The sequence below is a fragment of the Cervus canadensis genome, chromosome 3 (genome assembly GCF_019320065.1).
Source record: "Cervus canadensis isolate Bull #8, Minnesota chromosome 3, ASM1932006v1, whole genome shotgun sequence".
In the NCBI taxonomy this organism is placed as follows: domain Eukaryota; kingdom Metazoa; phylum Chordata; class Mammalia; order Artiodactyla; family Cervidae; genus Cervus; species Cervus canadensis.
In genome coordinates this window covers 112,002,799-112,132,047 of record NC_057388.1, presented here as the reverse complement: position 1 = coordinate 112,132,047, position 129,249 = coordinate 112,002,799, and the positions used below count along the sequence as shown (strand labels likewise).

Genomic DNA, 129,249 nt, shown 5'->3' with positions numbered 1-129,249 from the left:
TGGTTGGTTCTGGGTCTTTAGTGAACCTCAGACTCAGTGCATGGAGAGCCTCCGCTATACTCCGAGGACTCAAGAAGGGTGCTCATGGCTTCACTCATTCATTCAGACACTCATGAAGCGTGTTAGGTGCCAGGCTCTATCATCCATGATGAGGACACAGAGATGAATACATTGTTCCTGTTCTTCAGAATCTTAGTCCAAATAGAAGACGAGCCTATGAACTGAAGTATTCGCAGAGTGGTGGAAGTCCAAGCAGAGAGCTGTGGGAGCCGGAAGTGAGAGCTGGGAAGTCAGGAGGGGCTTCCGGAGGCGATGGGCGAGGAATTTGCTGGAAGCAGCAGCTGGAGAGGCTTTCCAGACAAAGGAGGAGTGAAAACACAGACACATAACTGGGTCAGGTGTGTCTGGAGCTCAGACAGGCTTGAGGCTGACGTCACACGGAGACTATACTCATCAGCCCCGGAGACACTTCGGAAGTCAAGATTGCTGCTAATGAGAGGGACTCAGCCATCACGACTGTCATTGGAGGAAGGCCTGTGACAAACAGCACAACCAGTCATAACCTCAGTTAATTAAAACCCTAGATGTCTAATTCTAGACACGAGGAGGTACACAGGCTTGCCAAGGTAATGCAAAGAACCCCTCTTGTGTGTACTAGAACACCATTATGGTGTACCCCAGGAAACCAGGTGACATAGTGGTAAAGAACCCACCTGCCAGTGCAGGAGACATGAGAGGCGTGGGTTCAGTCCCTGCATCAGGAAGAGCCCCTGGAGAAGGAAATGGCAACCCACTCCAGTATCCTTGCCTGGGAAATCCCATAGACAGAAGAGCCTGGTGGGCTATAGTCCATGGAGTGACAAGTCCACACAACTGAACATGTGCATTATGGAGTGCCCCAGGGCTTCCTAATTGATTTTGTATTTATTTACTCCTTTTCACAGCTAAAAGTGTTAGCAAGGGGGCACCCGGATTTGAACCAGGGACCTCTTGATCTGCAGTCAAATGCTCTACCACTGAGCTATACCCCCAGGCCTGCATCTAACATTAATTGCTTGATCTGGGCACCTGACTTTCTTACAGCCCTGCTCTGGGAGCAGGCAGCTTGCCCCATGACAGCCTGGCTCTCCCTGCCATCGTTCACTCACTCATCCACCCCTAAACACCTACTCACCAGCTTGTGTGTGCCAGACACGCCCCTCTCCTTCCATTTCTCTGGCTCTGCCTACCTTGGCCCCCCCAGTGCCATCTGCCCTGTGATGGGCGGTCAGTGGCTTTCCCCACCTAACAGAACCGTGGTCCCCTCGTCCTCTCCTGCACTCGGGTGTTGAGGAGCAGAGGGGGCCCCGCCCAGGCAGGGGAGCAGGTACAAGAACCTGGCCAGGACTCCACTCCCGAGGACAGCTGACCCCCACCCTTTCCTCTTTATCATGTGCTTCATTCACTTAGCCCCCTTCATCCACTTAACCTGCAAATATCATGGAGAAATAAGGTGAGCCAGTTCCGGATTCCCTCTCCAGGAGAAAATTTATTTGCAGAGGGGGTGGAACACCATGAGAACTTGCTGGTAAATTCCCAGGGCATGGAAGACTGTGGGCAACAAGCTTCATAGCAGAGGGCAGGTGGCTCTGCATGAGCAGTGGGAATGGGGAGGCAGCTGGGGAGGAGGGTCCTCTCATCCAAAAGGCTGGGTGTTGGTGTGGCAGAGAGCTGGACTCCCGGTCCCCGCCACTGACGGAGCAGCCCAAGCAGGCTTCGAGTCCCCCATCAATTCTTCCCAGGGCCCCATCCTCTCCCCATGGAAGCATCTCCAGGAGAGTCTACAAGGCTCATGGGCTTTGGTGGTGGTAGTGGTTTAGTCTCTAAGTCGTGTCCGACTCTTGCGACCCCATGGACTGTAGCCTACCAGCCTCCTCTGTCCATGGAATTCTCTAGGCAAGAATACTGGAGTGGGTTGCCATGCCCTCCTCCAAGCGATCTTCCTGACCCAGGGATCAAACCTGGGTCCCCTGCATTGCAGGCAGTTGGGGAAGTAGCTATTTTGTCCAGAAATACTGAAGAGGGGCCTAGTCCCCATGGACTGGTTTGTGGCAAGTTTTCCTGGCACCTGAGTGACTGCACACCTACTGTGCCCTCCGCATCTCTCAAGTCCATTGGGACCCACTTCCCTCCATTGATATTTTCAGATTAAGCTTCCATGTGGGAAGGGTGAGGGGGTGGGAATAGTGGGGCGAGTGGGGGGAGGGGTGGGAGGTGGCACCAGCCCCAGCACAGCTGATGGAGCTGGAACTGGTCCCTGACCAGGTGTCCTGGGGCCCAACCCGTATATGGACCCTCTCCCTGGCCAGGTGAGCCCAGGTCAGCCCTTCCCTGGCAGAGACCTGGCAGGAGGTCACTGGCTGGCTCCTGCTCCACGTCAGACACCCAGCCTACAGTCTCCACCCATGATGCTGCCTGACACTCCAGGCCCCCCCAGGAAGGGGGCGTGTTTGACCAGCTCTGCTAGGAAACGGGCCTGAGGGACTGAAGTAGCAAAGGGCATGCATCCCGGGTTCGGAGGGACAGGCCCAGGGGAGACACCGCTCCGTGGGCTCAGCCCTTGGGAGGTGGGGCCACGAAGAGGAGACACTCTGAGGACAGTCTGTGGGAGAGACCAAGCCACGGAGACACTGCAATACGAAGGGGCAGCTCTCCCAAAGTGTTCTAGTTAATAAAGCAGAGTCAAAATGTTCAGTATGTTCAATTACTCAGGAAAGCAAGAGACATGGGTTCTAAGCTCTGTACGGGTGAGGAGAGTTCTTAGGACTTCCCTGGTGGTCCAGTGGCCAAGATTCCGCACTCCAATGCAGGGGCCCAGGTTTGATCAGGAATTGTTTGTCAGGTTTGTCAGGGAATTAGATCCCACATGCGGCAACTAAGACCCAGTGCAGCCAAATAAATAAATAAATGTTTAAAAAGAGAGAGAGAGGGTTCTCGCTGAGTGGCAGTCACAAGAACCACTCCTGTGATGGGAGAGAGGACAGAGGACTAGCCGGAGGGTCCTCCACCCGTTTGTTGCACAAAATGTTCAAAGGATGCTTTATGTTGGAAAAAACCTGGTGGTTTTTAAATCACCACACCGTAAAACAGAAACATTTTGACTTTTACTTAACAAATTTCATGAAATGTTTCATTATTATATCTTATTTTCAACAGTTAAAGAAAATTGGCTTCTTTAGGTTGGTGGTGTGGCTTTTAGTTAGACATGAATTTCTTAGATATGATGCTGGAAGCTCGATTGATTTGTCTTCAAAATTAAGAACATCTGCTCTTTATGAGACACTGTTAGGAGAATGAAAAGGCAAGTCACAGTTCAGGAGGAGGTATTTGCAAGCCATAGCTGATACAAGCCTTGCACCATAATATGTTCACAACTCATCATAAGAAAACAAACCACCCAAATGAAAAAATGGATGAAAGATGTGAGCAGACACTTCACTACAGAAGATAGATCATGGTAATAAGCACCCAAAAATGCCATCAGCATCATTAGTAATTAGAGAAATGCACCTTAAAACCACAATGAGTTACTATTGAGTTAGCTGAAAAGCTCATTCTGGTTTTTCCATAATATCAAATGGAAATACCCAAACGAGCTTTTTGGCCAACCCAATACTACATTACATTAGAGCGTAAATGAGAAAGACTGACCATAATAAGTGTTGGCAAGGATGTGGGGTGACCGGAAGATTCATACATTGCTGTGCAAACAGAAAATTGTATAACCACTTTGCCAAACAGTTTGGCAGTTTCTTAAAAAAAGAAACATGCTCCTAGCATAGGATCCAGCTGTTCCACTCCTAAGTACTTAGCTGAGAGAATTAAAAGCATTTATCCATGTGCTTGTGCACAAATGTCACAGTAATGTTTTTGGTAAAGCCACAAATTGAAACAACTCAAACGTTTATCCACAGGTGAGGGAGTAAACAAATTGTGGTGTATGCATGAAATGGAACATTTCTCCTCAATAACAATGAATGAACTATCAATACATACTGCAATAGGCTTGCATCTCAAATAATTACCTTGAGTAAAAGAAACCAGACCAGAAGAGAGAAAGAAAACACAGAGAAAGAGAGAGAGAGAGAACAGATGGCTTGATTCCATTTATATGAAATTCTAGAAAATTAATTTTCAAAAATCAAATGAATCTGTGGTCAGATCAGTGGTTGCCCTGGGGTGTTGACAACAGTCTAAGGGACTATTAATAGTATTTTAATAGCATCCATCTAGTCAAAGCTATGGTTTTTCCAGTAGTCATGTATAGATGTGAGAGTTGGACCATAAAGAAAGCTGAGCACTGAAGAATTGATGCTTTTGAACTCTGGTGTTAGAGAAGACTCTTGAGAGTCCCTTGGACTGCAAGGAGATCCAACCAGTCCATCCTAAAGGAAATCAATCCTGAATATTCATTGGAAGGACTGACATTGAAGCTGAAACTCCAATACTTTGGCCACCTAATGCGAAGAGCTGTCTCATTGGAAAAGACCCTGAGGTTGGGAAAGATTGAAGGCGGGAGGAGAAGGGGATGACAGAGGATGAGATGGCTGGATGGCATCACCGACTCAATGGACATGAGTTTGAGTGAACTCCAGGAGTTGGTGATGGACAGGGAGGCCTGGCGTGCTGCAGTCCATGGGGTCGCAAAGAGGCGGACACGACTGAGCAACTGAACTGACTGAGCTGAACTGAACTGAAAACTGAACAGTATGGGGAGAAAAAGCAGAGGAGTGGCAGGTGGCTCTGGGCCCCACTTTGGACACATGTGCCAGCTCATCTCCCCACCAGCCCCCCTTCCCTGAGCTCTGCGGCCTCCCCCCCCCAGCACTGTCAGCACCAGGCAGAGCATTTGCCTTCACACCTGGGAGGGGCACTGGCTGCTCCTGTCCACCCATCTTATGGGGAAAACAGAAGAAAGCAGAAGGGATTTAGGTCGACCCTTGGAGTCATCTGCGCTTATGGGGTCCACAGCGTCTGGGTGCCTCCCCGCCTCCCATCTCCCTGAGCCTCTCATTATGGTTTTAATGTACATTCCTCTAATTACTAATGATGCTGATAGCATTTTTGGGTGTTTATGAGCCTCTCAGGGAGGTCATCCCAGCTCCCCAAGGCCAGCTGAGCAGTGGATATCAGCCTCCCTCTCTTCTGACCATCTCTCAAGCTGTTTGCCAGTCTTCGCTACCCCTCACTCCCAGGACACAGTCCCCACCTGCTCATCTCCTTTTGGGTGCCACACTGTCTTTCAAGAACTTCTTTTCAAAAGTTCCCGCTTGCCACCAGCACAGCCCACTTTGGGCCCCTTCGCTGTGGCTGGGCGGCCCCCAGAGGCTTCTTCACCAGCCTGGATGCAGGGGGCCTCTGCTCCCCCCTCTCTGGTGGTGCTGGGTGGCCGCTGCATGCGGGATGGTGGGCCTCCCCCATCCCTGGTTCCCCAGTGCCTTGACCTCAGCTCCTGATTGGCCAGAGGACACAGCCGGGACTGGTCATTCCTAGAAACTGCCCTCCCCTCCCAAATTGTGACCTGTGCTGGTCCCCACCTCAGTACAGCCTCCTCTCCTCCCCCCACCATCCCCTCGCTCCGCCCTCTGACTGCCTTCTGTTCTCCCAGGTGCTCACCTCTTCCTGGCTTCTGTTCACCTTCCCACCCAATACTGATGCCAAGGTGGGTCACCCATCTCCACTGGCTATGCCCTCAGTCTCATCACCTGCTCATGACGTCAGCCAAACCCAGGACTCCTGTCTTCCCTGTGTGTTTCTGAATCTCTGCAATAAGTCCCCTTGGTGTAAAACTGAACCCTCTCCTTATGGACCCCAATACATACCTGTTGGGTTACCCCCTCACCCCTGGTGGGACCTCAGCCCACAACTCATCAGGCTCCCTGCCTTCCTCCTAGGGGTGAGGCACCCCAGGGCAGTCATTGGTAACCCCCTTCTAGGGCCCAGCTTCACATGAGCCTGCTCTAGAGCTGGGGATCTCTCCCTGTACTGAGGTCTGCACCCCAATGTCCAGATCCCATGAGGTGCCTTCACTCTCGGGAGGCACCCTACAGGGACTTCACCCTCTGTCCAAGGCCCTTCCCCAAACCTCCCTCTGCTGACCTTGGGTCAGCTCTCTGCCCTCTCAAGCTACCTCGATCATCCCATTTGGGGAAGGACATCCAGGACAGTAGGGAGGATGGAGGGGATGAAGCTGTTGTGAGTTCTGGCCTCAGGGGACCTGAGTTATTGTGTGAAAAGAAAAGGGACTCCTAGCAAGGGAACAGGGGCTTCCCAGGTGGCGCCAGTGGTAAAGAATCTGCCTGCCAATGCAGGAGACCCAAAATACGTGGGTTCAATCCCTGGGTTGGGAAGATCCCCTGGAGTAGGAAACTGGCAACCCACTCCAGTATTGCTGCTTGGAAAGTCCATGGATAGAAGAACCTGGCGGGCTACCTTCCATGGGGTCACAAAGAGTTGGAGCAAGAGAACCAAGTGAGCATATGAGCCTACTGTAATAATAATAACAACAACAACAGAACAGCAGCAGGAATCCTAGGGCCCTGGAATCAGAGAGAACTGGGGTTGACTCCAGTCCTGAGTTTCAGTACTGGTTTTAGCCACTTACTAGCAGTGGGATCATGTATAAGTCATTTCACCTCTATGAACTTCTAATTCCATATCTTTAAAGTGGGCAGCAAAAAAAAAAAAAAGAAAAAAAAAAGAAAGTGGGCAGCAGAGGATGAGATGGCTGAATGGCATCACGGATTCAATGGACATGAACTTGGGCAAACTCTGGGAGATGGTGAGGGACAGGGAGGCCTGGTGTGTGGAAAGACAGGGAGGGGTTTTCCATGTCATCCTCCGATACACCTGACTCGGGCGGTTACCTGAAGCTTGGATATTTAGGTCGTTTCAAATTCCTTTCCATCTTAAGGAGCCTTGTGATGAACAGGGAGTTTGTTAAGGAATCTTCGCTTGTGGCTCAGCTGATAAAGAATCCACCTGCAGTGTGGGAGACCTGGGCTTGATCCCTGGGTTGGGAAGATCCCCTGGAGAAGGGAAAGACTACCCATTCCAGTATTCTGGCCTGGAGAATTCCATGGACTGTATAGTTCGTGGGGTCACAAAGAGTCTGACACGACTAAGCGACTTGCACTTTCACTTGGCCATAGATGCTGTGTTTGCTTTTTAAATTTTGTAACATTTTAGCAATAGTCCTGAGAGCTAACATTAACTGAATGTTTACTCTGTTCCAGGGACTTCTAAGTGACCTGTTTCATTTAACATCCACACAAGCACCAGAACAGGTACTACTGATTTTTCCATTTTGATGTTGTTCAGTCACTCAGTTATGTCTGACTCCTTGCGACCCCCTGCCATTTCAATGGACCGCGTATTAATAAAATGAAAACTGGACTGGAGTGGGATATAAGAAAGTGGAGTTGGCGGGTACAGACAATTCTTCTGAGTCATTTTCTGGGAAATGGGAGCAGAGAAACTGGGCAGGAACTAGAGGGGTCATGGATCAAGAGAGACTTTTTCAAAAGTGAGTGCTAGGACTTCCCCGGTGGCTCAGTGGTAGAGAGTCCGTCTGCCAATACAAGAGACACGGGTTCGATCCTTGGCCCGGGAAGAACCCACATGCCACGAACAACCAGGTACATGCGCCACAACTACTGAGCCTGAACTCTAGAGCCTGGGGGGCCGAAAATGCTGAGCCCAAACGCGTCAACTACTGAAGCCCGTGCACCCTAGAGACTGCTCTGCAATAAGAGAAGACACCGCAGTGAGAAGCCTGAGCATCACAACTAGAGAGTAGACCCTGCTCGCCACAACTAGAGAAAGCCCGCACGGCAGCAATGACCCAGCACTGCCAAAAATAAATATTAAAAAAAAAAAAAAACAACCCAAAGCCTCAATCAGGGACTTCCCTGGTGGTTCAGTGGTTAAAAGGTGGGTGATGTTAATGTGGTGCACCTAAGACAACAATCCTGTAGAGAGGAATTAAACGTTAATGCAGGAGAGAGAAAATGCAGTGGGGTGCTTGAGGAGGCAAGAAGCGAATTTAATTCACAAGTGATAGATTGACCTTGACAGATGAGAGTGAAAACATTTCTTCTTAACAGAGGGGAAGGCAGCTGCTATGAATGCAGACAGACTGGTTGCTTGGAATTAATGGGAGAAAGGTGGAAATGGTTTTCATCTAATTGCATCCATTGTCAGAATAGTTAAGATATTCAGCTACAGTAGGGGAGAGTGAGGGAGTGTTGAGAATTTGAAAAGAGCATAGAAGAGGTGAAGAAGCCGTCTCAGAAAGTGAGAAAGCAAGCATATACAAGACTCCTCCGTGTGTGTGTGTGTGTGTGTGTGTGTGTGTGCTGTATGCTCACTCATATCTGACACTGTGACCCTGCCAGGCTCTGTCTGTGGTATTTCCCAGGCAAGAGTGGGTTGCCATTTCCTCCTCCAGGGGATCTTCCCAACCCAGGGATTGAACCTGCCTCTCTTGCGTCTCCTGCGTTGGCAGGCGGACTCTTTAGCACTACTGACACCCTAGCTACATCCGATGCTGACCTGAGATTTTGGTCACAGGTGAACTTTGTCAGGACGGCTGTGTGATTGTCCCCAGCAATGTCCGGCTGCTTGGATGTGGGCATGGAATAAGCGAATACCTGCACTGTGATTTTGCCAGGTAGATTCCATACAGGGAGAGAGGGCCAGATATGTAAGAGGTTTGAAAGAGAGTTGTTGATTCGCTGGGCCACGGGATCCAAGCTGTGTGGGCAAGAGGAGAGAACGCCCTGTGTGGGCGGGGAGGCAGGTGATGAAAAGCCATATGGTGCCTTGAAAGAAGACCTGAGAAGGTCAGCAGACAGCGGTGATGGTCCGATACTGTGTTTGAAATCAAGACCTCGAAGGCAGCAGCCTCACTGAGGAGCACAAGATCTACATCTCAGGTGCCTACTTTCTGCACCACAGTGCCGCCTCCCACCCACTGGTCCATGAGCCCCTTGAGAACAGGGATCCCGCCTCACTTTTCTTAAGGATGCTCAACTCTGAGCCTGAATCTAGTACATCGTGCGTGTGTGCTGAGTCACTTCAGTCGTGTCCGACTCTTTGTGGCCCCATGGACTGTAGCCCTCCAGGCTCCTCTGTCCATGGGATTCTCTAGGCAAGAAACCTGGAGTGGGTTGCCTTGTCCTCCTCCAGGATCTTCCTGACACAGGGATCGAACCTACATCTCTTATGTCACCTACATTGGCAGGCAGGTTCTTTACCACCAGCACCATCTAGGAAGCCCCAAATCTAGTACACAGTATTTAATACATATTTGTTGAAGGAAAGACAGGGAACTAAATCCTACATGAGCAGCTATGCGAAGTGCCCCTACCTCCTCAAGGTGGGAAATGAGCTCCTCTGAGTTTAGGGCCAAACGAAGGACAGGACTTGGGCCAGGTGGCTGAACCGCACGTGAAAAATTCCAGGTATCTCTGTACAAGGTCAGTGTTTTTCTACCAGCTTGGATTCCCCAGAGCCTGGTGCTGACCTGCAGGACCTTCTCCAGGTGCCTACCCTCTCTCTGAGAGTTTTCAGCAAGGACTTCCTTTCCAGAGATTTGCACCGGGGAAGGCTGGGGGCAAGGCTGTAGTGAGAAGGGAGAGGATGCTGAAGGGACTCTGGAGGTCAGACATGGAGAAGGGGAGAGTGGGGAGGGGCCCGTAGCCAGTTCATGTCTTCAACAGATATTTCTTTTTATCTTGGGCTCTGCCATGTGGGATCTTCACTCCCCCACCAGGGATCAAACCTGTGCCCCCTGCACTGGGAGCATGGAGTCTTAACCACTGGACCACCAGGGAAGTCTCTCAACAGACATCCTTTGAGCCCCTACATTGTTCCCCTCTGTGCCAGATGCTGACGACCCCTGGCTGATTAAGGAGGTTCATGGTCCAGAGAACTGTGCCCACTGCAGATATAACCGCCAAGGGACAGCATGATCATTGTGGTTTCAGACCATCAGGGTGAGTCTCTGCCCCTAAAGCCAAGAGTCCTTTGTGAACTGAGCCGAAATGTGCAGACGTTGAGAAGTGATTTTCTTGCAAACACCCTTGTGCACAGCAAGAGGGAGGGGAAAGGGAAGGCGGTGGGAGCCGGGGCCCAGGAGAGGGAGCAGGGCTCGGGTCAGCTCATCTTGCCATCAGGCTGCAGTCTAGCTAGCATCTCTCCTTCCTGTCTTGTCTCCTCCAGCCCAGACCGTGCAGGGCCAGACACGGTTTTGTTGTCTCAGGTCTCAATCTGTTCACTCCCTCTAGTGGACATCTGTTGAGTCTGTTTACCCAGCATCCATCTCTCCAGCTCTTTATTAATCTCCGGTTTCTCATCTTTCCCCACAAATACTCTCTACCGGAAAGATGAGCCCTAAGGTGGGTTCTGTGAGTGAAGAAAACAAGGGGGCACCCGGACTTGAACCAGGGACCTCTTGATCTGCAGTCAAATGCTCTACCACTGAGCTATACCCCCAGTCACAACTGTCTAGCTAATATTTCATGTCCAGAGTCATATCATGCTAACACTGACAATCAGTGGCAGAGATTAAATATCAACTGATTAAACAAACTCAGTGGGTAAAGAGTCAGCCTGCAATGCAGGAGATCACAGGAGACTGAGGTTCAATCCCTGGGTCAGGAAGATCCCCTGGAGGAGGAAATGGCAACCCACCCCAGGACTCTTGCCTGGAGAATCCCATGGACAGAGGGATTGGACAATCCCATGGACTGGTGGGCTACAGTCCATGGAGTCGCAAAGAGTTGGACAGGACTGAGGATGAACACGAAAACAAATCTTTAAGAAATTTAGATCAGAGAAGAAACTGACTTCCAGAAATTCAAAAGTTACCAAGACTCTCCTTTCAGCTTTTTTCTTTGCTTCCTTCTCAAATCAGCTTTAATCTCGCAAACAAACTTCTCCAGGCAGCTGAGACTCCCACATCAAACACCTCTAGGTGTCCGTCTCTACACCTGGGATGCCAGAGAGAAAAGTGTTTAATTCTGAAAAATCCTAGAGCCAGACCCTTGTTGGCCTGGCTGGGGTTCTAGCACAACCAAGGGGAGTTGAGTGATACAACCATTTCAGGAGTGATGTCATGTAAGAATGTGTGTGCTCCCACTCAGAATCCCTGTCTACAGTATGGGGAGGGAGGGTGACTCCCCTGAAAGAAGTCAAGGGGAGCCAGGACACAGCCCAGGGGGCCAACTCTGCAGCTCTGGGCTCACCAGTCAATTCTACCGTGTGAAGGAGGAGAGCAGTCTATTGTTTCTGCTGCCGGAGTCAGCGGATGCCCTACACGGCCTGGATTAGTTGCTCTGCGGGCCTGTGGGATCATCCTGGATCAGGGATTGAACCCGTGTCTCCTGTATTGGCAGGCAGGTTCTTAACCACTGGACCACCAGGGAAGCCCTGTGCCAACTTCTAAGGCCCATCTTAAGAGCAGGGAATAATGGCTGCTCCTTTTTTCCTGCCCAGGGTAGGCACATTTTTGTTGTTAAATGAATGAATGAATGGAGATCATTACAGACGACCAATACCTAATGGCCACCCAGATCTTGAAACAGTATGCCAGATCATGTCCCCAGGACTACAGGGTACTGCTCTTCCCTTTCTGTAGCTCATGGAGGAAACTTTGACACAGCCATCCCAGCCACTTGCTCCTGGCTGCCACACTTTTTAAAAGAATTGTAGTTGACTTACAATGTGGAGTTAGTTTCAGGTGTATAACAATCTGATTCAGTTATACATATATAGGCATATATATTTTCTTTCACAGATTCTTTCCCTTATGGGCTTCCCAGATGGCATTACTGGTAAAGAACCTGCCTGCCAATGCAGGAGACATCACGAGACCCGGGTTTGATCCCTGGGTCGGGAAGATCCCCTGGAGAAGGGCGTGGCAACCCATTCCAGTATTTTTGCCTGGAGAATCCCTTGAACAGAGGAGTCTGGCAGGCTACAGTCCATAGGGTGGCAGAGTCGGACATGACTGATAGGCTATTACAAAATAATGGGTATAGTTCCCTGTGCTGTACAGTAGGTCCTTGTTGGTTATCTATTTTATATATAGGAATGTGTATATGTTAATCCCAAACTCCTGATTTACCCCTCCCCGACCCTTTTCCACTTTGGTAACAGTAAGCTTCTTTCCTGTGTCTGTGGGTCTATGTCTATCTTGTAAATAAGTTCATTTGCATCTTTTTAGATTCCATATGTAAGCAATATCATATGATATTATGGTATTTGTCTGGGTTACTTCACTTAGTATGATAATTGCTAGGTCCATCTGTGTTGCTACAAATGGCATTGTTTCATTCTTTTTAAATATATATATGTATATATACACAGCACTCATCTGTCAATGGACATTTAGGTGGCTTCCATGTCTCGCCTATTGTAAACAGTGCTGCAATGAACAGTGGTGTGTATTTTTTGAATTAGAATTTTCTCAGGATATGTGCTCAGGAGTGAGATTACAGGATCATATGGCAATTTTATTTTTAGCTTTTTAAGGAACCTCCATACCATTTTTCCATAGTGACTGTACCAATTTACATCCCCACCAACAATATAGGAGGGTTCCGTTTTCTCCATGCCCTCTCCAGCATTTATTGTTTGCCGACTTTTTTGATGGTCATTCTGGTCTCTGTGTGGTGATACCTCATTGTCATTTTGATCTGCATTTCTCTAATAATTAGTGATGTTGAGCATTTGGAGAAAGTGCTATTTAGGTCATCTGCCCATTTTTTGATTGAGTTATTTATTTATTTATTTTTTTTGATGCTGAGTTGTATGAGCTGTTTGTATATTTTGGAAATTAATCTTTCATTGGTCACATCATTTGTAACTATTTTCTCCTTTTCTGTAGGTTGTTTTTGTTTTGTTTCTCGTTTCTTTGCTGTGAAAAAGCTTTTAAGTTTAATTAGGTCCCATTTGTTTATTTTTTGTTTTTATTTCTATTCCTCTGGGAGACAGATCCAGAAGATACACTGCAGTTTATGTCAAAGAGTGTCCTGCCTATGTTTTCCTCTGGGAGTTTTATAGAGTCTGGTCTTACATTTAGGTGCTTAACCCATTTTGAGTTTATTTTTTTATATGGTGTTAGAGAATGTTCTAGTTTCATTCTTTTAGATATAGCTGTCCAGTTTTCCCAGCACCACTTATTAAAGAGCCTGTCTTTTCTCCATTGTATTTTCTTTCCTCTTTTGTAAAAAATTAACTGACCATAGGTGCATGGGTTTATTTCTGGGCCTTCTGTCCTGCTCCATTGATCTAGATGTCTGTTTCTGTGCTAGTACTATACTGTTTTAATTACTGTAGCTTTGTAGGATAGTCTGAAGTCAGGGGGGTCTGACTCTTCCAGGTTCTTTTTCTTTCTCAAGATACCTTTGGCTATTCAGGGACTTTTGCATTTCCATACAAATTTTAAACTGTTTTGTTCTAGTTCTGTGAAAAATGCCATTGGCAATTTGATAGGGATTGCGTTGAATCTGTAGATTGCCTTGTGTAGTACAGGCATTTTAAGAATTTAAAATTCTTTGATTGTTCCAATCTAAGAACATACTATATCTTTGCATCTGTTTGTGTTGTTTTCAATTTCCTTTATCAGTGTCCTAAAGTTTTCAGAATATAGGTCCTTTGTCATCTTAGGTTGGCATATTCCTAGGTATTTTATTCTTTTTGATGTGAAGGTAAATGGGATTGTTTCCTTAATTTCTCTTTCTGGTCTTTGCTAGTGTATAGATATCATCAGATTTCTGTGTATTAATTTTATATCCTGCAACTTTACTGAATTCATTGAGTTCTAGTTGTTTATTGTTACTGGTGACCACACCTAAGCAGGACTCTAACAACCAAGTTCCTACCACGCAGCCACGTCCAGGTGCTCTGAGGGTGCAGCTGATCAAAAGGTGCCAACAGGAAAAGATCCCTAGGACATATTCCTCAGTGAAGACAGCAAGCTGCAGAATGATACACAGAGTATGGTCTGTGTGTGGTTTTTAAACCCTGTGTTTTTCGGCACTACCTATGTGTATGAAAATGCATGAGGAAGAAGCCTGAAAGGCTACACACCAGAAGGAAAATAGTGGGGGCCTGGGGGAGAGGGTGGGGGATGGAGGGTGGCAGGCACAGAGAGCCCTTCAGCTTCATCTGCACACATTTTCTTGGTGAGAATGTATTCTTGTAAAAACACATTTGCAGAATAAAAAAAAAAGCCACTTTCAAAGGTTAGAGGCTGGGTCTGCTCAGAGGGTTCCCTAGCCTTGGTTCTCCAGTGTGGACCTGCCTCTGAATCCCCCGAGGAACATGCTGGAACTTTGCGACTCAGATCTCCTGAAGGAGAATGCAGTCTGTAGTCTGCAGTCTGCACCTTGCCTTGAGTCCTAGTAGGAGAAGCTGGGCCCTGGAAACATGAGTAAATAAAGCAATCTGCACATGCACTGTCAGCCCAAGGTTTGAGCCAGAGGGTGTGGAAGCAGCTCCCAAGAGCAGGGCCTGTTCTGGGGGTCGGGGGGTGGAGGGGCAGGCAGTAAGCAGAGCTATCTCCTGATGAATCTGGAAAAGCTTCCAGAGAGGGTGGAATGCAATAAAGTAATTGCTGAAACCTCAGGGACCTCCCAGATCCCAGGGTGGACCCCAGGTCCCCCTTGGACCTCATTTCTTCACCGCCCAGTGCTCACTTGAGCCTCCACTCAGGAGCAAATCCCCGGGCTCCACAGCTCAGCAGAGCTGAGCCGGGGCTGGGGGCTTCTGCTCCCAGGGCACCTCAACCAGGCCTTGCCTGCTTGGCATCTCCATGGGAACCACCAAACAGCCCAGTCCTTCCACATCTGCTGTAAACCCAGCCCTAGTGGCTACAGGCTGACCGCAGTGCCGGGCCCAGCTCACTCCATGCCCTGCTGTGGAGGAAGTGACACCCAGGTTCCTGCAGTAACAGCACTCACAGACAGGTCAGAAACCACAGGGGCCACCCTGCCCCAGCAGGAGTCTGAAAATGCTACTTTTACCATCAGACTTACATGTGACCTACTCAATACCCTGGTTGAGTACACCACCTTCTTCCCAGTTCTGAGCTCATGGTGACTTAATTGACCTATTCAAAGGACCAGGTTAAAGGCAAGCTTTTCTCCCCAAAGAAAATATCAGAGTCTAGAAAGCAAGGAACAGGTGTCTTGGCATGATCCTTTATGTCCTGAGAGAACAGGGCTCCAGTAGTCCTGTCCCCTGCTTCAACCAAGGTGGTCCCACTTTGCCCTGTGTCATTTGAATAAAAGATTCCTCTTTTTTAAAAAAGCCTTGAAAACGGCATTGGGCCTTGCATCCAATGCTATTATTTGAAAGATGGAGAAAACTGAGCTCCTATTTGGTTCGTCCTTCATTTAATAAGCACTCGTTATTTGTTACTCACATGTGTCAGGCACTGTGTTAAGTGCTGGGGACATTCCAGGAAGACTCAGCACCTTCTCACAAGGAGACTGAAGCCGAGGAGAAAACGGAAGAAAGCAGAAGCTGGAGCGCAGAGTGAGGACTTGAGAGCAGGTGCGGAGTCGTGGGGGCAGACCCAGGTCGGAGAAGGTCTCAGAGGCAGGCCACCCTCCAGCCCACGACCGCCTTGCCATCAAGACTCTGCTGTATGATACCCTCCTCGACCTCAGGACGGGGGGTCTGGTCTGCCCTCCCCCACGCCCCCAGGACCATCTCAGGCCACAGCGACGTTTGTGTGGTAAGTGGCATGCCGCTCCCTGGACCTGCCCTAACAGTTGGCCGTGTGACCGTAAGCAGCTCATCCCACCCTCCTCTGTCTCCGTTTCTCCACAAAGCCTGACGCCAGGCTGCCTTCCGCAGGCAAAGGTGGGAGCCAGGCCTGCCCTCATCCTGAGGACCCAGGCTCCAGGGCCTGCCCACACCATCTCCGCAAGGGTGGGCAGCAAGGGTTGGTGGTGGCACCCTCTATGAGGGAGGAAAGGGAGGAGATGGGGTCAGCTCTGCAGGCCCGTGTGGCTGACTGGCCACCACACCCTTGTCCCTTCCCACATTCTCCCACAGCGCAACTGCTCCATCTCGGAATCTGGACTCTGCCCAGTGTAAAGTGTAGCCTGGAGGAGGCAGGTTCTGCCTTCACAGTTAGGGAACAACAGCTGATCTCCTCACAAGTCTGGCCTCCAGGCATGGATCTAAACCACTTTGAAGTTATGTCTACCAGGAGGTGACTCCTCTACCTTCAGAAACAGAAAAATTGTTACCGAAACACAAGTTCATGTGTCTGACGCAGTGAAGCCGAACAATACCAAGATGTCGGAGTTTGGAACAGAGAAAGGTTTATTGACAATCCCACAAGGAGATAGGTAGCTCATGCCTTAAAAAGCCCAAACTCCCTGAAAGCCCTCAGCAAAGCCCTTTTCTAGGAAAGGTGAGGGAGGGGCCTGGTGAGTTGCTACAAATGTCTTGGTGTCAGATCCTTTGTCCTCCAAGGTCAGGTCACACTCAGGTAAACACGGTTCTGTAAATCTCTAACAAATGTTATCCTCTGTTCTGACAAGAAAGGGCCCGGTCCCCAAACACAGCTTTTACTCTCTCAGGTCCGAGGTCTTGGCTGAACAGGCTGATCTCAGTTGGCTCCCTCAGGGCCGGGTCCCCAGACCATGCCCAGCCATCATCGCTGAGGGAGACTGTTCCCATGGCCCAGCTGGCCCTCAGGCCACCCTGATGGCGGGGGCATCCTATAAAGACGGCCACTGCCTTTAGATCACAGAGGCAGGGAAGGGGGTGAGGTTCACCGCTGCCTCAAGGCCTGTCAGTGGCCTTGGTGAAGACTCTGGAGCCCTGCTGGACACAGCCCCCAGCCTGTTCCCGGGGTGCCCCTCCGCTCACCTGCTTACCTCACTCTTTGCCGGACCACCACCACTCTACCAACAGTTGGCTGAATGGCCCACTAACAGTCGGCGGTTCATTTGCTGTTGGTTACTTGTGGGCGGGGCCCACTGCCGCAATGGGTGAGCAGGACTCCCCACCAATGGCTGAGCAGAACCACTAATGGACCTGCCCCCCATAACCGTTGCCTGGCAACGGGGCACAGGTTAAGCGCACACACAATAAGGGCTGCGCTCTGTTACAAAAAGTCTCATCTTGATAGCCCTTGTCACACTGGCCAGGGATGGGCTCAGTCAAACTGTAACAGAGCAGGATGAGCATGGCCCTTGGCTGGCAGCCATTGCTGGGCCTCATTACTCTGCACCCTGTTACTAGGCAACGGGTCTTGCTCAGCCATTGCTGGTGCCTCAGTGGGCCCCGCCCACAAGCCTCGAACTGTCAATGAGCCACCATTAATTGTCCTGCTCAGCTATTGGTTACGTGCCACTGGTAACTGTTGGCAAGGGACCACAAGGGAAGTGATTCAGTCAAGGGTCAGTGGTGTGGTGATCATCACGTGGAGAGTGAGCTAAGAGGGAGATTCAGGCTTTCTCCGGGAGGCCCTTCAGCTTACCCATCCTTGTTGGGCCAGCGGGTGAGCTGGAGGGCCCAGGGAACAGACTGGGGACTGTGTCCTGAGGGGCTCCAGAGCCCTTACTAAGGCCCTCCATCAGCCTCATCCCAGGTCTTGAGGCAGTGGTGAACCTCTCCCCAACCCGTCTCTGTGACCTAACAGCAGTGACCATCTGTCTGGTCATAGTCTATGAGACCTGGTCTCCCCCTTTGGGCCGCCTGAGGAGACTGGGGGCCAGTTGGGCTGAATGCCTGGCTCCCTCAGGGATGACAGCTGGACAGGGTGTGGAACCTGGCCCTGAAGGAGTTGCCAACTAGGATCTGCCTTCTCTTAGCCAGGACTGGGACCTGGGAGGGTGAAAATTGTACCTTGGGGCTTTACCCTTTCTTGTCAGGACAGAGAATAGCATTCATCTGGTAGAGGTTTATAGGAACATCGTTACCTGACCATGACCAGACCTCAAGAACAAAGGATCTGACACCGAGAAGTCTGCAACTAACCATACCCTTCCCTCACCTTTTGCTTTTAAGGGGACTTACTGAAAGCTTTCAGTAATTTTGGGGTTCTTAGGGCAAGGAGACACCTATCTCCTTGTACAAATCTGTAATAAATCTCTGTTCCAAACTCTAATGTTTAGTATTGATGGGTTTCACTGTTTGTCTGGCACATGGGCTTCCGAATTTGGTAACAAAACCAGAGGCTGAGACATTAGCCCCAAGTCCTCTATGACACAGACCCCCTCCTGCAGCAATAGGAGGAACACCCTGGTGATTTGCATAAAAGAGTGAGCAGACACCCAAATACAACATGATGGGAATCAGAGTTGAGACCTAGAAGAGTCTTACAGGACCCTCACACAGCTAGAGGCAAAACTGCTGACAGAAGGAAGCCAAGGGCCTGGACTGGAGTGGAAATCACCTCCCCAGACAACATCACTGACCTTAGCTTAGGAAGGGGATGTGAATGGGGTCATGATCTCCCTGACATGGTCAGTTAGAGGAAAAGTGAAAGTGTCACTCAGTCATGTCGGACTCTTCACAACCCCATGGACTGTAGGCCCCTAGGGCCCTCTGTCCATGGGATTCTCTAGGCGAGAATACTGGAGTGAGTTGCCGTTTCCTTCTCCAGGGGCTCTCCCAGACCCGGGAGTCAAACCTGGGTTTCCCCGCATGGCAGGCAGATTCTTTACTGCCGAAGCCACAGGGAAGCCCTCAGAGGGGTGACAGATAAAAGAGAGATCCATGAAGGGGCCTGGAGCATCTCTGGAGTGAGGACAGTCAGGTCATCCGCCCCGCACTCCGATCCTGAGCAGGATCCCAGAATGTCAGGGCTGGCGGGAACCTCGAAAACCTGGTCATCTACAGGTAAGCAAACCGGGGCCGAGAAAGAAGGGATTTTTATCCTGTGAGCTCAGACACCCTGCACGCCCTTCAGCCTCAAGTGCTGTTTACCTCCCCTTCCTCTACCCAGGCTATGGCTCAGATGGTAAACAATCCACCTGCAATGCGAGAGACCCAGGTTCGATCCATGCATCGAGAAGATCCCCTGCAGAAGAAAATGGCAACCCACTCCAGTATTCTTGCCTAGAGCATCCCATGGACGGAGGACCCCAGTGGGCTACAGTCCACGGGGGTCGTTAAGAGTCAGACACGACTGAGCGACTGACACTGACCAGGCTGAACCTCTCCAACTCCAGGAGGGCGGGGTGCGCGCAGGATATGGTCTGCAAGAGCCGCCCTCACGGAAGCTGGGCCACGTTGGCTATGGCCCAACACTGTGGGGCCAGGCCAGGGAGTTGCCGCCTCCACCGCAGACACCCCACGCAGGCCGGCCCTTGGGCTCGCCTGTTGGCGGGCTGCGGGAGGCACGCGGGAACACAAGAACCTCCTGGATGGACAGCAAGTGAATCCACTGAGCCCGTCGAAGGACGCCCCAAGGCCTGCGAGCAGGGCCCCACCCCTTCGCCAGAGGCAGCTTCCCATTGGCCGGAGCAGGAACCCGCCCCTCCCCCGCTCCCCCGCGAGCAATCCCAGCACCCACCCCCATTGGCCGGCCCGGAGGCCCCACCCCTTGGTGTGAGCCCTAAAACTGCCCCGGGGTTCTCCAAAACAGCCCACTCTAGTGAGGGGCGGAGACTTCCCACACCACCGCCGACCCCCGGAGAACAGGAACCAGATCACGTGCACTCATCGAGTCCAGCGTATTTACTGAGCAATGATGCGGCCAAGGTTTCGCCACCGTCATAGTTCTTAAGGGCCTTTAACACCAGAACCCCAACTTCTGCTTTATGAACGAGGCACCTGAGACCCAGAGCTGGAGTCTGGGGTCAAACCAGGTTCCATCCTTCCAGGTCACGCAGCCTCCATTGATTCATTTTAGTGTAAAGTAAGGTCCTTTGAACACCTATTGAGCGCCATGCAAACTCGCAGGGCCTAGCCTGGAGCCTGGAACACTGAGTGCTTTGGAAGAAGGGGGAGCACCAGTGCATAGTGATTGCTCCTTCGGTCTGAGTCTCTGTATTTACATAGGGCATTAAGCATTAAAAAGGCCTAGAAGCTCTGAGCCCTGAGGCATCCCCAAGGAAACACCTGAGACTAGCTCTGCAGCTGAGGGTTAAGCTCTCATCAGCTACACTAGCACCACATCCTGTCTGCACACTTGCTGACAGCCCAGTCCTGACTGTGGGGCCTCTGGCAAGGGATGGAGGATGCAAGAACAGACAAACAGAATCTATGGCAGGCCTGGCTGAGCTGTCATTGACGTGTACACTCTGCCCCAGAAATGACAGCAGTGTTTCCATCTGCTCCCTCTCTGCTGAGGACTTTAGGAGAGGTAGGGAGAGTCAGAGGCGGGCAACAGAAGTGGCACAGCCAGGGACCCAGGCACCTGGAGGCAGACTTGAACACTGGATGATCCACACAGTGCCAGACAGATAAGACAACAATCAGAACAGCTGAGGACCCGACTGCAGCTTTGAAATCAGCCAAACCAAGGGCTGGTCTCTAGGTAGCACCCAAAATGGTATGATTTAAGAGGCACAAGAAGCTAGCTGCCATCAGGACATCTCCTTGAGGCCCGATGCTCTTGTCCAAACTGCCCGTCTGAACCTCTTTGCTTTGGTAAGAGTTTTGTTCCACTGAGATATTGATGGCTCCTGCAGGATATGGCCCAAAGGGAGTCTCATCTCACTCTGCACCTGAAGGATCTTCCACGCGCTCCGGAAAATAAAGGTCCTTCTTGAGTGATTCTGAGTGGAAAAAGACCTGGAGATGAAGGGGGCCCTGAAGGTGAAAGGAAGGTCAAAAATAGGCTTCCTATCGTTCCGTTGCCGCCAAATCTATTATGACCGTGACCACTCTAAGGTGGAGGAGGATGCACTTGGGTCATAACCACCTTTGACAGATAAGGAACGTGAGGCTGGTGGTGGCTAAAAGATTCACCTAGATCTCCTGGCCTAACTCTGCCATGAGCCCCAAGTTCTAGAAGACACTCCATCCTTTAACGTGACAAGTCAGGCCTGGCAATCCCACAGTCCACTCTGGCTCACCAGTCTCACTCTGAGTAGGACCTTCCCCTAGGAGAAGGACTTCCTGGGCCCATGGTGCACCTGACCCCCACCCCCCACCCCCCAGGTGGGGTCCATGGAGCATGCATGCACACCCATGAATACTGAGACCCTGGGGGAAATGTCATCCACTCCAGGCTTCAGTTCCCCCCCAATCTCAGCTGATTACCAGAGTTAATCATGGATGCGAACACCCACTGAGGAAAGAACAGGAAATACTGGGAATCACTCTGGGCCAAGCACACACTTCTAGGAAGATAACTGGTTTCCAGGGCAGCAGCTGAGGCACCACCATCAGCCGGCATCCCCAGGCTGGTCTGGACAGCGCCTCTGCCATTCCCACACAAGGAGGCGGCAGGGTAATTCCTGTCCCTCAGGAGATCTTGGTCCCCTTTACAACCACACATAATACTTACAAAAGCACTTAGAAAAACTATATATATAAAAAAAAAAGAAGTTTCAAAATAATAGTAACAAATTCAAATTTCTAGCACCTATTCTTCAGGCTTTCTGTCCACTCTGCTGTTTCTCTTGTTGATGGAGAAACCCCAGGCCCTCAATGTGCCTATCACCCTGGCTCTCTTGTCCATCCATGCTACTGGTCAAAGGCCCCCACTGAAGCGCGGACTCCCCTAAGCCTTAATGGAGCCGTTATAAGTCAGGAATGTAGAAAAGGCAGCAAAAAGTGACAAACTTAGGGAACTGAAGCATCTGGTCACCCCATACAGTCTGTCATCATAAAAGCCACGGCTTCCCATTTGAATAAAAGGGGGATAAAAGTCTCCCCAGAGCCATCCAAGAAGGAACCAGCGTCAGGCACGAGTGGAAAAGCTCCGCAGGGGCGGGGGAAGAGAAGGTCCTGCCCAGGATGTCCGCCTGCCTGGTCAGCCCTCCTCCGAGTGGCTGGGCCGGGGCCGCGGCGGGCTCCCCAGGAGCGCGGGGGACCCGGGACAGGGCGGGCCCACCTGGCCCCGGGCGTGCGTCTGCATGTGCACCGCCAGGTGGTGGTTGCGGTTGAAGGCCCGGCCGCACTGGGTACACCGGTAGGGCCGCTCGCCGGTGTGGATGCGCTGGTGCCGGAAGAGGTCGGAGGGCCGGCGGAAGGCCTTGCCGCAGTAGGGGCAGGCGGGCCAGCCCTGGCTGTTGCCCGTGTGCAGGCGCTGGTGCAGCAGCAGGCTCTTCCGCTGCTGGAAGAAGCGCAGGCACTCGCTGCAGTGGTACACCTTGGCGGCCGCTGGCCTCCGCCCCACAAAAGGCCGCCGGCTCTCGCGCTCCTCGGGGAGCCAGCGGATGACTGGGCCGGGCACCACCACCTCCCCTGGCTCCAATGTCGAGTGCGCGTCCCCCCACCCGGTGGGCGAGCCGCCCCGGGCCTCCCGGTGCTCCTCTTCCACATGGCTCCGCTGATGAATGGTCAGGTTGATCTTCAGGCGGAAGCTCTGGCCGCAGTCAGGGCAGGGGAAGGCCCGCTCTCGCCGACGCGGGAGGACGCGGGGCGGCTGGGCCCCGGCCCCCGTGGGCCGGGGGTCCCCTGCCCGTGCCCGGGGGATGCCCCCCGCGTGAAGCCGGCCAGAACCCCCGGTCCTGCTCCTGGGCCCTTTGGGGATTCCACACGCGGCCCGGCTCGGGGACGCCCCGGGGAAGGGCGGCTCCAGCGTCATCTCGTCCTCGGATGGTGCTTCCGTCTTGATGACCACAGCGCCGCCCCCTAGCAAATGGAGTCTGCGTTGATTTCGCGGCGGGCCACACCCAGCCCCCCACCGGGCCCCCTGACACCGAAGCCGGGCTCCAGACACACCAGCCCGGCCCACACCGCCTTCCCTGAGCCCCTGCTCCAGAATGCTCGTGCCTGGGGCAGGGAAACCACGCTGCAAAACCAGGAGCCGGGGCCAGGGGTCAGACCAGAAGACACAGATGGGTGGAAAATGAAGAGGACACAAAGGCCCTTATCCTCAACCCTGAGACACTCTGGCCTCGCAGGACCCTCCAAAGTTCTGAGGACTTTAGCTCTGATCTATGACAACGAGTCCTGCAGGCCCTCACGGCCCCCAGACTGTAAGAGCCTTCATGCCTGGAGCTAGCGGGTGACTCGGCCGGCCCAGAGCTACTGGGCCACATGACAAATCCACACCAAGCGTCCACCACCTGCCCCGCCCCATGCTCTCAGGTGACAGAAAGCAGGCACGAGGCCTGGGCTTCCCAGTTGGGCCTCAGTGTGGGTCCCACCTGACTCTGAGGTGGGACTGAGGCAGCAATGGGTGGTCTCAGCACCAGCTCGCAGGGGTCCCCATGGCCGGGGAGGCAGGCCCTGGCCTCAGTCCTGCCTGGAACCCTGCGTTCACCCACATCCTCCAACTGCTACTCCTCTGGCTTCCTCTGGAGCCAGCCCCCAACCACACTCTTCTCTGACTGCCCCCCCACCCCCAGACCAGCATCCACCAGCCTTAGCTGCCAGACCACACAGTCGGCTCCACAGTGACAGCGAACCTGGACCCCTGCTTATGAGAACGAAAACCTCCACCCTCAACGGGCAACTTCCAGGGTTCAGGACAGGAGTGATTTCCATTGTCACTGAAGCCTGAGTTTAAACCACAAGCTGGGAGGCCACTGAGGATGAGAGCTGTTAACTGGTGAGCCCCCAGGTAACACCCAACAGCAAGACTGTGGGTTCTCTGCTCAGGGCTCACCTAGGAGTCCTCACAGATAACTCATGGCAGAACCTCATTTCTACTTTAGAAATGACCCTCTGTTTTTAACTTACTCCTCCAGCTACAGAATCTGTAAGAGCCTAAGAATCATCTAAACTTTGAGGTAAGAAACCTTGTTGCACTGAATAGGCTGCCACGGTATCCTCGGGCTTAGGAGCTAGTGAGGGTCTCAGGCCCTCTTCTTTGAAGAGGCAAGGCTCCCAGGTCTCTTCATCTGAAGCCACCCACAACCCCAAGGGATACCCAGATCACGCATGTGCCTCCCCCAAAGCCGGAACCAGGGTGGAATGGGGGCAGGCTGGATCCCTTTCTATTGGGCCAGAATAGGTAATAATCACTTTACTTTTTCCTGCTTATCAGAGTGTAAGGCCGGTTTACTGAATACGCACAGACTCTCAGCAGGAAGAACTAATTTCAGTCACAGGCCACCACACTCAAACTGTAAGACGTGAGAGGCGGTGCGGCTGGGCTGTGTCACAGGGCGGCCGTGAGGCGGCCTCTGCCACCAGACCGCCCCCTGGCAGCTCATGGCTTGTCTGCAAGCAGCACCTTCCCAGCCAGAGCAGATAGTGATGGGGAAGAACTGGACCACAGGTGACTGGGTCCTCAACGCCCCAGGAAGTAATACTTGGGGGTGAGGGGGGTGCCCTCGGGAGGAAAGCCCTCCCCAAGTCAATCATGCAAGCCCGCCCCCACTCCCAGAGGGCCCCCGAGGTCTCCCGAGGCTCCGCTGAGGCCATGGGGCCTCCTCCCTTCACTCACCCGGCCCCAAGCTGGGCAGGATGTCCCTGGGAGGGCAGGTTGATGACTCTCCATCTGAAGAGTCTTCCTCTTGTTTAACTGAAGACAAAATGCTGATGCCAGCTGGGGGCCCTGTGAGAGAGAGTCCCATGAAGGCCTTTCCCAGCAGCTGGCCCCGGAAGGAGACACAGCCATCCCCCAGGAGGCCCAGGACGTGCTCCAGGTCCCGGGCCCAGGAAGAGGAAGCGCCACGTTCTGTCCCGAGGGTAGCGGGTCCCCACCTCCAGCCCCCCAACCTCTGCCTCAGAGGTGAAAAGAGCACAGTGGAGGCCATGCCCCCAACTCCTATGCAGGTGGTGCTAACAACTGGCCCTAAGCTTCGGGACGTAACCCTGACGGGCCTCCAAAGGACAGAAGGTTTGGGGAGGCCCGAGGGCCCAGCGCCAGAGCAGGGACAATAAGAAGGTCTAGTCCTCTGACGCCCTGGCTGGGAAGGACGGACACAGGGAATTGGGGGGAGTATGTCACCCATATTCAGGGGAACCCATAGCCAGTGGGGAAGATGCACAGAAGTAAACGGACAGAAAGCACCCCCGGGACTGAATGGGCAGGCTGGCAGGTGTGGGGACGCCAAGTTAGCAAAACAGCAGTCTGGAGACAGAAAACAAGGCTCCGGGTTATCTGCTAAATGCTCTCTGGATCATAATCCATTTTTGTGACAGGACAGGCAAGAATGTTCCCTTAAACAAAAGCACAGAGCACTGGGAGGGGTGACTGGAGCCAGAGCCCTCAGAGGCCTTCCGAAAGAGGACACTCAGAGGGACACACGCGCTGGCACCGTGCCAGACACACAGCCGTGCCGCTCCGCTGACGTGACGGTCCTCACACCCTGAAGGGGCCCACGCCCCGCTCCTGCGCCCTTCTTCACTCTAGCCAAATTGGTGTATCTGGCCCCCAGCATACCTGAGGAGCCCATACCTTTGCTCAGACTGTTCTCCTGCTGAAAATACCCTATGTTCCCAGCAAAATGCACCTCTAAGGCCTGTCTCGGGGCCGTTCCCTGGGAAGCCTGTCCGCGCAGAGCAGCCGGCTGGCCCCCCACCGTCTCTCCCGCCCTCGAGCTGCAGCGCTTCTCAGGCCGCCTGTCGGGTCCTGTTGGCACAGCTGCCCAGCGGCCCTCACTCACCAGTGCCCGTTTCCGGCGGGGTCACCCTTGTTTCCCAGTCTCGCTGGTGCTCCAGGGCCTGATCTTCTTTTGGCTCCTCCCGGGCAGGGCTGACCGGGCCGGGGATCTGCTCTGGGTACGGAGGAAGGCCTGGGGAATGCAAATCAGTGATTCTAAGGGCGACACAGAGGCCTCCCAGGATGCTGGGGAGTGGCTAACTGCAGTCACCTGGCGCATCAGGTCAGCCACAGGGTATGACAATGAAGTGAACCTCACTGATGGTCTAGTAACTAGATTCCAGGCTAAAGAGAAAAAGAAATGGTACATATAGCATGTGAAGTTATCTGACAGGACCATGACACACAGGACCAAAGATCTGGCTTTTTTTAGGGAGTCCTGGCTCGAGACAGTTTGACAGCAATTCCCAATCCCAAGTCCTCCAGCGGGCTGCTGTATACAGATGCCCTGGGGAGCACCCCCAAGATTCCCATCAGTTAGCTCTGCGTGGGCCTAGGAAGTGTGCATTTTTTAAAAAAGCTTCCGAGGGGAAGAGACATGAATATTTCACAGAATGAAAAATTAAAATGGCCCATAAACAAATAAAACTACACCGGTACCACAGCCAGACAGACACTACAAGAAAATTACAGACCGATATTCTTTACGAACATTGATGCAAAAACCCTTAACAAAATGCTAGCAACCTGAATTGGACAGCGCAGTAAAAAGATTAAATAGCATAACCAAGTGGGAATTTATTCCTGGAATGCAAGGATGGTTCAACATGTGAAACTAGACCAATGGAATACACCACACTGAGAATGATGGGGAGAAAAATAAAAAACACATGATTATCTCAGTTAAAGCAGGAAAAGCATCTGACAAAATTCAATACCTTTTCATGAAAAAAAATTAAGAACAGAAGGAAACTACCTCCATATAATAAAAGCCTTAATAAGGTAGAAATTCAAACAATATGCTATGACACAGATGAACCTTGATGATGTTATGCTAAGTGAAATAAGCCAGTTACACAAGGACAAATACTCTATGATTCTACTTACATGAAGTACTTACTTAGAGAACTCAAATTCATAGGGACAGAAAGGAGAATTCTGGTTGCCAGGGGCTGAGACAGGGAGAGAGTTATTGTTTGATGGAACAGAATTCCAGTTTGACGAGATGAAAGGAGTAAGAGATAAATGTTGGTGATGGCTGCACATGTGGATGCATCTAGTATCACTGAACTGTACACTTGGAGTTAATATGGTCAATCTTATGTTATACGTATTTGATTAAAGTAAGAAAAAAATAAAGTGCTGATACACAGTACAATATAGATGAACCTTGAAAACATTATGTTAACTGAAAGAAGACAGACGTGGAAGATCATGTATTATATGATTCTATTTATATGAAATGTCCAGAATCAGCAAATCTAGAGAGTCAGAAAGCAGGTTCGTTGTTGCTAGGACTAGGGGGCTTGGAAGGGGTTCAGGTGATAGCTGAAAGATACAGGGTTTGTTTCTGAGGTGACAAAAAAGGTTATAAAATTGACTGTGGCTGCACTTATCTATGAATATTCTAGAAACCACCGAAAGTGAAAGTGAAAGGGGCTTTCCTCATAGCTCAGTTGGTAAAGAATCCACCTGCAATGCAGGAGACCCCAGTTTGATTCCTGGGTCAGGAAGATCCACTGGAGAAGGGATGGGCTACCCACGTTAGTCTTCTTGGGTTTCCCGAGTGGCTCAGATGGTAAAGAATCCACCTGCAATGCTGGATACCTGGGTTTAATACCTGGGTTGGGGAGATCCCCTGGAGAAGGGAAAGGCTACCCACTCCAATATTCTGGCCTGGAGAATTTGAGTCAGACGCGACTTTCACTTTCACTGAACTGTATGCTTTAAAATGGGTGAACTGTATAGTCTGTGAATTATTTCTAAAAAATCTATTTTTTTAAACTACACTGAAATATTCCATACCTATCACACAGACTAAAATCCTACAAGTCTGACCACATTCCCTAGTGGCAAGGCTGTGGGGAAAGAGGCCCTCTTTCACAACACTGATGGGAATGTAAATGATACAACATCTTATGTGTCTGAATGCCATTGAAGTTACATCAAAATGACCTAAAGGTCAACTTGAAGGGGTTCCCAACAGCCAAGAATGGGACAATGTAAGCATGAAAATAATGGTTGCAAAGGACTACATGTATAAAATATTCACCTACAAAGTTATAATAATAAAAAAAGGAAGAAAGAAAAGCCCAAGTATTGGTCACCTTTGGAGGCTTCTAAGGAAGCAATTCTTCATTCCAAAAATTAATGAAAAGAAATATTTAAGCAACTAATCTGCCTTTTCTGTACAGACGATATTTCAAGGTAATCAAAAGAGCTGGTTAGGGAAATTATTCTTTATAAAAGAATTTCAGCTACTAGGTGCCAATGCCCACATGCTTAGTCGTGTCTGACTCTCTGTGACCCCCTGGAATGCAGTCTACTTGGCTCCTCTGTCCATGGAATTTTCCAGGCAAGGATGCCGAAGTGGGTTGCCATTTCCTCCTTCAGGGTATCTTCCTGATGTAGGGATTGAACTTGCATCTCTTGTACCTCCTGCATTGGCAGGTGGATTCTTTACCACTGCACCACCTACGAAGCCCTCAGTTCAGTCGCTCAGTCGTGTACGATTCTTTGCGACCCCATGGACTGCAGCATGCCAGGGAACCTAACAGGGAATTAGGTGCCAAAGTAATAGCCAAATTTCACCATTTTACAACCCCTAATTCAGTAATGAATCCAGGCAAGTCTTCAATGGCCATTGAACTCATTAGGTGAAAAGTTGATGGGGAATTTTATAATAGGAGGATAAAGCTGATAATCACAAAAAGAAAGGCAACCAAGTAAGACCTGAAACTATAAGACTCCTAGTAGAAAACATAGGCAGTAAGCTCCTTGACATCAATTTTGGCAAAGATTTTTTTTGGATTCAATATAAACAAAGGAACATCAAACTAAATATAAACAAATATAAACAAGGGGAAATACATCAAACTAAAAAGCTTCTACACAGAAAGGGAACCATCAACAAAATGAAAATGCAACCTACTGAATGAAACTATTTGCAAATCATTTACCTGATAAGGGGTTAAGATCCAAAATACATAAAGAACTCACACAACTCAATAGCCAAAAAAAATTCAATTAACATTTGAAGATCTGAGTATCTGAATAGACATTTTTCCAAAGAAGATGTACAGATGGGCAGCAGGCACATGAAAAGATGCTAAACATCACTAACCATCAGGGAAATGCAAATCAAAACCACAATGAGACACCTTACATGTCAGAATAGCTATTTTCAAAAAGACAAGAAATGACAAGGATGTGGAGAAAAGGAAAACTTTGCACTCTGTTGGTGGGAATGTAAAATGTTTCAGCCACAAGGGAAAACAGTATAGGGGTTCCTCGAAAAATTAAACATAGAACTACCATAAGATCCAGCAATGTAGGTTTTTTTCCAAAGAAAACAAAAACATTAACTTAAAAAGATCACTGCACACTGCGGCATTATTTACAATAGCTGAAATATGAAAATAACTTGAGGGTACCTATAGATGAATGGATAAAGAAAATGTGGTGTGTGTATGTGTGTGTGTGTCTATGTATATATATACACATATAAATATAATGGAATATTATTCAGCCATAAAAAAGAATGAAATCTTGTCATCTGCAACAAACTTTAGGGTATTTTGCTAAGTGAAATAAGTCAGACAGAGAAAGTGATCTCACTCATACATGGAATCTATTAAAAACAAACAAAGATGGAATAGGAAATGGTAACCTACTCCAGTATTCTTGCCTGGAAAATCCCACAGACAGAGGAGCTTGGCAAACTACAGTCCATGGGGTCGCAGAGTCAGCCACAACTGAGCACGTCAGCACATACCATGATCTAAAATGGTTGTTTCCTTTTGTATTCCTACCAGAAGAGTTTGGGACTTCCAATTCTTGCATATCCTTGCCAATATGTTTAGTCTTTTAAAATTTTTGACCTTTTTAATAAATGTATAGCAGTAGGAAAAAAACCAAAAAACCAACAAAGAGGGGCTTCCCTAGTGGTCCAGTGGTCAAGAATCTGCCTGCCAATGCAGGAGACACGGAGACACACGGGATGGATCCCTGATCCAGGAAGATCCCACATGCCACAGAGCAACTAAGCCCCTGCATCACAACTACTGAGGCAGCACTCTAGAGCCTGTGAGCTACAACTACCAAGCCCACCTGCCCCAACCCCTGCACCCAAGCACCCTAGAGCCTGTGCCCCATGATAAGAGAAACCACTGCATTGAGAAGCCCACGCACTGAAACTAGAGAGCAGCCCCTTCTTGCTGCAACTAGAGAAAGCATGCATGCAGGAACAAAGACCCAGCGAAGTCAAAAATAAATAACTAAATCTTTAAACAACAAACAAAAACAAGATCACAGATACAGAGAACAGATTGGGGGTTACCAGAGGTGAGGGGTACGGGGTAGGTAGAACGGGTGAAAGCAGCCAGAGTGTGGCCTACCCCGAGATAAGGGGCCTGCGCTCCTTCCTGGCCTCGCAGTGTGGGAAGGGCAGGAGGGCAGGGACACACGTGGACTGTTCCCAGCCCCGGCCACACCCCCACTCACCAGCGCCTGGCCTGCGGAGGCACGCTTCCTCTCTCTCATTCCCTTCCTCTCGGCCCCACGGGCCTTCAGGACAAGGCTCCTCTCCCCTCTCCATCCGGGTGAGGATGTCCGGCTTGGAGATGGCATAATCTGCGTGCAGAGTAGAGAGAGAGCTGGGTCAAGACTGGACACCCGCCACCCAGGTGCCCAGAGACGCAGCGACACCTGGAGGAACAGAAGCCAAAGCTGCGACAGAGCCTGCAGGAGGCCCACCTGTGGACAGGGGCCCAGAGCATCATCTAGACAGCCTTACCCAGGGAGACCAGCATCTCGTAGTTGCCCCTCATCACGTGCTTGTATAGCTCCTTCTGCCACTCGTCCAGTTTGCCCCACTCAAGCTCAGAGAAATACACGGCCACGTCATCAAAGGTCACGGGCACCTGGAACCACAGGGTCATGCAGGCTCACCCCACGCCGACAGGCAGGGGCCGCGGGCTGTCCCACCCCCGGTGCCCAGGGCTCACCTTGGGGGCCTCGCCCTTGCTGCCGGGGGGCAGCCGCAGAATCCAGAAGTTCCTGTTCCTCAGCAGGTTCTCCACGTTCTCCAGCCGCCTCTGCAGGAGCCCGTACTCCTGGAGCAGGGTCCCCAGCATGGCCCACTTGCCCTCCAGCTGGTTCCCAAACTCCACGGCCGTCTTCTCACAGTCGGCCAGCTTCTTCTCGGCCGTCCCTGCCCGCCCCTCCAGAGTCAGCAGGCGGGTCAGGCAGGAATCCACCTTTTTTTCCAAGGCCTGGATGGCGGCCACCACGGTCCACAGTGTGATCTCCGTGGAGTAGAGGTAGGAGTTCTTCTCAGCGGCCAGCTGGGGTGATGGAGAAGGAGTCAAAGGCCTTTCATCCCCTGTTGGCCTGTCCCTCTCTGGAGCCTGTCCAGCAAAAGCAAGGGGAGATATGATCACAATTATCCAGTGAGATGTCCATCTCAAAGAGAAACCTCAGGAAGGCACCTGCCCAGGTGAAGCCCCACCTGGGATCCTGAGGACCCAGCAGGAAGCGGAGGGGGGGGGGATATCCATCCTCAAGGACAGGCTGGACCAGGGTGTTGGCAAGTGGGAATCAAGAGGAAAAGCATCTGTCACCTCGCACAGGTGACTTCCCTTCCTGGTCTCGATCTCCTCCTCTGACACTCAGAAGCTCGGTGGCACTGGTACTACTCACCAGCTGGCTGAGCTCTGCAAAGTTTATTATGCATTTCAACTCCAACCCCACATCTGTAAAATGGGGGTAATAATAATACCTACATGATGGGATTGTGAGAATTAATGATACTGTCTTAGTAAAAAGCAATTAACATGATGCTCAATGTGGCAAACACTCAATAAACGTGAGCCCTGTGTTGTTGAAAACGAGGAGGATGTTGAGCTGACGCTGGGTCCAACTCAGGGGTGCAGTAAGTCGTTCATATGGCCTTTCCGCTCCACCCTGTTCATTACATTGTCCTTCAATGTCTTGGGGGCTTCCCTGATAGTTCAGTTGGTAAAGAATCTGCCTACAATGCAGGAGACCCCGGTTCGATTCCTGGGTTGGGAAGATCCGCTGGAGGAGGGCATGGCAACCCACTCCAGTCTTCTTGGGCTTCCCTTGTGGCTCTGCTGGTAAAGAATCGGCCCACAGCACGGGAGACTCGAGTTTGGTCCCTGGGTTGAGAAGATCCCCTGAAGAGGGGAACGGCTACCTACCAACTCAATGAACATGAGTTTGAGTAAGCTCCGGGAGTTGGTGATGGACAGGGAAGCCTGGCGTGCTGCAGTCCATGGGGTCGCAGAGAGTCAGACACGACTGAGCAACTGAACTGAACTCATTGTCTTAGAAACGAGCTTCTGAAGTGCCTCAGCTGACCTCGGGGCCTGATGACCAGGCCTCAGCCCCAGTTCGTCTCACTAAAAGCCTTGCTGGGCAGAGAGACCACTTCACTCCTTCACTGTACTCATCCCCATGGTCAGATCACCATCAAGTCCTATCTGTGCAACTTATAAAACTATCTCAAGTCCATCCTTTTCTCTCCTACTCTGCCACAACTAGTCCAAGCCCCAGTCACCTTTCCCCAGAACCGTTGCTACTCTGCCCGGTTGGCTTCCCCAGTTCACCCTTCTTCCCCCGCAATCCATTTCCCACAGGGTGACCAGTAATCTTTTAAATACACAGACTAGAGCATTTTAGTTCCCTGACTGATAGCTTCCCAGTGTACCCAGAATAAAATCTAAATGTCTTATCATATCCCAGCCTACCTCCTTGACCTTATATCCTCCTGGGTATTAACTACAGGCCAGCTCCCCTAACGTCCTGGGATCCTTAGGATGTACCTGGCTCTCTCCTCCCCCTTTGCCTGAGAGCTTCCCTCACGCCTCTTTACGCCTGGCTCCCTCTTCTGTAAGACTCCAGCTTAAACACTGCCTCACAGAGACCTTCACCAACTGACACATCTCAACTAGGCCCCCTGCTAGCCCTTCCTTCACAGCACTGATAATCTATGATCGCGCCGTGTTACGGCTTGTGTTGTTCCCCATGAGGACATAAGATCCATGGGACATCAGCTCCATGAAGGTATGGATTATTCACCGTTGTATTCCCAGCTTTGAAAACTGCCTCTTTCATAGCAGATGCTCAGTAAATGCCCACTGAATGAGTGAATGACTACACAATTAAACACATTCATTCAATAACAATGACTAAACACCTATCAACAGCAAAGGTACAATGGGGATGCAGAAAAAAACTATGTGGTTCTTCCTTGTGCTGGAGAAAAGTTATGTACATAGACAGTCAAATTAACAGTGTGATACCAGGGGCTAATGACAGTTGAGGGCAAGTCTATCCTGTTGGGCAAATGTTTTGGGGATCTCAGGTGCTGCAAGAGAGCAGAAGACAGGCAGATGAGAAGGGCCAGGAGAAGTGCTGAGAAAGTGGTCCTGGGCTAAGTGGGAGCTGAAGATGACACCTGTAGCCCCAGGGAAAGGACTTGCTGGGGGCTTCCCCCAGGGAGCAGGGCTGTAAGTCCCAGGAACCTCCATCCTCTTTTTTGCCCTTGCACTCAGAGAGCCCTTAAACACACACACACACCAAACTCACCAAAGAGGAAAGAAAAAGAAAGTGAAAGTGAAGTCGCTCAGTTTTCACTGACTCTTTGTAACCCCATGGACTGTAGCCTACCACGCTTCTCCATCCATGGGATTTTCCAGGCCAGAGTACTAGAGTGGGTTGCCATTTCCTTCTCCAGAAGATCTTCCTGACCCAGGGAGGATTGAACCCAAGTCTCCCACATTGCAGGCAGACGCTTTACTGTCTGAGCCACCAGGGAAGTCCTCCTTAAGGAAGGGAAAGTTCCCCCTTAAAAAGTATCCAAAATAATCAGTATCTAGAAAAACCAAGGCTTCAAAAACCTTGTTAAGATGTATTAATAATGACAGATATGCATTGATGGCGCAGTGGTAAAGAACCCGCCTGCCAACACAGGAGACCGAAGAGAGGCCGGTGGGATCCCTGCATCAGGAAGACCCCTGGAGAAGGAAATGTCAACCCACTCCACTATTCTTGCCTGGAGAACCCCATGGACAGAGGAGCCTGGTGGGCTACAGTCCACGGGGTCAGGAAGAGTCCCACACGACTGAGAGACTCAGCACGTGTGCACGGTGGATTGAGCTCTTCACAAACGTTTTTCTACTATGACCAAAAAAAAAAAACCAAATAAAACAAACAAACAAAAAACGCCAAAAGGTTCTTTTCTCCAAACTGGACACACTGTATATTATCAGCCAACATTCCAGTATCTGCTAATCTTTTATAAACCACAACAAAAAACAAAAACACCCGCCTACAAGCCCTGCAGCAAACAGCACTCAACACCTTCTCTTTGCTGTCAGCGCACGTGTGCACCAGAAAGGGGACCCAACTCCGGGTGGGCATCAGGCTCTGGCCTCGGCTCGGTGGGCAACTCTGGGCGCGTTCCCCCCCACTAGCCTCAGACAGAACCGATGGAACCGGGGTGCCTGTCCACCCCCCCACCGCCCCACCCCCCGGCCTGTCTCCGGGCCGCCGGGCCTCCAGTGAGACAATGGACGGGAGGAGACCGCCACTCGGTTCCAAGACGAGGGCTTGTCATCTTAAGTGTGACCGCAAAGTCCGGCGGCTCTCCCGACGTCGGGGCCGCCCACCCGCCGCTCATGGCCTGGCGTTTGGGCCGCCCAAGGCGCGGCCGGGACGAGGGCAGCCGGGCGGCCCGAGCGGGCCGGACGCGCGGGCGCGGGGCGGAGGCGGCGGAGAGGAGGCCGAGCCACGAGCCGCTCGGGGCGCCGCCCGGCCGAGACCCTCGCGGGCCCACGCGGCGGCCCGGGGCGGCTGGGCGTCCGCGCGTGGGGCGCTTACCGGGGCGGGCGCCGCTTCGGCCATGGCTGCCCGCGTCCCTCGCTCCGCGGCTCTCCTCCCGGGGGCCGGCGCGGCGCGGCGGCGGCGGCGGAGGCGGAGCGGAGCCGCCCAGCCTCGGAGCTCCTGCCGGGGCGGCCGCGAGCTGCGTCCGAGACACGTGCCCCGCCGGCCCTTTAAACAAGAGCTGCGCTCGCGGCCGGGCCGGAGGCCACGCGCAGCGCCCCCTGCAGCCCGAAGGACCGCACGCCCGCGGCCTTCGGTGCCCACCCGCCCCGGGCGGCCGCGGGGTCCCGCCGGGCTGCCCGCCCTCTCCTGGGCCGCGGGAGTCGACGCCGGGGCCGCACGCGCCGCGGGGCCCACCGGCCAGGCTTCTGTCGGGCGGAGCCGATCCTCGGGCCCAGGCCGGGCGGGGTGCTTGGGGGTGGGGGGTGGATTCCAGCCAGTAAGCTAACAAAGGAAACGCGCTGGAAACTTCGAGGCTTGGGGTAAGACGCTCAGTCATCGCCGGGTGACCTCAATTGTGTATGCACTTGATCTGCCGTTTTAACACCTCTAATGGACCCCAAATAACTGTTAGTTTGGGTATACATTTTGCGCGGGGACAGCCAAGGTGGAGTGGGAGGGATCGATAAGTATTTTTAAACTTTTATTAGTTTTCCGGAATAAAGAGAAGGATCTCAAGAAAACTGCATTTCGTTGAACAAACCAACCCTGCCTCCTTCGTTCCCTTTGGGGATCCAGGGTTTCCTCCGCCTTCCCCGGGGCCCGCCTTCCCAGCAGGTACCGGCTCGAAGGCCCTCTCTGCCACACCCAGTTGCCACTCGCCTGTCAGCTACCAGCTGGCGGTCCTCTGGATGTAGAGGACTAAATCCACCACTAACTCAGGCCCTGAGGCATTTGGAATAAACGACTCAATCTGGGACCTGTTTTCCTCTCATCTGCAACCCACAGAGCCTTACTCTGGAAAACCACTTAATCACCTAATGTAAACTCAAACGGGCTTCCCAGGTGGCTCAGTGGGAAAGAATCCGCCTGCAAGGCAGGAGAACAGGGTTCCATCCCTGGGTCGGGAAGATCCCCTGGAGGAGGGAATGGCAACGGCAATCCGCTCCGGTATTCTTGCCCCGAAAAGCCCATGGACAGAGGAGCCTGGTGGGTTACAGTCCGTGGGGTTGCAAAGAGTGGAACACGACTGAGCCGGCGCTCATGTGCATACACCTAGAGTAAAATATGCTTTACTTCCCTGGTGGTCCAGTGGCTAAGACTCCACCCTGCCAATGCAGAGGGTGTGGGTTCGATTTCTGCTTGGGGACCTAAGGTGCAGGGCAGCCAGAAAATATGTATATATATGTATATACTGTATACATGTATATATGTATACACATAAAAATATATGTATATGCTGTATACAGTTTAAGCTTTACTTTCTATCTTTTCTGCAATTCGCAATAATCTCACTCTGTCCAACAAGCCTGGAAACTCTTCCAGGTTTGGAACAGTTAGAAATTAGTCTGCAGTTTAGTTTCTTTATGTTTTCTTTCTTTTTTTTCTCTTGGGAGGGAGGGAGAAAATGATTAGCCCATATATCTTGATCCAAGCAAAAGTTAACATAGTTAACGTAATTAACATAGAGGTCAGTTAACATAGTTTGTGTGTTAGTTGCTTAGTCGTGTCCAACTCTTTGCAACCCCAGAGACCGCAGCCCACCAGGTCCCTCTGTCCATGGGATTCTCCAGGCAAGAACACTGGAGTGGGTAAGAACGCAAAAAGAATTGATACCTTCCTCAGGTCAGGTGCACCCCTAGAATCTGGGACAAGGTTAGGAAGTATTACTTTAAGTAACAAAGTATATATGGTATTGTTCATCCTGGGAATCCTTGTTGAAGTAACCTGATCTAAGACAGTTTGCAAACAAAAGTGTACCCCTCAGTTCTCAGCAGGGGTCAGGCAGACCAATGTATTAAGAACTACAAATTTCTTATAATTTTATAAGTTGTGATCTCATAAAATAAGAGTTAATGTCCAAGGCAAACAGAAAGAGTCTGGAAAATGGATGGGAGAGGAAGAAGATGTTAGAATTTCACAGGCTTTGCTCCGGGAAGAGTGCTCTCATTTTTGACAGGTGGTCAGAGTTTTTCAGAAAAGAGTTTCTGTAAGTCAGTATTCAAGTTTTAGTGTCCTGATCTCCTGGAGTGCTTATTAAAATACAGATTGCTGGACACGGGTCTCAGAATTTCCAGGTCTGAGGCTGGAGTCGGTGGGGCGGAGGCATACAAAATTTTGTTTCTGTTTGCCACGAGGTGTTGATTCTGCTGGTTGAGTGATCACACTGCCCTGCCCATTAGCTCCCAAAGCTGCCTCCCATTCCCAGGCTCTGATTTTATAAATATATTAAACAAAAAATACAAAACCTTGACACCATCATGTGGTTTCCTGAGCAGACCAGCCGGCATGTCAGGCCAGGTGTCGCTCTAATATAAATTAAGATGACATGCATCCTTAGTTATTAATCTTTCTCTTGTGGATTTTCTCTTTTCTGGAGCAGGTCTCCAGGGCCTGAGTACCTCTGGGAGAGCTGACAATGCTGGATTTCCACAGTAGAGACACAGACCCTGGAGGGACGGGGTGACCCCACCCGGGTGCAGGCCACTCTAGCACAGTCGACCATCAGCCTCTGCGGCGGAAGGTGGGCTTGTCAGAGGTTGAGGGCCACTCAAACACCACCTAGGGTCATGTAGGGTGAGGGAAGGGTCAAGGTACTCTAATGCCAGTGACCCCACCCCTGCATCCTCGGCCAGGAGATGGGGAAGAGGATTCCCACGCCTCCCTACCTTTAGATTAGGAAGTGGACACCCCCTCTAAAGTAGCAAGATGGGAGGTATTAGAGGGAGACCAGAAGGATAACCAAATCCCCTTGCTCCACAAAGCCCTCCCTTGTTGAGACAGCACTGGGCTCCCTGTTCGGTGAACTCCTGTTAGACCTATTCACTCAGCGGACGTCTGGTGAGCACCTCCGTGCCAAGCCTCCAAGCTCAGAGCTGTGGAATCCGGACACGATTGACACCCGGTCCCTGCCTTCAAACAGCATCACCTCCTGTTGACTCTACCTCCGTGATCTTGTCCACCGCTCTCTTCCAGCTGCAGCTACACACAATCAGACCTTCATCGGCTCTTGCTGGTCTCACTCAAAAACCTCTCACATATCCCCCGTGCGCCCCCGCCCTCAACAAAAACAAAAGCTCTTATTAGGGTAATCGTCCCAATTCACAACTGGATACAGATCACCCTTTTGCTCAAAACTCTCAGCTCCCCATTACTAACTCAGTAAAATCCAAACTCCCTAGTCTGATCCCAACCTCTTTTTCCAACTACGTCCCCCACTACTCCCCTCCTCCCACCCCAACCTCAGCCGAGTCAAATGAATTGGTGTTTATTGGTACACACCCCATAATGTCGTTTGGTCATGTCGCTCCTTTTTAGAATGTACTTCAACTTATCCTTAAAGGTCCAGCTCAAAAGGCATCTCTCATAATGCCATTCCCAGTGTCCCACAGCTGAATGTAATTGTTCTCCGAATTCTTACAGACTTTAGCTTCACTTAGGACATATAGTTTTCAATCTTCTATTAGATATCCCTGACAACCTGTAAACCCAAGAACAAAGTCCCAGTTTTATTAACCTTTTACCCTTCCTCTGCAGACTTTGCACATGGAGGAGACTTGGATATTCACGAGTGAACAAAATCTAAGGCTGTGCAAAGTACAGTACACGAGGAGGGCAGATTTCCACCGCAGTGTTCACAGCAGCAGTTTACAATAGCCAAGACACGGAAGCAACCTAAGTGCCCATCAACAGGTGAATGGAAAAAAGATGTGGTCCACATACACAGCGGAGTACTAGTCAGTCATTAAAAAAGTGGCATTTTGCCAGTTGTGACAACGTGGATGGGCTTGGTGGGTATTATGCTAAGTGAAGTAAGTCGGCTACAGAAAGACACTCTATGATATCACCTATATGTGGATCACTTATATGTGGAATCTTAAAAATACAACATACTAGTTATATTCACTCACAAAGAACAAACTAATGGTTACCAACAGGGAGAAGGAAGCAGGGAGGAGCAACATAGGAGCAGGGGACTGAGAGGTACAAACTATTATGCACAAAAGAAGCTACAAGGGTATATTGTACAGGGCAGGGAATATAGCCCATATTTTCAATAACTATAAATAGAGTATCACCTTTAAAAATTGTGAATCACTATAGTGTACACCTGTAACTTACATATTGTATATCAACTATACTTCACTATTTTAGTGTTCTTTTTTAAAAATAACTTTCTCATCTTTTTATTTGACTGCTACAGTACATTGTATTCTTTTTTTTTTTTAGTGTTTTATTCATCTGGCTGCACCAGCTCTGTTGCGGCATTCAGGATCTTTAATCTTCGTTGTGGCATGTGAACTTAGTTGCAGCATGTGGGATTTAGTTCCCTGACCAGGAATCAAACCCAGGCCCCTTGTTTTGGGAGCATGGAGTCTTAGCCACTGGACCGCCAGGGATATCATATACTTCAATTAAAAAAAAAAATTTAAGGAAACAGATTTTGATAGAACATAAATTCAACCAGGGCAAAGATTGTTGTTTTCTATACTGCCTTAACCCAAGTATTTAAAACAGTGCCTCAATAACAGGTGCTCGACATGTATTTGCTGAACAAAAGAAATGAACGAGGGAAGCTTTCACAAAAGTGGGTCTACAAACTGAGTGAAAGTGTCAAGTCGCTCAGTCATGTCCAACTCATTGCGACTCCGTGAGCTATACAGTCCATGGAATTCTCCAGGCCCGAATACCGGAGTGGGTAGCCTTTCCCTTACTCCAGGGGATCTTCCCAACCCAGGGATCGAACCCAGGTCTCCTGCATTGCAGGCAGGTTCTTTAGCAGCTGAGCCACAAGGGAATGGTTATCGAATACCTGACTCACAGAGAAGGGCATTCCCAGGAGAGGCAACACATGAGCTGAATGTGGTCGTGGGGAAGTATGACTTACTGATTAAATGAAGGACTCCCACTGCGGCAGCAGCATAGAGAATTTAGTATGAAAGGTGAAGAAACCCAAGCAGGATAGGCGGTCTAAGTCTTGAGCTCTACACTTAAAAGCTTGCCCTAAGGCTCTGAGGAAAGGCCATGTCCAATTTATGTTCCAGGACAATAACTCTGGTAGCAAAAAGGATGTGATTAGGGATAGGAAATCAATTAGGTTACTGAATGAAAAGCTAGGTGGATGACAATGAGGATCTTATCTGCAGGAACAGCAAGATACTACCGATTAGCCGCTGGTGTTCGGCATTTCATTCCTCACCATGTGTTGATTTCAAGCTAACTTGATCATCCTTGTCCTTCAGGCAGCTGCACTGCCTGTTACCTTCTCATCACCCAACAGAGCAGGCTTTCAATGAAGGACAGCTAAAGCAGGCAAGATTTTTTTGTATCACTGGCAAACAGGACATTCTGTGAGCCGAGCATGTCCCGGAGATCCTGTGAAAAGGCAGATTCTGATGCAGTGAGGCTCAGAGTCTGCAATTCTACCGGGCTCCCAGGGGAGGCCGATGCTGCCGGTGCGGAGGCCACGCTTTGGGTAACAAGGACTTAGAATCCAACTCAGACACAAGGTCCTTAATCGTGGTCCACCAGAAGCAACAGAGCTGTGGTCAAGTGTGTGGGCTCTGAGGCAAGACGGCCTGGTTCACAGCCAGCTCTGCTTCTACATCACCTCTCGGGTCTCTCATCTCACGTGGAAAATGGGGTAATAACCACACCCACCACGTAGGGTCTTGTGAGGAAGTTCATTTTGACGTGAAGAACTTAAAACAGTTGTTGTTCAGTCACTTGGTCCTGTCCAACTCTTTGCAACCCCATTGACTGCAACACACCAGGCTCCTCTGTCTTCCACTACCTCCTGGAGTTTGCTCAAACTCATGTCCACTGAGTCAATGATGCCATCCGACCATCTCATCCTGTTGCCCCCTTCTCTTCCTGTCCTCAATCTTTCCCAGCATCAGGGTCTTTTCCAGTGAAAACACTGGGCTTCCCCTATGGCTCAATGGGTAAAGAATCTGCCTGCAATTTAAGAAATACAGGAGACACAGGTTTGATCCCTGGATTGGGAAGATGCCCTGGAGGAGGAAATGGCAACCCACTCCAGCATTCTTGCCACTGTTACACTAGTTCGATAGATTGATACAATCACTTCCCTTCCTCAAGAAGAACCTGACTTTGCTGGAGAAACAGGACTCTATCTCGTATTTTGCTTTTCTCCCTACGATGCAAGGCAAAGGCCGGTCACATTAAAGCACTCCTGGGATGGGATAACGGGGTGTCTCTAATGCAAAAGGTCGCAGGGAGGAGGCTGGAGAAGGGATTCAGGAGATTCTCCAGAGGTTTTCCTGCACATGGTGAAGCTGAGCACCTCTCAGGGCCTTGCCCTATGACAACGTCCCTCCCCATTCTGTTTCCACACCAAGATTATCCCTTACCTTACAGAGACCAAGCTCATTTCTATTTAATCTGTCCCTTTTGAACCCCACATCCCTCTCACTATCCTCACAGGCAACCATAAAGCCTGTATAGAACTTTTCACTTGTGTGTTCTTATGAAATGATTTGATGCTGTGGACAGAGGAGCCTGGTGGGCTATAGCCCATGGGGTTGCCAAGAGTCGGACCCGACAGAGCAACTCACACACGTACACATGCATTTTTAATTTACAGAAATGGTATTGTTATAGATCACATTCAATTTCTTAAACATCCCCCACCAGCACCAAGTATTTAAGATGGACCCACACGGCTCCGTGGACACCTATGCCAACACTCCTGCCTCCCATGACTCCTCATGTACCACCGCGTTTCACCTGCCCTCCCTATCGCCCACCTCCCAACGACTCAGACACTCAGCCTGTCTGCAGTCCTCGACCACCACAGGTACTGGCGAGCATCCCCTGCGTGCCCTCCTCTCTGCTGCCCGGGTTCAAGGAAGGTGCAGGCCAGGCTGTGCCACGATGCCTTCACCCTGGCCCCAGGAGGGAATTCTCGACAAATGGAGAAAGCCATCAAACAGGAGCATTTTTTTTTTTTTTTTGCCAGTAGCAAGTTTTATTCTAGGCAACTGCACATCATCAAAGGGGACACACACAGGACCCAGGAGCCCGCTCCCAGCTCCCCGCCCCCCCAGCAGGGGGAGGGCATCCAACACTCCTGAGAGACACGGTGCTTTTTCTCCATCCTCTCAGGAAATCAGGCCCAGAACAAGTATGCAGGGTGTGTGATCTGAACCACCTCAAGAAACAACTGGTGTAACAGGGACCAACTCAAGGGACTGCCGCACAGGTACAAGCTGACCAACCCAAAGTGAAAACGGGGCTCTCCACCCTCGGAGGCTGTGGAAGCACAGTTGGGATGGGCTGGAAGGGCAGGGAGGAGCCCCCCTCGCAGAAGCAGCCGTACCCCAGCTCCTCTCCTGGACCCTCCCCGCCCAGCAGGGGCTCTGTGGGCTCCCTCACTACGCTGTCCCTCGTGGTCGGTTAGCCCCCCCGGAGCGCCCAGGACCCCCACGACAGGGGGCTCAGCACTGCGTCCCGGCCTCTGGCCTGACTGAATGTGGGTGGGCTGAGCGAGCCCGTGAGTGACTCCCTCCTGGAGGGCAAGCCAGGTCCCCCTGTTAGGAACAACTTCTACGACTCTGGGAATTTAAACAGCGCCGGGCTTTCTTCATCAACTAAAATCTAATTCCCCCCCACCAAAAAAAAAAGGTTCTTCAGAGCAGGGTAAGCAGTTCCCTTTAATTATCTCCTCTACTTGTCCGGAACCAGGAGACCACAGGAGAGGAGGACCCACGAGGCTGTGCATCCACATGCCCGCTCACTCCTCCGACTCAGACTCAACCCCTGGGAAGACCCAGAGGCTGGGAGAGGCCCCCGGCCGGCAGGGTCAGACAGCCCCACCCAGCCTGTGACTTTCTGCTCAGACGGGAAACCACAGACGGCAGGAGAGGCCTGGCCCAGGCTCCCCGCCTCCCCTGGATTTCAGGACAGCCTCTGGGCTCGGCCCAGCGCCCGGCCACGGAAAGCAAACCAGAGAGAGCCCCCTCAGGGAGAAGTCAGTCTCCGACCCTGCAGTGTCTGTTGGGGGACAGTGCCAGCTCCCCCCACCCCCCCTCCGCTGGGTGAGGGGCTGGCACCCCTAGAGCAGGCCGCTGGGCCTGGCGGGCTGCAGGGCCAGCCCGGCCCGCTCCCGCTGGTGGATCTTCTGGTGCTGCAGGAGGTGCTGCTTCTGCACGAAGCTCTTCTCGCACTCCGGGCAGCTGTAGGGCCGCTCGCCCGTGTGGATGCGCTGGTGCCGCACCAGGTCCGACGGGTGGCTGAAGCTCTTGCCGCAGTAGCCGCAGAGGAGGGAGCCCCGGCTCCTCCTCCAGGGGATGTGGCCGGGCAGGGCGACCAGGCTGTTGGGTGAGAACCGCTCCTGGGCCGGGCGGCCGGCCCGGGCAGCCTCCTGCAGGTGGCAGCGCTGGTGGGTCAGCAGGCTCACCCGGCAGCGGAAGCTCCTCGCGCACGCGTCGCACTGGAGCGGATGCGCCTTCCGGGCTGGGGGCTTCAGCTGGGGCCGGGGCCTCGCCTCTGGCTTCGAGGGGGTCTGCGGGTGTGAGGCCTCGCACTCGGGACATCCGCAGGGGCCAGCGCTGTCCTTTCTCAGCTGCAGGCCTTGCCCACACTCCCGACCCGGCTGCAGCTGCTTGTGACACTTGCGCTTCGGGGGGCAGCCCAGAGTTCTGCCACTGCCAGGGTCTCTCCCGCCCTCGGTGGGCTCCTCCAGACGAGTGTCCCCGGGACCTGATTCCAAGAGGATGGACCTGCCCTGCCCATCCCAGAGCTCAGCCTGCTCCGGACTCAGGAGAGCCTGCTCGTCGGCAAAGCCCGAGCACTCTCCGGGAAGGTCCGCGGAGCTGTCCTGCGTGTACTGTGTCTCCTGCTTGACCACGACCTCCTCCACTGCTGAGAGAAAGGATAACCACAAAAGAGATCACAGTCTAGGTTGTTTCAGAGCTAAACACACCTCAGCGAGCTTCAGAAGGGCTCAAATTAGAGTACCCCAGGACCAAGGGAACTGGGACAATCTGAAAGAGGAGGAGACTGAGTGGCTTGCAAGACCTGAAAAACTAAACCTATACTCAGGTAGAGACGTGCTGATTGGAATCTAAATACATTATGCTTACAGACACTGTTATAAGTTCTCCAAGCTTGTCCACAAATTTGCTTTCAACCTCTGTAGAAAATGGCTAGATAAAACACAGGTAACGCATAAGCTACTTTAAGTGTTAAGAGTGTTAAAATAATAAATGTGAACAATAAAACAAACACACACCTAAACCTGTAGCTTAGAGATCCAGTATCCAGTTCCGTTCTTCCTACATAGTCTCCCCAGATGACCTGGTTCCCAGTGGCTTCTCCTGCCTCTTGCCCAGCGAGCCTCACTCCTGCAGATCTGACCCACCCTGCTCTGTCTCCGCTGGGTTCTGACTCATGTCTATTAGGTACTCTACCCTGTACGGACACGGAAGGGCGAGGCGGCCGCCAGTCTCAAGGACTCCCCACAGCAGTGAAGGAGGTAAGAGCCACGTATTAGAGGTGAACTCAAGACAACCATAAAGGAGTTTAGAATAAACGCTGGACAAGGCGACTGACAATCAGCGTGGGGCGGTTTGGTGGTGGCAAAGCTCACGAAAGGCTGCCGGGGGCGGGACGGGGGTGGAATTCTGGAGCCACTCACCTGGGTGGCCATGAGACTCTTCCTCCTCCAAGTCACCCGGCATCTCTGCACCCAACTCCATGTCTCCTTCGGGCTGGCCGAGCACCTCTGGGGTGGAAAGGGCACAGCGTGAGCCCAGAAGACAGGACTGGTCATTTGCCAGTGAACAAGGCGACCGAAGTCAAGGAGCTGAAGGTAAAACTTCAGAAGATTCACAGTCACTTTCCCCTAGCAGTTTCGGACAATTCAGAAAATTACGGCCAATTCGAAGGATCCATTTGGCTAATGGCCGCCTTCAATGCTCCTTCTCAGCTGCTGGGGGCCAGGGCCCAGAGCTCCCTGCTTTCCTCCCAACACCACCCCCACCTCCCACGGACGGGGGCTCCTTTCCGGGGGTCTAACTTCACCTGGGCCACAGCCCTGCAAGGCAAGGTGAGCACTGCTGTCCCCACTGGGACAGACAAGGCAACAGCCACCAGCACCTGCGACCCAGCCAAGCTCACCGTCTCCTCTCTGACCATCTTCCCCTTCCGTCTCCCTCCCTCCGCTCCGGTCACACCGGCCTTCTGGACAAGCCTCCACAGACCTCGGTTCTAAAGGAGTTTAGAACCAAACAAAATGCGTCTACTATTTTACCTATAAAGATGAACATCTATCAAGCAGCACTTCTAATCAACACAATATGAACTTGGAAACCACAGGACCGGCTGTAATTCCAGGTAAATGCCAAGAAACCTTGTTTGGTGAGTCCCTGCTGCCTGCCCATCCCAGGTAACAAAGGATTTCTTGTCAAGCCGTCCTAAGTATTAAAAACAGCTTGAGGTATCCTAGTTGTGTTACACTCTAACGCACATGACAACATTTTATCTATTAGTATAAACGTTATCAAGAACTGACTACGTGAATACAGAGAAGAAATACAAAACCTTTCCAAGAGTCTTCCTAAACTGAGGGCCTGGAGACTCCCGTTACTCAACCCGGCTGAGGCCAAGAGAGGACTCACAGCCACGAGAATCCCAGGTGAAGCCCGGGTCATAAACGCCTCGGTCAGGAATTGCAGGATGTCTGAGGGCGAGGTTCAGGGAGAAAAGCTACCTACTCAGAGAGACCAGAGTCTCATAGTTGCTCTTCATCACGTTGGCATAGAGCTCCTTCTGCCAGTCCTCCAGGTTTTCCCACTCCTGCTCTGAAAAGCAGACTCCATCATTTTCAAGTGACCTGGACACCTGGAATCACAAATGCCACACAGTGAGGGCCTCCGATCAAGGATACAAAGGAAAAGCCGGCCACTGAGAAATCTTCACTGCCAGCCCCTAAGAATCAGGCTCACCTTGGGGGCCTCGCCCTTGCTGCCCGGGGGCAGCCGCAGGACCCAGAAGTTCCTGTTCCTCAGCAGGTTCTCCACGCTCTCCAGCCGCCTCTGCAGCAGCCCGTACTCCTGGAGCAGGGTCCCCAGCACGGCCCACTTGCCCTCCAGCTGGTTCCTGAACTCCACGGTCGTCTTCTCACAGTCGGCCAGCCTCTTCTCGGCCGTCCCCGTCCGCCCCTCCAGAGTCAGCAGGCGGGCGGCCTGGGACTCCACCTTCTTCTCCACGGCCTGGATGGCGGCCACCACGGTCCAGAGTGAGATCTCTGTGGTCTCCAGGTAGGAGCTTTTCTCCGTTGCTTGTGGGGGCGGCGTGGAGGAAGTCAGAGGGCTGGAGCGGTGCTTCCTCCTGTGCTGAAGAACCAGGTGCAGGGTCAGGCGATCTCTTCCAAACAACAGGCTAAAAACACACAAGGGGTCCAGGAACACTATGGAACCTCATTTCTACTTTTTTCTTTTTTAGTTTAAAAAGCATGTGCTTTCATACTCTGATACTTCAGATTACACATACATGCCGTAAGAAGAAGAAACCGAAAAGGAGAAAGAAAGAAACATGTATGTGAAATATCACCATCCAGAAACAGGCTGTTGGAATTTTGGTATGTTTCCTACAGGTTCCCCCCGCCCCCATCTTTTAGCTTATTTTGTTTTTCAACAAAACTGGCATCGTAAGTGTTTTGTTACCTGCGTTTCACAGCCAGCCTTTTCAGTACGACTTTCCAGTGTCAGTATTCATGTTTTTAAGCCAATTTTTTTCTATTTGATATTTTAGAGTATGTATGGTACTCTGCTATGATAAATGATGTGATTTCCATCCCCTTTCACCTCCACACTCCTGCCAGACTTCGCAGTGGATCACGTCAGCCCTGCAGGTGGCTCTCCACAATCAAGACAAAATTCCTTAGCAGGACCAACAAGACTCACCACATTCACCTTTGCAACTTACCAACGAGGATAGTGAAAACTGAATCCTTCAGAAACATTTACTTAAATGACCTGAGTCCTCGGGCACTGTCCCTAGGCTTCACATTTTTAGGGTCTGTCCCTGACAGTGGCTGAAGCTCAGAATTAATAAAACCAACACCTGGGAAGTGTTTCTGAGCTGTCCTCTTGCCCACACTGTGTGTTCATGTCAGTCTTAAACCCCCAAAGCTTCATACTCTCTTATATGGCACACACTTTATTCAAGGCTGCTTCTCTAACTATAATGAGGACATGGGGAACAAGACATTGGAAGGCAATATCTTTGGAAGAACTGCCAGGGCCTGAGCTTATGGTCTAGAGAAAGAGGGGATGAGATGAGGCCAACCAATGGCACAGAACTGAACATTTAAGTTTGGCCGTGACCTAGTCCAGGTAACCAACTCAGTTCATTACTGAGCTATTTAAATCAAAGGCTTAAATATCCCCCTTAAAAAACATGTGAAGAAAAGTTTAATGTAAAAGAAAAATACAAATGAAACAAAAAAAAATTTGATTACTGGATAAAATCATTTCACTACACATTTTGCCTTTAAAAGTCTCTAGTTTTTTGGAGTCTCTTTCCTTTCTGTGGCCCAGCACTGTGTTACTTGCTAGCACTGTTTTCCAAACAGGAAGGTGGGCTGGGATCTGAGCAGAGAAATAACATCCCTCCTCTTCCACGTCCTCAAAGGCTAAAAAGAGCAGGCAAGCCAAGCTTCCTCTTTTCTTTTGTTTTAAATTATCTATCATGACAGAAACAATTTGAATGTCCATCAACTGGTGAACGGATAAACAAACCAATGGTGATCCATTCGTTCGTTATAGGTTGAACTGTGTCTCCCCAAAAGCACAGGAGGAAGTCCTAATCCCCATGTGATCTGACTTGGAGATAGTCTTCACCATGCATCAAGTTAAAATGAGGTCAGGAGGGTGGGCCCTAATCCAGAGTGACTGGTGTCCTAAGAATGTGGGAGAAATACAGACACGGAGACACACACACAGAGGGAAGACACAGTGTGGAGACGCACATGTGGATCTGGAGCAGAGGCTGGAGCTGCGCTGCCACAAGCCAAGGAACACCTGGCGCCGGCAGAAGCCAGGGGAGAGAAGGGCACAGATGCCGCCTCACGGTTCTCGTAAAGAACCAACCCTGTGGGCCCCTGGAGGTCAGACTTCTAGCCTCCAGAACTGAGACAGTCACTTTGCTGGTTAGGCCACCTAGCTGGTGGGCCTTTGTTACAGTGGCCCTAGGAAAGATACACCTTATACCAGAATGGTTAGTGTCAGTCACTCAGCGTGTCCGACTCTTTGCGACCCCACGGACTGTAACCTACAAGGCTTCTCTGTCCATAGAATTCTCCAGGCAAGGATACTGGAGTAGGTTGCCATTTCCTTCTCCACCTTATATCAGAATACTCCTCAGCAATAAAAAGGAACGAATTATTGATACCTATAACAACATGGATGAATCTCAAGATCACAAATGTGAAAGAAACCAGACACAAAATGCTACATACTGCATTCACTTACATAACATTCAGCAAAAGACAAAACTATAGACACATCAGTGGTTGCCAGGGGCTGGGACTGGAGTAAATTACTTACTTAGGGAGTACTTTTGGGGATGATGATGACAATATTCTATAACTTGGTAATATGATGGCTATAGATTTTTCAAAACTCATTGAACTATAGTTATGCTTAAGGAGTGAATTATATTGTGTGTAAATTATATCTCAGTAAACAGGACGCAGAATATCAAGGAAGGAGAAAATGTTAGCTATCATAAAAGATACCATAAACAAAGTTGAGAGACAAACAGGAAGCGAATATTTGTAAACAGGATAAGAATCAGAAAGAAAAGATAAATAACCCAAACATAAAACTGCAGACTATAAGTAATTTGCAAAAGTGGAAATGTAGGTGGTCAGTAAGCAAATGAAAAGACAACCATCAGGAACGCAAATACAACCAAGTGAAATCACTTTTCATCAACCTGTTTGAGAAATATGAAAGAGAGGGAAAGGGAACAACAATCAGAGCCAACTATGACGTGGTAAGTCTGGTACCCTCATAAACATTCCTGGAAGGAATGAAAAATACTACAGACTTTGAGGGAAGAAAATATCCAAAAGATCATTAAAAACCCTTTCACCTAGTGATACCACCAAGGGACTCTTCAAAAATAAACAGATTATTATTCAGTGACATACATACGAAGATGACAACATTCTTTGGAAGAGCCAAAACCTGGAAATAATCTTGATGTCTTTTTTTTTGTCTGCACCAAGTGGCTTACAGGACAGTTCCCTGATCAGGTGTTGAACCTGGGCCACAGTAGTGACCGGCTCCCCGGGTGGCTCAGTGGGTAAAGAATCCACCTGTCAACGCAGGAGACTCAAGAAATGAAGGCTCACTCCCTGGGTTGGAAAGATCCTCTGAAATAGGAACTGGCAACTCATTCCAGTATTCTTGCCTGGAGAATTCCATGAACAGAGGAGCCTGGCAGGCGACAGTCCATAGAGTCACAAGGAATTCAGACACGACTGAAGTGACTAGCGGCACGGTGACGGTGCCAAGTCCTAACCCCTGGACCGCAAGGGAACTCCCTCTAGATGTCTATCAGTAAGAAGATGGTTAAATGAACTGTGGCACAAAGATGATGTTACACAATTGTTAAAAAGAATGAGTTAGATCTATGTGTATGATCTGGAAGAATGTTCATCATACACTGATAGGATAAAAGGCAACTCTGAGGGAAATACATTTATTATGACCTCATTTTCCTAAAGAAGAGACAAGATAAGTGTATATGTTTGTTTTAGCACATAGGAAGGTGTGGGAAGATATTCACCAAACTATACTAACACAAGTCAGCCTCAGGATGTAAGAGAGAGGGACTTTAATCTTTGATTATAAACTATTGCTTGTTTGACTTTTTCACTAAACACATACTCCTCTATAATTTTTTCCTTAGATTTCATACATAAGAATACTCCTTAAGGCAATGAGAAATCTTTAAAAAGTACACTTACACTCACCATATTTCTGGATTTTCTGGGACAGTCCTGCTTGCAAATTGTATCTTGCTGTCAGATCATGTATCATACACCGGGCCTGCAGCTATGGTCTGAAACTCACAATCACTGCTTATGAGACACAGTCCCTGCTCTTAGGAAACCTACAAGCTGCTTGAGTAAAACATTAAACAACACTCTAAAGTGATACTTGACAAAGCTGGACTAGATGATATTTAAGGTTGCTTCTAACTCTGAGATAGATGACTTTTTGTATTGAACAGAAAAAAAAAGAATATTTACGTAATACATAAAATGTATAAAGTAGTGACAACAAATCTCTGTGTAACCAGCATTCAGGTAAAAAAGCTAATTAATTAAAATTAAACACATATGTGCACACACACACACACAGAGACTACCTTGGAGATACCATGGGTGCAGTTCCAAACCACCACAATAAAGCAGGTATGACAATAAAGCAAGTCAAATGAATTTCTGATTTTCTAGTACATATGAAAAGTTATGTTTACACTATTCTGTTATCTAATGCAATAGCGTTATGTCTAAAAAACAGTATATACCTTAATTTAAAAATACTTTATTGCCAAAAAATGCTAACCATCATCTGAGCCTCCAGTGAGTCAGAATCTTTTTTGCAGTATTAACATCAAAGATCATTGATCACCATAACAAATATAATAACAACGAAAAAGTTCAAAATATTCTGAGAATCACCAAAACGTGACACAGAGATACGAGGTGGGCAAATATGTTGGAAAAACGGCAGGTGATAGACTTGCTCAACAGAGAGCTGCCATAAACCTTCACTGGTCAGAAACAGTCAAGGGCAGTAAAGCAAAGCGCAACACAGTGAGGCATGCCTGTGTGTGCGTCTGTTTTATTTATGTATCAACTTTACAGTCCTTCGTGCAACTCTCTGAAGTAACTACTATCTCAAATTTGGTTTTTCACTATTAACTGCCCTTTTTAATTTTTTTTTTTTACCACGTTTGTTTCCAAAAAATATATTCTTCTCATTGTTCATGTTTTAGGATTTTACATAAACAAGTCACTCTTCTACAACTCCAGGGAACAGCTTGGTATTGCAGGTGGCTTTTTCACTGCTGTATAATATTCTACCTTGTGACTACACCACAATTTATTTTTCCATTCCACTACTGGTGTTTCCTCATCTTTATCATTACAAACAGTAGTATGATGAATAGAACTGTACCTGGCTTCTAGTGGATATGGGCAAGTTTTCCAAGAGCATAGTCCTAGGAAGGGACTTGTTGGCTCATAGGGTATATACACATCCTGAATTTAAACAGATAATGTCAAATGTTTTCCAAAGTAGTTTTATCAATTTCACTCCCATAAGAAGTCTGTAAGTATCATCATTGTCAAAATAAAATTTGTGTCCCTCTAGCAAAGTGAAAGTGATAGCTGCTCAGTCATGTCTGACTCTTTGCAAGCCCATGGACTATAGCCCGCCAGGCTCCTCTGTCTATGGAATTCTCCAGGCAAGAATACTGGAGTGGGTAACCATTTCTTTCTCCAGGGGATCTTCAGGACCCAGGGATCAAACCTGGGTCTCTTGCACTGCAGGCAGACTCTTTCCCTTCTGAGACACCAGGGAAGGCCTTGTGCGTGTCCCTCTGTAGATCTGAAATGATATCTCATCATGGTTTTCATCTGCATTTTTTTTATTACTAGCAAGGGATAAGCATCTTTCCTTAATTGTACTGGCCATTCAAATTTCCCCTTCAGTGCTGAAGTCTTTAGTCCATTTATCTTTTGGGTTATCTGACTTCTCTAAGTATTTATGAGGTTGTCTAACACAATTTGTCTGTAAATTCTGTATGCTAATCTATCAGTTATATGTATTACAAATAACTTCCCTTATTTGTGCCTCATTTTAAAATTCTCTTTATTACTGTTCAATATAAAGTTTTAATGTAGGTGAGTTTTTTCATCAGTATTAATTCTCTTCTGGTTTGAACTTTCAAGTCAGGTGTACAAAAAACATCTATATCACACGATACTGTCTTCTAAACACTTGATAGTTTTGACTTTCACATTTAAGTATTTATCTTAACTAGAACTGAGACAGTATTTGTGTACAGTGCAAGCCTCACTTTTCATATGGGAAGTCAACAGATCTAATACTATATATTGAAAAACTCACCTGCTATCTCTGTCATAAATCAAGTTTTCATACATGAAATCAGTCTGTTTCTGGCATGTCTCTTCTGTTCTATGGGTCAATTTTCTACTGCTTTACCAAAAAAATTACCGTCTTAATGACACAGCTTTTTGATAATTATTGATACCTGGGACAAGTCCCTCCTACTTATTTTACAGAAGTATCTTGATTATTTTTGGCCTGGTGATAGTCTCCAAGTTTGAAAGGTTTCACAAAAATATCTTTACAGATTTTGTCTGGCACTGCATCAAATTCATAGATAAATCTGAGAAATGACATCTTTAGAATAAAAATGTTTCAATCCGCTCACAGTATATACTCCTTTTCTAACGTGTTTTTAATATCTTTTGATATTTAAACATATTCCATAGGTATCTGTTCCAATCATCAGTTGCTATATCATAAATAATTCCAAAACGTACTGGCTTGAGACAACAACATGTATTTTGCTCACAAATCTGCAACTAGAGGCGGCTTTGTCAGGGACAGTTTGGTCAAGTGGAGCACATTATGGGCAGGTGCTAGAATCACCTGAAGAATCCCAAGCCACATGGACAGGGATGATCTTGGTGGTAATGGTCATGCTCTGTTCAATAACTCTGCCTAAGGTCCCAGTCTGCAGTCAGCATCAACCACTAGAATACGCTTGCATTTCTAATAGGGCATTTTTGCCTTCTCTCTTTTTTCTTCATTAATCTCTCGAATCACTGAAATTATATTATCGATAGCTATGTGGATAAAAAATTATTATCCTCTGTGTCCATGCTGCACACTGTAACTGAAGGAAAGTTACATGGCTCAAAATAGCCTGGAGTTAAAACTCCCCTCGGGATCCTCCCCACCATTCTATGCAAAACAAAGAACTCTCTCACCCAAAGAAAAAAAATTTACGCCCAGCTCCCAGCCGCTCCCAGCCTCTGGCCAATCTCCAGAATTTCTTGCCCCAGCCATTTATGAGATAACTACTCCGAACAACCTTGGAGAAGAACAGGCCCCCTTAGGACAGTAGATTTCCACACATATGCCTCTATATACTTATGCTTTTCTTGGGTTAGTGCAGCCGCTCACTAATCTGACTGCTGCCCCTTCTCGCCTCTTTAAAGGTGATCTGTTCCTATAAAGTGCTGGTCTCGTTCTTTTTCCGAACATCGCCTTCTCTAACTCCTTTACCCTACAGTAACAGCCACCAGAAACATGCAGATGCTAAAGTGTAAATTAATTAATTAAAAATTGAGTTCTTCAGTTCCCCAGCTATTGAGCTACATTACAAGTGCTCGACAGCCACATGCACTTTGTTCCTACTTCACTGAACAGGGCGGAGAATATTTCCACCATCTCAGAAAGCTCTGTTGAAGGCACTACGCCCTTACTAGTTTTTTATTCATAAAATACTAAAGTTGTGTTAAAATTTCTACTGTGACAGTGAATTTTCCTTGTAGTTCTATCAATTTTTATTTTACGTATTTTGAGGCTATATAATTAGATGCACATAGATTAGAAACATTCTATCAGGATGGTAAATGAAGTCTTTTACCATAATAAAAGCAGTAGTAGCCCTTTATCTCTAGCAATATTAATACAGCTAAGCCAATTTTCCTTTTTTAAAAATACTGTTTATTCTTTTACTTTATTTTTGGCTGTGTTGGGTCTTGTTGCTGTGCATGGGAATTCTCTAGCTGCAGCAAGTGGGGGCTATTCCTCGTCGCAGTGCACTGGCTTCTCGCTGTGGGGGCTTCTCTTGCGGAGCACTGGCTCCAGGAGCTGCAGCACAAGGACTCAATAGCTGGGGCACATGAGCTTAGCTGCTCCACGGCATGTGGAACCTTCCTGCACTGGGACTGAACCCGCGTCCCCTACACTGGCAGGTGGATTTTTAACTACAGAACCACTACAGAAGTCCCCAATTTTCCCATGATTAGTATTAGCCTTGTACATGTTTTCATATCCTTTTATAGTCAACTGTTTTTATAGCTTTTTCTTTTAGTCATCTCTCTTATAAACCATTTGCTAAACCATCCTATCAATCTCTGCCTCTTAACTAAAACATTTAGTCCATTTACACTTATTGTAATTGTTGGTCTATTTTTATTTATTTTTACCTTATTTGTGCTATTTATCCCATCCTGTTTCTTGCCTTCTTTTAGATGGATTTTTTTCTTATTCTATTATTCCCCCTTTTAAATTTTAAGTTATATAGCCAATGTCTAGTCTTTTAGCAACCATCCTAGAAACTGCTTACAAAGACTTTGAACATCTGAATTTTGATCATCTCTTCCTAACGTTTATATCAATGCTGCCATGTATTTTACAAGACCAGTGCTCTAACCCCTGAGCTATGGAGCCAACTGCTGCCATGTATTTTAATTCTATCTTTGTTTTTAATACACAAGAGAGTATTACTCTTTTATTCAGACAATAGTTGTTTATATTCACCCATTTTAATGGATCATCATATTTTCTTACATTATCACTTTCCACTTAGGATAATTTTCCTTGTACCTGAAGTACATTCTTTGGAATTTCCTTTAATGAGTATACTAGTAACAAATTGTCAGTTCTGTCTGAAAATATTTCACCATTTTTTAAAAAGATATTTTTGAGAAGTATAAATATGGGACAACATAGTTATTTTCTTTTAGCCTTTCCACGATGCCAATCTATTGCTGGCTGGCTTCCAGCATTGTTGAGATGAACCTCATCAGTCTTAACAATGGTTCATTTGAAGGTAATCATTTTAAAGAATTATCTATGCATTGTATTCTGTACCTTCACCATTGTGTGTCTAGGTAGAGATTTCTTTATGTTTATCCTGATTGGGATCTACTGGGCTTCTAAGTATTTGTATTTGCATCAGTCCTATGATATCCTCAGCCATTAACCACTCATCAAACATGGCCTCCAGTGCAGACTGTGTGTTTTTCCTACTGGAATTCCAATATGTTTTTCTTCTGAAATTGCAACCTCTGAAATCTCTGAATGGCTAATTCTTTGCCCATTCATTTTACGGCTTTTTCTCAGAGTTTTTCATTACTTTTTGCATAACTTTTTATTGGGAATTCATTTTTCCTTAGATTGTATCTATAAGAATTATTTGCAGTCTGAGTTAAGTGTTGAATACCTCAGAGATTTGGGTTCATTTCTGATAGACAGCTGGAGGCTCTACTTTAAATTCTTGGCTTAAGGTTTCCCAGACACCAAGGTCCTATGCATTCAGGCAACAAGCCCCCTGGAGAGTCAACATGAATCCTCAAGGGGCACCTGGCACCCATCTCTCAGCACCAAGGTTTGTCAAGGCTTTCTCTGCAGTCACTCCCGAGAGGTAAGAGCTTACTTCCAGTTCACCCTGAGGGTTGCCCTTTGAAGTTTCACGTTATGAGACTGGAGTTGAAGGCATCTGAGACTTCCCATCTTCGGCTCTGAGTTTTGTCTATTTTCCAATGCCCCTTGAGGTTACAAATTCATTGTACCAATCAATGTTCAGCAAATGTCCTCAAAGTTGGCTTCAGAAATCCTTCTTATCTCTTAAGAACTCACTCTTTCACTTAGGCTTTGGGCTCTTTCATATTTTTCACTAACTACATTTCAAATATATTTGTTCCCCCCACCCCTCAGAATTTTTGGTTGTTTTCATCAGGGCACCCTTTGACCATACTGTCAAACTAAGAGTTACAGAATCCTTTATCTGAAGACAAGAGACGAAACATGCTCGAGGACAATTTAAATATGTTCTGCATTGATAGATCCATAAATTAAAGCATACTTGGGGGTTTTGGAGGACAAGACTTCCTTTTAACAAGGTCTGTTGAAGTCGTGCAGGAAACTGCACTGAACAGTTAGGAAGAAGTATTCTGAAGTTAGTAATGTGTCCTCCAGCCCAACTTTAGTATTACAATGTGGTCTTGAGGAAAAGGCAAGTCTTTGACTAGATCACCTTAGCTTAAAGGAATCAAATGAGGTAAATATAGTGATATCATGAACATTTGTGTCTTGTCATAATTCACTGAAAACAAACACTGTATTAAGTCTCCCAATCTTTAGTTCTTACTGACTTCCCACAAGAATCAAATACAACGCACCCAGCTCATGGTCAAATTTCACAACAGGATCTCCTTAGCCCTCTCACATGATTCTGAAAGTGTCTCTAGATCAAGAAATGCTGCCCTAACGACCAACTGAACTCCACCTGCCCTTTCTACAGCAAATCCTTATATCATCAAAGTAACCAACACTTCGTAAAAAGAGAATGTCAGAGCTGCCAAGAACCTTGTGTGATGCAAACTCAGTCGCTTCAGTCATGTCCTAGTCTTTGCGACCCTATAGACTACAGCCCGCCAGTATCCTCTGTCCATGGGATTCTCCAGGCAGGAACAATGGAGTGGGTTGCCAAGGCCTCCTCCAAGGGATCTTCCCGACCCAGAGATCGAACCTGGGTCTCCTGCATTGCAGGCGGATTCTTCACCGCTGAGCCACCAGATCATCTAGTAAATAGTAACAACACTCAATTTACAGCTAAGAAAACAGAGGCTTAAAGATGAACACAGTTGCCTGAACTCACTAGACTAGATAGCTGAGAGCAGAGTTACTGGCTAAAACCCAGTTTCCCGACTCCGTGCCCAAGCTCCACGTCTTGCCATTCCCTGAATGGGGACATGTGGGACAGGAGACGGAAACAGATCGACGGCTTCCCAGACAAAAAGCCAGCAACTTACACCGTGAGGATAACACCTGCCCCCCAGGGAGAGAAAGCCCAGCCTTAACTTCAACCAGCGCGGCTGCAACTCCGGGCAGAGTCTGCAGCAGGAGACAGTACGGCAGAAGGAACGAGGGCAACCCCATCAGGCCGACAACGGGCTGGTCACAGAGAAGCAGAGTCCTGGGGTCCCGGAACACGGGGTAAGTTCTCTGGCAATGACGGGGACCCAGGGTTTCCCATCCGCGCCTCCTCACCAGCTTGGAAACGGACTCTCTTAGGGCGCGACGAAAACAGGTCGGGACGGTAGCAAATCGAAGAACATGAAACAAGCCTCGGAGAAGTTTCTCGGCGAAGACGCCGGGGCAAAGGCCGACGCGGAGAGAACCGTCCGGGAGAGGACAGGGAGCTGGGGTAGTCGGGGGAAGGTCAGCGTGGACCCGCGCCAGCCGCTGACCACCGACGCCCAGCCCCACCGGGGCCGCACCTCGAAGCCCAGCCCCCCTCCGGGGGCTCCGCTACCCCCACCACGCCCCCGGGCCCGCACGAGGAGGTCTCTTACCCGAACAGGTGCCAGCTCCGCCATGGCTGCCACCCGGGGCCCGTCTGATACGCCTCGGGCTGCGTGCGGGGTTTCCTGGGGCACCCGCCGGCACCTCCTGGCAGCCGCCCCCAGCGCCGTGTTGATGCAAGGTGCATTGTGGGAGTCCGGCCCTCCCGGGCCAAGACGGGCGCCACACGCCGGTCCTCGCCGCGCGGGGTTTCCCCTAGCGCCCCCGTGCGGCAGGAGGGTGAACGACAGCTCGGCATGCAGCCGGAGAGGGACGCAGGACTGGGTCTTTCCAAGTCAAGGGCCGGTTGCGAATTTAAGACGAGACTCGTATAACCATAGCTTCATTAATGAACCCCAAACAAGCAATATTGTCTAAGTTTTTATCGTGATACGTTTACCACCCCTTATCAAACACTTAATTCCATTCAAATTCATCTCTCAGTGATTTGGAGGCCTTCCCTGGTCGCTCAGGCGGTCAAGAATCTGCCTGTAATGCAGAGACCCAAGTTCGACCCCTGGGCGCCAAAGACCCCCTGGAGAAGGGAACAGCAACCTACTCCAGTATTCCTGCCTGGAGAATCCCATGGACAGAGGAGCCTGTTGGGCTACAGTCCATGGGGTCGCAGAGAGTCGGACAGGACTGAGCGACTGACACACAACACATAGACCTCTGCTTCTCCAGCACTCTGGTAGGTGCTTTGACAGATTTAAAAATGTGTAAAACTCATGGGGGAGAATGAAAGAAGTGAAAGTCGCTCAGTCGTGTCCGACTCTTTGTGACCCCATGGACTATACAGTCCAAGGAATTCTCCAGGCCAGAATACTGGAGTGCGTAGCCTTTCCTTTCTCCAGGGGATCTTCCCAACCCAGGGATCAAACCCAGGTCTGCCACATTGCAGGTGGATTCTTTGCCAGCTGAGCCACAAGGGAAGCCCAGGGCAGAAGAATAGATAGACGTATAAGTATGGCCGAGTCCCTTTACTGTCCACCTGAAACTCTCACAGTATTATTATTGGCTATACTCCAATGTAAAACAAAGTTTTTTAAAAATATAAAACTCAAGACATTTCTCTGAGGGAAGAACTTGTAATCTGGTTGGGGAAAAGGGACACGCTCCCAAATGGCAAGCAGTTTTATCCAAAAATACACCTGTTGCTTTGCTTTTTAGAAACCAGAAACACATTTTGCATATCAACAGGGGGTTAGGTGCCCAGACCACCCCACTGAAGCCTATCAGTGATAATAATCATGCTTTGGAAAATCCAAGAGAGCCCATCCAGCCCACATGCTTCATATTAAACCACGCATTCTCAGTTTGGGTTGAAAAGCATGGTTGCTTCACCATTTGAGCACACAATACACAGCACTAATGCAATAATAATTATGTGATTCATGCCACATTGTCTCCATGGAGACAGGTGATGAATTTCCACTTTGAATGATAGGCATGAAGCACTTTCCCTGAGAACTAAAATCTGAAGATCAACAGAAAAGTATGTTCATGTGACTGGCTCCTTCTTAGCATGAGGGCTTAGTTCAGACTTTTCCTCCTCTGAGAGACATCCCCTGACCACACTGTCTACAGCCCAACACCCTCCTCCATCCCAACACTCAGTGTTGTTACCTAATAATTTTTCAGGGCATTTGTCACTATCTGAAATAACCTCATTTTCCCATTAGCTTGCATAGTAATTGTGCAAACTAATTACTATGCATAATGTAATTATGGGTAGTGGATAATCCATAACAGTGGATAAGCCCTCCACTGTTATCCTCTGTTTCTTGCACACAGAAATGCTCATAAATATTTTTGGATGATTGAATCAAAAAATAAGGATAGGGAAAGTCAGCTCCAAGAGAAGGCATGATGTCAAGGGCAACCAGATCCACAAGCAATTGAATCATTAATATACCTAAAGAAAAAATGGAATGGGCTGAGAAAAATTGGCTGAGATATGTCTCAAACCAACAAAAATGTACTGTCAGACAGAAAAAAAAGTATCATGATTGTAAAGGCAGACATATCAGGACATAGGATACCAAGATCATTAAATGGTTCAGCTACTGAATTCACGTGTGCACCAGGCAAACTTCTGATGATGTAGGTTCCCATGTAGCTTCGGGGAAACAACATGTAGATCAGGCTGATGCAAATATCCAGACCACCCATGGACATTATTAAACCGATACTCTGGCTTATCCACCAGTCTCTGAGAGTCAGCAAGATTCAGCATCCCAGTCTGAAACTCTAGAAAAATACTTACATCAAATTTCTAGTGTCAAGGGAGGCAGCACCCGGCAGTGGTTTGCAGTCTGATCGGCTTGCAGAGATGGTGCAGCAGTTTAGAAAGTGGACTGAGGGACTTGCCTGGTGGTCCAGCAGTTAAGAAAACTCCTTGCAGTGCAAGGGACACTGGTTCAATCCCTGGTCTGGGAAGATACCCCAGGTCGCCAAGCAACTAAGCCCAGGCACCACAACGACTGAGCCTGTGCTCTAGAACCCAAGAGCCACAACTAATGAACCCATGTGCTGCAACTCCTGAAGCCCGTGCACCCTGGAGCCCATGAGCCACAACTACTGAGCTTGTGCACCCTAGAGCCTGTGTCTGCAACTAAGAATAACCCCCGCTCGCCACAGTTAAAGAAAGCCCATGTGCAGCAACGAAGACCCACCACAGCCAGAAACAATGAAATAAAATAAATAAATAAATTGTAAAAAAAAAATAAAAGAAAGTGGGCCAAGGAGTGAGAGCTCCTGGGTCTATAACCCAGTGCTGCCACTTACTAGATGTGGACATTGGGCAAGTCTTGAACTTCTCATCACCTCCATGACCTCATTATGAGTGAAGAATAATAGTAGCACATATTTCATAGAGGTATTAAATGAGTTTGCAGATTAAATGAGTTAGTTGAAATCAAGTGCGTAGAACAGTGCCTGTCCCAGGTTAGGAGCTCAAGAAGCATGCCTCCTCCCACTACTCTGTGAAATAACAGATACTAGTAAAGGTGCTTGTGTGGCAGAATACCTGCCATAGAGCAAGCACTCAGTAATGAGTAATTTCTCATTTTGGCTTGTTTTCACTTTGGCAAGGTCTCTATGCCTTACCTGCAATGAATTCACCGAGATAAATGTCATCTTGTTGCATCTCTTAGAAGCCACCCATTTTCCTTTCCCAACGACACTCAGATCTTGACACAGGCCTTTAAATGAACCTCAATGCCGTTCACAATTATTCCCGTTGGTGGCAGCGGTATTAGCGGAATCAAGGAAATTTACTATTAGTACCTGTATCCTGTCGTCTCTACATCTGTGGAATATGAATGTAACGTGCAGAACTGAACGTGACCTTAGATGTTATCTTACTCAAACCTGCCTTTTTAGTGATGGAAAAAAAGTATTCTTCGAATCACAAATAATATAAAGTTTAAAATAAAGCTTTAGGGCTTCCTTGGTGACTCAGTGGTGAAGAATTCACCTACGAATGCAGGAGATACGGGTTCAAGCCCAGGTCTGGGAAGATCCCAAACGCTTAGGAAGAACTAAGCCCATACACCACAGCTACTGAGCTTGTGTCCTAGAGCCCAAGAGCCGCAACTCCTGAAGCCTGCGTACCCTAGAGACCGTGCTCCGCAACAAGAGAAACCACTGCAATGAAGAGCCTTTGCACAGCAACGAAGCGCATCCCCCGCCAGACGCAACTACAGAAAAGTCTGTGCAGCAATGAAGACCCAACACAACCAAAAATAAATATATAAAATCATAAAAATAAAATAATGCTTTTAAATAGTTATCTTGCCCCTTAAATTTTCTATCATATGATTTATAGCATACATATCAACATATATATGTATATATACATATGGCCAAACATCCTTTTCAAATCAAGAACATTTATAGACCACAGCTTTGAGACCTACTTTTGTGGTCTGTTCCCCTTACTATCTTGCAGGTCTCTAGCTGACAGGGACCATAGCTTTTCTGCTCCTTTCCCATCAATAACCCTTGGGGAGCATGCTCCACACAGCGTCTGGGTCAGTGAGAATCCCAGAATGAACACTCCTGGGCTCAAGCTGAGCCACCCCAACCCTAAGTGTCTGTATTCGTGTAGTGGGCATCTGTCAACATTGCCGGCCTAGCACGTCTCCCTTCCTCTGAGCAGATAGGCACCCCCTCCCCTTTGGGGACGGCTTTTTCTGGGCTCAAGTCATGTAATTCAAAGGGCTGCCACCATCTTGTTCAGTGACAGTTCCAGCCTGATCACAGTGACTGTTTGAGATATATATATATAATTTAAATATAAAAATAAATATATATATAAAATTAAAATATAAAATTATTTTTATAAAAATTTATTTTTACAAATAAAATTTAAAATATGTATATAATATAAAGTTTTGTTTGTTTATTTTTATTTATTTATGTCTGGCTGTGCTGGGTCTTCATCACAGCATGGTTGCAGTCATCGGCGGGCTACTCTCTAGCTGCGGTACCCGGCTTCTCATTGCAGAGGCTTCTCTTGTTGGGGAGCACAGGCTCTAGGGTGCAAGGGCCTCACTAGCTGAGGCGCATGGGCTCAGGAGTTGCGGCTCTCTGGTTTTAAGAGCACAGGCTCAATAGTTGTGCTGCACAGGCTCTGTGGCTCCGCAGCATGTGGGATCTTCCCAGACCAGGGATCGAACTCATGGCTCCTGCATTGGCAGGTGGATTCTTTACGAGGGAGCCACCAAGGAAGCCCCTCGTGACTGTGTGAAAGGCAGGCGTCTGACTCAAAGCAGCCCCGTCACAGCACCCTCACCTCCGGTCCACAGTAACGGAGCCAGGGGTGGGCCTGTGACTCAAGTTCGTCCCTGGAATCCTTTTAATTGGAGCTGAGGAAGCAGGTTAATTTCCTTCCTGGTGAAGCTTTAAATGTGAGTCAGGAAGAGTCTTGTCCCCATTTTTTGGAGTAACTTAACCCCCAACACAGAGGAAGGAGCAGAGATGACTCATTTGTGCCCCTGACCGGACCTGATGCTTCCGTGGCTCCTCTGAGTCTATGAATAATTCCGGATTCCTCCCAGAAACTTCCCCTTGCTCCTTGGTTGACTGGTCAGGCTCAGATAGGGGAACTGGGTGTCTGGGTGACAAGATTTTTTTTTTTTTGCATATCCTTTTATCCATTTTGAATTTTGAATGGATCAATGTAAAATCTATTCAAAACTTCATTGATTGATTAAAAACTGTGCAGAACTCCTTTTAGAGGGAAAACAGTATTTTGTTCACCAAAGGAGTTTTACTGGGCATTTTAACTGTGAAAAAATAGGCTCCTGGGCAGGGCTTGGAAGGCAGAATGTGAGCAAAGATAAAACTAAACTGCCCTCCAGAGTAAATTAGGATTTGGGGGTTTCTCTGGGTGTCCTAGGAGTGAGGGACCGCAGAAGGAGTAAGGGAGCTAAGGCAGAGATATGTGAATTTGAGAATCCAGAAAGCATGCATTAACTAAGGAAAATAAACCTTTCATCACCCCCAAATCATTGAGAGGTGGGGCAGGAATGCTGATTTTGACACTATATGTTACCAATAAAGGATATTGATCCCATTGGGATGCACCCAGTAACCAACACTGGCTTATACTTCTGAGACTGGATATAGGACCTTTCTTGACTCTTAAATGGGCGTCTTCAGGTTTCCCTGGTAGCTCAGACGGTAAAGCGTCTGCCTACAATTCGGGAGACCCAGGTTCGATCCCTGGGTCGGGAAGATCCCCTGGAGAAGGAAATGGCAACCCAATCCAGTATTCTTGCCTGGAAAATCCCATGGACTGAGGATCCTGGTAGGCTACAGTCCATGGGTTCGCAAAGAGTCGGACATGACTAAGCGACTTCACTTTCACTTTCTCTTGTAATAGGAGATAGTCAGCTGAGAGCAATTGTAACGCTGAGGGATGATATGGGTTTAAAATATGTCTAAAGGGGTGTGAGCAGAGGTTCTCAGCCCTCGGCACATGATGCCAGCATCTCACTAGGAGACTTACAGGAGACCCACGGGAACCTCAGTGGATGAGGTGAGGGGGATGATTCTCAGGTGAGGATTCTGTCTCATGCCCAGGACTCCTCGAGAATTACCATTCTAGGGATGTTCTTCCATGGTGGCTCCCTAAGGAGCCAGTGTTGGAGTGACAACCGTGGCCTTGCCCAAACTGTTACAGTCCCAGGATGATAAAATGCTGCTACAATTTTAAAGTTTCTTCCCCCTCTTTTTTTGGGTGGGGCGGCATGCTGCGTGGCTTGTGGGATCTTAGTTCCCAGACCAGGGACTGAACCCAGGCATTTGGCAGTGAGAACAGAGTTCTAATTACTGGACTGCCAGAGAATTCCCTACGTGTTTTTCTACAGTTACAGTCGGATGGACCAATACTGGAAAACTCAGACCCAGGCTGGTTCATCTTGTGCCTGGTGGGAAGTTGATTCATCTCCCCCTTACCCTCTGCCATCACCTGATATTCCCAGACTGGATCTCGGAGAACCAGGAGTGGTGCCCAGATCCTGGACCGTAAGATAATCTTGTTCATCTGTGGTTCTTCATTTTCAGCAGCATCTAGCTTAACCTTGTTGTCTCCAGACTTCCTCTCTCAGGAAGCCACTCGCTGCTTTTAGCGGTGCTAAGGGGCTACCAGCGGGTCTGTGGCACCGCGGGTCTCAGGTTGACTGGCAGCCTGCTATGGAAAGGTCTTGGCACTGAAAGCCTGCGGAGGCCTGGCCATGACTCACCTTGCATCTTCATCACCTACAACTTCACACATCCTGGCTCTGTCCAGGCCAGCGTCCTGCCTTTCAGCCCCAGTTCCTGCCTCCCCCGCGCGTCCCATCCACATCCCCCATCACCTCTGCCTCCTTCCCTGCCCCATTCAGGTTATCCCTCTATGCCCCGACTCCTCCAGGTCCAGACGGACATATAAGCTCTTAGCAGCAGATGCTTCTCAATGGGAATCTGGTAGGAAAGAGTTTTACTCTTCATAATTTTTTTTAAAACCAATTTTTACTGCATGCATTCATTTTTTTAATTAAAATACTTTTTAATTAACACATCAGCGGAAGGAAAATAAAAATCCACCCCAAAGCAGGACTACCCTGCTTCCGTAGGTGGACTGCCGGGTCCACACCGAGGATCCTCGCTGCCTGGGGGAGGTTCACACTGACTGTCACCCGCTTTGGTCGGCTCAGACGAGGACTCCCCCGGGGCCGGTGCTGGAGGTTGGGTTGACTTGTGGCGTAACCGAGGGGGCACTCGGTACAGTGGGGTCCGCCGAACTAGGACCCAAGAAACTAAACCCAGACTCGGCTCTCTCTTATCATCCATCACTAAACCTCTTTGGGAATCAGCTCCTTGAAGGTGAAATAAAGGGACAGACTCGAGCTGTAGGCGCAGATGTTTCAAATCATGTCTCCCATCCAAATACTAACCAGGCCTGACCCTGCTTAGCTTCCGAGATGAGACAATATTGGGCGCGTTCAGGGTGGTATGGCCATGGACCAAACTCATGTCTCAATAGGGGTTTCTCCCCCCTCCTTCACACACTCAGCAGCCAAAAAGCAAAATATGACCCTGTTGGTCTCACTTCCCATGATTTAGGTTATGAAAATGGTGATTTTCTCCATGTGCTTTTGAAAAACGGAATACTGCTGCCTCCCAACCAGAACCACAGACTAGAGGGTTCCCCTCCTGCTCCAACAAAACTCCACTGAGCTTGTCTATATTTAACTTCTCATTTTCTTAAGATGTGCCTCCTTCCGAAAGCAGAATAGAAGAAGAAGAAAAAAAAAATCCCAGTTAACTGGATTCCAGTTCATTGAGGGTTTACTATAGGAAGCCACGCTGGAGAACCCTCCAGCCTTGTGAACATGCAGTCTGCGATCTGGACACCTTTTATTTAATTTCGGGAACTCCCTTTGCATGGCAAAAGGGTCTGAGGAAAGCAGAGCGGCAGAGATGAGGGCAGGGGCAGAGGCAGAGCACTCACGAACTGTGGCCCCCCCAGGCTGTGAGAGAAGTGGGACCCAGGGCAGGAGCAGAAGTCATTCTTGACACAAACAAGGGGCCTGGGGCACGCCACCCCACCCCAGTGCCTGGCCATGCAAGACGCAGAAATGGAGACTGTGGCCCATCAGGACCACGGAGGAGATGCACCGACCTAGTGGGGAGTCCCCTGGGGGCCACCCCCCGACCCCCCGCAGGCGCCTGCAGGGTCTGGAGCCCAGGAGGGTCTGTGTCCGAGTCCACGGGGCATGGCCGGATAACAGATAGCACCAGTTGGGAGGCTCAGGGCAGGAGAGCGACAGAGGCTCTCAGAGGCTAGCACCTACCTGCCCGGGCCCTCCTAGGATGAGACTCACTTCCTGCCTGGCTGCCCTGGCAGCAGGAGCCTCGCCCTCACCCCGTGGCCCCAGGAGAGGAGGAAATTGTCAGGACGAGGTCTGAGCCGGGGCACCAGCTGCCTCCGGAGGGCCAGGGGCACCACACTGAGGGGCTGAAGGTGGGAGGGGCAGGCTGGGGGTCCGGGGGGTGGGGGGGAACCTCCCTCCCGCCCATTGGTGCCCCAGCACCGAGAACCTTCCAGAAGCACACTCCCGGGGCATTTTGTAGTCAACCCATTCCCCGCCCCGTGACCCCACGAGTGGGCCCCCTGTTGCTTCTGATTTATGTGTGGTGGGTCAGGGGCAGAGAGACCAGGCCACAGCGGTCTCTCCAGTTCCAGAGGTAGGCAGCGCGTGTGTGGGGGGGTGGACACTCCGCTGGGGGCCCGGCCCTGGTCCCCCGCCCGCCCCTCTAAACCATCTCAGCTGTGTCTCCCCTTCCTCAGCTATCCAGTCGGGAAACTCCGACCCCCACCTACCTCAGAGGGACAGGCTAAGGGTGAAAGTCGATAACGGATAGAAAAACGTGTTTAAAAAAAAAAAAGTATAAAGCGCTATTCAAACGCGAGGCAGTGTTGTCATCACGGAGATCCACCCCTTAGCACGTCCCTCCTCTTTCACCTGGACACCTCGGCTTCCTGTTTTAGGGTCGCTTTAACCCTTAGGACCCTATTTCTTGATCTCGGCAGGGGGCCGAGACCCCCAGGGTGGCTTTCCCTGACCACGATCTGAGACCCCAGAGCCCCAGAGGCCGAATGGGCAGGCTAGGTGCCCGAGGGGTGGTGGGGGTGTGTGCTGGCCTCCTCGCTGTCCTGCCAGGACCTTCCCTGCGGGAGGAAGCCCCTCGGTCCACCCCGTGAGAAGAGCTGGGCTGCCCCTTCAGCCGGACAGGTCTAGGGGACCCCTGCCCCGCCCTCCCCACCCTCAGGGGACCCCCGCCCGCCCCTCCCACCCTCAGGGGGACCCCCCCCCCCCCCCCCCCCCGTCTGGAGTGCAATTCCTGTTCCCGATTTCCAGCAGGTGGCGGTTCGAGGGAGGGAAGGCGCCCGGAGAACCGAGGGCGGGATCGTGTTGGGGGGGAGCGGGGGGAGCCTCAGGACGCGCCCCCCAAGCTCCCCCCGCCATCCCCGCCGCCTCCCAGCCCCGGCCCTGTTCACGCCGCCGCCGCCGCCGCCGGGCCCTAGTCTCGCTCGGGCGGCGGCTGCAGGGGCCGCGGGGCGCCCAGACCAGGGCCGCCGCCGGGGCCGCCGCCGCCGGCGCTGTGCACGCGCAGGTGGTCCTTGAGCGACTCCTTGTAGCGGAAGCTCTTGCCGCACTCGCCGCACGTGTAGGGCCGCTCGCCCGTGTGGATGCGCTGGTGCTTGAGCAGGTTCTGCTTGCGGATGAAGCTCTTGCCGCACAGCGCGCACTGGAAGGGCCGCTCGCCTGTGTGCAGCCGCTGGTGGTTCTGCAGGTGCTCCTTGCGGCTGTAGGTCTTGTCGCACTCGGAGCACTTGTAGGGCCGCTCGCCGCGGTGCGTCATCTGGTGGCGGATGAGGCCCGAGTGGCAGTTGAAGCTCTTCTCGCACTCCGCGCACTCGTACGGCCGCTCCTTGGTGTGGCTGCGGTGGTGGATGATCAGGCTTTTGCGCACGCCGAAGCTCTTGCCGCACTCCGGGCACGCGTAGGGCTTGCTGCGCGCCCCGCCGCCGCCGCCGCCGCCGCCGCCGCCGCCGTGCAGGAGGAGGCTCCGCCGGAGGCCGCCCGGCGAGCAGCAGCTGCCGCAGCCCCCGCCTGGACCCCCGCCCGCCGCTCCCGCGCCCCCGCCGCCCGCGCTCCCGCCGCCCTCGCCGCCCGCGCCGCGCTCCCCGGGCAGCGCCGGGAAGCCGTCGTCCAGCAGCGCGCCCCCGCCGCGGCTCGGGGGGCCGCCCGCGTCCTCCGGGGGCGCCGGCAGCGGGGGCAGGCTCGGCGGGGCGGGCTGCGGCGGCGGCGGCGGCGGGGCCGGGTTCTTCACCATCAGCAGGCTGTCACCTGGGGGGAGAGACACGAAGAAGCGACATGCTGACCCGGCTCGTCCGGGGCGCGGGGGACCCACAACCGTCCCTGCGGGGGGTCGGGGGTCGGGGGCGGGTCCTTGACTAGGTCCTCTGCGGCCTCGTGCGAGCCACAGGCTGGCGGGCCCCCAGCTTCCCCCGAGGATGAGGGGATTAAACACGGCTGCCTGACCCTCGCACCAGCACAGAGCCGTTCCCGAAGAGGGTAGGTGTCGGGAGCGGGGGACGGGGTGGGGGCAAACGCACGCATCTAGGTCAGGAAACACCCCCAGATGCTGGGAAGAGCGGCGCTTTGCGAAAGCTCCCTTGAAAGGCAGAATTGCCCGGAAATAGACTTAACTGTATTGATGTTCGATGCTAATTTATCTGAAGAGAATCTCTTGACAAGAGGTAAAGAAATTGCCAGAACCTATCCCAGGTGATGGAGAAGGAAATGGCAACCCACTCCAGTACTCTTGCCTGGCAAATTCCATGGACGGAGGAGCCTGGTAGGCTACAGCCCATGGGGTCGCAAAGAGTCGGACACGACTGAGCGACTTCCCCTCCCTACCTTTCCCATCCCAGGTGAACCCACCACACAGGTGGCTCAGGCAGTAAAGAATTTGCCTGCAATTCAGGAGACCCAGGTTCGATCCCTTGATTGGGAAGATCCCCTGGAGAAGGAAATGGCAACCCACTCCAGTCTTCTTGCCTGGAGAATCCCATGGACAAAGGAGCCTGAGGGACTACAGTCCATGGGGTGCGTGGGACTAAGCCACTGAACCACCACCACCATCCCAGGTGAAAAGCCTGTCTAAAGGCCTAGGGGAGTGGAATGCAGGGATCTGGGGGCATACCCCCACCCAGCCCCATGTGTGGCTGCATCTCCACTAAGCACGCAGCCTTTGGCCTCCTACAGCAGCGGGGTCAACTGGGTTGGTGCGAGTCCCATCTGGCCTCAGACCCCATCTGCAGGGAGCAGATGTCATGATGCTCTGCACCCCCTCCTGCGGAAGCAGCTGCTCAGCCAGCCTCCCCAGGAAGCGCCAGTCTTGCTCCTGCAATGATGTCCCTTGCTTGCATCCCTGCCTCTCCCCAGTCCATGCTCCCGCACTGCCATGGGGTCAGAGGGACACAAAGTCCAGAGCATTGATCAGAGCAGCAACCTCAGGCCCAGAACTCCGACCCCCGAGGAACCACTGGGTTTGATGACCGTGTTCAGGAGCCTTCTCCTTCCTTCACCCTCCATCATCACCTCCTGGATCCCTCGTTCACAGTCCCTTCTTCCTGCAGGAGCCCCCAAACCGTGACATGTGTTTCTTACCAGCTGCTCCTAAACAGACTGGGCTGAGACGCAACCCCCCCCCCCCCATCTCAGCCAACACTGACAGTAGTAGGTCTGGCTGTGGCCTCTGTCATCGCTGATTGTGGGCCTTGCTTCTCCCTCTCCACTATCTGCTCCTCTCATTCCTTCGTAGGTGTTACTCCCAAGAGGACCCCCAAGGAAACCTCCATCTCGGGGGACTGTTTCCCGGGAAACCCAACCCCAAACGGTCCCAATCCTCCTCGGATCGTGCGTCACACTCGGTGTGAGCACCAGTTTTTTGGTGCTCTACCTTCCTGACCCAGCTTAGCTCCTGGGTCCCTCTGCCCCGTCCTCTGTTGGGTTTGCCCGGGGGACCCCAGCACTCAAGCAGCTGAAGACTGCGGGAGAAGATCACACGTCTCAGACCCTGGCCTCCTACCCTGCAACTCTCTGTCCCATCTTCCCATTTTCCATGGAGATTATGTCACACCTTCTCCTCCAGCGTCTAACATGAGGACTTGCTAACTGTGGAAATCACCGGCCAGTAACTGATTCAGATACAAGCACCTGACCTTGTTCTGGCCGATGAGATGTGTTTGCTGGGATGGCTTCCTCACTCCCTGGAGAGAGTGTAGGAAAAAAAAAAGATGGTCTTTCCTTCCCCTCTGGGTCTGGAGGTGATGCTTGGAACAGCTGTAGCCATCTTGCTCCATCCACACCAAGGGTGGATGAGCAAGGAGTTGGAAAGAACCTGGAGCCTTGATAATACAGCTGAATCCGTGAACTAACCGAGACTGAAACCAGACTACCTCTTCGTTACGTACGAGAATAAATCTCTTTATTCTTTGAGTGTGGGTGGGTGGGTTTCTTTCTGTCCTGGGCTACTGCAATTCTCTTTTTTAGTTTTATTTTTTTGTCTATGTTATTTAAAGTAGTTTGAATGAGGGATCAAAAGCAGTCAGTGTCCTTCCGGACACAGTGGTACAGCTTCACCCAACTTAACCCTCCCTTGACTTCGTGGGCTCCCCCTATCCAGCTACCAGCTCATCTCAATTCTCTGTTCTTTTTTTTTTTAAGAGTTAGCTATACTTGCTTTCACTACTTCTTCACCTCCATTCTCTTTCAGACTTTCATAATCGGGCACGTGTCCCGATTATGCCACCTCAACTTGTCAGCGTTCAGCTCAGCTCGTTTCCAGTCCACTCTCCTTTCCCCCACTGTTAAGAAGACTCTTGAGAGTTCCTTGGACAGCAAGAAGATCAAACTAGTCAATCCTAATGGAAATAAACCCTGAATATTCATTGGAAGGACTGATGCTGAAGCTGAAGCGCCAATACTTTGGCCACCTGATGTGAATAGCCAACTCATTGGAAAAGATCCTGATACTGGGAAAGACTGAAGGCAGGAAGAGAAGGGGGTGACATGATGAGATGGCTGGATGGCATCATCCACTCAATGGACATGAGTTTGAGCAAACTCTGGGAGATAGCAAAGGATGGGGAAGCCTGGTGTGCTGCAGTCCATGGGGTCGCAAAGAGCTGGACGTGACTTAGCAACTGAACAATAGCAACATATCCCCTCTAAGAAGATATGTCAAAATCTGGATCCCCCCATTGGTTCAGAGTGTGACCTTCTTTGGAAATAGGCTCTTTCCAGGGGGAATTAGTTAAGATGAGGTCATACTGGAGGAGGGCAAGCCCCTAATCCAGTGTGACTCCTGCCCTTAGAAGACACAGATACACAGATGGTGTGAAGACAGAAGATTAGCGTGATACATCCACACACCAAAAGACAGCAAAGATCACCAACACACACAGAAGCTAGGAAGAGGCAAGGCGGGGTCTCCCACAGCTTTCAGGGGGAGCAGGGCTGTGCCAACCCTCTGACTTCAGACTTCAGGCCTCCAGAACTATCAGAATAAATGCCTGCTGCTTCAAGCCACACTGTCTGGTATTTTGTTAAGATAACCCTAGGAAACTAACACCCCTGCATCCTCGAAAGGAAAGGGGACAGTGCTTTGATACAGACCTTTCAAAGGCCGCCACGACAGAGCATCACCCTGTAAGGGGGCAGGCTGGGTGAGCAGCCATCCCTCTGGACCAAATACCCAGGGGCCCGGCTGGGTGCCCCACTCACCGGGGCCAGAGTCTAACCCGAGCTCCCCGTCCATGGAGTCGCGTGGGCCCCACGGGTACGGCTGCTCCTCCTGCTTTATCCATGATAAGATGTCGTGGGCGGAGATCAGAGACTCTGTTCGGGGAGAGAAGGCAGACTTAGAGCCTGTTCATTTCGCCAAGTATCCCATCAAAGTCTCAAACACCACCACATGCAGAGGCCACTGCTCTGCCCAGAGGGCGTGTGCCAGTCTGGGTATCCTGTGCCCCCACCCTCCGTGAGGCCTCCCTGAATGGACCTCACTGGTGCTGTTGCACCTGGGCTCGGCCAGGCAGGAGGCCCGTCTTTCAGGAGGCCCATGTGGGGACAGAGCCAGGATGGGGATCCTGGGAGCCCCAAGGGCCATCTGTGGGGCCAGGCCAGAGGGAACCCGGCCTCTGACGGCCCACAGGACAGAGGGAGGAGGGGGAGGCCTTCATGATCAGCGATGGCAGAGGCAGTGGACAAAGGTCATTAATGAGAACTGCAGCAGAACGTCCACCTCTCTTATCAGGAGGCGCTGCTTTCTCCTTTGTCCTGGAGCCCTTCAGCTCCCCACCCCAAACTGTGTGAAGCTATAGAGCTGACAAACTACACGGAACCCCAGACTCTACATTGGCTTTTCTGCCTGGTGTCCCCAGGGGTCACAACCACCAAATGAGATGATGCTGGCCTCCTCCAGCTCTGCAAGCATACATGAACATACGCAGATATGCACACACACACACACGCGCGTGTGTGCACACACAAGCACATATACACACATGTGCACACATGTGTGTGCACGCACACACACACATACACGCACGTGCAGCCTGGGTGGGCAGAGCTTCCCTTCTGCTCTTTTATGCTTCCCTTTGCGCCTGGACTACCGCCAGAAGTTTTCTGGAAGACAGCTAGCTAGTATTCGCTCAAGGAAAATTCCAGAAAATGTAGATTACTTTCTTTCTGTCACAGAAATATGTGCAACCTTTAAAAGGCTTTTCAGGGACTTCCCTGGCCGTCCAGTGGTTAAGACTCCATGCTTCCACTGGGGTGCAGGTTTGATCCCCGGGCAGGGAACTAAGATCTCATATGCTGTGTGGCATGGCCAAAAAAGTATAAAATAAATAAATAAAAGGCTTTTTGATTATACTTCAGAAATCAGCTAAGTCATTTCAGCATCAGTTCACTGACAGGACAAATTATTGATGTAAGGATTCCTTTAGAGAAATCCTCCCCGCTTTTCTAGTAGTTACACGCCAAAATGCGTACAAAGTCGTCCTCTGGGGGACACACGGTGGTTCATTCCCTGAGTCTCTCACTGGCCTTTGACCAAAGTGACTCAGTCAGGTTGATTTTCCGGCAGATACGAATGTCACCCCCCACGTGCGCCGGCGGCCCGCTCACCTGAGTTGGGGTCCGTTGGGATGTCCCTCTCCGCCAAATCCTGCTGGTCCCACACGCACGGGGGCTCCTCCTGTTTGATCCGGGACAGGAGGTCCTGGGCGGACGCCGGCGAGTCTGCTTGAGGGGACAGAGTGGTAAAGGGGTCAGGGGACACGGGCCCACCCGCCAGGTGCTGCCTTACGTCTCTCAATAGGTTCTTTTCCCTAAACATCAGCGGGAATTATTTGAGGTCATTAAAGCCTTAGGTCGACTTGGCCCCCACTGCTGGCGCTTTTGCTGAGAATAAGTGGAAACTCCAGGGGAGTGATGACGTCACACGGATGTCGCTGAGAGCGCTTGTCTGTCCTTCAGGAATGGAACCCCTCTCCACGGAGCTTCACACCCAAAGCCTGAGCACCGCCATGAGGGAGGTCTTCCTCCTACAGGGACCAGTCAGGGAAATGACACTTCCAGAAAGCCTTTGGGAGATGGTGAAGGTCAGGGAGGCCTGGTGTGCTGCAGTCCATGGGGTCGCAAAGAGTCGGACACAACTGAGCGACTGAACAACAAGAAAGTCTTTTATCTTCACCATCTTAGCGGGAATTTTCTAAGATGTAACCTACCTGTTCTTTCCTCTGCAGAGTCCATTAAATCGCATTTACTTTTTATTGCCTTCTTATCTCAAGAAGGTCTTATCTCTTAAGACCCCACTGGAGATAGTAACATGGCTCTATTGGCTTTCGAGCAACGAGCTGGCTGAACTGGAAAGCTGTTTTCCTCTGCTGGGGGGCTGTTACCACTCACCTATGAGTGTGAGGCTTTGACTAAGGGAATGAGGCTTGTAAGTTAAGAGCTTATCTTAACTTATCACATACTATCATCTTAACTTGTAGTCACAGGGCGTTACTGTATCTTGTGATGGGTAATTTTACGTGTCTGCTTATGTAGGCCACAGTACCCAGAGAGTGGGCCAAACGTTACTCTGGATGCTTTTATGTTGTTTGTGTTGTTTTGAGGAGTTTAACACTTAACCCGTAGACTTGGAGTAAGGTGGATTACCTTCCACTTTGTGGGTGGGGCTCTCCCACCAGCTGACGGCCAAATAGGAAAAGACTAACTCCCCGAGGAAAAGTGAATCCTGCTGGCAGACTGCCCCCGGTCTCCAGCTGGCAGAAGCCAACTCCTTCAATTCAATCACTCTCTCTCTACACGTATGTGTGCACGCACACACCCTACTCTTCTTTGGAGAACTCTGACTAAGCCACATCTCGAACAGAGCGCTCACGTACACATGTTGGATGGATGCTGTCAAAGAGGAAGTACCCAGACTGCCCATCAGGACGGCGCCTGGGGCAGCGGGGTGGCTGGCACAGAGGCAACAGCTGTGTTTGTTTAAAACAAATCAGTTCTTCCCACTTGGAAGCAGGTCTTAGGGACCCACAGATTCCCCACCCACCAAACCTCTAAAATGCCTCACTCTCGGTACTTCTACAGATACTGTTTTTCGAGGGGAGAAAGGAATAATTAAAAACTTGATGTTACAAAGAAGAGAAAAGAGAACTGCTAAGGCCAGAGGTGCTGCCCCTCGTCCCTGTCACACACCAAGTCTGTGCCTCATGGGAAACCCTGTCTTTCCTATCCATCAATCGTGGACCCACATGCCTCTGTCTTCAGCTCAGGCCTCTGGCGGGGCACACCCGTCAGAGAACGCTGGGCGCCTGCAGACCACGCAGGCCCTTCCCTCCGCCGCTCCGCCCAGGTGGCCGGGCATCTCACTCACCGGTTATGGACTCCGTGGGGATGGCTCTCTCCTCCAGGCCCCGCTGAGCCCGAGTGCACAGGGCCTCCTCCCGCTTCACCTGAGAGGATGCATCTGGTGCTGGCCCCAGGGGCTCTGCTCCTGGGGACAGAGGGTCACACGGTCGGTGCCGTATTCAGGAATGATCGTCAGCTCGGGGTCAGGGGCACAGCCGACAGCGCTCGCCAGGGAAGAGAGCACAGGGGCCTTGGGTTCCTATGGGCACCGAGGAACCCTGAGGAGCAGAAGGGCCTGGGAGCAGAGAGGTGATCAACCTCCAGGACAAGGGGTGGGCCATGCCGCACAGCAAGGTAAGAGAAGGAAGCCAGCGAGCGTGCAGACAGCCCGTGCTGGGTGGGTGCCATCAGGACAGGCCACAGGTCTCCTCCGTGTGGGAGACATGCGGCTTCATTCTGCACCCCAGTCAGAAAAGTGGACCAGACACACACACACACACACACCTGCACCAACAGACACAGACAGACACACACACGGACACACACACACATACACAGACAGACACACAGGCACACCAACAGACACAGACACACACACACTCCAACATACGCAGACACACACATATTCAGACACACACACAGACACATACAGACACACACACACAGACTCACCAACAGACACACAGACATATATACATACACACACACACTCACAGATACATACACACACACAGGCACACACCCACACCAACACACACACATATACAGACACAGAGAGACATACTCACAGACACACACACAGACACATTCAGACAGACACACAGAGACACATACAGACACACACAGAGACTGACAGACACACAGACACACACACACAACTAGCAGGAAGTTAGACTGGGCAAAGGGAAGCAGCCCAGCCCCATTCCTGGATGGCTAACGCACAGCATCCTATGCATAAGGGACAATAACGCATCTTCCATGTAGACCCCAAGACGTGACCACAGGGCATCTTCCTCTTACGAGGCTCTCTGGTGTGACATGTAACACCAGCTCCGGCAGGAGACAGCTCAGCCAGGAGGAAAGAGACTAGATGAGGAGACGTAACGCACCAGCTTTCAGGTCTGCCCTCCGCCCAGCCGATGAGTCACGTGGCCTCTCTGGCTCTCAGTCGGCTCTGCCCCCCCCTTAAATGGACACCGTGGTCTCTGTTCTATGTGGCACAGGCATGGATGACAACTCAGTGAAACAGCTGAGGTTACACTGCTTTCATGGGAAAGCTCATCACAGCTGCTGACCTCACACGTGTGTGGTGCTTAAGCTGGGGAAGGGGCCACTTAGACAAAACCTCCAGAAGAGGCAGGTCCACAGCGACCAGTGACTGGGGGCTATGGAGGACGGCGGTCACTGCTCCCGGGTGTGGGGTTCCCTATGAGAAAGTGTTCTGGAATTAGATAGGCTAATCACAGGCTGATGGCTGCACCAGCCTGTGAACCACTGAATCCTACACTCCAAACGTGAGTTTATGGCAATGTGAATTACATGTCAATTAGGAGAGCAAACTGGGAGGTAGGGCGCTGCCTTCGAGCAACATTCTGGGGAGGTTTCGGTGAATACGCCCTCCACTTGTGAGACAGGAAGGGCAGAGGGCCCCGACAGGAAGGCTGCTGTGATGAGGCAGAGAAGACGGTTGAAGGCCCGGATTTCACCTGGTCCGACACGGTCAGGAGAGCCGCGTCCCCGAGAACCCGCACACTTCCTGTCACCAGGTGTGATGTTCTCAGGGAACTGGAGCCTCAGAACGTAAGATCCCCTTGGGTGAGGGGACAGCCTTGGAGGTTAAATCTGCCTGTGAGAACAGGCTGAGAATGCTGAAGATGACAGCCAGGCACAAGGCAACCGGCCACGTGCACCACGCACATCACGCACACCACGCACCATACGCACACCATGCACCCATGCACATTACGCACCCACGCACATTACGCACATCACGCAGCCACGCACACCACGCACCGACGCACACCACACCCCCCACACAGCCAGGCACACTACGCAGCGACGCAGGCTATGCACCCACGCACACCACGCACCCACGCAGAGCCCTCTCCGCCCACCTGCCTGGGCCGGGGCGCTCCCCATCAGAGCTCCAGTCAGACCTGGGAGGCCGCCCTTTCCGGCCCTCTCCAGTTTGTCTGGGCATCTCAAGCAACATGCCTCTAACCCAAAAGACGAACCTCCATGGTGGGCTTTCTGGCCCCGAAACTTCTTGTACGTGACCGCCAAATCTCAAAGGCGGCAGAACCGGCCCCACGAACAACTAAGAGAAGCCCCCCGCCCCAGAACTCAGGCTGGGCTGGGGGCTTCTCTCCCGCCCCGCCCCGACCTGGGGCTCTCTGCAGCTGCCATCACCTGTGTCTGGATCCATGAGGATCTCTCTCTCTTCTGGGTCACGCTGCTCCCACACGCAGGGCTCTTCCCGGGGCTCAGCCTGAGATGGGGCTTCCGGCTTGGACACGGGTCCCTCCGAGTCTGGAGTGAAGTGGAAGGCAAGGACGGGCTGAGTGGAAGTTGACCAAAGGGCCCCCATCAAGGGCTATGGGGAGCCCGCCCCTCCGCTACCCTGGCGCCCCTCTTGGGGGTGGCCCGTTATGTCAGGTCATCTCTCAGGACAGTGTAAGTCAATGGATGCTCCAGTTCCTGGTGGAGAACTAGCTGGGTTCCGGAACCCAGAAATAGCAGCAGAGATACCGGTGGCTTCTCCAGGGCGGCTGGGAGGTAGCACCTAGGGATGCTGTTGGGCTGTATTCCAGAATGGTAGCAGCCAAGTGTTCAGTTCTGTAGTAACAGGCCCTGTTCCTGGGTCTTTACTTTCCATCCTCTTATCAATTGCTCTAACTTCCTAACAGAGAAGCACATCGTCTCTTGAATTTCCATGAAGTATAAACATGAAACACCTTGCCTGGGGGTGCACCCTGGGTTGAGAAGCATGTCACCCCCCCCCCCCAACTCCAGAGATGCTCGTCTTGGGGAGGGAAAGCACGCTTACCCAGGGACATCAGGGTTTTGTAGTTCTCCTTAACCAGGTTGTTGTAAAGCTCCTTCTGCCATTCGTCCAGGTTCTTCCACTCGTCCTCGGAGAAGTAAACAGCGATGTCCACAAAAGTCACTGGAACCTGGGCCAACAAGAGTGTTAGTCTGGTGCTTCCTGCCTGCTGCTCCTCCCCAGCTCCTGGGAGGGGCACGGGCCGGTCCACCCCAGACTCTGGCCCTGGTCTCCGTGGCCCCCAACCTCCCCATCCCACTTGGCCCATCTCAGTGGAGTCAGTCCACTCTGATTCTCCTGAGCTTCCAATAACAGGATGATCACCACTGCCTTTTAAAAATCAGGCATTTCATGGAAATCTACTCAAAGTTATATGACAGCCTGGATGGGAGGGGAGTTTGGGAGAGAATGGATGCATGCATATGTATGGCTGAGTCCCTTCGCCGTTCACCTGGAACTGTTACAACATTGTCAATCGGCTATACTCCAATACAAAATAAAAAGTTTAAAGTTTGAAAAAAAAAATAATAAAAAAATTAAAATGAGGCATTTAACCACATCCTTTGTAAATTCATTTTAAGGTCAACTGGGTACCCAAAGGTCAAGCTTTTGGTGTTCAGGGTGACAGACATAGGGTAGGTGCTTAGTGTCTCAGGGAATCAATTACAATAAAACCCTGTTGAGAAGCTATATTTCTGTCACCTCTAGGTACACAGCTACATTTTTGTCACTAAAACTTGCTGGTGCTAAGGCTCTGGCATCTTGATCTGTTTTGGGCACCACTATGTCCCAAGTATCTAGAAGCTCGTAGTTCGGAGTCAGTAAGCATTTGCTGGATGTGTTGAATGGTCTTCGCCCACACTAGGAAGGTCCCACTGTAGCCTGAATCATCAGTTGTCTAATGTCAGTCACAAGGTTCAAGGGCATCTCGTCTGCCCCATAAAGCTGTCATCTCGGATGGGCGAGGCCTCCTATCTGTGCCCATTTCGGTCACTCACCAGCATGGCCTCATCTGCACAGAATCGTTCAGGATGGTTTCAGTTCCATGACTTTAGGATCTGAGCTTGCCTGCACTGACCACACAACCTCACTTCCTACCACTTTCTGTTCCTGCTGGGCCAGCGTTTCCCCCCTCACCCTGAAACCCAAGCCCTCAGTGCTCCCCGAGCCCTAACTCTTGGCACCATCCGTCTTGGTACCTGACATGGGGCACCTTGGTGTGAATTAGAAAATGCTGCCCTCTTGGGGTCAGGCCCGCGGGCGCACTGTTTGGTGCGTGGGCAAGTGCCCGTACATGGAGAAGTGCTAGCCCCAGGATCGGGTGCTCATCCCCCAGGGGTGTCTGGGCAGGTGCCATGTGCACACCTGGATGCCACCTACTGCCTGATGGCTCACTCCCAGCTGTGGAAACAGAACTAGAACTTCTAATCCCCCGTTCCTTCCACAGACTTGGGCGAACCCCCAACCTAGGAAAACCAAGGCAGACCGCCATCTTCACTTAAATTCCCTGCCAGAGATAAAGGTCACGAAATTCTGCAGGTGACAATTGCGATGCACTCTGACCTCTTGGCTGAGGCTCCAGGCTGCTTCGGAAGCCCCTTGACCATCTTGTTCCCATCTCACTGTGTTCCCCTGGAGGCTTCTTTCAAACTCTTCGCTCTCCCCAGCCATCCCCAGTCTCCCCTTGATGGCAGCTTGCTGGCAGCAAGCTCCTGGCTCGGCCCGTCTCCCAGGCGAGCCGACTCCCCGCTCCTCCTCCTGCTTGTGACACTCAGTCCACGCCAGCTTCTTCCTCTGGCATCTTCCGTCTCTCCGCATCCTGCTCTCACTTCAGGGCCTCCAGCCCTCCACTGGGCCACCTTTAGTGAGGCTACGCGCCTTCTTCTCCTGAAACATTCCAGGGACCTCCCTGTCCAGGGGTGAAGATTCCCCCACTTCTACTGCAGGGAGAACGGGTTCCATCCCTGGTCAGGGAACTATGAATAAGATCCCACATGCCGCTTGGCATGGCTAAAAAAAAAAAAAAAAATCTCAAGATGCACGCTGTGTTTTCTTCACAATCCACACATCCCTAACCCCCTGAAATCTGCCCATGAGCCCCCACTGTCTGAAACCACCTCCTGGGAGGTCATCAGCGTCCCGCCATTAACCCTCGACCCCTCAGTCCTCACAGAGAGATCAGAGCGCCTTCCTGAAATCTCCTCCTGCTTGGTTCCCAGAATCATGGAGCCCGGCTCTCATCTTCCTTACAGCTCCTCCTTCTTCCCTCTGAGACCAAGGTCCGGCCCTCACTCTTCCCTGTTTCCTCGCTTTCCCCTTGGCAATTTCTTTTTTTTTTCCTCTTGTTTTTTTACAAGTTCTGTGGGTACCTCTTTGTAAATGACACTCTTCAACTTTCCCTTCAGAGTTCACATTTCAACGGCCTTCTAACTGGCTTCATTTATTCATCTTTTAAGTACCTCACACTAAATGTGTTCAAAACCAAGTCAGTGGAATTCTCTGGAGATACAGTGGATAAGCATCCATCCACCAATGCGGGAGACGTGGGTTCGATCCCAGGTCCGGGAAGAGTCCACGTGCCTCGGAGCAACTAAGCTTGTGCGCCACAACTACTGGGGCCCGCGTGCCTAGAGACCAGGCTCCACGGCAAGAGGAGCCTGCGCACCGCAGTGAAGAGTAGCCCCCGCTCGCCGCAACCAGGCAAAGTCTGTGTGCAACAGCAAAGACCCAGTGCAGCCAAAAAAAAAAAATCTACTACCTTTTCCAACACACCAACTCCTCTGCCTCCCTTCACCAGTCAAAACTCTAGGACCATAGTCTCCCAGGTGGAAACAGACATCACTTTGCAAAAACTTCACTGTGCTAGGATGTGGCAGAAGTCTGAAACATGGTCCAAGACTACAGGCAGCCTACAGTTCAGCCAGACAGAAAAGACTATCCATGAATTATCCAAGAATAATTACCCAATTAATAGAACCCACGAGGCACAGAGGAGCTGAGAGACAACAGCCTTCCTTGGATCTGACAAAGAAAATGCGTCTAACAAGGCCAAGAGTCTACAAGGAATTAAAACTATGGCCCGCAGTATTAGTTAACCATCTCAAGGTGCCTTATGTTTGGGAATGTTCTAAAATATATCCACAAATTCTTTGACAGTCCCTTCAAAAAATAGAGCTTAATTCTCCCATTGAGTATGGGCAAGATTGAATGACTTGCTTCTAATGAATAAAAAAAGAAGTGATGGTGTACAACTTCTGCTGTTTTGTTGTTCAGTCACTAAGTCAAGTCCAACTTTTTGCAGCCCCATGGACTGCAGCACACCAGACTCCTCTGTCCTTCACTATCTCCTGGAGTTTGCTCAAATTCATGTCCATTGAGTTGGTGATGATATCTAACCATATCATCCTTTGCCGCCCTCTTCTCCTCCTGCCCTCAATCTTTCCCAGCTTCAGCATCTATTCCAATGAGTCAGCTCTTCAGATCAGGTGGCCAAAGTATTAGAGCTTCAGCATCAGTTCTTTCAGTGAATATTCAGAATTGATTTCCTTTAGGATTGAGTGGTTTGATTTTCTTGGAGTCCAAGGGACTCTTAAGAGTCTTCTCCAACACCGGAATTCAAAAGCATCAATTGTTCAGTGCTCAGCCTTCTTTACGGTCCAGTTCTCACATCCGTACATGACTACTGGAAAACTCATAGCTTTGACTCTACGGACCTTTGTTGGCAAAGTGATGTCTCTGCTTTTTAACACACTATTGAGGGTTGTCACAGCTTTCCTTCCAAGTAGTAAGCGTTTTAGTGGAGGTGATGGAATTCCAGTTGAGCTATTTAAAATCCTAAAAGATGATGCTGTTAGTGAGCTGCACTCAGTATGTCAACAAATTTGTAAAACAACTTCTGAGGTTGGGTCATAAAAGTTGCTACAGCTTCCATCCTGGTCTCTCTTTCTAGATCATTCACTCTGGGGGAAGACAGCTGCCATGTCGTGAGGACACTCAAGCAGCCTTACGGGGCAGGTTCAAGCAGTGAGGAGCTAGCTGAGGCTTCCTGCCAGGAAGGAAGGAGCAACTGGAAGCCAATCCTCCAGCCTCAGTTGAGCCTTCCAATGACTGTAGCCCCGGTCAACAGCTTGACTATAACTTCATGAGACTCTGAGACAGAACCACTCAGGTAAGTTGCTCCTGAATTCCTCACCCATGGAAACTGTAAGATGATTTAAAAATATTTTTTTAGGCTGCTAACTGTTGGGGTATTTGTTACACAGCAATGGATAACTAATACAATGAGGTACACAGTGTTGTCACAGCAGTCCTCGCAGCTCCACGAATCAAGCGCATTATCATCTTCGTGTTATAGGTGAGAACACTGAAGCTCAGAGGGACCTGCTGGGAATTCACTTACTGAATGACTTATTTAAAGATCACTTCTTTCCTAAGAGGAACTGAGGAGGCCTGGAGACAACAGAAAACATACTTGACCTGTGGTAGGAAAACTGATACATGGCGAAGCCAAGATTCAAACCCAAGCTTTCTGCTTCTGGACCCCACAAGTAAGCCGTGTTCTGTGATGCACAAATCAAACCCCAACATGTGGTTCAGCACACAGAATGCACAGCGGGGCCAGGACTCGGCACCGGGTCAAAGTGCAGAGCACGGTACATACGCCAAACTCTACACTGACCAGCCCCGCGGGCCGCAGCGGCAGAGGGCGGCGTAGGGAGGAACCACTGTCAGGACTCAGCTCTGCGAGACCTCGATGGATCACCGTCCAGCACCTCCTCTGGCAAAGCCACTGGCTTGATTGCCAGAACCAAAGATAAAAAAGGGCCAGTCCCTTATGTGGAAGCGTGAGCCATCTAGCCGCAGTCACTCTGCACATGTTTTGCTACAAGCAGGTCCTGTCGCAGGCACCAGGATGCTACAATGAACCACTCAGAGGAAAGCCAACAAAGAGACACAGAGAAAGTAAGTATTTCAGATAGCTGAATGCTTAATTGCTTGGAGGAAATGAGAGCAGGGACCAAGGAAAGAGTGAGCTGGGCTGGGTGGCCGTGAAGGGGACGCTGATCCAGTGACAGTTAGCAGACCCCTGATGGGAGCGACCTGGAGGGGGGGCTTCAGTGAAGGAAAGTCCCTGCCAGTGGGACCCTGTGGTGTGCTGGCAGCAAGGAGTGGGCAAGAGGGGGAGAAGGGAGATAAGGTCAGTGGGGTGGGTTAGAGGGAGGGGACCACTGACAAAATGGAGGTTTTTCAACTGAATAACCTGGGGAGCCATTTGGGGGCTTTGAGCAGAGGTGATATGACTGATTTATATTTTTCAAAAGGATCAGTCTGGCTGCTCTGTTGAGAATAGATGGTCTCGGGTAGGGGCAAAGGATGGAGACAAGGGGACCAGCGAGGAGGCCACGGCAGGAATCAGACAGGAGGCACCGGTGGTTACAATTAGATGAAGGTGGGAACAGTGGAGGCGGCAGGGGGTGGGAGGGGGGCTGTGTGTATATTTTGAAGAAAAATCAGATAGTATTTACTAACATAATGGAGATCGGGTGTCAGAATGAGAGGAGGCAAGGATGACCCTGAGGCTTGTGGCCTGAGCAGCTAGAAGGATGAGGATGACTTTGACGAGAACAGAGTTCAGGCAGAAATCAGAAGTTCAGTTTAAGTAAGTAAGTGAAAGTCGCTCAGTCGTGTCCTACTCTTTGCGACCCCATGAACTATACAGTCCATAGAATTCTCTAGAATCCTGGAGTGGGTAGCCAGAATCCTGGAGTGGGTAGCCTTTCCCTTTCCCAGGGGATCTTCCTAACTCAGGGATCGAGCCCAGGTCTCCCTCATTGCAGGCGGATTCTTTACCAGCTGAGCTACGAGGGAAGCCCAAGAACACTGGAGAGGGTAGCCTATCCCTTTTCCAGGGGATCTTCCCGACCCAGGAATCGAACCGGGGTCTCCAGCATTGCAGGAGGATTCTTTACCAACTGAGCTATCAGGGAAGCCCCAGTTTGGTTTGAGTTAAATCTAAGATATTTACTGACAGCCGGATGGAGATGCTGAATTAGCAGGTAGGAATGTGAATCTGGCATTCGAGAAGGAAGTCTAGGCAGGATACAGAGAGCGAGAGTGGGAGGAAAAGACTGCACTTGGGAGTTGACAGCACACAGACTGCATCTACAGCGCTGAGCCTGGATGAAATCACGAGGGAGGGAGGAGAGACAGCAGGCAGGTCAGGAGGAGCCCAGGGCCGCTCTGAACATAAGAAAAGGAGAAGCAGCAGCAAAGAAGACTGAGAAGCAGCAGCTAGTGATGTAGGGAAAGAACCAAGGGTGGGAGGGGGATCCAGAAGCCAACAGGTGTTTCTAGGAAGGGGTGGTCTCCTGCATGAAACGCTGCTGAGAGGGCAGGAAGACACAGACTGGGATTTTAATACTGTGGTTCTAATGACCCTTGGCTCTACGATCATGGACATATTAGAGCTCTGGCAAGATCAACAGGATGACAAGGTGGTGGCAAGAGCCTCAGCCACATGAGTTCAGGGAGAATAATCCAATCCCCAGTTTACTGGAAGACTGAGAAGAGAGGAACACAATAAAAGACCAGGGAGGATGCAGCAACAGAATCCAGACAGTGAGGAAGGCCACAGGTCAGATGGCCTAGTACTACAAAGGAATACGAGAGAGAAGAGGCACTTACAGGGGGAAAAGACTTAGAGACATAGCAATCACAGTGTGTAGACTTATTTAAGTTCTCATTTGGGCAGCTCAGTTGGTAAAAAATTGGCCTGCAATGCAGGAGACCCAGGTTCGATCCCTGGATCAGGAAGATCCCCTGGAAAAGGAAATGGCAACCCACTCCAGTATTCTGCCTGGAAAATCCCATGGACAGAGGAGCCTGGCGGGCTACAGTCCATGGGGTTGCAAGAGTTGGACATGACTTAGCCACTTAGACTACAGAAAAAAATATTTTTGGAAGAAAATCGGAACACTGACTGGACATTTGAGTAGGTTGAGGTCTTTATTGTGGTAACCACAATATTGAGATTATTACTTTAAAAAGAGAGTCCTTAACTTTTAGAGCTACACATTGAAATATTTACAATTAAAGCGACTGCTGGGGACTTCCTTGGCAGTCCAGGGGTTAGGACTCTGCCTTCCAATGCAGGGAGCTCGGGTTCGATCCCTGGTTGGGGAAATAAGGTCCCACATGCCTCACGATGGGCTTCCCTTGGGAAAGAAACCTCCTGCAACGCGGGAGACCTGGGTTTGATCCCTGGTTGGGAAGATCCCCTGGAGAAGGGATAGGCTACCCACTCCAGTATTCTTGGGCTTCCCTTGTGGCTCCGCTGGTAAGAATCCGCCTGCAATATAGGAGACCTGATACCTGGGTTGGGAAGATCCCCTGGAGAAGGGAACAGCTACCTGCTCCAGTATTCTGGCCTGGAGAATTCCATGGACTGTATAGTCCATGGGGTCACACTGAGTCAGATACAACTGACACTTTCACATCAGACACTTTCACACCTCACGATATGACCAAAAAATACACAATTGCTGTCTGAGATGTCTTTCAAGATAAAATGGGAGGGGGACATGGGTAGGGAGTGAGATGAAAGAAGACTGTCCAAGAGCTGGTAACCACTGAAGCTGGACAATGTGTTCATGAGGGTTCATTTCACAATTCTATCTACTTTCGTATAGGTTTGAATTCTCCATAATAAAAAGGGAAAGAGAGAGAATGGAGGGAAAGAACTGGAGACAGCAAATGCAGACTGCTCTAAAGCGGAGCAGAGAGATGAAGTCGCAGTGGCAGGAGACGCCGGTCTAGGGAGCTGTCTTACTCCAGAGATGGGCGACAGTGCAGAATGTCTACAGGCTGGTGGGGACGAGCCAGTGTGGGGGGGCAGGGAGGAGGTGATGGTGCAGGGGGCGAAGCGGAGAGAGGCTGCACGGCTCCTGGAGCAGGTGAAGGGGTGGAGCCCACAGCAAGGCAGAGGACACAAGGCTGGATGTGGACGTCTCCGTAGGGGGACCCTGTCTTCTCAGTGGGCTAGAGAGCAGCCTGTTGACCGAGAGTGCCGGGTGGATGGGCCAGGGGAAGGTGGGAGGGAAAACGGAACAGGAAACGGAGCGTGAATTCTGAACGTGAGATGGGCCCGCTGGTGACGGTCATGACTCTAGCGACTCTGCTCAGAGTGGTTTCGGGTCTGTCTCCAGCAGCGTGCAGAGGGGCAGGCACAAACGACAGCCAACAACCAACGGTCTTTGAAGGTGTCAAGGCGAAAACCCAGGCGGGAAAAGCTATCGGAATTTGCAGACACCCAGACCCCTCGGGAGGGACTGGGAACAGAGAGGCCAAAAGGCTCACAGACAGAACCCATGGGTTCTGTGGGGAACGGGTGGAGGCCAGTCTCCTTGCAGGAGAACATTCCAGACGAGGTTGTTCAAATGGAGGCCGGCTTTGAGACGACACCGACGCTGGGCAACAGGGGCTCAGAGACGTTTGTGAGAAGGCCTGACGAAATGGAATCAAGGTGCTGGTCCTCACCGTTCCTCCCTGCCCCTTGGGGACCACCACTTACCTTGGGGACCTCGCCCTTGCTGCCCGGGGGCAGCCGCAGGACCCAGAAGTTCCTGTTCCTCAGCAGGTTCTCCATGTTCTCCAGCCGCCTCTGCAGCAGCCCGTACTCCTGGAGCAGGGTCCCCAGCACGGCCCACTTGCCCTCCATGTGGTTCCCAAACTCCACGGCCGTCTTCTCACAGTCGGCCAGCTTCTTCTCGGCTGTCCCCGTCCGCCCCTCCAGGTTGAGCAGCTGGCTGGCCTGGGCGTCCACCTTCCTCTCCACGGCCTGGATGGCGGCCACCACGGTCCAGAGCGAGATCTCCGCCGTGGGCAGCTGGGGCTCTCGCATCATGCGGTCGGGGAAGACGGGGGCCCGATCTGGGAAGGGCGGGAACTGGAAAGGCATCGGTCGCCGGGCATCCATGTCCCATTCCTGAGCCTGCGGGCAGAAGGGGGGAAGTGATGGTCGGCCTGAGACCCCGTGTGAGGAGCAAGGGTGGCCTGAGAGTAGGGGACAACGCGTCAAATGCTGCAGATCCCCGTTCTCCTGCCAAGCCCCTGCCTCTCTGGCTATGGCATTCATTAACGTCCACAGCGGGAGCTCAGCAGTCATCCACGCAACCTTCCCATTTCCGGCCTGCAGGAGTCGGGCTGGTCGCTAGTCTACCGCCCACCTTGACCCATGGCAGGTCAAGGCGGTGGACCCTGGCCTAAACTGTCACAGGTCACTTCTCTTTGATGAGACCAGCTGCTTTCTTCGCCGGCTAGACTTAATGGTGAACTCCGCAGAGCTTGCCCAGGGTTTGCTGCTTCAAAGCAAAAATGTTCACGTCAGTCACGCGCCCCTAATCGTCCCAGCAATCTCTAAGCAGGTTAGGGCAAGAATGATTATCTTAAAGCTCTGCTTTAAAGATGATGAAATAGAGGCCCAGAGAAGTGGCCGGTCTTTCCAGAGCACCGCTCTGCACCACCTACTGAAGCGGTTCCAGGGGCTGCAGATTGACAAAAACACAGTTCAGATAATGGGGCTGGGGACACCGGAGACACCAGGAGCCCGAGCGAGAGAACAGGCGAGCAGCCTTGTCTTCTTACACAACTGTGTATTCATATTTTCCAAAGTGGGTGTGCCCGAAAATGTCATTCCCTGAGGAGGGGGGAGGGGGAGCATCTCTAAGAGGAAGAGAAGATCCCCCCACCCCTCCTGCTTCCCCAGGGGAGGGGTACCTAATGGCCCTGGCCCTCCAGTACCCCCAGCTCTGGGTCCTCACCCGGAAAGGCGAGGTCCCCAGGATGCAAGTTAAGAGCTGATCCCTATGACCAAGAGAGGGGTGGTCACCGTGTACTGTTGACCCGGGGACTGGCCCCATACCCCACCAGCACCCAGGGCTTGCTGGACAGCAGGGCTGAAGTGGTCTCTCCTTGCCATGTAAAAGGGAAGGGTCACTTTCTATTCTCTCTGTTGCTGCTGAAGGGGCCCTCAGGATGGGCGAAGTGGAGACCTGTTACTTAGAGGTGAGCTGGGCAGGTAGGGACAGACACGCTCATGGCCCTCTCGGACTCACAGCAGCTGTGACAGCCACGGAGGAAGATCACACAGGTTCCAGGGAGTCACTCCTGACATGGGAGGAGAAGCAGCAGGGCCTGGGTAAGAGGTCCTAGTATTTCCAGCAAAGCCGTGCACTCGGGCCTGCAGAGGCGTCCTTCCAGCCTGGCCCACCGAAGGGGTCAAGGGCTGACGGATGGAAGTTCAGAACGTCACTGGGCCCAGTTTACTTTTCACAGGTGTTGGGGGAGAAAAATTTTCTTTCTACCCTTCTAGGTTCTTCCCTGGTCCCACAGTCAAATTGACATAAGACAGATCAACGTGAGAAAAACAAATTTAGTAACACGTATACCCTCTGTATTGGAGAAGGAAATGGCAACCCACTCCAGTATTCTTGCCTGGGAAATCCCATAGAGGAGCCTGGCAGGCTACAGTCCACCGGGGTCGCAAAGAGTCAGACACGACTGAGCGACTAAACAAATAAACATACCTCCTGTAAACATGGGCGAGACCCAGAAAACTGAGTGATCTGCCAAAATGACCCAAACCACTATATGAAGTAACATCTTCAGCTAAAGACAAAGGATGATGTTGGGGGGCTGGGGGAGTTAGTTATGGGGGTGACCAGGGAAAGGACAGGATGCAAGGGCACAGGTTAATGCAGATATAAGTTGCTGCCTTCTCCACTGATAAAGAGTTTTTAGCGATTGAGTCATGCCCTCTTCCTGGTACAGCAATGGAGGTTTCTCTTCTACAAAGGGAACTCCTACTTGGTTTTCAGAGCGTCTCCTGTGCCTGCAGCTCCTCTAAAATAACCATCTTAAAATAATCCTGGTGCCAAGGAGGCAGATTTTGGGGCGGCAGATTCTGCTCCCCTAAACAGGTTTGGGGATGTAAAGCTGAAACATGGTCAGACAGGACACAGAAACTCCTGGCGGATGTGTCAGAACCTGGCTGGCTGAGAACCAGGCCAGGGACAGGGCCGGGCTTGGCGGGGTCCAGCCGAGGTCAGCTCCCACCCTCTGCCCCTGGCAAAGCCATCAAGGCCTGTCTCTGCCTCACACACAGCCCTGGCGCTCTGGCTCCCCAATTCGTCTGCACCCTGAACTCCTCCTTACGGACTGGTGCCTACTCTCCACCCCAGAGACTGCGATTTCACCGGTGTGGAGGAGGCTTGGGCGTCAGGAGTCTTGAAAGGTGCTCAGGTGCTTCTAACAGTGCGGCCAAGTTTGCCCACCGCTGGCAAGAGGGCAAAAGCACCTCTCACCCGCCCCTTCCTCGGTCACAGCCGGTGCCTGGGGGAAACCGCGAATCGCTGTTACACTTGGGGAGAGATGATGGCCGTACAACATTTAAACACACCTTTCTGTCTGAGTTGGCCGCAGCGGTAAAATCTGACCAGGGACCCCGCGCGCCCACGTCCCCGGCCCGGCGCGAGGCGGCCGGCCAGCCCCTCGGCGAGCCCGGGCCGGGGTGGGGGACACGGTCACGGCGGGGATCCCGCGTTCCGGGCCCTCCCCCCGCAAATCCCCGGCCCCGCGGGGGCCTCCCCAGGGCGCCGGCTCCGGGCCCGGCCCGCACGCGGCCTCGGGGGCCCGCCGCTCCGGGGCGCGGGCGGGGGCCTGCGAGGGCGCCGGGCCCGGCCTGCCGCGCGAGCCCCCGGCGCCCCGGGCCCCGCCGGCCCCCGTGCCCCCCACCCGAGCCCCGCCCGGGGCCCGGGGCCCCCAGCCGCCCCGGCCCCGCGCCCCGCCCCCACGGCAGGCGGGCGGCCATGGCGCCGGCGGGGGTGCACCCACCTGCATGGGCGGCATTCCCTCGGCCATTTCCCCGCGCAGCGCCGGCTCCTGGTGGCAGACCTCCTCCGGGGGCAGGGCCTGCGCCCAGCTCCAGCTCCCGCTGTCCAGCCCCAGGCCCTGGATGCCCAGCTGCTGAGGCTGCGGCCGTGTTGACACAAACTGCATCCTGGGAGCGCTGTTCCCCCGCTCGGGCCGGCCAGGGAGAAGAAGAACGTTTTCCAGGCGCCTTCCCCCTCGCCGGGGCCGGACAGCTCCATCTACAGCCCGTAGGAGCAAACAGTCCCCTTCGGCGGCGCTCCCCGCCCCTCCGCCGCCCGCGCCGCCAGCCAATGGCCTCCGAGCTCCTGCCCGCCTGCGGGGACCGACGGGGGCCGCTCCGGGGCCCGGAGCCACCGCCGCCCCGAGATGGCCTTGCTGCCGCCGGTGGGCCCCTCGGTGCGGGTGGCCTTCCCCCAATTCCCCAACCGCGCACGGTCCCGAGCCCGGGGCAGGATTTCTGTCCGTTTGACTAATATCTATTGGGCATCCCAAAGGACCTGACCCTTCTGAAAAATGTTGCAGTTGTCTTCAGCCACCTTTGTTCTGGCCTTGCCTCTTGCCTCACTCCTTTTCAGGCTTCACCTCCCCACTGTCCCTCTTCTCGAGCCAGATTTACCTGGATCAACTCCAGGCCTTTGCCTGGATGACAGAGAAGTGTCCTGGGTTGGGTTAGAAGTGGGCCAGACCCTTCCAGCCAGGAAAGGAGCCCTGGGTTTTAACAGCAGCCTCATCCGGCACCTTTAAATGCAGGTCAACGGCAGTTTGGAACACCAGACCAAGTCAGAGGAGGGTGGGGAAAGAGGACAAGATCGGCTGATGGAGAAGGCCTGGGAAGGGGAAACGCATTCACTCATTCCACAACTATTTACTGAGCACCTACTACGCGTTGGGGCTTCCCTGGTGGCTCAGACGGTAAAGAATCTGCCTGCAACACAGGAGACCTGGGTTCGATCCCTGGGTCGGGAAGATCTCCTGGAGAAGGGAACAGTTATCCACTCCAGTGTTGTTGGCTGGAGGATTCCATGGACAGAGGAGCCTGGTGGGCTACAGTCCATGAGGTCACAGAGTCAGACATGACAGAAGAGACTTAGCATGCACACATACCTGAATTGAAATTCCAAAATCACCACTCACTAGCTGTAACTGAGCAATTTCACCTCTCTGAGCTTCACTTGGTCTCCTCAGTTTATAAAGGAAGAAACTAATGAGACATTCCACAGTTATAAAATCAAATGAGATGACAACAGTGTTTATAGGCACTCAACAAAGGTATTTACTTCTAAAAGGTAAGTCCTTGTAATTATCCTCAAAATAGTGTCTACACTGTTTTCCTAAATGACTGGTCCCTGTCTTATTAAGACAGAGATCTCCAAGGCTTACTGTTGCCCTATGTAGAGGCAGACCTGCCAGAGAACCACCACAAACTGGTACTCTTTTGTTCCATTGCACTTAGTAAAGTAAAGGGCATTATTGGCCCAAGGGAGGCATGTGCTTAGAGCACCATATTAAGGACAGTTATCAAGTACCTTCTCTGTTGCGCATGCTTCCAGGATACAGACTGAGCATTTCACAGACTTACTACTATCTCAAGGAGCTTACAGGTTAGCAAAGGTTATATTCCCAGAAGTCAGTGATTTCCTTCCCTCTGTTCCCTGGCCATGGGCTGCCCCCTGATTGGAAATATCATGTCACTATTTTTAGGGGAACCAGACAAGGAGAGTCTAAAGAGCTCCAAGTGAATTCATTTTCACTGGTGAGACACATTTCAGAGCATATATTCTGATCTATATACATCATCAGCATCTTCCCTCGTTCCTAGAGGTGGAAGAGAGGCTAGGTTAGTCCCAAGGGTTTAAGCTGTCTTTCCAGTATTAAGTAGGTAAAATTACTTCCCTTCCTAAGCATTAAACTAATTATAATAACTGCTTCTCTTTTTACACAATAAGGTACCATAGAGTACATCCACTTTACGTTTCTCCTTCACGGAGGGTGAATTTTGCACATTGCAGCCATCACCCTTTCACCCCTGGCAACCAGAGTTCAGTTCACTGTCATGAGATATGAGCAAAGCTACTCAACTCAAACAGAATTTAAATGCACGTGCTTTTTATAGCTGCCACCCCTAGCAACCACAGATCACAAAAGCCGGTAGTGGATACAGCATATGGGTGGTGAATGGTGGGGGGGGGGGGGGATGGAGGGAAAACAAGAAGGGCAGGAGGAGGGGACTGCTATAGAAACTCAGGTCATGAGCCCATGGATTCCAGTGACCAAAAGGCTGGAGGGGCTGAGAGATCCCACCCAGCGTGGGTGGGAGAGAGCCTCACTGGGAGAAGCGTCCAGTCCTCAGACTTGTCTCTGTGACTCACTGAGTAACTACGAGGCAGTTATCTAATTTACCGAGGAGCAGAATGAGCAACTGGATGGAGTGCATTATAGATGTCAAGCATCACTGTTAATAAACATTTGTAGGGGGAGGACTGGGGCTAGGACTTCAGTCTCTCAATGGGCTGCTTCTCATCTCCTCACCCAAGAATTAGATAGCTTCTGCTCTGGATGGAGTATTGCAAGTGATAACGTGCTGAGCTAAAGGATATCAGAGAGGACAATGGAGAGGGAATTAAAAATGCCAGAATATCTGTGTGTCGTGATGGCTGATTTTATGCATCAGCTTGACTGAACCAACGGATGACCAGGTAGCTGGTAAAATGTTATTTCTGGGTGGGTCAGACCCACCCAACTTCTTTGATCAATCCAAGACTGATCAAAGAAGTTGTCCTCACCAATGTGAGTGGACACCATCCAATCCGTTGAGGGCCTGAAGAGAACAAAAGGGAAAAAGGAGGGCAAATTTGCTCTTTCTTTGCACTAGGACAGCCACCTTCTTCTGCCCCTGAAAACTGGTGCTCCTGGTTCTTGGGACTTTGAACTCAGAATGAATGGACACCACCACTTTCCTGGTTTTCCAGTTTGCAGATGGCAGATGATGGGACGTCTTAGCCTCCATAATTGTGTAAGTTAATTCCTATGATAAATCTCCTCTTAAATATCTCTCTGTATCCTGTGAGTTCTGTCTCTCTAGAGGACCCTAATACATGTGTCTACCACTCCAACTCTTGGTGCTTCCTGTATACTCCATGTCCTTTCAACAACCACAAGCTTTGAGGAAGAAAACCTCCAGCTTCCCTCTTAGCTAAGTGAAGAGGGTAACCAGATTTTTCCTTTTACCTCAGTGTCACTCCTTGCTTAATTTAACAAGCAAGCTTAAGGACTACAGCGTAATCCTCAAGTTCCCCTCTCCCACTGATATTTCCATGGTTACAACTTCCTGTCTGCACTTTTAGACACTTTAGGCCAACCTCCAAGGAAGGATAACACCTTAGATTTCAAAGCCATTGACATCCTAAGTATAACTAAAAATCAGAGGCAAGACTTTATGAAGGGGAGGGTTGCTGGGGGTAAGATGATGAAGCTCTAGACTACTTAGAAGAGGCAGAAAGTGTTAATGTGGATCCCAGTCAAATATTTTGTATTTTACAGTTTTAAGGTCCATTTGCTCTTGCTAATGAGTTTTCAGTGTCCTTGCCTTTTTCAGATCCACCTTATGCCAACATTTAAATTCAAACTTTAGATGCCCAAACACACACACACACACACACACACACATCTTTCTCTCTCTCCCTCTCTTTCTCAGTAACCTTCTGTTTTATACCTATGCCAAGTTTGGAGAAAATATGACTTTTTCCCTCCTGAGTTCATTTACAGCCTACTGGAAATAGGCATTCCATCACTTTCTTTGTCAGCCTTGATACAGGAGATGAGTGGAGTTCCCTGGCTTCTCTTCAGTTCATACTGACTCTGTGGTACTGTCCTCAATATGTGACTGCTTGGTGACTGAGTCAGCTACTCAACAGTCCTAACACACAAGCACCAGGGCGTAGAAACCCTTTATGCAGAAGACTTGCTTCAGGCTGGCAATGACTGCACTATGTTCTCTTAAGCTTCCCAGCGGGCAACCCTTCAACATGTAAGTGTGGACTGATTGTTTACAATGGCCAGAATTCACTTAAAATGAAGTCTAGTGTTCATCCAGAATAATACCAGTCTTTCTAAATGGACTTCCCTGGTGGCTCAGATGGTAAAGAATCTGCCTGCAACGTAGGAGGCCCAGGTTTGATCCTTGGGTCGGGAAGATCCCCTGGAGAAGGGAATGGCAATCCACTCCAGTATTCTTGCCTGGAGAATTCCATAGACAGAGGAGCCTGGCAGGCTACAGTCCATGGGCTCACAAAGAGTTGGACATGGCTGAGCAACTAATACATTCTAAATGCAACAAGTAAGGTATTAAAACGTGTATTATTGTTAAGTCTGAGCTGGTAATATCACCCGCAGTCCCTTTCGGTTCTTTAGCAAAGTGCTCTCACACAGAGGTGCTGGCCTCACCTTGATGGAGGTGGGGGAGGACCACGGGGCAGATGCTGGCACCATCCCCATCTGTTCCTGTCCAGCCTCCTGCCCGAGTTTTTGATACCGGGTCTCTGGACAGAGCCTGCAGTGGGCACAGCTGAAGTGAATGCTGCCTCTGGAGGGCCTCACTTGAGTATTGAGAGCCGTCAGCACTTTTCCAACAACCTTTCCCATAGCCTTGTTTCCTTCTGAGTCCTGCCTCTAGAATCAAATCATGACTTTCTATTGTGGGTTCAAAGATCCTTTATTCATCTTCAGTCCACAGCTCCCTGTTTTAGGAAAGCAGGCTAACCGGTCATTTCCAGCCCTGTAATTTGCTTCTTCTTTCTATGATCTTCTAAACTTGCAGGCACAGTAGAATTACTTAACCTGCAGGCATGCTCAGTTGCTCAGTTATGTCTGACTCTGCGACCCTATGGACTTAGTCCATGCACCAGGCTCCTCCATGCATGGGATTTCCCAGACAACAATACTGAAGTGGGTTGCCATTTCCTCCTCTAGGGGATCTTTCTGACCTAGGGATTGAACCGTGCCTCCTGAGTCTCCTGCATTGACAGACAGATTCTTTGCCACTGAGCCATCTGAGAAGATGTAGAATCACTTGGGAGAACTTTAAAAACAAAACATCTAGGCTCCCCCACCCCCTGCAATCCCAGATTAATTTAATCATGCCAAGGTGGGCCCCAACATACTTTTTTTTTTAGTTCCCCAGGTTATTCTAATATTCTTCCAAGAACAAAGCAGCATAAAAAGAAAACTCCCTGCTGGTCCTCAGATCCTTGTCTCAGGCCCACAAGATCTCCCTAGGGACATAAGCATCCTAAATTATTACTTATTACTAATAAAATATTATTGACATAACTATTCTTGTTGTTTTTGTCCTGCTGTTTACTCTTTGAGGTTGGCTTGCACATATTATTTTTCTTACATAATTTTTAAAAACTATAATTGGAAAGCCAAGAACTGTTTTAATGTACATAGCTTCACATATATCCTTAATTTTGAATTCTGTTTAACCACTTCCAGGTGGCACAAGTGGTAAAGAACCCGCTCACCAATGCAGGAGATGTAAGAGGTGTGGGTTAGATCCCTGGTTCAGGAAGATCCCCTGGAGGAAGGCATGGCAACCCACTCCAGTATTATTGCTTGGAGAACCCCATGGATAGAGGAGCCTGGCGGGCTACAGTCCATGGGGTTGCAAAGAGTTGGACACGGCTGAAGTGACTTAGCGCGCGCGCGCACACACACACACACACACACACACTCTCTCTCTCTCTCTCTCTCTCTCTCCAGTAATGTGCATGACTTTCCAGTTTTATCATTCCACATATACATAAAACTGGTGATCTTGCCTGAGTTGCCGGTAGAAGTCAACACATTACACAGGTCATGTTATATATGTCAATCTGATATTTTCTGCACCAAACTTTGTTTTCAGTCTCTGCCCGCAAGTACTTCTGCTCTCTCACTGCTTCCCAAATTGCGGTCTCAGGCTAGCTTTCCCCCAGCAAAGGCAAGCAAACTGGAAGTGAAGCAACAACCACTGCCCATTCTTGAATGAAGAGAAGCATAATTTAAGAACACCCCGGAAACTGTTTAACTGATCAAGTAATTCTCTTGTACTTTCTACATCCACACTTTCTTTTTAGGCCTGCAGTATGTTTCAAAGCACTTTTTAAGACCTTCCTTCATGTAAGCCTCACAGCACCTTGGCTTAACTTGGTAAAGCATGTACTATTCTCATACTACCAATGAGAAAACCAAACCAAGATTGAAACTCTGGCCTCCCTGACTTGCTTCCAGGACCTCATTCATTATCCTAATCCTTATTCTTACAAAAGCATTAGAAATGCTATATACAAAATGTTTTTATGACACAAAATTTACAGGAAAAAGTAATCACTGAATGACCCCAGCACCTAGAACAATCATAATTTGTTTTCCTGTGCACACATACTGTACATTTAAAACAAATTTTTATAGTTTTGCTAGAATTTTGTCAGTCTGTGTGGCTTGGAAATAATCATACTATGGTGAGAATCAGACGCTTTAATCTGTAATAATGCATACTTCTCCAAGGTGTTCATTCTGTTGTGTGCATCACTCAATAGGGCAAGAATTTGGGGAGAAACCAGACAAGGAAAACAGGCCTAGAAAGTAAAAACCTTAACTTCTATGATTGTAGAGTTGGAAGAGACCTTATATTACCACTTTGTTCAATCTGCCCATTAGAATTAGGATAGTGCGATCTACACAATCTAAGGGGCTTGCATTGTACCAAGTAGGTAAACAATGTTAATCTCAGTCAGAATCCCTACTCAGGTGGTCTTCCAAGCTTCCTGGGTGGCTCAGTGGTAAAGAATCTGTCTGCCAATGCAGGAGACGTGAAGTTCCCCTGGAAAAGGGAATGGCAACCCACTCCAGTATCCTTGCCTGGAGAATTCCATGGACAGAGAAGCCTGGAGGGCTACAGTTCATGGGGTTGCGTAAAGTCAGACACGACTGAGCGACTAAATAACAGGTGGTCTTCCCACTGCACAGTCATATTAATCCATCAAGGATCCACGTTCCTGACAGCATGTGGCACCAGGAGGGACACACAATAAGACGTGGCCCCAGTTCTTGGGTAGCTTCATTTTTAGGATTTCTCAGTAAATGCTGGCTTTGCTAATAGCAGACACAAAGCCACGTAGCCCAATGAGGTTTTATCAGATATTTTATTGGAAATGTAACCTGGCAATTTTACGAACATTACAGGACAGTGCTTTTGAGTCCTCTCTGATTTGACTGTATCTCTCTGTATTCTTTAGAGGGGGTTGGTCTTAAGGGGCGGAGTAATTTTTTGTTTTCAAGAGGCAATGTGACAAAAGTCATTGTGTATGTGTGTAGAGATAGAATTATGGCCTGAGTCACCTATTTGAAAAGGAAGTGGAGCCTGGCTGGGAAGGAGGAATAACACCCCAGAAAGTAACAAATTACTTCTTTTGCAAGATAACAGGGACAGCACCTCCAGGTCCATTCTGCACCGGCCATGAGCTCTGGTCTGCGTGGTGCTGCTGGAGCAGAAGTCTTTCAGGGAAGACCGACACAGGGGAAGCAGAGTCTTTCCTCTCCAGGCAGTACTGGAAACGCCCCACCGTCAGCCCATTCCCAAGAGGGTCTACCAGCCCCAGATCCCGTGGAGGGACCTAGGACCCTCCCTCCCGACATGGCTGACTGAGCCAAGATGAGAACTGACCCAAGGGCAGCCAGTCCAAGGGCGGGCTGGAGACCTCAGTGGCCTGGCCTAGGAAGAGGAAGGGAAGCCCCCGGGGCAGTGGTAAAGAATCCGCCTGCCGTGCAGGGGATGCAAGAGATGAGGGTTTGATTCTGGGGTTGAGAAGAGCACCTGGAGTAGGAAATGGTAACCCACTCCAGTATTCTTGCCTGGAAAACCCCACGGACAGAGGGGCCTGGTGGGCTACAGTCCGTGGAGTTGCAAAGAGTCGGACGCAGCTGAGCACACACATACACACATTACAAGAGGAGAAGGGCCACAGTCCACATCTTAGAATCTGAACCAGCTGGAGTCACAGCACACACAAACTTAAGGGAGCCAGGAGATACAGAAAAGGTAAGAGCAAAAGAACAGTCTAAATGGAAGCAACAGATGGGAGGCAGGAGCTAAGTCATCAGGTGGTCATGCGCTTCTGCAGTGTGCCATCAGTCCCCCCTCTGGTTGGCCTGCACCTTTCCTGACCGCTGCCAATCTGACACCTCTGCGTGCCAGGCTCTGTGCCAAGTACTTTCACAGGTTCCCCCCAAACCCTGACACGTCCAAGACCTAGCATCATTCTATGCTACAGATACGAAAACTAGACTCATGATGATTAAATAGTTATGTCACTTCTTACCACGTCAGGACTCGGCTAGGTCTGGGCCGAACCCATGCCCTACACCACTAAGCTGCACTAACCTACGAGACGTGTCCTTGTGGGGCCTGAGTACTCCCTGCCCCCATCTCCCACCCATGTGCCCCAACTGGAGGATCTTCCGCTTGTAAGAATCTGACACTCCCCAAGTCAAAGAATGTCCTCTGTGTAAAACCCCGTGAGAAGACTGCTTCCTTTGTAGGATGAAGAGAGCACGGTCAAAGGTTTCCACCAAGAGCAGAGACCATGGCGCTGAGGGTAACAGAGTTCCTGGCCTGTGAGAACATTCTGGGAGAGTCTGACTTCTCCCCGCTTCTCAGTGGTCCTCAGGCAGCTGAGGAGGGTGCTTTTCATTGTTTAAGAAGCTACAGTGTGGGATGGGGGGGGCGGGGAGACAGTGTGTTCTGCTCCTCCTCCAGAGGACATGTGAGCGGAAATGTGGGTTCTCTATCCCATTTGGAGTGAACAAATAAAGGGACTCGGGTTCTCTCTTATCAACCAGACTTTCTAAGACTGAGACAGTAAACATTTATTACTCCCAGGTAAGCTCTAGAGTCTGGTTCTGGCTGAGATAGCCATGGATACCCAAATATTTAAAAATGCTCCAGAAAGAAGCCCAGCGGAGTCCCCCCAATGGGAAGTGTCTGCAGGCTATTATTAATGGCAAGAGAAGTTCTGTAAAGCACTGCTAGGAAGTTATATCAAGCAGCCAGAGCCCGGCTAGGGCATTCTAGTAACAAACACCCAGCATGAAAGATCAGAGTCATCTTCTTTCACTTTCCAGACAGTAAACTCCATTTAAGTTCACATCAGCAGCAGAACCAGAGGTTCATCTTACGGTGATAACGAAAAATCTAGTAAGGAAGCAAAGCATGAATCTGGTTACAGTCAACAGCTGGATCCACTCCGCAGAGATGGTGCCTGTTGGTGTGTGACAGTACACACTTCCCAGCCAGAGGGCAGACTGATGGAGTGCACGTTTCTCAGTTTTCCTCCTTCCTACTGAGTCCAGTCGGGACGACCAATCCTCAGATACTGTTAAGGGTATGGTTTGTCTCAGAAGCCCCTGATGAGCTAAGTTTCTCCACACACTGGAACCTCTCTGTTGGACTTATCTTTCCCAGTGGTCTTTTTTTTTTTTTTTAACTTATCTACTTTTGCACCTCAAGCAAACAAATTCTAATTTAGACCCGGCCTGGATTTCTACGTGGTGAGAAGACTGGGGGAGGGAAAGGAGACAAGAAGGTACAGTGGCTGCACCCCTGGTCTGTTTGATGGTTGGCGAATGGATAACCTCCACTTCTATCTTTCTGGCTTGACCCTGCCATTCCCTTTCACTCAGCTTCATGGCTCTTGCCTCATGGGTATGTGAACTCTGTTCACTTCTTGCCAAACTGTGGGTCCCGGCTGGCTGGAGTTCCTTGCAACAGGGACTGTGGGGCCTCTCTGCAGCATTTCAATCCCCAGGTCTCTTTCATTAATAAGCTCTGTGTCCTCAGGAAACCTTCGAGTAAAAGAGGATTCTCCAGGTCATTTCGTCCAGCGCCACATCTAGTGCAGGCAGGGGTGTCTTCTCCGGCAACCCCTGGAGAACATGCAAGTCCGCGTCTTCAGAAAGGAGCCTCCCAGGGGGCCAGCACCGTGACTCCTCTTCCTTTTCGTTAGGGAGATGCAAACCAGAGCTGGATCTCAGTCTCGGGTTCCTGGCTGGGAGGTGGTTACCCGTGAAGCTGGAACTCGGGCTCTGAGATCCCCAGGACCCCCCAGTTTCCATGGTATTGGATCCAGGTTCTAGCTAGAAAACTCTTCAATCCGGTATGTCAAAGTTCTGTTCATCATCTCCCTCAGCATGTCCCATACACTTGCCTTCAGACTGTAAGTTACGACAAGGGACTAGGTCTCACACACATTTCTTAGGCCTTCTGTGATGCCTGGTGTTGTGAATGTCACAGAGCAGATATTTTATACATGTGATTATCCTAGAGAGCAGCATGTTCAGATAGAGCCCTCCCGGGAGCCAAGCTGGCTGGGCTGACACTTTTTCCTAGTGCGGTCACACATAACTAGGCAGGGTGAAGTGTGGGCTTGGGTGACAAGGGGGAAAACGGGTCCTTTCCTTACCATTTGTCAAGAGTGTCTTGCTTAAATACTCGCAGACCTTGTCCCAGTCACGATAGGGAGGTTCCGGGGAAACAGGAGAGCACCAGAGGTACAAACAACTTTTCTGCCCAGGACTTGGGGCTTCTGCGCTATTGTCTTCTATCCCAGTCTCCAACCGAGAGTCAACAACAAATCAAACTGATTTCAGTCAAGTTTCAGCAAGAACATCTCTGCCTTGATTTTGCTGTCTTATTTTGCTTTCCCTGGATAACAGCCAGAGATAGAGATAGGATTTTGGCAGGAGAAGGAATGTACCACAATATATGTATTTTTTAATCCTAAAGGTTCACTTTTTTCCTTTCACCAGCCTCATACTGCAGATGAAACTGTGAGATCTGTAAAGGGAAATTGGCCCAACTGCAGAGTCGCTTAGGAGTGGGACCAGGCTCAGACGCTTCCTGGTGACTGACTGACCCTCACAAAGGTACACACGGTGGCAAAGTTCCCCAGAAGCAAAGCCAGCGGCAAGAAGCTGCCAGGCTGCCCTCGCCCCATCTGGTGCTTAGCTCTCAGGGGTCTATGAAGCCCCTCAATCTGTCCGTCACCGGGGGCGGGTCGTGAGCAGGCAATGCCAGCTCAAAAAACCTGCACTGTAACTGTCATCTCACTACTGAGGAAGTGAAAGCTGAGAGGCCGTGGGCACTTTCCAGGACTCTATAATGCTTCTAGAAGGTACTGTAGCCTTTTCCGTTGATGATTGTCAGAATATCACACACCAGGAATGGAAAAGCCAGCTTACTGGCTTTGAAACGATAAGGAATAATATGACATATAAGTGGCTCTGAGGAACATGGTTCAGGCACAAACTCTAGGTTTTTCTGTCATTTCCCTGGGATCTCTAGCTTTTAAAGCTGGGGCTGCATATCCTGCCTCCAAGTTTTTAACCAGGACCTTGGCAAAGCTTTCTAGTAGCTTAAATGGCAGTAAAAGCCTGGATGCTTCGAATTAAGCTAATGAAAGAATTGTTCTCCTTAGGAAGCTTTTAACGTCAAGATTTTTGCTCACTCAATATTAAACAAAATATATTAGAAGGATTACTCTGGGAGACCTAGGAAGGCAGTCTTGAGTCATCTTTTCGGGCGGGGCAGGACACTGGAGCTCTGCTAGGGGAGCAGGAGAAGGGGGGAGGGCTTGGGCACTGGCTTCCAGCAGCCATCACACCACCAAGGAAGTGAGGAAGGTTCAGGCAAACATTCTCTGCCTCACAATGGGCTCCAGGGCTTGGAGGCTCTTCCATGCACCTGACTCTACACAGAGCTCAACCACTCTCAACATAACCTGTGATGGGTCACCAGAGGCTGAACCTTGCTTTCCAACCTCTCTGAGACATTCTTCTAACTTCTGCTTAGGTCATATTTTTTTTGAAAAGATGGGGAAGCTGGGCTTTCTTCCAGGTCTTCCTGGGTTTCGCAACGTGGTGCTCTTGTGAAGTTCCGAAACTCAAGCTCGGCTCTAATCAAGCGTTCAGGACCCGACATTCCTCGACGTGCCAAGCAGTCCTCACCACGAGGTGCGGGGTGGCGGGGCTTTCCTCTTGCCCCTACCCTGCCCACACAGATAACCCTGAAAGGAGACAGCTTTACAAAACCCCTCCCCCACTGCCTTCCCCATACCACTGATTGGCCTCCAGACCTTCGGGGTTGACGCCCAGGCCCGAGGCTTCCAGCCCGGGTAGGAGGGGCCCCGGGGGGTCCGGCGGCGGTCCAGAGGGGTCCCGGTCCCCGCCGCAGCTGCCCCCGTGGCCCGCGCGCAGGTGGTCCTTGAGCGTCTGCTTGTAGCGGAAGCTGCGGCCGCACTGGGCGCAGGGGTAGGGCCGCTCGCCCGTGTGGATGCGCTGGTGCTTCATCAGGTGGTGCTTGCGGATGAAGCTCTTGCCGCAGTGCGTGCAGCTGAAGGGCCGCTCGCCCGTGTGCAGCCGCCGGTGGTTGAGCAGGTGCTCCTTGCGCATGAAGCTCTTGCTGCAGTCGGGGCAGGGGTAGGGCCGCTCGCCCGTGTGGATCATCTGGTGGCGGATGAGGGCCGAGTGGCCGTTGAAGTCAATGCCGCACTGTGGGCAGGAGAAGGGCCGCTCCTGCGCGTGGCCGCGTTGGTGCAGCAGCAGGCTGATCTTCAGGCTGAAGCTGCGGCCGCACTGCGCGCAGCGGAAGGGCCGCTCGCTGGCGTGCGCTCGCCGGTGGCTGGCCAGGCGCGCCTGGTCAGCGAAGCGCTTGGGGCAGTCGGGGCAGGGGAAGGGGCGCTCGGCGCTGTTGTGGACTCGAAGGTGGTAAGTGAGTCGGGACGGATGCGTGAAGGTCCTGGCGCAGTGCGGGCAGGTGGGGGGCGTCTCGCGGGCGGGGGCCGGGGGGCCGCCGTCGGCCGGTGGGGGCAAGTGCTTGGGACACTGGGCACAGGGGGCGGCGTGCTCGCCAGGAGGGCCGCACTGGTGGGTCAGCAGGAGGTCCTGGCTGAGGCTCTTGCCGCAGTGGTGGCAGGAGAAGACCGGCTCCCCGGCCGGGGGCGGCAGCGGGTAGGTGCCCAGCTGCGTGAAGGTCACTTGTCCCTCCGAGGCCTCCGCCAGGTCGGCGGCTGGACGTCCAAATGGCGCCAGGGGCGCGGACTGCGGGCTCTTGAAGGCCACGTCTGGGAACGGCTCCTTAGCTGCGGCTGCTGGTGGAGAAGCGAAGGCGACAGGCACCTCGGGGCACAGGGAAGCTCTGGCGAGGCCTTCAGCCTTGATGACCAGCTCTTCGTCTGCAAGAAAGGGCTCAGGGTCACACCCGGCCACCCCCCGGGCCCCCCCACAGCTCTCCCGGGTCCCTGCCCGGCGCAGAGCAGGAAGTCAGCAGAGGGCTGAAACCGGCCCATCACCGGAGAGTTGCTACTGAACCTCTGCGGTGCTTCCGTTTGGACAGGAAGGGACCTGGCATCCCTCTTTCCAGCGACTTTCAGTGTCCTGGCGCACACACTCAGGTGTTCTCTGTTGCCTGTTGTGACCAGGCCTAAAATCATCTTTTTATCTAATCCTGTTCCTCCTTACTCCGTCAGATATAAACCCCTCAATATAGCTCTCTGTCCCTTTATCTTTTGGAAAATACAGCACACATTTCTGCTCCTGTGTCTTTGCTCACCCTGCCCTCCTTCTGTAGAATGCACCCCTCCATTCCCAGCTTCCTAGGTTACACCCAAGCACTTGGTACCGGTTTTCTAAGGCCAGTTCCAGCGTCACGTCTTCTCAGGCTTTATCTAAATACCTAAAGGATAACTGATGGAATGTCCTCCAGACTCCTTATTTCTTGTGTATGTCATCCATCCCACACACCCTTGACGTTTAATAATAGGCATGCCTAGTACTGAAATGTGTCCCTCCAACAAAACTTATGGAAGAGCAGAAACTCTTTTTCTCTTTTAATTTTTATTTTCCAGGGTCTGAGCAGAGCACAGAAGATTAATAGGTTGCATTCAGTTGCATGAACCATTGTGTCTCCCCTGACCTTGAGATTCTCTTCTGTTCAGATGGCAAAATACAGACGCCGCTAAGTGTCTTAGAAGACAGGTGGTTCTCCCGTCCTGGTTTTGTCCTTAGGGAGAGCTCCTCACTGACACCCTCAATTGTGCCTCAGCTTGTCTCCCCTACCCCCTCCCGCTGTGGTCCTCTCTACGCGATCCTCCAATGTTCTTCTGCCCTACTCTACCCTCATACTTTTCATCCGCGTGTACTTCCTTTTCTTCCTCTGACAATTCTAATTTGTCTTCACACTTAAGAGTGTGTTTTCTCACTTAAAATTTATCTTAGTTGGATTTCAGTTTCATTTCTTACTTGAACAAGCCTCCCCTCCCGCCCCGTTTCTCATTCCTCACCCACTTCCTTGCCTCCACAACCCCACTTCCCCTGCGGTTTCTACTCGGTGGTCTTGCCATACTCTGGGTCTGGGAGGCTCAGTACTCACCAGCATAGTTGCCTTTGCACATGTCACTCTCCTTGGGCTCCTGTGGAGCACCAACCTGGGTCTCTTCCTCTTGTTTAATCCAAGACAGAATATCTGATGTCGAAATGCCAGGCTCTGTTTGTGGGGGGGTCGGGGGAAGAGAAATGTCTTCAGGACTTGACTCAGAAAGTGGAAATAATCATGCTGGTGTGCTGAATACTACATTTTCCCCCAATATTTATCTCTAATTAACTATTAACAACAAAACAAAATCAGCCTTAAAAAAACAAAAACACATATAACATCCAGAGAACCAATTCAAAATGAAACCAAATGTATGAATCTTTCCATGATAGACTCACCTTGATTCACTATTTTTGGTGGTGAAAAGTGAAAGTGATAGTCGCTCAGTCGTGTCCGACTCTTTGCGACCCCATGGACTGTGGCCTGCCTGGCTTCTCTGTCCATGGGATTCTCCAGGCAGGAATACTGGAGTGGGTTGCCATGCCCTTCTCCATGGGACCTTCCCAACCCTTCAAAACAAATCAAAATTTTTATTTTGGAGATGACATCCTAAAATCATCTAGAAGCATGAGTACCTTTCATTTCATCAGCACACTTACTTTCAGAGTGTTTTCACATTTTTCTCTCACAGCATTTTTATGAGATAAGAAAGCAGGGGATCGCCTCTCCATTTAAGTTAGAGGGGGGCCCACAGAGGTTAAGTAAATTTCCAGTAAGGTAACACTTATAATGAAACACTATATTATCAAAGGTTTACTTTAAAATACAGAAAAAAAAACCCAACAACCAAACAAACAAGATTGACCAAAAACTTTTTAAGAATGTTAATTTAAAAACAAATATATTATCAGAATTACAAAATCAGGTTTAAGCACAGATCTGATTGCTCAGAAACATTTTTCAGGTTCTCAATTCCACGTTCAAGACAGCACATTACTTTTGCTTATTAATGACACAGGTTTTTGTTTCCCAAACCCTGAGAGTAGGGAGAATAGTATTTGCAAGTTCCTCAGGCCTTGGGGATTCTTTTGGAAAATAAAAAAGAACAGCCTCTAAAGATTTTGCACATAACATGCCTCATTTGATCAGTACAGAAACAGCTGTGCTTGCTATTCCAGCCAAGGTCTATATAGCCTTTTTTGGCCTAAAAGAACAAGCTGGCACATTGACAGGGTCCAGAGAGTTAATTCAAGCTCTCTATATTATTTATCAAAAAAGCCTTGTATGCAGGTTATGGTTTTATTCCTAGCAAATGAACAGAACTCACTGTTATTGCTCAATGCCTTTTAAATCAGTTAGAGACTGCTGGGATCTAAAGGTATACACAAAGCAGAAATAAGAGGCTGGACAAGGCCCAACAGACTGTCAGGTTATGCAGACAGGAGAAGACAGGGTTCTGTGCACATTGTGGGCTGCCTTTCCAACTTCCTACTTTGAGCTACAAGGCTGAAGTGTACTAACCACAGTCCAACCTTATCTTTTTTTCCTCCAAGATTTTATAAACATATATACATATATATATATATATATATATGTATATATGTTAACTGCTTCATTCATCAATCTTCTAAATAACGAGTTAGTGTGCTAGAACCTCCAAATGTGATGCAAGTGGTTTTGACTATTTTTTCTTTAGTTTATCATAATGAACTCATAGAATGTTATATATTTGGTGAGTTTCAATCCATTGCAGTCATTATTCTTTTCTGTAACCATTTTTAAAACTGAGTATGATTAATTTACAATGTTGTGTTAGTTTCAGATATACAGTAAAGTGATTCAGTTATACATATATATATGTATTTTTTATCAGATTCTTTTCCATTATCGGTTAATACAAGGTACTGAATATAGTTTCCTGCATTATACAGTAGGTCCTTGTTGTTTTTCTATTTTATATATAGTAGTGTGTATATGTTAATCCCAAACTCCTGATTTATCTCCTTCTCCCCACCCCTGACTAATTCCTTTGGTAACATTAAATTTGTTTTCTGTGTCTGTGAATCTGTTTCTGTCCCAGAAGTAAGTTCAAGTCATTATTCTTTTTAATGCTCAAATTGTCCCTTTTGGGCTAGGAGGAGCCCCTTCAGATCAGTTCTATGTCTTTTCTCATCATCAAATATCTAGTTTCCTTCATTTCTGGTATAACAAACTAGACCAGATTCATCTTGTATGTTTTCTGCTCCAAGCACACAATCAATAATCTGAGAAATGGAAATTTAGAGACCACAATCTGGATGATAGGATGCCAACTGTTAATAGGTTGTCACTGCTTCTAGGTCTTTTCAACAGACAGAGCTATAAAATACCATTTAGAAAAACAAAATATAATCAGTTTATATTAATATTTATGACCATATTTAAAACTACAGTGTTTAACTGCTTTGATTTAATACTTGTATCTGTTCTCTCTCTTAGAATCTTGGTTCCTAATAACACTGCATGTTTGCTTTATCTGAATGTACATTTCAAAACTATACCAGTATTATTAACAAAAATATGGACTCAATTTAAGATTTTTTGTGGTATACAGTTTAGTTTTTTCAGCATGTGTTTGATTTTATATCTTATTTTTTATGTAAATTATTTACAAGGCTCCAAAATCAAAAGTATCATATACATTCAGAGAGATCTAGCTTCCATCTCTAGTCTCTTTCCTTGTATAGGTAGCCATCCTCCTTGACTTTTGTTTTAATCCTCCATACATCTTCATTTTTTCCCTCTTTAAGAAGCATACTACACCAATTGTCTCGGACCTTCATTTTTTACTTCACAATATATTCCGGGATGCATGTCTGCAGCAGTATACACAGACCCTCCTCATTCCTTTCTGTAGCTGCACCACTGTGCATTCAGCATCTCCCCTGATGGGCATGTGGAGTCCTTCCAATCGTTTGTTACAGTATTAGTCAGCAGCCAACCGTAAAAGCTAAGGAGGACTGAAACAACAAGTCAGTTCTCCAGAAATGGGAGTGGTTACTGTTGTTACCGTCACTGGTTCAGTATGCCTTCACTGAACCTGGGGAGCCCCGGGAACGTAAGCCGGGGTCTCCCTGAATACTGATGCTAAAGTTCTAACTAGGTTAGTACAATGAAGTGAATGTTTATTTTGTTAAATAGCTGGGTCTTAGCACTGCTGTCACTGAGTGCATGTAATAGGTGTGTCTACTACACTCGGCGGGAGTGATGGGAGTGTAGGACTGAGCACCTTTCGGAAGTGAGAGGAGCAGGAGAACTGGAGTGGTCAGGGGGCCTCGCGCAGTCACCTGCCTGGTGACAGAAGGGCGACTGCTGGCCCAGCCACAAGGGCACCTGGAGTACCTCCTCACAGGCCTGGGGGACCGTAACAGTGGACACTTAAGGAGACACAGAAGAAAAGTAAAACCATTGGTTCATGCAAGCAGCAGGCTTTGGGGAAAGCCAGAGAAGAGAGAAACTGAAAATACTGATCAGGTAAGAGGAAACAGAGAAATGCTGAGGTTTTAGGTTCGAGAGGTGGTTAAAATAGAAAGGTGGATCACAAGAAAACATAAAATTTTAATGTCTATGCTGGTTGAATGTTATCATGTGTGCTTTAAGCAGGTAGGGCCCAAGCTGTCTGAGAAGGAGCTGGAGCCTCGAGGTTCTGGGATGTGTACAAAGGTATTATGAACTGAGTGAGTTAGAACTGATGCTGAGATATGAATTCTTAAGCAACAATGAAAATGCCCGGTACATGAAACTACTGTTGGTAAAGATACAAAACTCTTTTTGCAACTTTCAGGAAGCAGATATGGAACTATAACACAGTAGGTGACTATGTTGTGTATTTGTGTACTAAGCTAAGTTTTATTTCCAGGGTAATTCTTGTCTGCATGTAGGCTAAACAAAAATAAAGAGTTTATCACACTGGGATGTCTTAGTCACTGATTTTGTTTAGGAAAAGATGGTCTTGATGGACAAGAGTGAGCAGTGACAAAGGAGATAAGGGTGATGCACCCTAATCAATGATGAGCAAAGAAGTCTCCTTTGGGCTGCAAGTTTGGGAATGAATTTATTTTACTTTTCTAGAATCTTGGCTCAGGTCCAAGGCTTCCAAACTAGAAGAAGGGCTAGATAATAGGCTTTTAGTTATTATTCTGTCTGAACTTCTTAGTTAAGGCTTTTCTCCAAAGAATTCTGAAATACTGGAGTTCAATATTACAACTATCAGTGACCAAATAATGGCCACACACACATACACAGCTGGTCTGCATTTTGGCCCTAGTAACAAAGAAGAATTTCAGAAAATCTCAGGTTTATATTTTTCTGCATTCTCTCATTCACTACTATTTTCTACTAATTGGAAGCAATTTTATCTAAAATACGAGGCACCAATGACTGCTTCCTGGAAGGAATCATAATTTATTTTCCTTCATCAGATTCAGACAATGGTGACTACAACAGAATATAAAATGAATTCCAAGATATTTGGACATAAAAAGGAGGGGGTGCCACATGGTATGCTTACTATCCCCAAATCTATTCTACCTGTATATATTTTTACTTAATTACAATGCACAGTTCTTCCTAAAGCTCTAAAATGGAGTAAGATAACAAAATATGGGCTTTATAAGAAATATGGATAAAATCCAAACATATTTTAGAAAATTGTTTCTAAAAATACATCAATATTTTAATATAAACATACTGGTCTACTAACAAATTACAAAGTGTGTTAAAATTAATTTTGAAGGGCCTCCCTGGTGGATCAGTGGTAAAGAATCCAGCTACCAATGAAGGAGAAATGGGTTTGATCCTTGATCTGGGAGGATCCCACATGCTGAGAAGCAACTAATCCTCTGTGCCACAACTACTGATTCTGTGCTCTAGAGCCTGGGAGCCGCCATTACTGAAGCCCAAGTGCCCCAGAGCCCGTGCTCTGCAACAAGAGAAGCCACGGCAATAAGAAACCCTCAAACCGCAACTAGAGAGCAGTCCTCGTTGGCTGCAACTAGAGAAGAGCCGGCACAGCAACAAAGACCCAGCACAGCCAAAAATATATAGATAAATAAAATTTAAAAAAAAATTTTTAACTTTAAAAAGATGATGATGTTAAAGAAGAGGGCAGCTGCTTGCTCAATAATGAGAAGTTTTTCTTCTTTTCTTTTCCTATTAGAACAAGATGGGGAAAATGATATAAACAGAGTGAAGAATAATCAGTGAAAAAAATATTTGATTAGTCCTGTCTCTAAAGTGGCCCAGCATTAGTATCCACCTGGCATCCATGTGGACAGTCTCTTAGGCACCTTGACGGCTAGACAGGTAACACTATTCTCCACTGAAAGGAACCAGGACGTTTTTAATATGTTGGGAGAAGGAAAATCTAAAGTAGGCCCATGTTAACACAGCAGGCCTGAGACTGCCTGTCCTTGGAAGGCCTGCTCCCAAAGCTGGCACTTGGCTGACAAGCAGTTCCTGTGCTGATCTCAGGCTCTCCTCAATGTTAAGAGTGCCTCGCTGGGTCTCAGCTGTTTGCACAGCGTGGTTTATGCTGAAGATCCACTCCCCTTCTGGGAGTCTGGAATCTCAGAAAATGTCAGACAGAGGAGGCCTACGGGACCAGCCTGGGGTGCTGAGTCTCCGGAGAGTTTCTCTGGGAGACGACACTCATGTGTGTTGCCACAGCTTGTTGCTGGAGGAATTAAGTGTGGTCTATGAGGCGCTACTGAAAGGGGGCCCTGAAGCTGGCCCCCGGTTCCCTCCAGACTGCACCCTGAGCACCTTTGGTCTTTGCTGATTTTGCTTTGTGTCTTTTCGCTGTAATAAATCTCAGCCCTAAGCATGACTATATGCTGGGGCCCATGTCTTCTCCCAGCAATTACTGAGTGTAGGAGAAGTCTCAGAAACCCCAACAGAGTCTGGAACTTTTTTTTTTTTTTTTTTTTAATGAAAACAGGTATTGAGGCAGTACTAAAAGGACACAGGAGATGGTTTAAAAGTCAGTTGTTGACAATTTGAACAACCAAAAGAAAACAATTGAATTAAATGAATAAAAAGTCATGAAAATATAATTAAACCTAAAAGGGGGAAAATATTAAGGGTTCTAAAGGTTAGACATGTATGATTTTTTTTTAAATGCTATATATTGATCAGTCTAAATTCTATGAATCCTATCTTTAAGTTCAGGTAAATACCTAGGCTGGTAATTACCAATGCAAACTAAAATTCCAAAGAATAAAACCAGAGTATTAAATAAATTAAATGCTTACACTGTTAATTTTAAGTAAAAATGTATTAAAGCATAAAAGGTGACTACCCACAAATGGAGTCTTAAAAACCAAGGTAAAAATAAATTGACAAAAAGGCAGCTAAATGAAACTTTCAAGTATCATCACAAACCAATTTACTTACACCTTTTCCATTCATCCCCAAACAATAAAATGATATACTCATTTTCTCACTGAGGTCTATGTCAGGTAACTAATAAAGTTGACCAAGGAGCCACTTCCAATAATGAATTTTTCTGCAATCAAATAACCCATCTTTATTTGTGATGTGATTTTAGACTCACTATTTATATCCAAGGTATAGAGATTAATAAAATTCAATCTGTTACACTGCCTAAATATAATCACCTACACATTCTTAAAAACAATGTGTGGCAGACATATACATTCCTCAAAATTCAGAGAAAGTTCACTTGAGATTTGAGTATTTCATTGTATATAAAATGTATATCACAAAATATATAAACAAATATTGAACTCTAGGTTAATGATATCCATGCTGAACTAGTTAGGAGGAAATGTCTTGCTATCTGCACTGATTTTAAAATACACAGAAAAGAGGATGTATTGATGGATGGACAGAGGGATGCAGAGATGGACACACATGTAATAAGAAGTAGAATAAAATGTTAGTGATAGAATCTAAGTGACTGGTATCTCAGTGTTCGTTGCAAAATTACTTCAACTTCTCTGACTGAAAATTTTCATAGTAAAATGTTAGAAAAAATAACAGTGCATGGAATGGGGGTGGGTTGTCAGAGATATTCATCTCACAGAGATGTCTGGAGGATGAAATTTCTATCTAGCAAACAAAATCTATATGAAATTTTTCTGATAACAGATGGGACTTGAGAGAAATAACAACTGGACTTGGGCTAGCAGTCTTTCCCACACAATATCAAATAGCTGCCAACCAGAAAAAAAAAACCTAGGCAGAGTTAGTTAGTGATAACTGGCTCCCAGACTGGGCAAAATTCACTGTGCCCAGGTGGACATCATCAGGTCTGCCCTTTAAGTGCATTCCTGAGGGACCATGCAGACTCCCATCCCCTCAACACTTCTGAACAGCTGGACACATGCTCCCTCAATAGTCTCAGGCATGTGCTACTGATGGGTGAAGGCTTTGGACAAGGTGATTTCCAGGGCCTGCTGACCCATTCACAGTCTCCTTGCTTTAGGACCGAGAGGCTCCAGAAGCCCCAAGTCCTGCTTACCTTAGCTCCAAGCCGTCACCTCTGACCAGGAAACGGAGACAAGAGGTGGATATCTCTTCTCCACTCACCTTCGCTGGGGTCCGTGGGAATCCCACTCTCCTCTTGCCCAGCCTGGTCCTCTGTATTACGGTCTCCTTCTGGCTGAATCTGAGATAAGACATCGGGTTGATTCATGGCATAATCTAGGAGAGGAAAATGGGAAAGAGGGTATGACAAGTGATCAGTGAGGATGATAACAGCCATCGAAGCTGAACTGAAGGCGGTGAGGCCCACAGTCCCAGGGAACTTCTTTGAGTCTAGCACATGGGTCCCCAAGGCCTGGTCCGGGACCAGTCTGTGGCCTGTTAAGAACCAGGCCGTACAGCAGGAGGTGAGCAGCGGGTGAGCGAGTGAAGTTTCATCTGCTGCTCCCCATCACTCACATTACCACCTGAAACATGAGCCCCAACCCCTTCCGTGGAAAAACTGTCTTCTTCCAATAAACCGGTTCCTGTTGTCAAAAAAGGTGGGGACCGCTGGTCTAACCGTTCTCCCCATCCATTCACCTCCAACCATGGCTGGTGTCTATTGGGAAAGCGGTGAGAGGAGAGGTGATGTGTGGGAAAGGCTCATGTGCTCCTTGAGCACCGACTACCACCTCCACAGAGTATGAGTGAGGGCGCCTCAGCGAGGACAGGCGAGGCCACGGACTGCCGCCGCCATGGAGTAAGACTGAGGGCGCCTCAGCGAGGAGAGGCGAGGCCCACGGATGGCCAGACTGCCGCCTCCATGGACTAAGAGCGCGTGCGCCTCAGTGAGGAGAGGCGAGGCCATAAACAGGAAGGACACCATGGAGACCACTGCAGCTGGCACACCCACAACCTTGAACTTCACCCTCTGCCCCTTGACTTGGCAGAAGGCGAAACTGTGACTTCCTATTTAGCAAGGCTGAACTGAACATCTTGGTGGCTTGGAACCAGAAATGTATGAGGACAGAGGGAAAATGAGGACACTGGAGGAAAAGGGATTGCTCTGAGACTTCCCATTCAAGTCCCCTCATTCAAACGGTGCCAACTTAGCCTCACCCATGGAGATGAGAGACTCATAGTTGCCCTTCATGATATTCTTGTAAAGTTCCTTTTGCCATTCTTCTAATTTTTCCCATTCTGGAGTGGAAAAATAGATGGAGATATCATCGAATGTCACAGGCACCTGCAATTATAATACATTGGGGTTAGTTTCTTTCACTGCAATTCAAGCACTCTACTACAAACACATCTCTACCTCCATGCATGCTAAGTAGCTTCAGTTGTGTCCAACTCTGTGCAACCCTAGGGCTGTAGCCAGCCAGGTTCCTCTGTCCATGGGATTCTCCAGGCAAGAATACTGGAGTGGGTTGCCACTTCCGTCTCCAACTATATATATGCCTACTAGTTACAAAAAACCTATGTGAGATGCCGAAAGGATACAGGCAAAACTTAAGACACAGATCTAACCTCCAAGAGTTGATGACGTTTTCACTGTGACAAACTTTAAGGCTGTGTGTTTTAGTCACCGACAGAGAGAGGTACAAATGCAAAGCAGTATTTAATTCACAGAACAGAGCCTATAGTGAATATCCATGAAGTACGAGGCTTATCTTAAGCAGCAAAATTATAAATATACAGTTTCAGTCTAAAAGAAGCATACGACTATATTCAGCTTAATGACCTGGACAACAGATTTTGGAAACAGCTATAAAGAGGCTGGACTAAGTCTAGAAAAGGTGGGATTTTGGTCAGTCCTAATAGACAGGTAGGTTACAAACAGGCCTAACAGGAACGGGAAAAACACTTAAGCGTGGAAAATGAGAGAATGCATTCAGAGAACAATTATGGATTCTGCCTAGCTGGAGTCGAGGTTGTATGAAGGGAATGGTCATAAGGAACCCCACCTTCCAGCATAATGTTGCTCAAAGCTAGGAGCTTATCCATAGGCAAATGGATATGTCCCTCTGTAGAGAAATCCAAGAGGGGCCTGGGGTGTTAAGGTACCAGGTGTGGGCACTGTCACCTAGTGTAAAGCTTCTCTACTTCTGCCATCATCATAACAGCTCATTCTTCCTTCACCCACTTGTGAGCTTTCCACAGTTTTATTCTTAAATATGAGTTAACTTATAAATACCAGTGACCACTGAGAGAAATCCTACAGCATGATTAAGAAAGACTAAAATGAAAAGAGGGGGAAAATGACTGTGGAAAAAAATAGAAATACCTAGGCAACAGAATCTTATATATAAAAACCTTACTAGTAATACCATAAGGATTTGAGAGAGATTAAAGCCATAAAAAACAGGATGAAAGACTCCTGGTAACTTCATATATATATATACATATATATGTGTGTGTGTGTGTATTTTTTTCCTCCCCAAATTAAAAAATTCAATAAAAAGATACTCATCATCATAAACTTCACATATCCTTTAAAATATAAAGGTCTATACAATTCTGTGAGGCAATTACATTTTCTAATTGCTTCATCTGTGTCATCAACCATAAATTTTGTTCCTTAGGAACTACTAGCATCGTAAACTACTCATTTCACATCCTGCTCAGCATCTAAAATCAAGCTGAGGGCAAATGTAGACAAACTCAATAGTCAAGTTTTATCTAACCTCACTACACGAAAGATTTGTGAAGGTTTACAACAGAAACACATATGATAAAACGATGGCAAAAATGAAGGATCAGGGTGGGTTTCCGGTTCAAGACGGTGAACTAGACACACAGGTACTGCCTTTCCCACCCATCACTGAGATGACAGTAAGTCAGACCAGGAGGGACTAAATATCAGTAACGGTACCAAGAACAAGAAGGAGAGGGTGTCCCCGATCAGAATTTCTGACGAGCTTCTCACTGAGACCTAGAGGATGCGCCAGGGCTGGGGCCTGGGGTTCGAGGAAGAGGCGCCTCTGACAACGCACAGGGAAGGACTGCAGCGAGGAATGCAGAGAACTGCAAGCCCAAAGCTGGCAGAGACACTGGTAGGAGCAACAGCGGTTAGAAACTGCAGTCTGAAGGTCTATCTTCGGGACAGCAGGGCCCCCTCTCTTGTCCTCATCAGCCCTGGTAAAGCAGCATTTACCCCAAAGCTAAAACCCAGACCTCATCTCTGAAGAAATTAAAAAACCTGTCTGGAGACAGTATGGGGTCCTGGTGTGGGGCTGACAACTTAAGAGTCCTGCCTCACTCCTGGCCTCTGAGTGGCCCCCACACTGCTTGTTTGCTCCTTGCATGGCACCCTAAAGCAAAGCCCACCTACATGGGGCATCTAAGGGGAGAGCCTCTCGTGCAAAGGAAAGATCCTTTGGTTAAAAAGGCTGACACGGTGGTAGAGAAAAATGCAAGCTTCCTCTAATTACCCTATTAACCAAATCCTTCGCTTATACATATGAACAACCAACCAAGGATCACTCAATATTAAAAAAATAAAACTGGGACTTCCCTGGTGGTCCAGGGGCTGAGACTCCATGCTCCCAAATGCAGAGGGCCCAGGTTTGATCCCTGGTCTGGGAACTAGATCCCACATGCTGCAACTAAGAGTGTGAGCCGCAACTGAGACTCACTGCCGCTAAACAAATATTAAAAAAAAAAAAGTAAAACTGGACTTCCCTGGTGGTACAGTGTTAAGAATCCACCTGCCAATGCAAAGGCCATGGGTTCGATCCCTGGTCTGGGAAGATTCCACATGTTGTGGAGAAATGAGCCCATGTGCCACAACTACTGAACCCATGTGTCACAACTACTGAAGCCCGCATGCCCTAGAGCCAGCAAGTCACAACTGCTGAGCCTGAGTGCAGCAGCTACTGAAGGCCATGTGCCTAGAGTCTGTGCTCCAGAGTGCAGCCAAAAAATAAAATAAATGAATGAATAAACAAGTAAAATTAACAGCATCAAGATGAACATACACTGCAAAGAAATCCTAGATTAAAAAAAATTTTTAAAAGCTGAAGGAAAGTTATGACCAACCTAGATAGCATATTGAAAAGCAGAGACATTACTTTGCCAACAAACGTCCGTCTAGTCAAAGCTATGGTTTTTCCAGTGGTCATGTATGGATGTGAGAGTTGGACTATAATGAAAGCTGAGCACCGAAGAATTGATGCTTTTGAACTGTGGTGTTGGAGAAGACTCTTGAGACTCCCTTGGACTGCAAGGAGATCCAACCAGTCCATCCTAAAGGAGATCAGTCCTGAATATTCATTGGAAGGACTGATGCTGAAGCTGAAACTCCAATACTTTGGCCACCTGATGCAAAGAGCTGACTCATTTGAAAAGACCCTGATGCTGGGAAAGATTGAGGGGAGAAGGAGAAGGGGACAACAGAGGATGAGATGGCTGGATGGCATCACCGACTCAATGGACATGGGTTTGGGTGAACTCTGGGAGTTGGTGATGGACAGGGAGGCCTGGCATGCTGTGGTTCATGTGGTCGCAAAAAGTCGGACACGACTGAGTGACTGAATTGAACTGAACTGAACACATATTCACAGAGACATTCAAGTAGATATTACATCCATTAAAAAAGAAAAATTCAGGCTGGTTTAAAAAAGGAGAAAATAAATATTCTTTACAATTAAATATATAATTGTTAAAATGAGAAAGGTTGGAAGGAAAAGTAACAGAACTCCAGTTTAAAAGGTGAAAAATATGAAGGAAAAGTTAAAGAGATAAAGACAAGAATCCATCATCTGTCAAACAGTAATTCCACAAAGAGAACAGAAAAAAAAAAATGCGGACGGGGGAAACAAAAGATTGTAAAAATAGAATCACAGAAGAAAATTTCCCAGAGCGGAAAATCAGTCTTCTGATTGTGAAAGGTGACACCAAGTGCCCAACATAAATTTTAAAAGACCTACACCCAAGACATAACAAGTACAAATAGAAGATAAAAGCTTCCAGAGAGAGAAAAAAAACTATTCCTTACAAACGAGAATTGATTTGTTATTAAACTTTTCACCAATGACATTTGATGTAATGAAAAAAAGAACTGGTGCCTTTGACACTGTGGGAGAAGTGGACTATTACTCAGCCTTAAAAAGGCAGTTCTGACACCTGCCCTGACATGGATTAATCTTGACGGTGTCATGCCCAGGGAAATATTCCCTCACAAGGAAACAGATACAGTACGAGCCCACCTAGATGAGGACCTGGAGCGGACAGAGTCACAGAGATGGAAAGCAGGACGGGGGTCACCAGGGGCTAGGGGAGGGGGTCCTGGGAGGATCTATAGGTACATCACTCAAGTTTTGCAAAATGAAGACGCTCTGAAGACGGATGCTGGTGATAGATGCCTAAGAGGGAAATGTACTTAATGCCACTGAACCGTCCATTTAAAATGGCTAAAATGGTAAATATTTTTTCTTTTACTCCCTCTCCCCTAAAATGGTCAATTTTATGTCACATATATTTTACCACAATTATAAAAATTAAAATGAAGAAATGATTTTTGAGGGAGAATTATTTTGAACGTGGCATTCAAAAATAAGGTCAGAGTAGGAGCGTTTTCAACAAATCAAGGACACGAAAGTGTCCCTGTGGCCCATATTTCAAACTGGTAAATCTTCTATATATTTTAATTTCATGAAATAATCTTTGAGAGGAATCACATGATTTTATATACAAATTTGAAGTTTAAGAAGGACAGTTTAGATACTATCCATTTACCTAGGTAAGATAGTAAGTAGCTTTAACTTACCTTCTCTGCTATTCTTATGGCCCAACACCAAGTTTAAATTACTCCCAAGAACTCTGGGAGGTGCCCAGGTACACACACCATACACACAGTGAGGAAGGCTCTCTCTGAGGCTGAGTCTGACCCTCCCGGCCACCTGCTCACCCCTGTACCTTGAGGAAGTCTCCATCTTCTCTGTTTGCCCCCTGACCCCACGCTCAGTCCTCTATCCCCCACTCTCTGCCCTGCAACAGCTCTTGCAAGGTCCCCAGCAAAGTTGTGTTGTCAAACTGCATTCACCATCCTCATCTTTCTAGACCTCTCAGCAACATATCTGCCCACACGACCACTGTCCCTTGACCCTGTGACCCACACACTCACTGGCCGCCACTCCCTCCCCTGGTGCTTGGTCCTTGGACTCTTTTCTCCTGCCTCTCCACCTTCTCTCCTGAGGTCATCACTTCTGGCTTCATGACTTACGATACAATCTGCACATCAATGATTTCCAAATATTTCTCACTTTTGAGCTTCAGAGACCACTTAGCACCACTCCTGAACATATCCCAGGCATCTCAAACTTAATGCTGCCAAAGGGGCACTAATTCCTTCCCTCCGTAAACACCAAGACCATCCGCCCAGACCTCCAAGTCAAAAACCTAAGAGTCCGTGGTTGAGACCACCTGCTCTGGAGCCAACTGGGTCACAATCTAACTCCGCTATTTACATTTACTGACTGCATGAGCTTGGGCTCAAGTTAGGCTTCTTATGAAAGTAACCAAAGTACTTACAACAGTAAGTGCTCAGAAATTATCACGCAGTAAATTTATAATTACTATTGTTCTTAATTCCTCATTCCCTAGTTCCCATCAGTAAATCTTACTGTCAACTGTACCGTCAAAACGTCCTCAATCTGCATGCTTGTCTCCCTCTGCACTGCTGTTACCCTCAGCAAAGTCACCCTTGGCCCTCCTGCCCTGACGGCTGCCTTACAGTTTGCCCCCTGCTTCTGTTCTTACCCCTATGAGCCATTCTTCACAGAGCGGTCAAAGAGATTCTTTCAGAATATAAACCAGATATAACTCCTCCACTTAAAACCTTCCAACCTTCTCATTCTAATTCAGATAAAGACCACATTCCTCACCTTGGTCTCCAAGGCCCTACATTGGTGGTTTACAACCAGAGTCGCATGTTAGAATCGTCTATGGAGTTTTAAGATCAATGGTTAGGCCCCATCCTCAACCTGCTAAGTTAGAACATCCAGACATGATGCCCATCAGAATTTTCAAAGTCTCCCAGATGACTCCTGTAGAACCAGGGCTGAAAAACCCTGCCCTAAACGAGTCACCGCCTTTGTCTCTGGCCATGCTCTACTTGTTCACAGCAAACCAGCCGGTTGGCCTTTTTCCTTCCTCTCGGTGTTCCAAGTTTGTTTGTGCCTTTGGGACTTGGCACCAGGTATTCTTTCTGCCTGGAAGGTTCTCGCTCAGACCTTCTCCCAGTAGGGTCCTTCCTGTCATTTACTCTCAGCCTAAATACTAGCTCCTCTACTAGACCTTCTCTGACATCCAATCTAAAAAAGAAATCACCAGATAACACTTTCATTTTTTACTGAGGCCCTTAAATGGATTTATTTTGTTTGTTTGTACTGTCTTTCCCCCTAAAATTTAAGCTCCAGGGGAGCTTGCATGAATTGTTCACTGCTGTGCCTTCGAGAACTAGATACCAAGCCAACAGTACATGTTCAAGAAATACTTGTTGAATGAATGAATAAATAAACGGGCATGTTTGGAAACTAGCTGTCTCTGTCTTCCAGAACTCAAGAATGGTGTTTATTTCCTGTTGCTTTATGGGCTATTCCCTCCGGAGAGGCCGGGCCTGAGCAGGACAGCGCACCGTGTAAAGGGTGAAGGACAGGCCCCCCATGGATCCTAGCCCCACAGACAGCCCCCCATCCTTACACCAACCATTTGATTCTACATCTCACTCCTCTGTCCTCTTTTTTTTTTTTTTTTAATCTGGAATTGCCAACAAGTTCAAATTGACTGATTTCAATGATATTTAATTTTGTTTCCAATCAAGACTGCAGCGGACAGATTAATACAGAAAAAAAGTGACTTGGGGATAATGGGTAGGAGAAAGAAGAAAAAAAAAAATCCATCTGCCGGATAGCCAACTTTGGGCTAAGAAGAGTCTTCCAGTCTGAAGTCTGACATTTCCCATGATCAGAACATGTAAACTGAACATGGAATGCTTCCCAAATAGACAGACACAGAGAGCCACTTCCTGGTGACTTCGGCCTCACTGATTGACCAAGACCGCCTGTTACTAACAGTCTAAGGATGAGGGGACAACAGAGGATGAGATGGTCGGATGGCATCACCGACTCAATGGACAAGAGTTGGAGCAAGCTCCAGGAGATGGTGAAGGACAGGGAAGCCTGGCATGGTGCAGTCCATGGGGTCGCAGAGTCAGACACGACCGAGCGACTGAACGACAATAAGGACGAGGGCTTGCACCCCCCAAGAGCAGTGCAAGGCTTACCTTTGGAATGTCTCCTTTGATGCCCGGGGGCAGCCGCAGGATCCAGAAGTTCCTGTTCCTCAGCAGGTTCTCCAAGTTCTCCAGCCGCCTCTGCAGCAGCCCGTACTCCTGGAGCAGGGTCCCCAGCACGGCCCACTTGCCCTCCAGCTGGTTTCCGAGATCCGCCACTGTCTTCTCACAGCTGGCCAGCTTCTTCTCTGCCGTGCCGGTCCGGCCTTCCAGGTGCAGCAGTCGCCGGCTATGGACTTCCACCTTTCTCTCAATGGCCTGCACAGCCGCCACCACCGTCCACAGGGAGATGGCCGCGGTCTGCAAGTGAGCTTCGTTTGCCGCTGGGGCTGCGGGGAGAGGGAGCGCCTGCAGGGAGGTAAGGCATTCGGAATCCCACTCGGAAGTCTGTGCGTGGTGGGGAGACGGGAGGAGACATCGAGGGTTAGAAGGGGCCCTAATCCAAAGCAAAATCATACAAGCGCTGCTTCCGTGGCCAGTCGCGATTACTCTAAGTACAGGTTTAGTACTGCCTGCTCAAGCCTCATCTTTGTGGAGCTCAGCGGCACCAAAAGCCAAGAGAACTCAGGGGTGGATGAGCTAAGACAGTGACCAGGTGAAACTGGACCAAGCAGCGGCCTGGGGCATTCCCTGGGGTGGAAGGCCCTGAGCCGGCCGCCCAGGGGCCAGGCTGCGGTGGCATCCTCTGCCTCTGCAAAAGCTCGAAGCGCACCAGGATCTCTCCAGGTCTCACTGAGCTCCGTGCCCTCTGATAAACCCCTTCTTTACTGACTTACGCTCTGGCCTTGTCCACCACCTGGCTGACAGCCACAGCCATATCAGGCAGTAGTAGTTGAATAAGCTATGAATGCTGCACGTGGAGAAAACATGGTGGTTCTTTTCTAACACTTGCAAGTTATAAAACCAAAGGCTGAACAGACTTGTTTAATCTGATCCACCCTGTGTTACTCCAGAGGGCAGACAGAACTAGAACCAACATTCAATTTTTGGGAAGGGAAACTTTGATCTGTATAAATGAGTATGGAACTAGGTCTTTCCAAGAAAATAACAGGCTCCCCCGCTCCCCCGATCACTTTGAGCATACTTTGAGCATACTTTGAAACATGAGTGTATTTTTTTAAAAAATGAAATTCCTACAACATAGAGGAGGTTGGACAAGGATGATCTCTGTAAAGCCTTCCGACTATGAATCTGATAACCTGATCTCTGGCCACAACCTCTGATCTCTCCCACAACCTTATTCTCCTTTCACCTGCTCTGTGATCCCATTGAACCCTTGACTCTTCCATCTGCTTCTGGTTTACTGGCCTGCTCCAGGCTTTGCTTTCTTCCTTGGCTGATTATTTCAGCTAACTTCAACCCTTCACTTCTCTTTCTGCCTCAGCGGCTCGGCTAACTTCCAGCTTTGAATCAATTGTTCTTATTCTCTGTTCCTGGAAGGAGGCTGGGAAGCCCAAGGAAATGAAGTCGCACAACAGGGTAAACTGGTGTCACCACGCACTCCTGGTCTCTAAGCTCAGCAGGAACACCACACTGTCTGGTTTCTGCCCCCCACCACCACGTTTCTTTTCCTATCCACAGACTGGCCACTACAAGCCCCTGGCCTTCTTTAACTTGCCGTAAAGCGCTTCTCAAACTAACGAGCACATCTGGAGATCCCCTTAAAATGCAGACTCTGACTCAGTAGGTCTGGGAGGAAAACTGAGAGTCTGCATTTTAAACGAGCTCCCAGGTGATGCCAACACTGCTGGTTCAGGGATCGCAGGCTGAGCAGTAAGCCTCCTGCTTGCTGCAGGCCCCCTGCCTCTCAGGAGATGACATGGCCTCCTACTTTGAGAATTAAGAGTAATTAGACCCTGGAGAGTGGGAATCCGGGGAGTCTCTCTCAACTTTCTCTTTTCTTCACACTCCTTCTCACTTCAAACTCAGTGGCTTAGTCTATATGCTTTCTTCTTCCCTTTCCTCAGGAAAAAGGTTCATCCTACTCAAAACCTTGTGCTCTGAATGCCACCTCCTTCCACATGTTAAAATACACTGATCTTATCTCTTTTTTTTCAGTCAATATTTCAATCCCTCCTGAGTGTTCTCCATGGGATATACCTGCACTGTTCAATATGGTAGCCATGTGTGGCTACTGAAAACCTGAAATGCCCTTATTTCAATTGAGATGTGCAGTGAGTATAAAATACACACCAGGTTTCAAAGACGCAGTATGAGGAGGAAAATGTAAAACTTCATCGATAATTTCTTAATACTAACTACACACTGAAATATTTTGCATGCACGGGGCTAAATAAAACCTATCCTGAAAGTTCATTTCATCTGTTTCTTTTTACTTCTAAAAAACGTGACGACTGGGAATTCCCAGCCGGCCTAGTGGTTTGACCTCGGCAGCTTTCACTGCAGAGGGTCTGGCAAAAAAACCACAAAGAAATAAATAAATTTAAAGTGTGACTACTAGAAAATGTAAGGTTATCTATATGGCTTCCATTATATTCCTATTGGACAGGGCTAGCATAGACACACGATCGTCTCTACCATAGTGGAAAAACAAGATCCAAAAGGGGAAAAATAGGTCCCCTCTGCTCTGGCCCCCGCCCCATTGCTGCTGCTCCCCTTTTCCTCCTCTCACTTTGCGACTCAGTACGCCAGTCTGGCTCCTGAGCCACTACAATGGCTGAACTTGGGGTGCGCAGAGGCTTCTTAGCCGGCAAATCCTGGGCCCCCCTGTCCGGTCCTGGTATTGACGCGTCCCTGGCTGGTTCTCACGAAGCTCTTGGGTGCAGGGACGGTCACGGCCCGCTCCGCTGGCTTAGCCACGGATAGAGCCGGCTTGGCCTCGCGGCCGGCCTGCAGTAAACATCCGCTGAACGAATAAACGCGCAGAAGGTAATCCCGCGCTCGGAAACCTGCACTCGGCAACCCGACAGAGGGCCTCCTGTGTGTCCGGCATCCCCCGACACGCGCTGGGTACTGGGGATCCCTGCGCTCCCGCGGTCCTTCAACACACCTAACTTGCCGTCACCCCGCATTTTGGGCTGCACGAGGCTCGGGGTGTGGGTGGGGGTGCTGCAGCGAGGGTGACTCTTGTGGGGTCCGCTCCCAGGGCTGGAGAACGGCTGATGAAAACATCAAATCAAGCCACCATCCTCCCCTGCCCCGCGTCCTGCAGCGGGGCTGGCAGCAGGCGGGGGCGGGTGGGGCGGTCGTCTCTGAACTCATCCCTCCCACTGGGCTAAGAGGCTGTCTCTGCTGCAAACCTCCAAACGGGATGGGGAGCCGGGGACTCGCACGGAGGTGCGGAGACCGCACGAAGCGGAGAGCGAGCGGTCCCAGACCCGCACTCGGCGTCGGGGTTCCCCCAGCTCCTGGGCCCTCCCCTGCCGGCGGGACCCCAAGAGAGATGTCTTCTGCTCAGTCGTCGGGGCTGCGCCCAACTCCGCGGCCCCGCGCCTGACAGGAGGCCGGCTCCCTGCCCTCCCCCCGCCTCCCCTCGGGTCCGGGTCTCAGAGCCCTAGGCGCCCCGACCCTCCCGGGCTCGTTGCGCTCAACGCGGCGCGAGCCACCCTTACCGGAGCAGGGGCCGCCTCGGCCATGGCCCCCTGCGCTGTCCGGCCCGGAGCCGGAGTAGCCGCCGCCGCCGCCGCCCCACACAGGCCGGCCCCCCGGCCTCTCCGCAGGCGGCGCGCGCCCGGCCCTGCCTTCCCCCGCCCGGGCTCTCGCTCGCCCGTCGGGCCCGGCCTGCTCGGGGCGCGGGGACACGATGGAGACGCGGGCAGCCGTGCGGCGTTGCTCGGGTGGCGGGCGGGTTCGGCCCCACTCGCTCGGCCCGCGGCGACCCCTCAGCTGGCGCTTTGTGGGCACCGAGCGCACCCCGGGGACCGCTCGGGCCTAGACGCGCCGCCCGCCAGCCGCGGCAGCGCGCCCCCTGCCGGCCCCGGCGGCCACTTGCGCCCCACCGGGCTTCTGGTCGGCTCCGTTCGGCTCCGCTGCGGAACCCAGGGGGTCCCGTTTTCTCACGAGCCCCCGAGAGTGCTCCACAGATGGGTACTAGGAGCCCAGCCACAAACCGGGGCTCGTTCTGGGAAGTGTTTTTCTTCCTGGACCCCAATCAGCCGGCCCCGCCTGAGGGGAGGCGCCAGGGGGAGGGCGGCCGGTTGCAGGAAGGTGTAAATGGGCGGAGTGCCAGGGCTAGGTGCTGGACCGGGGCGACCGGAGCCCCTGGGTTAGAGTGAGGGACAAGACACAAAGATCTGTGATGGAGACGACGTTCATCGCTGGCAGAAACTGCAGATGTGGCTCCCAAGGAGAAGCGGTTCCCATCCCACGTGGACGGTGTCAAGACCAAAACTTACTCCGCAGTGGTCCTTATATCTCGGATGACGGGAGTTGTGGTTTGCTGGGTCTGTGCTACCCAACAGCGAAGAACTAAGTGTAATCTGCGAAGGCTGTGGATTTCAGGCTGACAGAGCGTGTGTTACAGTTTAAAAACAAAACAAAACAAAACAAAACACATAACTGAGTTTCCAGCCCAGCCTTCCTTTCAAACAGGCTGAACCTGACTCGAGTCCTCCGGAATCTGTATTTCAGTAAACGATTCAAGTCAATGCCCTTAACAGGCAGAGTAGATGCAAATCTCAAAAGTATGAGAAGCGTCCTGTTGGGCCACCTACTCTTGAGCCTACAAAGCTATTTTTAGACTAGCTATACCTGCAGTGTGTCCTTTGAGGTCTACCGCAAAGGGAAACATTTTTTGGTCAGATGACTAATGACAGTTAAACTTTGCTGTTCTCTGAATCAGAATATCACCATGACAGAATGAACTTCTAGAGAGAAAAAAAAAAGGGAGGGAAATCTGAATTTTCTTGATAAGGAAATTCATTTCTGTAATTTTATTATTGAAAATATAGTAGTTAAAATTTTGATGCTGGGAAAGATTGAAGGCAAAAGGAGAAGGGGGCAGCAGAGGATGAGATGGATAGATAGCATCACTGACTGGATGGATATGAATTCGAGCAAACTCTGGGAGATAGTGGAGAACAGAGGAGCCTAACCTGCTGCAGTCCGTGGCGTTGCAAGGAGTCAGACACGACTCAATAACTGAACAACAACAGCAAAGCTAAAGTTTTCAAGTTTAACTTATAAGGCAAGAATGGCAATTACCAGCCTGTCAACTGCTGGGCACAGAAACCATTGTATTACTAAATACGACATTTTCAACTGAGCTTCTTAGGACATAAGGCTAGTTCTGACAGTATAATGTGGTAACATTACCATTAAACGTTCTTCCTCTTGTGTTGTTGTTCAGCTGTGATCCCATGGACTGCAGCATGCCAGGCTTCTCTGTCTTTCATTATTGCCCTGCTGCTGCTCCTGCTGCTGAGTCGCTTCAGTCGTGTCCGACTCTGTGCGACCCCATAGACGGCAGCCCACCAGGCTCCCCCATCCCTGGGATTCTCCAGGCAAGAACACTGGAGTGGGTTGCCATTTCCTTCTCCAATGCATGAAGGGAAAAGTGAAAGTGAAGTCGCTCAGTCATGTCCAACTTTAAGCGACCCCATGGACTGCAGCCTACCAGGCTCCTCCATCCATGGGATTCTCCAGGCCAGAGTACTGGAGTGGATTTCCATTGCCTTCTCCCCATTATTGCCCTGAGTTTGCTTAAATTCATGTCCATGGAGTCCGTGATGCTATCTAACCATTTCATCCTCTGTCTCCCCCTCCTCCTCTTGCCCTCAATCTTTCCCAGCATCAGGATCTTTTTCAATGAGTCAACTCTTCTCATCAGGTGGCCAAAGTATTGGAGCTTCAGCTTCAGCCTCAGTCCTTCCAATGAATATTCAGAGTTGATTTCCTTTAGGATCGACTGGTTCGATCTCCTTGCTGTCCAAAGGACCCTCAAGAGTCTTCTCCAGCACCACAGTTTGAAAGCATTGATTTATAGGATACGGTCCAAATCTTTTTCTTTATGGTCCAACTCTCACATATGGATAACTATGTATGTAGCCATCCATACATAACATAACTACTGGAAAAACAATAGCTTTGGCTAGATGGATGTTTGTCAGCAAAGTGATATCTCTGCTTTTTAATACACTAAGTTTGTCATGGCTGTCCTTCCAAGGAGCAAGTGTCTTTTAATTTCATGGCTGTAGTCACCATCTGCATTGGTTTTGGAGCCCAAGAAAATGAAATCTAACACTGTCTCCACATTTTCCCCATCTATTTGCCATGAAGTGATAGGACCAGATGCCATGTTCTTAGTTTTTTGACTGTTGAGTTTTAAGCCGGCTTTTTCACTCTCCTTTTTCACCTTCATCAAGAGGCTCTTTAGTTCTTCACTTTCTGCCCTTAGAGTAGTATCATCTGCATACAGATATGGTTATTGATATTTCTCCTGGAAATCTTGATTCCAGCTTGTGCTTCTTCCAGCCCAGCGTTTCTCATGATGTACTCTGCATATAAGTTAGAGAAGCAGGGTGACAATATACAGCCTTGATGTACCCCTTTCCCAATTTGGAACCAGTCTGTTGTTCCATGTAATGTTCTAACTGTTGCTTCTTGACCTGCATACAGGTTTCTTGGGAGGCAGGTAATGTGATCTGGTATTCCCATCTTATTAAGAATGTTCCACAGTTTGTTGTGATCCACACAGTCAAAGGCTTTAGTATAGTCAATGAAGCAGAAGTAGATGTTTTTTAGACTTCCTTTGCTTTTTCTATGATCCAGCATATGTTGGCAATTTGACCTCTGGTTCCTCTGCCTTTTCTAAATCCAGCTTGTACATCTGGAAATTCTCGGTTCACACACTGCTGAAGCCTAGTGTGGATTCTGAGCATAATCTTGCTGGCATGTGAAATGAGTGCAACTGTACAGTAATTTGAACATTCTTTGGCGTTACCTTTCTTTGGGATTGGAATGAAAACTGGCCTTTTCCAGTCCTATGGCCACTGCTGAGTTTTCCAAATTTGCTGGCATAATGAATGTGGCACTTTAACAGCACCATCTTTTAAGATTTGAAATAGCTCAGCTGGAATTTCATCACCTCCACTAGCTTTGTAGTGATGCTTCCTAAGGCCCACTTGACTTCACACTCCAGGATGTCTGGCTCTAGGTGAGTGACCACAAATAAGAGCTTATTAAGGTAATGACTTTTCTTTTTTTTAATTCTTTGCCTTCACAATTTGGGGGGATGGTGATGAAGCAATTTTAATGACTGAGGTTTTACAAACTGTTCAAGAAAATGCATATTTTCAGAAGCAAATCCAAGATGGTCATACTCATATTTTTTATTTCTAAACCCTAATGTTTTGGGGCTTCCCTTGTGCCTGAGCTGGTAAAGAATCCAGCTGCAATGTGGGAGACCTGGGTTCAATCCCTGGGTTGGGAAGATCCCTGGAGAAGGGAAAGGATACCCACTCCAGTATTCTGGCCTGGAGAATTCCTTGGACTGTACAGTCCATGGGGTCGCAAAGAATCGGACACGACTGAACAGCTTTCACTTCACTAATATTTTTGTCTGTTCTTGCTGCTATACATAATCACTGGAGAAAAATTGTTCTTAAAGTTGGGGTCTAGAAATGGAACAGTGGAACAATTTAATTGGTTTTCAAGTTAAGAAAATAATCAAAGTGTCCATATGCATCTTGGCTTTCTTTGTATGCACATCAATTTTAGCATCTTCCCCGGAATAGAATCAAAGGGGAATTTTTTCAGGAGCAGCAGTGTAGGGCATGCTTGCAGTCTCAAGGCACATCAGTTTATTCAGCAAGTACCAACAAACAAAGTGCTTTCCAAGCAAACCACCACTGGTTATTAGTAAGTGTTGCTGCATCGGTAATGTTCTCTGGAAGATACAAAATTAAGGCCTTCTATATTCTATAAGACTTTGAAGGATGTAATAGCTGTTCTCTTTTGTTTAAGTATTTTGCATATGGACATGACAATTTCAAAAGTTCTTGTGTGACATATCATTTGTCATTGGCTGAATGGAAATTGTGAAAGTGGTCTACAATCTTTCTACAATATGTCTACAAAAGCCGGTCACTGAAGCCGGTTATTTTCTATTACATCTTCTTAAGGTATAACCATTATCGGATATAGAACTGAAGAGCGTAAAGAAGTTATAGTACGCTTGTCCTCATTGCTTTCACCGTATTTGTTCCTTAGCCTATAATTTTATGCATTTCTCTTTACAAGTTTTACATTCCATGAATATTTTTCAAAGTCCAGGTCACTATGTGTGTGAGACCTGGGAATCTTTCATCAAATAAGGAAAGAAGTGACATAGTTGAATTAATCCTTAATCCTCTATGTTGGATTAAAAAAAATTAAGGTTGATTCTTCATGTCCAGATGTATATACTGTGGTAGCATATTTCGTAATTTCAGTAACCTTTTTGGGCACAACAAAGTATAAATCAGGAAAAAGATTTTGAGAATGCTTCTAAGATAAATCAATATTTAGAATTCATAGCTTGGGCTAATCTCAAAAATCCTTTCTCTTCAATTGCTGAAAACTGGTTATCAATCTACAGTAATTATTTCTACAAGCTTTAAAAAATATTACCCTTCACAGATCCTAGGTTATGAGCCACTGTCTTATTAAAAGGATTCTTGTAAAGTCCATTGTTTAGAGAGAAGAATGAATACTGGGTGTCTCATTTTATCTAAACTCTCCCCTTTTCCCCCCTGCTGTCTCTGTATTTTTAATCACATCTCAATTGAAGATGATTTATCATGTCTTGTACATGACTTTTTTGTCCTTGTGAAATTTTGATGTAGCCATGTTCACATTCTGCATTTAATTTTACCCTCCTAATATGTGAAAAATTACCAAATAAGGCTTTTTCTTTTTAAAGAGCCACAGACTAAATGGAATTAAATAATTAAACATTAGTTTCTAAAGATTACTTTGTGTTATGAATGCAATCTCACCAAATAATTCTACAGTAATTAGAATTGTGATATGATCTAATCTTTATTATTTTGCCCTGTAGTCATATTTATATTTTTCTGAACACCTATAGGCTCAAAAAGGATATAATAAGTTATCTGGGTAACATTCTCTCAATATTCATATTAACTGGTATATGTTATTAACTGGTATATTCATATTAACTGGTATATGAAAGTTTTCATTTATAACATAGACTCAACACACACCTTTCATAACTGTTGGTAATTATTATAGCATTTTACTTTGGCAGTATTAAACATACATTCATTGTATACTTCAACTGATTGTTAGAATCTCAACATCTAAAGCAGATCAACAGACCTGGCACCTCAAGTTAAAACTAGAATTTATAATACTTAAATTTGAAAGTAGATATTCCTGTACTAACAATGAATGACATACCGTGTTGATGTTACTGAAGATTGGTGCACTGATGGGACGTGATGGAAATCTATCCAACAGTACAGTCTTACTCATGTACAGGTTTAAGGATGCGAGAAATGGTATTGAGTAAGCATTCAGCTATTCCACTTTGCAGTAGCCAAGGTTGATTGTAGATGGAAATCTCCAAGCGGCTATTATTCATCTCAGTTGAAAGAATGGGTATTATTTTTTAATTATTTAAATATTTTATATTTATATGATGTAAAGAGGTTGAAATTATTTTCTGTTTTTGCCACCAGTGACCACTAGAATTCTGAAATTGACACCTCTCTGTTTTCTTTTTTTTTAAATTGGCCATGCCATGCACAAC

The 129,249-nt window shown here is 49.3% G+C and overlaps 4 protein-coding genes and 2 non-coding genes across 10 annotated transcripts; all 6 read right to left on the bottom strand.

Annotated features, from left to right (window-relative positions):
- Window positions 1-959: 959 nt before the first annotated feature.
- On the bottom strand, window positions 960-1,031 carry TRNAC-GCA. The gene has a single exon. It is a non-coding gene; the product is annotated as a tRNA-Cys (tRNA).
- Window positions 1,032-10,464: 9,433 nt separating this feature from the next.
- On the bottom strand, window positions 10,465-10,536 carry TRNAC-GCA. Its single transcript has one exon. It is a non-coding gene; the product is annotated as a tRNA-Cys (tRNA).
- A 9,201-nt stretch (window positions 10,537-19,737) lies between these two features.
- ZNF783 (zinc finger protein 783) lies at window positions 19,738-34,978 on the bottom strand. Its single transcript, XM_043464031.1, has 7 exons — window positions 34,808-34,978; window positions 30,910-31,311; window positions 30,699-30,825; window positions 30,407-30,535; window positions 25,749-25,877; window positions 24,584-24,694; window positions 19,738-22,821 (listed from the first exon to the last, which is right to left on the bottom strand). The coding sequence occupies exons 1-7, from the start codon at window positions 34,829-34,831 to the stop codon at window positions 21,998-22,000; spliced, it is 1,746 nt and encodes a 581-aa protein (XP_043319966.1). The 5' UTR covers window positions 34,832-34,978; the 3' UTR covers window positions 19,738-21,997.
- Window positions 34,979-41,948: 6,970 nt separating this feature from the next.
- Window positions 41,949-57,561, bottom strand: ZNF212 (zinc finger protein 212). Of its 3 annotated transcripts, none has more exons than XM_043464028.1 (5): window positions 57,417-57,561; window positions 45,940-46,375; window positions 45,709-45,835; window positions 44,631-44,717; window positions 41,949-43,855 (listed from the first exon to the last, which is right to left on the bottom strand). In XM_043464028.1, exons 1-5 carry the CDS (start codon window positions 57,551-57,553, stop codon window positions 43,047-43,049), a joined length of 1,596 nt encoding a protein of 531 aa, XP_043319963.1. In that variant the 5' UTR covers window positions 57,554-57,561; the 3' UTR covers window positions 41,949-43,046. The 3 variants fall into 3 exon arrangements, with proteins under 3 accessions (XP_043319963.1, XP_043319964.1, XP_043319965.1); XM_043464029.1 differs by having other exon boundaries at window positions 41,949-43,852; XM_043464030.1 differs by having other exon boundaries at window positions 45,940-46,324.
- A 6,854-nt stretch (window positions 57,562-64,415) lies between these two features.
- On the bottom strand, window positions 64,416-89,622 carry ZNF282 (zinc finger protein 282). Of its 2 annotated transcripts, none has more exons than XM_043464026.1 (8): window positions 89,329-89,622; window positions 86,009-86,428; window positions 77,443-77,569; window positions 76,806-76,925; window positions 74,422-74,541; window positions 72,663-72,779; window positions 71,256-71,369; window positions 64,416-67,811 (listed from the first exon to the last, which is right to left on the bottom strand). In XM_043464026.1, the coding sequence occupies exons 1-8, from the start codon at window positions 89,491-89,493 to the stop codon at window positions 66,982-66,984; spliced, it is 2,013 nt and encodes a 670-aa protein (XP_043319961.1). In that variant the 5' UTR covers window positions 89,494-89,622; the 3' UTR covers window positions 64,416-66,981. The 2 variants fall into 2 exon arrangements, with proteins under 2 accessions (XP_043319961.1, XP_043319962.1); XM_043464027.1 differs by having other exon boundaries at window positions 72,663-72,776; window positions 89,329-89,620.
- A 6,910-nt stretch (window positions 89,623-96,532) lies between these two features.
- ZNF398 (zinc finger protein 398) lies at window positions 96,533-123,605 on the bottom strand. Of its 2 annotated transcripts, none has more exons than XM_043464025.1 (6): window positions 123,110-123,605; window positions 119,529-119,885; window positions 112,361-112,487; window positions 111,365-111,478; window positions 103,832-103,945; window positions 96,533-102,635 (listed from the first exon to the last, which is right to left on the bottom strand). In XM_043464025.1, the coding sequence occupies exons 1-6, from the start codon at window positions 123,131-123,133 to the stop codon at window positions 101,485-101,487; spliced, it is 1,887 nt and encodes a 628-aa protein (XP_043319960.1). In that variant the 5' UTR covers window positions 123,134-123,605; the 3' UTR covers window positions 96,533-101,484. The 2 variants fall into 2 exon arrangements, with proteins under 2 accessions (XP_043319960.1, XP_043319958.1); XM_043464023.1 differs by having other exon boundaries at window positions 119,529-119,924; window positions 123,110-123,604.
- Window positions 123,606-129,249: the final 5,644 nt, after the last annotated feature.

What these genes read in the sequence shown, in the direction of transcription:
- ZNF783 (XM_043464031.1), bottom strand. Translation starts at nt 34,831, where the DNA reads ATGGCCGAAGCGGCGCCCGCCCCG. An exon ending in CGAGATGCTGGTCTCCCTGG is followed by an intron (nt 30,536 to 30,698) that starts GTAAGGCTGTCT and finishes CTCTGCACGCAG; the next exon opens with ATTATGCCATCTCCAAGCCG. An exon ending in CCTCCGCAGGCCAGGCGCTG is followed by an intron (nt 25,878 to 30,406) that starts GTGAGTGGGGGT and finishes TGCATTCCCCAG; the next exon opens with GCCTTCCTCCGTACCCAGAG.
- ZNF398 (XM_043464023.1), bottom strand. Translation starts at nt 123,133, where the DNA reads ATGGCCGAGGCGGCCCCTGCTCCG. An exon ending in CCGAGGCGGCCCCTGCTCCG is followed by an intron (nt 119,925 to 123,109) that starts GTAAGGGTGGCT and finishes CACCACGCACAG; the next exon opens with ACTTCCGAGTGGGATTCCGA. An exon ending in TCAAAGGAGACATTCCAAAG is followed by an intron (nt 112,488 to 119,528) that starts GTAAGCCTTGCA and finishes TTATAATTGCAG; the next exon opens with GTGCCTGTGACATTCGATGA.
- ZNF282 (XM_043464026.1), bottom strand. Translation starts at nt 89,493, where the DNA reads ATGCAGTTTGTGTCAACACGGCCGCAGCCTCAGCAGCTGGGCATCCAG. An exon ending in AGGGAATGCCGCCCATGCAG is followed by an intron (nt 86,429 to 89,328) that starts GTGGGTGCACCC and finishes TTCTGCCCGCAG; the next exon opens with GCTCAGGAATGGGACATGGA. An exon ending in GCAAGGGCGAGGTCCCCAAG is followed by an intron (nt 77,570 to 86,008) that starts GTAAGTGGTGGT and finishes TTGTTGGCCCAG; the next exon opens with GTTCCAGTGACTTTTGTGGA.
- ZNF212 (XM_043464028.1), bottom strand. Translation starts at nt 57,553, where the DNA reads ATGCACCTTGCATCAACACGGCGCTGGGGGCGGCTGCCAGGAGGTGCC. An exon ending in CGGAGCTGGCACCTGTTCGG is followed by an intron (nt 46,376 to 57,416) that starts GTAAGAGACCTC and finishes GTGTGTTTTTAG; the next exon opens with CCTGTTGTTTGGAAGAGATC. An exon ending in AGAGTCTCATGGCCACCCAG is followed by an intron (nt 43,856 to 44,630) that starts GTGAGTGGCTCC and finishes CCTTTCTCTCAG; the next exon opens with CAGTGGAGGAGGTCGTGGTC.